The following is a 121,896-nucleotide window of genomic DNA, read 5'->3' on the forward strand; positions in this document are numbered from 1 at the left end:
ACCCTGAACCTGTCTCTCAACAAGTGTTTATGGCTGATGTTTACTTTTTTGGAAATTAGACATAGCTCACTCCATTCATTCATTCAACAGATTCTACAGAAGAAGGGAGGCTTCTAAGGAGATAGGGTGTATTAGTGGGGCTGCAGGTTGTTACAGGGAATCCAAGCAAGGCCTCATAATGGAGACAGTGATATTTCAGAAAAGACCTAAAAAAGTGAGTGGATGAGTACTGTAGATAGTAAAGAGAAGAGCAATTCAGGTAAAGGGAACAGCAAGTGAAAATGTCTGCCTACTATACTTGTTGAACATCAAGGACTAAAGAGTATAAGGTGTTTGGAAAAGAGTGAGCAAGGAGTAGAGGTGGAGGAGATGAGATCAAATATATAATGTGGAGGGTAATCATGTAGCAACTTTCCAGCATTTTAAGAACTTCAGCTTCAACTATAATGAAGGGGAAGACACTGAAGTCACATAATTCTTCTGACTTAGATTCTCAAAGGGTTCTCCGGCCACTGTGTTAAGGACACATTTCAGAGGGATAATAATTAAGATGACAGACAATGAAATCTTAATCCTGAGTGGTAACAGTGGAAAAACCAAGAAATTGTCAAATTCTGGTTCTATCTCAAAGATAGGGTTGACACATTTTGCTTCTGTATTGGATGTGAAAGGAGAGAGAAAGAAAATTCAAAGATGAATCACATTTTGTAACTGAGCACCAGGAAGAATTGAGCTGCCTTTTTCTGTTTTGGAAAGTATACAGGGAAAGCATGAGTGACTAAGTGTGTATTTGATTGCAAGGTATATTAAGTTTGGGATGTCTATTAAATGACAAAACAGAGATATTCCGTTAGTAAGCAGTCTTGTTAGGTGGACCCAGTCCGTAAAGGACAACCATCAACCTACCTAATCTGCTCAATTTGAAGACCCATAAAAGATTTTGGCGCATTAGTGTGAAGAGGCTTTCCTTTTGCGTTTGTGTGTATGTGTGTTATTTGCTTTGACACTGTGGTTAGGCTAAAGTAGCACTATTCTGGCCTTTCATCTTTGGCAACTTTTTTCTCACCAAGAAGCTTTTTTATTGGGTTGACGCCAAATGAGTATTTGCCTGATTCTTCATGTCCTGATTCTTTAACTATTTTCCTAGTTTGGACAGCCACAAATTTGGTTAGTATTTGTTCATTTCACCCTTCAACGTGGACACACTTGAAGCGAAGTGAACTCCCACCACACTGATGGTAGACTCCATCTGAGCATGCTCAAAAGAGCACAGAAGGTTGTTCACGGGGAGGGTACTATCAGAGGCTGATTGACAGTATCTGTGTTGTAGACCAACTTAAGGGCAAACACATACGGTTCTTACGCTTTCCTGCTCCTGATAATAGGCAATGGCAGGCTCTGGATCACAATGTTTGAACCCAGCAGGAATAGTTTTGCACTCTATGTGGCATGACTATGATAAGGGGTCTATATCTTATCTAACATGTATCTTCTTTTTTATGCTACACAAATACAAGGTTGTCACTTTCTGAGACAATAAACTTTCTCTGGCTGGGACAGATTCAAAGCAGATGCCAAGCTAGAAACATTTCTGAATTAGGTGATTTGGGTTCCATGCCCAGGTTAAAAAAACAAAAACAAAACTGTTTTTCTTCTTGGTTTCACATTTAAACAATATGAGTTAGTCTAAACTATATGACCAAAAAATAGAACTACTAAAATAACAGGCCCTTATCATTATTATTTTGATATAATAAATAATAGAGGGATATTGTTTTACTAATAATTACCAGCATTTAGTAACGACAAGCCAAACATTAAGCCTTTAGGAGACTTGTGAACTCCTTCATTTCTTACAATAACTCTGTCAGATTGGTACCAGTATTTATCACCATTGATGAAGAAACAGGAAGACACTGAGGCACAGAGAGGTTAAATGTAACGTCCATAATTGCCCTAGCTGCTATGCTAGTCTGCTTCATCAACCACTATCACCACTATCACATTTCTTTAATTGGACTTTAGATTCAGATAAACAATTTTTCCTGGTTGCAAGGAAATCATTTAACAAGCCCAGATTGCAATGTTTGAAATGCAAGTCTGAGCCCAAATCTGAGAACCCTAAACCATGTGATCACTAAAAATACTGAGTATCAATTCTGAGCTTTCTAATATGACTTTGTATTTAAAATAACAGGTCCTATTAGGAATAAGTGTACAAATGGCATTCTATGAGGGAAGATATCCAACAGGTGTTTTAAATTCCTTTAGTGGCAGTGAAAAAGTATGAAGGCATTTCCTGCAATACTAAATGAGCTGATTTGCTTTTGGTGGGTAAACACTGAACTTTGTTTACAAAACTTAACCTGAAAGTATTTTCTAAGTAGCCTGCTATTACTCTACTCAAAGTTAGCCTTGTTATCTCCTTTATCAAACAAGAATGCTAAGACAGTCTCAGTTAGTATAGTACGGATAAATCATTTGCAGTCTTGGGGAAACTTGTACCTTAACGAGTGTCTTCAATTTGGGGAAGACATGAATTCACAATTGCCATTCTCTATTCATATTATTGCCATATAAACTAATTCCAGCAAAGAAAGCTATAGTTAGGTAGATCCTTTCATAAAGTGATGCAGTCACTCAGGAATACTTTATAACCTAAACCGACTGGACAGTCAGTAACCAATGAATTATCCTAATGCTGATTCATCTGACAGGTCCTTTATTCCAATGACTTTCACTGCTATCCTTCTCTTTTCTTTTTGGGATTAAGAACTATGCATAAAGTCTTACTTACTCTAAGGTTCACCTTGTACCTCTCTTGTCACACAACTTGTCACTTTCCCCATCATATGGCACCAAAGGCCAAAAAGAAATCTGAGTACTCTACGGTTGTGGCACAGGTATTTCTAAAGAGATGAACACCTGTTCAAAAATCACTAATCCGAGAATAAATATATGGGGAAATGAACTGGGGACGTGACTGGAATCAACTGAAACTGTGAGAGGCCAGCAGGGCAGATATGTGTGTCTGTATGTGTCTTAAAGAATAATGTTCTCTATGAGAAAAAATGCTTTATTGCCCCAAACTTTAATCCAATTAATATCTGGGAATATATTTCAAGACCACTTGTATATATGTGTATATACATAATGTTAGCATTGTATATTATTTGTGTTATGTTCTCCCTTCTATTCATGGGAATATGTTGCCTTTAACTTTTAACCTTTCTTGTTGATTTTGTACATGGATGAAGGTTCACACAGTAAGATAAATTCAAGGATTTCTTTCTCCAATACTATTGATATGAATTCCTATTACTTAATTTCTTTTTGATAGATTTTCAGATGACAGTCCAAGATAGTTCTGCCAATGGAAATCACAGGACTACCAAATATGGAAAAGACTTTGGAACACTTACAGTGTGTTTTCATGGTCTGCATCAGAATTCTACAGAAGGCTTCTGGCTGAATTGGCAGTGAAATGAGAATGGAAAGTTAGTGTATCAGTTATTTTTCAGTGTGGTATTTTTTTCTTTTCTACTATTCTACTATGTATTAGCAATTATGTAAAAATCAGGAGAAGAGAAATGGTTAAGAAAAAATATAATCTGTCATGTTAAAGACATTCGGCACTTACCTAGACTCACAGGTAACATGAGAGAACATGAGAGCTGGCTTGTGAGAGCTAACCTTGTTCCAATCCCCTCACTGTCTTGATGAAAATCTTTGAGGCTCAAAGAAGGAAGTGACCCTGCCAGAAGCATACCATGAATCAGTGATGAAAGGGAGACTCCTTGGCTTCTGTAGAGCCATGCCTCTGTGCACAAGGTATTAAAGAAGCATTAATTAAATGCCCCTTTACTTAACAACGTGGAGCTTAATCATAGGGTTTGGGCTTCTTCTCTCTTCTTTTCTTTTGCTTTCTCTTTTACATCCTTGGGGGCCTTAGTTTTTAGTTGCTCTCTTGAACTGGATTTACAAGACATTTATTTTCATTAGCCCTTATTTTTTTGCATTGTAGGCTGAATTTTTAAGAAGTTGGAGAAGGATACTGAACTGCCAAAAATTAACAGATTATTGGCAAAGAAATAAAAATAATTATAATGCCAATTTCCCTGGGTATTCCCTGTGTACTTTAGGGGTAAAAATAGTATTTGTAAAGTGATTTCAAAATGTGCAAATATTACCTGTGGGACATAACCTACTGGTTAAGAGCACTAACTCTGAAATTAATTTGCCTGGATCTTTTTTCCCCAGCTCCACCACTTATTAGTGGTGGGACATCAGGAGCGTTACTTCTTTGTGTTTCACTTCCTCGTTGAAAAACAAGGGCTTAATAACCTCACCCATTTTACAGAGCTGTGGCGTGGAGTTAATACATGTACAGTGGTTAGGAATCCATGCCACTCTTAAGTCTTTAAAATCAATCTTACTATTGTTGTTTCTACTATTATTATTTTGTTAGCTCTCCTTGAAAAAGTTTGCCAGCAGTACTCACTTGCTTTTCTTTTTGTTGTATATTCTCTACATCCCACTTAAGCATTCTACCAAACCCTAAAAGGCTCTTTTCAGATATTTTACACCTCTTTACTTGTTTGTCACAGCAAAAGTAAAAGGAGTGTGGCTCCCCTTGATTGAACAAACCAGAACTTTGGTTTTCTCCCATTCATACACATTGGTGAACAGATGTGAAAAAAACGACTCCATGGGGCTTTCAGTCTGGAGCCAAACATCCAGGTTCTGTGTAACTCGACACTATTATGCACACATGTTGGTCCTTTAGGACCCAAAAGAATCTCAGCTAAGCCCATCATTATTTCAGGATATGAAGAATGCTTTTTGTGAAGTAGTTGAACATAACAGAAATACAAGAAAAGGCAGAGGTGTTTCGTATCACAACTTTTTGAAAAATGCTCAGAGCTCTAAGATGTAGCTGACAATTCCCCCATCAGCTAATGCTTTCAAAATTACCATAAATTTCACCATAAATACATTTTTTCAGCAATGGCAATAACACCGTTACTATACTGCTCAATTCCTCACAGTGTCAGCATTAAGTACATTAAAAGGGTAAGTAAAAATATCTGTCTGATTGCTTCTGACATAACCCCGAGATCTCTTTTATTTCTGTACTCCATCAATTATAATGTGGAGCATTAAGACAAATTATTTCTAAACACTAACAAGGAATGTAGCAACAAGTGGCAGACAATCAAGGGGAATTTTGCCATAGCACGGTGCTTCTTTTGTTACAAGCAGGAATGCAAACCCAAAGGATGTAATTTAGAGGAAACTCTGTCCTGTCTATTCTCTAGGAACTAGAACAAGGAGACTGAGAGAAGATGATTCTGGGTAAATCAAACCGTTTTCTCCTAATTACGGCTGAATAATAGGGAGCAAACTCCCATGGAAGGTTGTGATCTGCTTGAAGAAAGCTAGGAGGTTGCCCTGGCTAGGGTCTTTCATATACAGTTATTCAAGCTCAGACTTGATCATCTGTCAGGGATGCTACAGTAGGGAGAGTTTTGCCATAGCTGTGAGACTCAGCAAGATCACTTCCAACTCTAAAACCTACAATTTTAATTTAATCACCAACACCAGCCATCATTAAGAGCAACCTCAAATAACTCCAAATCTGTTCATCTACTCACATATTCTTTACACAGTCAACAGACCTCGAGTGATTACTACATGCCAGACACAGTTCTAAGGTACAGAATAAGGGATAAGAAAGGTAACAACCTCTGTCACTGTGGGGCTTGAGTTCTTTGGGAAGAAGTTCATCTAAATACAAAGAGACACCAAAGATAATATTTGTTTTTATTATTATTCTGTGAAAGAAGTAAGGTAATCTGATAAACTGGGACTAAGTTAGGCTAGTAGGACAATCAAGGAAAAAATATTTTAAAGAGATGAGTGTCAAAGAATAGAAAGGAATCATTTATGGACAATTTTTCTGGAAATAATATTTCTAAAACATGGGAACAACAAATACAAGGGCCCTGAGGCAAGATGAAGCTTAACTACAATCGAGGAACAAAAAGAAGCTACAAGGTTATGTCAGGAGATAACCACACAAATTTACACCAGCTGGTCCCTAACTTCAAGTCTACGTGGATATATTCTTGAGGTGAGTTAGACATATATATCATCCAAAAAACGAAAAAAAGTTCTCCAAAATTACCCTGGAAATTCTGAGTGAGACTCTTTACAAAGGCACAACCATATTAAAGATCACAGCCATCATTCTCCAAACTCCCCTCTGGCCATCACTAGCAGGCATTTGACGGGGGTGTTTAATATCCTCTCTAAAATATTGGGCAGGAAGAACAAACATCCTAGCATGTCTGCACCATGCACCTAGGGTCTCACAATTGAAAAGTAGCTGGATCTCAACCTGCTGATGGCTTTTCCGTTTTTTTTTTTTACCTTTTATTAAGAGTCCCATCTCTTTTAAGAACTGGGATATATTTTTTGAGGGAAATAAACTATAGGAAAATTCAACTGACAGAGATCATACTGTATTTGACTTTTCTGTTCTTTGCTACATTTATTTGTTGAGACAAACATCTGTTCTTAGCCTTTTTGTAATGGCTCTGTTAAATAGAACAGACACACAGTACACTGCACATACTTAAAGAACACAATTTAAGTTCTGAAATATGCATATACCCATGGAACTGTCAACACAATCAAGAAAGGGAACATATCCATCACTTGCAAGTGTTTTTATGTCTCATTCATAAAGCTCCTTTTTTTCCCTCACATTCCACCCCTCCACATCCCCAAGTGACCACTGATATGCTTTCTATCGTTAGAGATGTGTTTGCAGTTTTCTAGAAATTTACGTAAATGGATTCACACAGTGAGGACTCTTTTATCTGGCTTCTTTCACTCAATGTAATTATTTTGAGAGTAATTCATATTTTTGTGGGTATCAATAGTTTATCACTTTGCTTTGCTGATTAGTGTTTCACTGTATGAGTATACCACAGTATATTTATTCATTCGCCTGTTGATGGGTGCCCGAGGTTGTTACAATTCTGTCTATTAAAAATAAAGATGCTATGACGATCCACGTACAAGTCTTTGTATGAACATATGCTTTCATTTTTCTTGCATAAATATCTAGGTGCAGAAAGGCTGGATCATACGGTAGGTGTATGTTCAACTTATAAAGAAACAGCCAAACTGTTGACTGAAGTGACTGTACTATTTTCCTTCCCACTAGCAGTGTAAAAGACTTCCAGTTCCTACACTGCCTCACCAATACTTGGTGTGCTTGGACTTTTCTAATTTTAGACATTCAATAGGTGTGTAGTGGTAACTCCTGGGGCTTTCATTTTCATTTAGCTAATAATTGATTACATTGAGCAACTTCATGTGCTTATTTGCATCCGTACACTTCCTTGGAAGGATCTCTTTTTAAATATTGTTACCCATATTGTTAATTTAAAAATTTTTTCTAATTACTGAGTTTTGAGAGTTCTATACGTGTTAGAGACACAAGTCTTTTCAGGTATATAATTTGTAAGTATTTTCTTCCAACCTGTGGCTTTTCTTTTATTAATAATGGCTTCCAAAGATGAAACCCAATTTATCACTTTTTTTCTTTTATGGATCTTGTTTTTGGTGTCATCTCTAGGAAATCTTTGCTTAACCCAAGGTCAAAAAGATTTTGTCCAAGTTTTAGAGATTTATGTTTTGATCTACATTTAGTTAATTCTTTATATGGTGTGAAGTAGGAATCAAAGTTCATACTTTTGCATATGGCTATCTAGGCACAATATCCATGTACTACGTGCTTCTAGCACCATTTGTCAAGAAGACTATCCTTTCTCCTCAAAATTGGCTTTGCACCTCTGTTGAAAAATCAATTGTCCTTATATGTGTGGATATGTTTCTGGGATCTACATTCTATTTGACTGACCTATTATGTCTGACTCTTGGTTATAATATATTCTTTCACTGATTTCTTTTCACTTGTTCATGTAAATAGTCTCCCAGTAATATGGCCTTACCATTTGACTGGACATAGCTAGGTATACCTGAAATGCATTTGATAAATCGATGGAACTTGCACTCAAACTAGGGTTACTTTCCAAAAACACTTAAAATGTTGAGGTGTAAAAACGATGTATTCTACAGCCTTCCTGCCTCAACCAAGTGTATGTTAACACATCCCCACGAGCTATTTTGCATGTGTATGGGGCTGTAGAGTCTGGGGAGTATGAGAGTGGTATGTGCTGTCTATCCCAAAAGATCATCATACAAGGCAAAGGAAACATTAAGGAAATAGATAAGAATAGTCAAATGCCAAATGTTAAAATATTTCTCATGCATTTTAAATATTTACATTGAGATAAATAAGCAAATTATTATAAAATAAAATACAAAACTTTAGAGAATATTTCAAAATGCTCTTTTTTGCCAGATGCAACAAGGCACTAGGCATAAATAGAGGAATTTTCTGGAACCAGCTTGTCTTTCCTTTTTTTATCACCATCGAGTGATGGGGTTGTATTTTATTCAGTCTATTGTACATGTGGGTGTGAGTAAGCTGGAACTTGTCTGAAAAAGAGAAATGAGCAAAGAATATATGTTGTCAACTTGTCTAAAACATTTTTTCATGTTCTGACTCATTTTTCTTTGTATTGGCATTTCAAGGGATTTCGTTTTTTAATTTGACTATTAAAAAACCTTGATAACTTCAGTGAAATCCCATGAAGATAATATAAACAACTGTAATGGAAAATGAAAAGATGATAATAGCAACCAGCACTGTGATATTTCTTGTCAGTGTTCTTTACTATTTAGAATAGTAACAAATCCCATATTAATTTGACTTTTTGAACTTTGGCCTTTACTTTGGTGGAAGAAGTTCCTTTCACTTTGTTTATTATCTGTTTGCAATGAAAAACAATTAATGACCATACTTTGATATGATCATCTTAGAGTTGTATAGAGGGAGGATAGTTATGCAACTATTTATATATCTATGGATTCAAGGAAGTTTAAAGGCTTGATGTTTGAATCCTGTGGAATGTAGCCTCCTTTCCCACACAGAAATGAACATATACATGTACTTAACGTAGTTTAAAATAAAGCAACACCTGTTCGTAGAGGCACCTTCTATTCCAGGCATGTTTAGGTATAGGGAAGGGGAACAAGAGCTATAAAACATAATTCTTGTCTATAAGGAGTTTACAGTTTAGAGGGGTTGAGGGCACTCAGTGACTCAACGGGGATGAGCCTGATGCAGGTGGCTACAATGTCACCCTTGGATAAACTCTGCTTTAGGAAAGACCAGCCTACTCTTATTCTGGTAAACTCTTTAATGCGGTGTCCAATAAACCTGAATATCAAGCTCAAACACCACTTTAGAAATGTTTCCAGGGGTGCTAACAGCCATCAAGTTAATATGATTCCTACACACTTGACACAACTCACCAGAGGTCTTGAATTCGGTGAGCATATTGACTTCCTTTAAGAAAGATCACCATTGAAACTTCGAATGCTAAGTTCTAAGAGAATGAAGTAAGTAATAAGTGATATTCAGGTTCAGAGGTGGAAGAGAAGAGGTCTCACCTTGAGTAGAACATTTTGTTGGATTCTCCAAAGTGGCAAACAATAAGGAGAACACTAACCAACTAAGGCTCTCAATAAGTTTAGAAATAAGATAAAAGCCTAAGATGGAGGTCAAAATGTCCCCTAGATTGAAGTATACACTTAGGCTAAAAGGGAAACTATTGAAAAAGATGTAGAAAATGCTAAGTATTTCACAAAAAATTTATTAGAACAAAAAATCTATTAGAATAAACCAACTTAGCAAAGTTTATTTGCAGAATATGAAATCAATATACACACATCACTTGCATTTCTGTACATTAACAATGAACAATCTGAAAAAGAAATTAGGAGAACAATTCCATTTACAATACCATCAAAAAGAATAAAATACTTAGGAAATAAGCTTAACCAAAGACATGAAAGACTTGTACACTGAAAACTACAGCATTATTGAAAGAAATTAAGGAAGACATAAATAAATGGAAAGACATCTCATGTTCATGAACTATTGTTAAAATGTCCATGTTACACAAAGCTATCTACAGATTTAATGCAATGCCTATCAAAATCCCCTATTTTTGCAGAAATAGAAGAAACTACTCCAAAATTGATATGTAACCACAAAGGACCCTCAATAATCAAAGCAAACTTGAAGACCTCACACTTTCTTTTGAAATGAAGTTTTCTTGTTATTGTGGGTTAAAAATCCAAAGTCCTAAGTGTCCATAAATTATCCTCCTAAATTTATATTTTGGTTCATTCTCAGTGACAGGGCTTTCAGTGCCTGAGTGGCATTGGGGTTCCTTCAATATCTCTAGCTTGGACTCCTGTCACTGACATGGCGTGGGTATCTCAGAGCCTTGGCTGTTTCACCAGTTGATCAAGTCCCGCATGAACCATGCTCAGAAGGGCCCCACGCTTGCTTGGTGTCATGCTCTGCTATTGCTGTCTTGAAATTCTTACTGATTTTATCTTTGAACTTACGTTTTGTAAGAAAGTTTATGGGACAATAAAATATATGCATGAGCAGAGGAGACATGTGCAATGTGTGTCTGCCACCATTCCTGCTGCCCCATTCACATATAATTTTCACCCTGCTTATGGAGTGCTTTCCATGACACGCTTTTTTGGTACCCATTTGGAGTCTTACTGAGTTCCACCAGAACTCTGTGCTACTGGTCACATCCAAGACTAAGTGAAGGTGTTAACAGCTCTGGGGGGCCACGCTTTCCATTTGAATCTGAACTTACTTCTAACATAGAAAGAAAGTAGTTGTTTTTTAAGAAACAAGAACGTCCAAGGAATCTTATCATATCCTTTCTTACTCGTTTTACTTCCCAATATTAGCCAAACACTTCTGCTGAAAAAGATGACATATATGAAAAAGAGAAGAGAAAACAACCCATAGAACCCATTTAGGGCTCACCCTCATCTAGTATGATGTCATCTTATCTCGATTCTATCTGAAAAAAGAATTTACTTGGGCACATTCACAGGTTCCAGGTGAACATGAATTTGGGGAGGACACTATGCACCCCAGTACAAATACTTTCAACAACACTTTTTCTTTGCAGTTTGAACAAGAGGCACTATATTTTCATTTTGCACTGGAGCCCACACATTATGTCACTTTTTACTGTTAGAGCCCATGTTGGAAAATGGGGCTTCATGACATAGCCAAGTGAGTCTGTCAACTGAATTCTAGAATTATCCAGACTTACCCACTTTGTTGAAGCAAGTTGGTTTCAGGCAAACCCATGTGAAAGGGGCATGTCTACAGTGGAGCAGAGAACTTCACTCTCTATATCGCCAGACTCACTCCCAAGATGAAGAAAAGAAGAGCTTAGCAAAGCATGGCCAGTTATTCTTCCTAACTTTGCCAGTCAAGTAGGTCACCTCACCCAGCCAGTGTCAGTGAACATAACAGCAGGGAGGTTAAAAGTTATACTAATCAAATTCCCTTCACATGCTGGTACCATTAGGAATGAGAAGGGAAATTGTCACTAATGCGCCCCTGTTTTTTTCAATCTCTTAACCCACTCAACTATGCCTTTAAGCCTATAATTAATGGAATATGGCTCTCCCTTCAGGAAAAATAGACCTTTACTAGGACAGTCCTGCTCACACTTTTATGGGGCTACTCATTTGAGTGGCCTCCGGGAACTGCTGGTGGATGACTTAGAGTTTCATCCCAGAAGTCTCTGATATGGGTGAGAAATTGCATTAATTTAAATTAACTCACATCCAATGATCAGAAACAACTTTTTGTTCTACCAGCCATCCACAACACAACTAACCATAAAAATTTGATGAGGTTAAATGACAAACTAAGATTAAATACATAAAAGCATCCAGTAATACAATTCAGAAATCATAGAAATGTTGCAAATTTAAAAGTACACCTTTGCCAGTATCAAATTCTTCACAGAGAAATTAAAAGGGCACGCATTAAACGCTCTTATGAATTAAGGTCCCAAAGTATTAAAGCCCAATTTTGAAATCAAGTGTCCTTGGTACTGTGGGTTAAAAATCCAAAGTCCTAAATGTCCATAAACCATCCTCCCAAATGTACATTTGGTTCATTCTCAGTGACAGGGCTTTCATTGCCTGAATGGGACTGAGGGCTCCTTCAGTATCTGTAGCTTGGACTTCTGTCACTGACACGGGTGTGGGTCTCTCAGGGCCTTGGCTGTTTTATCAGTTTATCAAGCCTCTCATCAACCATGCTTTTAAAGAGTCTAAAGAGTTACTAAGATACAATTTGATTTTACAGCACTATCCCCAAAATTTAAAAACAATCTCAAAAGCAAGCCAATTCCCCACTCCTAGAAGAGTGAAACTAGGCACATTTTTGTTCCCAGAATCCAGTACAGAATTTGACCAAAGAACATAGCAGAAACTCAATGGCATTTGAGAGAAAGATAGTCTCTTTCATTTTAGCCTCACTAGGATGTCCATTAGTCTATGCCATTTATTTGAAATTTCTGACCTGTGAACTTCTAACCAGGAGGAATCTTTTAGCCTGACATTGATTTGTCACTATGAATTTGCCATGTGCAGTGCACAGCCCTGAGCATCTGTCACACATGGACTCTTGAGTTATCTTTCCTCCTTGATGACCTTGTGGTTCACACTGCAGTACTGAACTGATTATGGCTTCTGTCGAGTGACATTACACCTCCAGTTCTGATGTGTAGATATGACAGTCCTATGCCACCATGGCCATTTTCACTGCCTCCTGCTATGGAACTGCATAGACCAAAGGTGGCTGCCTTTAAGAGAACATTTCTTTCTCCAACATAATTGACAAATCCAGTGTCAGCTTGGGTCCACATGTAAAGGGAGTCACTTGAGCCTACGGTAGACCATATGTGTCAATGCCGACAAGTTCTACAAAACACGTTTTCCTTACAATTGAGTCTTTGTCTCAGTCAAGCCTGCTTGGGAAAAACTGTACCTGAAGAGTAAGGCAAGGTGGACGGCTGCCTGAGACTTTCTTGCCCTGTAAACTCTTGCACACTCTCAAGTCAAGCACCAGGTAAAGGTCTCTGTATACTAAAGACCCTCCAGGTGCCTTATTCATTCCACTCCAGGTACTGCTCAGTCACCTGCAACTCCTTAATGCCCCTTTTCTTTATGTCAGATCTTTACTTAAGTGGCTCTAAAGAAACAGCCACTCTCCCACGCCATAAGCTGCAGCCATCAGCCAAAATCAAAGCGTCTTAAGGCTGGTGTAGTGGGTTGGATGGTGGCCCCCAAAAGGATATATCCATGTCCTAATCCTTGACTGTTACCTCATTTGAAAAAAAAGGTTTTGCAAATGTCATTAAGGATCTTAAGATGGGATTTCCATCCTATATTATCTGGATGGGTCCTAAATAGAATGACAATTGCCCTTTTTATACAAGAAGGGCAGAGGGACATTTGAGACAGACAAAAGAGAAGATACACACACAGAAAGGGGGTGATGTGAAGACAGAGACAAAAACTGAGTGATGTGGCCTCAAGCCAAGGAAGCTGGCAACCACCAGAAGCTGAAAGAGGCAAGGGATAGAATCTCCCCTAGAGCATCTGTAGGGAGAGCAGCCTTGCTGACACCTTGATATCACACTTCTGGCCTCTACAACTGTGAGATAGTAAATTTCTATTGTGTTAAGCCTCCAAGTTTATTAGTCTCCCAGCAAGCACGGGACACTTATACAGCATGCATTAAAACTTTTCTAGGCTTCAGCAGTTTACTGCACAAAGCTAAATATTTTCAAACAGTCAAAGGTCTCAACATCCCACCATACATTAAAGACCTAGGCACTAGACTACTTTCCTTGGCAGTACCAAAATATTTTCCACATGGACATTTTCCTCTCCAAAATCTCTGCTCCTTTCTTTTTATTTCTCAGTGTTCCCAGGTAATGCACCAAATGTTAGGGTCTTTTAATTACCTTCCAGCAAGTACAATGCCTTAATTCCATTTGGTTTGGAATAAATTAGGAAATAAGATAAAAGAGAAAAGATGGAGGGCCGAATATTCCTGTTACTGTTGATAACCCTGGCTTGAGAATCCAGTTTCAATGAAATGATCACATACGGAACCTCAGAATTGGGCAGATTTACTAACTAGTAATACACAGAATGAGAGAAACAGAAGACACTCACTCACACTCTCAAGGGAGAGAACAGAATTAGTCAAGGCAAGCATGCTCACTTAATTCTTTTCAGCTTTCTATATAAGTCACTTGATCACCCTGGGGCAGAGTCAGTAAAGAAGCAGGGCTGAAATGACCCTAAGAGCTCTCTTGACAGGACTGAAACATCAGGAGCAGGAAAGGAATATTCCCTCACTCCCCACCACCACCACTCCCAGCAGTAAAAAATGATCATCCACATTGACACTGTAAAAGAAATCAGAAACTACGCTAACTCTGATTCACTCTTAGTATACCAACAGCTAATCAGGAGCCTTGTGCAAAAGCATCTTGATTAGTTGCTAATAAAACTCTTTAGAAGCAGACCCCTCCACATGCCTCAAAGGGAAGATGCAGACCTGTATGCTTCAGGATTTTCTCACCAAAACCCCACACAATTTCTTTACTATTCCAGCCGAGTATGGCCTAGCCCTACCCTCATACCTGTTTTTCTTGGTTTAGTAATAAAGAAACATAGATGGAAATAAAGAAGAGATATCAGGTAGAAAGATATAAAATAGTGGGGAAAATAATATAAGTAAAGTCAAGTACCACCACCATTTACTAGAAGTGAACTTTCAGCACCAACATTAATATTTTTTCCTGTTATATCTGTAAAGTGATAATAAGTAATATGTACAAAACAATTTTCAATTTAATCAAATCTCATTTTTATAACTAACTAACTCACAACAAGTAACATGCTAAGGCAACATCAATAGATGAAAAACGTAGTCCCTGGCCCCAAGGAATGTTGCCCAGGAGACGACAGAGATATGTAAAAAATACAGTTACAATACAGTGTAGCGAGTGCAACAATCAGGCATGCAGAAGTGCAAGGGTAGCAAAAAGGAGCGTGTGATCACAACACTAAAAAGAAGAGTGCACAAAAGACATAATATGTAAACTGAGTTTTGAAAAATGAAGTGGGTTTCCCAGGTGCCCCTTAGGGAGAAAGGAATTCTTGGAGGAGGGAAAATGAAGACAGTGAATTGTTCATATAATCCAGAAGTGAAGTAGGCAATGGCAGGAGAAATAATTGGACACAGGCATCATGAATACTTGTGTGTCTGCATTTTAGCAAGTGTGTGTCTGCGTAGAACTGCACTGACTCAACCCCTCCCTCATTGTGTGACCTTGGTCAAGCTACTTCACCTCTTTGTGTTTCCTCATCTATAAAACGCGGATAATAATAATGCCTACCTCATAAGGTTGTTTAGGAGAATTAAATGAGTTAAAGTATTGCCTGACACACTATAGTAAATGCTTATACACACATTCCATTAAATATTTAAATTTATTGAAAAAAATAGTTCTATACAAGGTGAGGAGTCAATTCTCTTTCCCCCAGATACCCATACATATACCCACTTTCCTTAATTTCCAGCCACATGGTGATAGAGGGGCACACTCCTACTTTGTGAATTATTCCAAGTTATCTTATGGTCAATGAAATTGATTGGGAAGGATGAAAGTCTTCCAATAGATCACCTTAGTTCAATGCTGTTTTGTTTAATGAGTCAGAAAAACACTCTCTCTTCTTCTCTCTCTCTCTTTTACCATCGAAGTTTGCAGTTCATCATGTGGAATTAAACATGGACACTTTAGATATACTAGTGAACAAAAATTGTTCAATGCTGTGGTCGAGTATGAATGTCAGAAAGGATATATTCTGGTTGGAGAGGCTAAAATCTCCTGCACTCTTTTACAATGGTCATCACTGGCTCCTCAGTGTAAAGGTAATCCCAGTTCCCTGGGACAGAATAGCACTAAGCTGATAGAACAACTGTGGAGCGGTTCAGAAGTGATTCTGAGAGAAAGCATCCTCCCAGGCAGAGGCAGAGTTGTCATGAGCATGTGCTTGAGCCTGAGTGAGGTCCACTGGGGTTTAATTCCAAATATCCAAGAAATAGCCCCCTCAGATTCTTATACAGCCTGGAACCTTTCATGAGAAAGTTGACCGATGGGGTTGACCTCTTTATTGGGAGAGCAGCTATTATAACAGAATAAGGAAAGTGTTCCTAAAGGTTACTTACATCATTTCACTCATAATAACTCTAGGAGCTGAGGTGCTGTCACTGTTTTCATTTTACAAAGGGGAAAACTGAGGCCAGAATAGGGGTCCTTTAGTGCAGAAATAAAGAGCTCAGAACAACCCCTGGGTTTTCACTATGGCTCTGCCACTTAAAAGCTGCTGTGCGACTTGGGGCAAAGCATTAAGCTTCTCTGTGTCTCAGTTGCCTCATCTCTAAGATGGAGATAGTGCCTCCCTCACAGAGTTGCTGAAAGCTTACATGAAATAATGTGTGTAATGTGTTCGGCATGTAGGCGACTGCAGCCAGAGCTCAAATAGTTGCCAGCGTTGGTAGAAGTAGTAGTAGTAGTGGATCAATAGTGTAGAAAGAAAAGATAGAATTCAGCAATATTTTTTTATCCCTTTTTAATGATATTATCAGTGTTAAAATGTGTTTCTGAGACACTCAAGATGCTAAGAAAATGTGTCTTGATTACAGCTCTGTGCCTAAAACCAGAAATAATAAATGGAAAGCTGTCTGTGGAGAAGGATCAGTCCTGAAACTGTCACCATCAAGTGTGACCCTGGCTATAAGATGGTTGGTTCCCAGAATATCTCTTGCTCAGAGAAAAAATCTTGGAGTCTGGATGTGCCCAAGTGTGAGAAGGTGAATAATATTCAATGAATTTTATGTTGTATGACACCTCAAAATAAATGATAGGAAAATGGGATGGCTCATAAAATAGGAAAGAAATAATATGTCCTAAAGAACTATCTCAGTTGTGGGGTTAATTTATAAAGTGTTTACTGGCTCTTTCCACCTTATAACAGGTCTTTCCAGGTATGTGAACATGAGAGTCTTATTCACCAGATATCTAGCCTTTGGTTTTTTCTCCAATAAATGATGTGCTTTTGCTCCATTTCTGGTTGGTCAGCTGAACTAACATACTCGTTGTTCTTTTGGATGTTTTTTTGGGATTCCCTTGCTGCTTAAACTCTCTCTATGCTTGACACTGATATTGATTATTACTTAAGTACAGATATGGATTCACGTCTCAGGGAAATATTTTGCTAGGATCCAAAGTATTTTTCTGGAGTTTCCTGCCCATCAATAAGTCCTGGGGTTATCCTTCATCTTCCAGTCTTCCTTCTGCCACAAGACTTCCTGAAGAAGCACACCCTTTACAAGGATGGGGAAACTTTCTGAAATCACACTATTGGTTTCTTCTTTCAGGTAGGCACTGAAGATAGTGAGATAGTCTTGAAAGGCCAAAACCTCTTACAGTGTCTTTCAAGTCCCCAGGACTCAAAAGCAACCCTGGAGTTACATAAATTGTCTTTGAAGATTGAAAAACTGGAGCGACAAAGAAACAAAGAGAAAATTTCTTGAGGCTTTCTCTTGGATACACACTCAAGAAAGAAGTTTCAGTATCAACATACTTCACTATACAGGAGAGTTCTTGCCACACTTGCACAAAATACAGTATCTTTTACCTTACTAACTTTTACAGTTGTGTCTTTCTTATTATCCTTTGACTAGCTGTAGAATCTGTAGTGATGCTCATTCCTGATGCTGATAATTCATATCGTCTCTCTTTTTGCTTCCTGACCAGTCTGGCTTGGATTTATCAATTTTATTGATACGTATTTTATGGCTTAGAATGTGACACTTGCTAAATGTTCCATGTGTTCTTGTAAAGATTGTGTGTTTTGCTGCTGAGAGGCACTTCCTATAAATGTCAGTTAGGTAAAGTTGGTTGTTAATATGGTTCCAGTCTTCTCTTTCCTTGCTGATTTGCTGTCTACTTTTTCTATCAATTATTGGGAGAAGGGGTATCAAAATTCTCATTGTAGGTTTGTCTATTGTTCCTTGCATCTTTTAGTTTTTGCTTCATGTATTTTGAAGTACTGTTATTAGGGGCATAAATGTTTAGAATTTGTATGTATTCTTGATAAATTGATTCTTTTATTATTATGCAATAAACTTCTTTATCTTTCATTATGTTCTTTGTTCTCAAATACATTCAAACATAATTTGTCTGATATTAATATAACCACTTAAACTTTATTTTTCTGTAAATTTCTGGAATAAATTCTGAGAGACAAAAGTGTGTAATTTTCACTAGCTACACTTAAAAAGTAAAAATTTGAAATTAATTTCAGTAATATATTTTATTTAACCCAAGTTTGTGAAATATTCTCATTTTGACATGTAATCAATGTAAAATGTATTTGAAGTGCTCAATAACCACATGTGGCTAATAACTGTCATATTATACAATGCAATTCCAGATTTTCCACAATGTGGATGTTAACAAATATTAAAATAAAATATGTGTTTGTGTTTCATAATTCTAGTGATTGTATTTGACCTTTTTTAAGTATACCTTAGAATCTGGAAGCCATAAAGAAGAAAATTGCAAGAATGCAATGCCAGGTACAAGAGAGGAGGATGTTTACCTGTGAGTAAGTTATGAAATATTACATGAATGCTAATACTTGAAGTTAAGGAGTAATCGAGATTAAAATAACTCAATGCTCTAATTCCTCCAGCTCTTGAAAATTCACACAGTAATGGTGTGTTACCCAGATTTTAAATACTGAGTTCCTGATTCGGAAACCATTTCTATAATTTTGTACAAAAGTGGCAGACTTTTATCCCAAGCCATACGGAACAGCTGTTTTGTGCTATAGACACCAGTGCAGATTTGGGGAACTAGAGATGTTGCAGGACATGACTCAGGCTTCTGAAGGGTCCTGGTAGGAGTGGGATGAGTATATTGAGTGAGTACACCACCTCTGATCAGACAGCTATTTAGAGGAAGCCTCTTGTGACAGATGGCAAAAAATGGCCACAGGTGTTTTCTGTCCTTGTATCTATATCTTTAATAATCCCTCCCATTGGAGGCAGAGGCTTTCTTCATCCCTTGAGTTTGGGCTGCTTTGTCATTTGCTTTGGCCAATGGGACAAAAATAGCAAATATATAAGCAGAGGCTTGCAAATCATTTTGTGCATTAGGAACCCCCTGTTGCTGTTCTTGGAACACTGTGTCCACCACTGGGTGAATAAGTCCAGGCTAACTTGCTGGCTGTTGTAAGATATATGCTTCTTCTTTGCCTCAGCTGATAGCAGACATGTGAGGCCATGGCAACTAGTCAGTCTCCAGCCAACTCACCAACTGACCACAGGCACATGGGAGCTAGTCTAACTGAAATCAGCTGAGCTTGAGCCATACCAGAAAAACTGCCCAGAAGAATCCTTGCTTATAAATAGTTGATTTAGGCAACTACATTTTGGGATTGTTTTGCAGAAAAAGCCAATCAAAATACTCTTCTAATGTGCCTGCAGTTTGTTAAGCTAAACCACAGAAAGGATTAAAGTTATCAACTTGGCAGTTATGTCAATTTGTCAACCCAAGGCATCTTGCAGGGCTTATTATATGTGGGACAGATTCAGCTTACAAAGGACTGATCTAGGCTTTGACACATGAAGTAATTCACTTTTTGTTGTTTTGATGAGGTGGCCCTTGGTCTGGCCTTTGTGATAGACTACTCAAGGAAAAACGACAGACCTTGGAGGAAGAGGCCGAAGTACTCACCTGATGCATTCTTTCCAACACATGGGAGTAAACCCCAACTCAGGACTTGAGTGGGGATGGAAAGGAAGGGTGACAGAAGGCTTGTTCTCCTAATGCTGCTACATACCCTCTGATACCAAGAGCTTCTCTCTGTAAGGGTGTGAGAGAAATGCCACAGTGAGAGTGCAGACTTCTCCATGGTCCTAACAAATCAGGCCAAGCAAGGAAGTAGGAAACAAGAAGGGTTTCATAGATGCTACATGCAATACCCTGGGAGAGCAGTGGTTCAGGGTGAGGACAATGAGGGAGATAAGGGTATGTCTCAAAATAACAATTATAGAGAGATTAGCTCAAGATGACAGAGTAGAAGGGTATGTGCTCACCTTCTTGTGAGAGCACCGGAATCACAACTAACTGCTGAGCAACCATTGACAGAAAAATGCTGGAACCTACCAAAAATGATACACTGCACCCCAAGACAAAGGAAAGACCACAGTGAGACAGTAGCAAGGTCAATATCATGATAGAATCAAATCCCATACCCACCAGGTGGGTGACCAACAAACTGGAAAACAATTATACCACAGAAGTTCTCCCACTGGAGTGAAGGTTCTGAGCCCCATGTTGGGTTTCCCAGCCTGGTCTGGCAATGGGAAGAGGAGTCACCAGAGAGTCTGGCTTTGAAGGCCAGCAGGATTTAATTGCAGGACTTCCATAGGACTGGTGGAAACAAAAACTCCACTCTTTGAGGGTACACACAAATACTTGTGTGCACCAGGACCCAGAGGAAAAAAGCAGTGACCCCATAGGAGAGTGGGCCAGACCTACCTGCTAGTATTGGAGGATCTCCTGCAGAGGAAGGAGGCAGCTGTGGCTCACTGTGGGGACAAAGACTCTGGCAGCAGCAGTTCTGGGAAGTACTCATTGCCATGAACCCTCACAGAGGCTGCCATTAGCCCTGCCAAATGGCCTGTAGGCTCCATTGCCAAGTCACCTCAGGCCAAATAATGAACAGGAAGGAACACAGACCCACCCATCAGCAGTCAGGTGGACTGAAGTTTTACTGAGCATGCCTCTGCCCACCAGAGGGACAAGACCCAGCTCTACCCACCACCAGTCCCTCCCATCAAGAAGATTGCACAAACCCTTAGATAACCTCATCCACCAGAGGACAAACAGCAGAAGCAAGAAGAACTACAATCCTTCAGCCTGTGGAATGAAAACCACAATCACAGCAAGTTAGACAAAATGAATTGGCAGAGGATTATGCCCCAGATAAAAGAACAAAATAAAACCCCAGAAAAACTAATTCTTTTTCCAGAAAAAGAATTCAGAATAATGATAGTGAAGATGATCCAGGATCTTGGAGAAAGAATGGAGGCAAGGATCAGGAAGATGCAAGAAATGTTCAATAAAGACCTAGAAGAACTAAAGAACAAACAATCAGTGATGAATAACATAATAACTGAAACGAAAAATACACTAGAAGGAATCAATAGCAGAATAACTAAGGCAGAAGAACGGATAAGTAACCTGGAAGACAGAATGGTGGAAATCACTGCCACGGAACAGAATAAAGATAAAAGAATGAAAAGAAATGAAGACAGTCTGAGAGACCTCTGGGACAACATTAAACGCACCAACATTCCCATTATAGGGGTCCGAGAAGGAGAATAGAGTGTGAAAGTGCTGAGAAAATATTTGAAGAGTTAATAGCTGAAAACTTCCTCAACATGGCAAAGGAAAGAGTCACCCAAGACCAGGGAGCACAGAGAGTCCCAGGCAGGAAAAACCCAAGGAGGAACACACCGAGACACATAGTAATCAAATTGACAAAAATTAAAGGCAAAGAAAAACTATTAAAAGCAACAAAGGAAAAATAACAAATAATATACAAGGGAACTTCCATTAGGTTATCAGCTGATTTCTCAGCATAAACTCTACAGGCCAGAAGGAAGTGGCACGATATATTTAAAGTGATGAAAGGGAAGAATCTATAACCAGGAATATTCTACCCATCAAGATTCTCATTCAAATTTGACAGAGAAATCAAAAGTTTTACAGACAAGCAAAAGTTAAGAGAATTCAGCACCATCAGACCAGCTTTGCAACAAATGCTAAAGGAACTCCTCTAGGCAGGGAAGAGACCACCAACTTAAAACAATCTTGTACACATATAGACTGCTCTATCAAAACCTCATGGGAACAGCAAACCCAAAAACTACAATAGATACACACACAAAAATGAAAAAGCAACCCAAACACATCACTAAAGATGGTCATCAAACCACAAGAGAAAAAAACAAAAGAGGAAGAGAAGAAAAAATAACCTACAAAAACAAACCCAAAACAATTAAGAAAATGGCAGTAGGAATATACATATTGACTATTATCTTAAATGTAAATGGATGACCATAAGACATAAACTGGCTGAATGAATACAAAACAAGACCCATATATATGCTGTCTACAAGAGACACACTTCAGACCTAGGGACACATACAGACTGAAAGTGAGGGGATGGAAGAAGCTATTTCATGCAAATGGAAATCAAAGGAAAGCTGGAGTAGCAATACTCATATCAGAAAAAAATAGGCTTTAAAATAAAGATTGTTGCAAGAGACAAAGAAGGACACTACATAATGATCAAGGGATCAATCCAAGAAGAAGATATAACAATTGTAAATATATATGCACCCAACATAGGAGTACCTCAATATACAAGGCAAATACTAACAGCCATAAAGGGAGAAATTGACAGTAACACAATAAGAGTGGAGGATTTTAACACCCCACTTTCATCAATGGACAGATCATCCAGGTAGAAAATCAATAAGGAAACACAGACCTTAAATGACACGTTAGACCAGATAGGCTTAAATGATATTTATAGAGTATTCCATCCAAAAGCAGCAGAATACACATTCTTCTCAAGTGCACAGGGAACATTCTCCAGGATTGACCACATGCTGGGTCACAAAGCAAGCCTCTGTAAATTTAAGGAAATTGAAATCATATCAAGCATCTTTTCTGACCACAACGTTATGAGATTAGAAACCAACTACAAGGAAAAAACTGAAAAAAACACAAACACATGGAGGCTAAACAATATGCTACTAAATAACCAATGGATCACTGAAGAAATCAAAAAGGAAATGATAAAATGCCTAGAGACAAATAAAAATGAAAGCACAATGATCCAAAGCCTATGGGATGCAGCAAGAGTAGTGCTAAGAGGGAAGTTTATAGCAATACAATCTTACCTCAGGAAACATGAAAAATCTCAAATAAACAACCTAACACGTAAAGCAACTAGAGAAAGAAGAACAAACAAAACCGAAAGTTAGTAGAAGGAAAAAATCATAAAGATCCGAGCAGAAATAAATGAAATAGAGACAAAAAGAACAATAGCAAAGATCAATGAAACTAAAAGCTGGTTCTTTGTGAAGATAAACAAAATTGATAAACCTTTAGCCAGACACATCAGGAAAAAAAGGAAGAGGACTCAAATCAATAAAATTAGAAATGAAAAAGGAGAACTTACAATGGACACCACAGAAATACAAAACATCATATGAGACTACTACAAACAACTGTATGCCAATAAAATGGACAACCTGGAAGAAATGGACAAATTCTTAGAAAGGTACAATCTCCCAAGACTGAACCAGGAAGAAACAGAAAATATGAACAGACCAATCACAAGCACTGAAATTGAAACTGTGATTAAAAAACTCCCAACAAACAAAAGTCCAGGACCTGATGGCTTCACAGGCAAATTCTATCAAACATTTAGAGAAGAGAAAACACCTATCCTTCTGAAATTGTTCCCAAAAAATTGCAGATGAAGCAAAACTCCCAAACTCATTTCATGAGGACACAATTACCCTGATACCAAAACCCGCAAAGATACCACAAAAAAATGACAGGTCAATATCACTGATGAACATAGATGCAAAAATCCTCAACAAAATACTAGCAATGCAAACCCAACAGTACATTAAAAGGATCATACACCATGATCAAGTAGGATTTATTCCAAGGATGCAAGGATTTTTCCAATATCCACAAATCAATCAGTGTGATACACCACATAGACAAAATGAAGAATAAAAACAATGTGAACATCTCAATAGCTGCAGAAAAAGCTTTTGACAAAATTCAGCACACATTTATGCTCAAAACTCTCCAGAAAGTGGGCATAGAGAGAACCTACCTCAGCATAATAAAGGCCATATATGACAAACCCACAGCAAACATCATTATCAATGGTGAAAAGCTGAAAATGTTTCCTCTAACATCAGGAACAAGACAAGGATGTCCACTCTCACCACTTTTATTCCACATAGTTTTGAAAGTCCCAGTTATGGCAATCAGAGAAGGAAAATAAATAAAAGGAGTCCAAATTGGAAAAGAAGAAGTTAAACTGTCACTGTTTGCAGATGACATGATACTGTACATAGAAAATCCTAAAGACACTACCAGAAAACTACTAGAGCTCATCCATGAATTTGGTAAAGTTGCAGGTTACAAAATTAATACACAAAAATCTGTTGCATATCTATACACTAACAATGAAAGGTCAGAAAGAGAAATTCAAGAAACAACGCCATTTACCACCGCATCAAAAAGAATAAAATACCTAGAAATAAACTTATCTAAGGAGACAAAAGACCTGTACTCTGAAAACTATAAGACGCTGCTGAAAGAAACTGAAGATGACACAAACAGATGGAGAGACATACTATGTTCTTGGATTGGAAGAATCAATATTGTCAAAATGACTATACTACCCAAGGCAATCTACAGATTCAATGCAATCCCTATCAAATGACCAATGACATTTTGCACAGAACTAGAAAGAAAAATCTTAAAATTTGTATGGAGACACAAAAGATCCCGAAAGCAATCTTAAGAAAGAAAAAAGGAGGAATCAGGCTCCCTGACTTCAGACTATACTACAAAGCTATAGTCATCAAAACAGTAGGGTACTGGCACAAAAACAGACATATAGATCAATGGAACAGGATAGAAAGCACAGAAATAAACCCACACACCTATGGTCAATTAATCTACAATAAATGAGGAGAGACTATACAATGGTGCAAAGACAGTCTCCTTAACAAATGATGCTAGGAAAACTTGACAGCTACATGTAAAAAAATGAAATTAGAGCACTCTTTAACACCATATGCAAAAATAAGATCAAAATGGACTAAAGACCTAAATGTGAGACCAGACACTCTAAAACTCTTAGAGGAAAACATAGGCAGAACACTCTCTGACATAAATCACAGCAATATTTTTTTCAATCTGTCTCCCAGAATAATGGAAATAAAAACAAAATTAACAAATGGGACCTAATTAAACTCAAAAGCTTTTGCACATCAAAGGAAACCATAAACAAAATGAAAAGACAACCTGCAGATTGGGAGAAAATATTTACAAATGATGTGACCAACAAGGGATTAGTCTCCAAAATTTACAAATAGCTCATGCAACTTAATATCATCAAAACAAACAACCCAATCAAAAAATGGGCAAGCAACTATACTCCAATAAAGATTAATTTAAAAGAAGTGGCAGAAGACCTAAATAGACATTTCACCAAAGAAGACATACAGATGGCTAAGAGGCACCTGAAAAGATGTTCAACATCGTTAATTATTAGAGAAATGCAAATCAAAATTACAATGAGATATCACCTCACACCAGTCAGAATGGCTATCATCAAAAAATCCACAGACAATAAATGTTGGAGAGGGTGTGGAGAGAAGGGAACCTTCCTACACTGTTGGTGGGAATGTAAATTGGTACAGTCTCTATGGAGAACAGTATGGAGGTTCCTTAAAAAAACTAAAATTAGAGCTACCATATGATCCTGCAATCCCACTCCTGGACATATATCTGGAGAAAAACATTGTCCGAAAAGATGAGTGTACCCCAATGTTCATTACAGCACTGTTTACAGTCGCCAAGACATGGAAGTAACCTAAATGTCCATTGACAGAGGAATGGATAAAGAAGTTGTGGCACATATATATATGATGGAATATTACTCAGCCATTAAAAAGAATGAAGTAATGTCATTTGAAGCAACATGGACGGACCTAGAGATTGTCAAACTGATTGAAGTAAGTCAGACAGAGAAAGAGAAATATCATATGATATCACTTATAAGCAGAATCTAAAAATGCAAATGAACTTACTCACAAAACAGAAACAGAGTCAGAGACTTAGAGAACGAATTTATGGTTACCAGTGGGGAAATGTGGGGTAAGGGATAGTTAGGGAGTTTGGGATTGACATGTACACACTGCTATGTTTAAAGTGGATAACCAACAGGGGAACTCTGCTCCTTGTAAAAACCTAAATGGGAAAAGAATTTGAAAAAGAATAGATACATGTATATGTATAACTGAATCACTTTGCTGTACACCTGAAAATATCACAACATTGTTAATCAACTATATTCCAATATAAAATAAAACATTTAAAAAAAGCCATAGTCCTATTTAAAAAACAATTGCAAAAATAAACAGATAAATAAAACTCTTCAGTTATAAGGCAAAAAAACCCACAAAAAAACCAACAATTACATTTTGTCTTCTTCCAATTTCTCTGAGAGAGACTGTGTACTAGATTTGTTGAATAACGAATAATTTTTTGGAGGGAGGTAGCCATGGATAGAGAAAAATTTTATCAGAAAAAGTCAGTCAGACGAGATGTGGACTGCACTTACAAGGATCATATATCTGAAGCACGGGCCTTTGGAAGGGGCCCAGAGTGCCCAGTCCAGCCTTGGGGGAGGAATGAACCAGGGAGTCCACATGATGCCTTCGAAGCTGTGCAGCATAGGAATAAATTTAACCAAGGAGGTGAAAGACCTGTACTCTGAAAACTATAAGACTTTGAGGAAAGAAATGGAAGACAACACAAGTAAATGGAAGGATATATGGTGCTCATGGATTAGAAGAATCAGTATTAAAATATCTATACTACCCAAAGCAATCTACAGATTCAATGCAATCCTTATCAAAATAACCATGGCATTTTCACAGAACTAGAACAAATAATTTTAAAAATTGTGTGGAACAACAGAAGACCATGAGTAGCCAAAGTAATCTTGAGAAAGAAGAACAAAACTGGAGGTATCATGCTCCCAGACGTGGAACTATACTACAAAACTGTAGTAATCAAAACAGTATGATCCTGGCACAAAAACAGACCCGTGGGTCAATGCAACAGAATAGAGTCCAGAAATAAAGCCATGCTCATAGGATCAATTAATCTATGACAAAGGAGGCAAGAATATACAATGGAGAAAAGACAGTCTCTTTAATAAATGGTGTTGGGAAAACTGAACAGCTACATGCAAAAGAATGAAGCTAGACCATTTTCTTATACTATATACCAAAATAAACTCAAGATGGATTAAGGACTGAAATGTAAGACCTGAAACCATAAAATTCCTAGAAGAAAACATAGGCAGTAACCTCTTTGACATCAGTCTTGGCAATTTTTTTTTGTATATGTTTCCTTAAGTAAGGAAAACAAAAGCAAAAATAAGCAAATGGGACTACATCAAACTAAAAACCTTTTGCACAGCAAAGAAAACCACTAACAAAATTAAGAGGCAACCTACTGAATGGGAGAAGATATTTGCAAATGATATATTTGATAAGGGGTTGATATCCAAAATATATAAATAACTCATACAACTCAATTTCAAAAGAACAAAACAGAACAAAAACACCCAATCCGATTAAAAAATGGGCAGAGGACTTGAATAGACATTTTTCCAAAGAAGACATACAAATGGCCAATAGGTACATGAAAATGTGCTCAACCTCACTAATCATCAGGGAAATGCAAATCAAAACCACAATGAGATACCACCTCAGACCTCTCAGAATGGCTATTTTAAAAAGAAAAGAAACAAGTGTTGGCAAGGATGTGGAGAAAAGGGAACCCTTGTACACTGTTGGTGGGAATGTAAATTGGTTCAGCCATTATAAAAAACAGTATAGAAGTTCCTTGAAAAATTAAAAATAGAATGACCATACGATTCGGCAATTTCACTTCTGGGTATTTATTCAAAGAAAATGAAAACACTAATTAGAAAAAGATATATGCATCCATATGTTCATTGCAGAAATATTTGCAATAGCCAAGATATGGAAGCAACCTAAGGGTCCATCAAATGATGAATGGATAAAGATGTGAGATATATATATATATATATATATATATATGTGTATATATATATATATATAAATAAATATATATATATAAATATATATATATATATATAATTAAGCCACAAAAAAGAATGAAATCTTGCCATTGCAGCAACAGGAATGGATCTGCAGCAACAGGAATGGATCTGCAGGGTACTATGCTAAGTGAAATAATTCAGACAGAGAAAAACAAATACCATATGCTTTCAGTTATATGTGGAATCTAAAAAACAAGACAAATATAGTCAGTAACACTAATAACTTTGTATGATGACGGATCGTAACTGGTCTTATTGATCATTTCATAATTTATAAAAGTATTAAATCACTATGTTGCACACATGAAACTAATATAATATTGTATGTTAATTATAACTCAGTTTTTAAAATCCTTTATAAAAATAGAAGAAGCAGCTGCAAGAATTTGATGTGGTCCTTCCCTGGACCACAGGGAAGTTGGGAGGAGCTAGGTTGGCTTTCATAGCAAATAATCGCCAAATTTCAGGGGCTTTACAAACAAGATTTATTTCTTGCTATCACTGCATACCCATCTTGGGTTGGCAGGGGGAGCTCTGCTCTGGGACCTAGTCAAAAGAAACTTCCGCTGTAGGGGGAAGGAACAGGACAATCACGCTGACTCGTTAAGAGTGCACATTTTACTGGCAGAAGAAAGACACTTTAAGGGACCTTTAAAGGGAAAAAAGAACTATCCTACTCTGTGTCTGGAAGGAGAAGAGTCAGAATCATTGGTGAACCACACTAATGACTACCTTAGTAGGACTACAGAAATTTCCAGCAAATTCTGTAAATCACATATGCTCATTCTTTTTGGGTTTCTTGTGCATGCCAATCAAGGGCAATTTCTTAGCTGGTCACACATGAAGCAGAGACAATTTTAACAAAAATAGATGGAGAAGCACAGTCAAAGGGAGTCAGGAGGATGTATGGACAAGAAGATTCAACAGGAAGGGTGTGAACTGCTGTTTAGGCCAAGTTTATCTGTAAAAGCAATAAACTGAAGATAATTCAAATGTTTATCAATAGAGGACTCATTTCAGCTATAGTGCACTTATAAACAGTGTACTTTATTCATTCACTTATTCTCCGAATATTCATAGAATGCCAACTATGTGCCAGACACTGTCCCAGGCTATGAAGATAGAGCAGTGAATATCAAAAAGCCATTAAAGTTAAATGTAGCTATTAAAAAGAGGTGTACTTATATGCACTGATGTGGAAAGATATCTAAAATGTATAAAATGAAAAAAGCATGTTGCAGGACAGCATGTATCATAGGATTCCATTTGTGTAAGAAATTCTTATACATCTATATATATTGCATACATATATACACAAACAATCTTATAGTGATTATCTCTGGGGTATGTATTTGGGAGATGGTTAGGAAGAGAAAGCAGTTATTTGACATTTTGTATTTAGGTAATGTGAGCATGTTTATATATATAATATATAACAATAATCATAATTTTTATATAAACTTATAAAATAATAGTAATAGAAAACAGTATAATTCCAAAGACCAACAAAAATTACATTTGGCTGCTAAAGAAAGTAAAGACAAAGAGAAGGCAGTAGCTGAAGCAGGACGTCAGGTTAAGGGATAAATTGCTGATAGACAGAGGTGGCATAGAGGAGACTGGGATGGGAGAGTAGCCCAAGTTTCTCTGTGATAAAGCCATAGAAGACGAGATTCAGAGCTCAGGCAGAGAAAGTAACCTCAGATAGGAGGATGGACATCTCCATTTAATGAGGGGAAGAAGGAAAGAATGGATGGGGATGCTGCTTGGTTGTATATGAGACGTCCTTTATTACAGCTTCTGTTTTCCCACTGAAGTAAGAAGTAAACCCACCTCCTCAAACAGAGGGAAGAAGTAGGGAGGTCTGCATTTCAAGAAAGGTAGAGGAGGATTAAAAATATTGTAGAAAATGTAAGAGCGACCTTATTGAAGAGGGAATTTCCAGAGAGTCAGAGTTGAAGGCCCGGGTGAAATTGGTGTCATAAATTTATAGTGGCACCATTCTGCTTAATTTTATGTTTTTGTTTTTCCCCAGAGCTCTGTTGGCATAGAACAACTGAGCCCTGATTCATTTAAGCATGGGATTTTGTTAGATGCATGTGATGAAAGGACAAAGGGGCAAACAGTTTAAGATACTGATAAAAAATTGAAATGTGCACCACTGACTCTCCATCTGAAGAGGGGTTGAGGATGTTGCTAAAAGATCTCAATAGCAGGAGACTATTCAGAATGAACAAACCAGAAAGACAAAAGGTTGTGGTCACAGAATGGCATATTTGAATTCTTCATTCTTTAGGTGAAACAGTTCTGAGTAATGACCAAGTCTAGGATGGCCATTGGAGAGGGTGCTGAATGTCACTGAGTGAGGAGCATGTCACTGCAGATACAGAGCTTGAGGAACTGAGAGGCCAGGTCCTCGCTCAGGTCATTTCCTGACCTTATATCTCCCAATTTGGGAGCCAGGGCCAGGGAGCAGAGGTGGAGATAGAGTGATGGCAGGGAAGGAAGGTGAGGCATATTTGGCAAAGCATAATTCAGGTATTCCTGAGTCCCCTGGACATACTGTTATTTATTGCCACTCAATCCCTGTGTGGTCTCTAATAATGAGATCACTGGTCCCCTGGAGATCAGGGTTCTCTGCCTTAGATCCAGCCTCCTGGGACCTGAAATTCCATCACTGGCCTGATTGATCACTGCTCCAGGTCCTCCAAAGGCGAGGGCTCAGATATTTTGCTACAACTCTGTTTCCTTTATCATGCCATTTACTAGGTCTAGTTTGCGGCCATAGTGTATTTACAATGGGGTACCAAGAGAGGATCAAGCCTACTCCCTCCAGGAGGTAGCAACACTTGAGGACCGATTAGCAGAGGTTCTGCTGGAGATGTTTTCCCTCTCTCACGGGTTCCGCTTTTCACAGCCCTCCCAACCGTCCCAGGGCTGCCCCTATTCCAAACTTCAGAATTTGTACGAGAGCGTAATCTAAAGTCATTGTAAGGCTTGCTGTGCAATTTCTATCTTTTGTGAGTAATATGGGTTCTTGGGATGATTAGAAGATATGGTATTTTTAGTGTCCAGCCTGGTGGGGAAGGTGGAAGAAATTAGTGGTTATCCACGTGGAACCTAACATTCCTGCTGCTAAAGATCACAGAATGGTTCTGAATACTATTTGGGAGCATGTCTAACCAAGGCGTCTTAGCTAATGCTATTATTGCTTTTTTCTACCAAAGTAAAGAGGATCATGGTAAGCCATATTTGATGACTGCTTGCCAGAACACATCTAGGGATAATCCAAGCAATTAGGGTGCACTTCGAAAATGCTGAGCAGGACCCAGTGGGTCTCTGGTGATGTACTTACTACTGACATCCTTCAATTCACATTAACTTGTGACACGTGCACCCAGGCCAGGAATGCATTTGCCTACCCCTACCCATGTGTCCCAGGAAAACCATCACATTAGATTTCACAGTAGAACAACTACCCCTCCAGCCTACAATACCATTTTAGTGGTGTAGCTACCAGAGATGCACCCAGTAGCCTCAGTACTTGACCACAGTTTGCTATTCAGCTTTGTCATGTGGAAGGCCAAATAGCTGAATGTCTCTTGCAATGTAATTCCTGGCATTCCTGAAGGCCATATCTAATCACAGCTAATCAGAGTAACAGTGGTGGTAATGTCTAAAAAGAATGTCATTCAGATTTATAGGCACTACAGAACATTCTCTCCTAAGTATAGGTAGGTATTCTAGATGTAACTCAGGGTGAAAAGTCTGCTTGTGTGCTTTATACTAAGATCCTATCAGTCAGTTGAAGAATATATATATATATATACCATAGAGGTATTATCACAAATACACCTTGTGATTATTGATGACTGTTAAAGCTATTGATTGTTTATTAAAATTTTTTTAACATTTAAATAAGTAGAGGAATAGTTTGATAGTTAATATAAATATTGAGAGTACATTATACAGATGACTTTATGGAAAACATAATTTTTCATCCAACAAACATCTCATAAATTAAGTAATTAATATATGGGCAGAATACAAGGCAGAATAATAGATTAAATTGTATCAAAGTGATCCTTTTTATAAAATTGCTTGATACAGTGGCACTCATTGTGTTAAACAAAATGACTTTTAATAGCTGAATTGAATTATTTTATTTCATTTAGTCCACTACATTTTAAAGAGCAAGTTCTATAAGGAGCTCACCAAAACAAATAGAGAGGAGAATGTCAAAGCTGGCCACTTCAAATGTGACAAAAAAAGAAAAATTCTAAATCATATGTAACATTCATGATATATTATCATCAATCTGAATATAATCACTTATTATAAGACATATGAAGGGGAGAAGAAATTGTTAAGGAAAAATGAAGTAGCCCCCAAATATCTTGCTCTTCTTCTGATGTCAGTTGAAAGTGAAGACCTACGAAGTATCACAAAGAAGTGGTTCAGTAAGCATAGGAGCAATCGAGCAGCTGGCAGTGCTGATAAATTCTTGTTCCTACATGAGAATATCAAACTTAACAAATTTGACTATTAAATATTCATAATGTATTTGAAATAATTATGAAACTGATTTGGGTTAAAGTCTAATTTTTTCCTGCAGCATCCAATGCATTCCATGATACTGCTAGTAAGTGTTCGTCTCCATTTGTTCAAATATTATACTTTAATACTTGGCCATTTGGCATTAGCGCAAAATGTATGTTTGATGTATCCTTAGAGATGCACTTTGCAGAGTGGTACACTTCTAACTTAAAACCAAACTTCCAGCTTTTCCAGGCATAGTTCATTCTGCTTCCAGGGGCCACCTTGCCATTTGTATAACTTCAGCTCCCACTGCTCAAAATCTACATCAAAATTCATTTTAAAAGCTCTCTTCAGGGCTCTCCACATCTGTGTTCACTAAACAGGGTCAGACAAAATGTATGAACAGATCCTGGAAAAATAAAGTCTCCTAAAAATATTTCAAACAATAGTTGATGACTATATCCACAAAATTGACCTTTGTAAGTATGACTGATGATAATTTTTAAATAAACAATACTGTAATTTCAAATAAATTGCTGTGCTACATTCAATGTAATGTTAAGAATACAGAATCTGGAATCCACTGTCAATTCAAATTATGGGTCCTCCATCTACCTGCTGTGTGTCCTAACATTTTTCTGTCTCAATTTCCTTATTCATAAAATGAGGATTTAAAAATTATTTACCTTATAGAGTTGTGGCTACTAAAGAAACAAATATTTATAGACCACCTATTCTGCACTTTTATAATGAAGTGAAAAAAGCAGACAAATGTTGCTGCCTTGTGGAATTTATATTCTGGAAAGAAAAAATAGAGAATAAGCACAATAAGCAAGTAAATAGGAAGAAAAATAGGATGATAGATGAGTGGGCACCAGAGTCAAGCAAAATTGATTTCAGGTCATTGAGAGTTTTAAAGTTAAGAAAAGGTAGTTAGTGACAGGTTATAATGGAGGGACAAGGTCCAAGAGGAAGACAGAGAAGGGAAATAAGAGAAGTATGTCCACAAGAGCTAAGAGTGCCATATGAGAATATGGTTATAGACAGGAATAATCTGAAGAGGAATACGTTGGGGTTACACTGAATGCCTTCCACCTAGGTCAAGTGGGATGGGAGGTTATCCAAGGGTGGGTCAAGTGACTGGTGTGGAGCTATGCCATCTCTACATTCTCCAACAAGAAGTCATGAGATGGCTGCTGTGGACACTACCTTAGAAACCGAGCAGATGACTCTAGAAAATGCATAACCTCTGTCTCTAAAAGGGGGGAAAAGATGAAGAAAAAACAAAGGATTTATATTACAATTCTAGAAAAAACACAGACACATATTTTTAGTTTTTTGCTCCATAAAAGTGGTTTTCCTTCTAACCCTTCTCTCTCCCTCTTCCATTGGCTCCGACCATCTCTGATAAGGAACTGTAAGATGGCAGTCAGGACAGAGGGGAGAATACACCCAGGGGTTCTGATTGACCTTCTTTGTGTTGCTGTTTTCCTTGGCCTTACTTTCCTGTTGTTACATACTGACCACTACCCACCAGTGTTAGCTCCGATTTCCTTCCTGGATGGTCACCACTATGTTGATTCCACTACAGTACTGCTCTGGTCACAGCTCTCAGTTTCCATCCTGCTAGAGGCTCCTGCTCCATACAGTTTCTCATCAACAGCCCCACCACTGAGATCTGCAGTTCTCTTCACTCCAAGTGGATGAACATTTCCACAGAAAGTGTCACATCTTGTAGTCCAATTTAGATAATCCAGCCTCTAAGCAATCATATTTCTTTTGATCCCTGAAAGGGAGCCTAGCTTTTTAAAAACATCTAGCCCCTTCTGTCTATGACCAAATTCTCCTACAGACTGAGTCTGAGTGAGGGATCTTTGTGATATACCCCCTTGTGATAGAACTTGAACTTTCCTCCTACCTATGAGCAATGTTCCGGGCAGTGTTAATCCTTTTTAAATGTAGATAGTAAACCTAGGCATCCAGGAACCTTACTCTCAGTTTCCATCAATTCTTATGGCATTGACCATAAAAGGACTAAATGGTTTGTCTGGATGTCCCAGAGTTCCTACAAAAATATATAAATCAGGTCCCACTATAACTCCTGATACAAAAGATATTTAAGCAACAATCAAAGTCCAATGGGAAATGGATGTTAATTAAGTATGTTAAGGTATGCTAATGGCTATGACAAATAAGCTCTTAAATTTCAGTGGTTTAATAAGTTGAAGCTTCTTTCTTCATTTTGTAAATTCCTAAAAGGTCATTCCTGGTCAGCTTTCCTCCAGGCAGTGATTTGGGGACTTGGGCTCTTGCTCTTGTGTCTCCATCATCTTCAACAGGTAGTTTCCAAAGTCACCCTATTTATCTGCATCAAACTGTCAGGAGGGAAAAGAGAGAATATAAAGAAAGTAGGCTCACGTCTTAACCACCTTTTCTTGGAAGAATTATACCTCACCTATGCTCATATTCCCTTGTCTTTAAAGCTGTCTGAGCAGCTGCTTCATAGTTAAAACTGTTTTCTAAGAAAGAGGATTACAGATCTTTGGTGGGCAGTAAGCCTTCTCTGCCACACTTCCAGTGAGTCAGATTTTCATGGTTCTGGATCTTTCCTGAGGAGTACTGAAGCCTGGGCCCAAGTGCAAAGTACATAGATGATACTAAAAGTGTTCCAGAGTTGGAAAATGGCAGGGCAGTTATGGCAGAGAGTGGGCAGGACTGCCTACTTGACATCCCACTTGGAAATCTCATAGGCATCTCAAATTTAATGTGTACCAAGAGGAGTTCTTTACCTCCTCTGTCTCCCATTCCTGACCCGTAGATATTGTTAAAAAGAAACAACAGGCCCCAAATGGAGTCAGCTGTGCTAAGCTCTGTGTCAGTAAAGCAAGTCTTAATACTTAACCTAACTGCATTTTCAGCCCCGTCCAGGAATGTGACTTTTAACCAGTTAGTCTTGAATTTCCTGGTCAGTACTAGTGAGGTAATCTGCCTTCCCCCAAAGGAAGGTGACCTTGTCTGAAATAGTCCGTTCTTTTCCTTATGATTTCCTTGTCTCATGCACCTTTTGACTATAAAAGACTTCCATTTTGTACAGCTCCTCAGAGAGTCTTTCTGTTTAATAGATGGGATGCTGCCCGATTCATGAATTGTTGAATAAAGTCAATTAGATCTACAAATTTACTCAGTTGAATTTTGTTAACACTACCGAATCTCTCCCCTTCCCATCATGACTATAATATTATATACGAATGTAATATTGTCACTTGCCCAGGGCCCAAGTAAGAATCTAGGAACCACCCTTGATTTCTTCCCTGCTTTCAGATTCTTAATTTAATCTAGTCTTATATTCTGTTGAGTCTACTTCCAAAGTACATTTCTATCTCTTCCGCCATTTCTCTAGTCCAAACCATCATTATCTCTGATTTATAATAACTACAATAACCTCCTAACTGTTCTTCCTACTTCTACTCTTGCTCTCTTTAACTCATTTTCCACTGAAAAACCCAGAGACCTTTTTAAAATGCAAATTTTATTCTATTAATCTGCTTAAAACTGCTAATGACTTTCCATTGCACCTAGAACATATTTCATAAATTTATTTATTTATTTATTTTTGGCTGTGTTGGGGCTTCGTTGCTGCGTGCGGGCTTTCTCTAGTTGCGGCGAGCAGGGGCTACTCTTCGTTGCAGTGCAAGGGCTTCTCGTTGCAGTGGCTCCTCTTGTTGTGGAGCACGGGCTCTAGGCACATGGGCTTCAGTAGTTGTGGCTCAAGGGCTCTAGAGCGCAGGCTCAGTAGCTGTGGCACACGGGTTTAGTTGCTCCGCTGCATGTGGGATTTTCTGGGACCAGGGCATGAACCTGTGTCCCCTGCACTGTCAGGTGGGTTCTTAACCACTGCACCACCAGGGAAGTCCTAGAACATATTTCAAACACCATAACATGGTCTACAAAATCTTGCATGATTAGAATCCTATCTAGTCCTCCAACCTCATTTGGAGCCACTTTCTTGCTTGCTCCTGCCACACTGGCCTTTCCCCAGATACACCCAACACTTTCCTATCTCAGGCCCTACATTCATGTTATTCCTCCTCATTCATCATACATTAGCTTAAATGCCACTTCCTCAGAGAGCACTTTCATTACCCTCCCAATCTAAAGTGGGCCTCCCCCCATTATTTTCTCTTAGTACTTTTCATAAATCTTAATTTGTTATTTTGTAATTACAAATTTGTTCATTTACTTGTTAATATGTCTCTCCTGATAGACTGCAAATTCCATGAAGGCCGAGGTCATGTCTATTTTCTTCCTCAATCATATCTCAGCATTTAGTGCATAGAGAATGTTTAAAACATATTTGTTGGAAGAATGAATGAATAGGCGGATTATGGGAAACTATTGAACTACCCGGATTCAGGGTTAAATTGGGAATTGTGCAATTATAACAGACTGAATGAAAAAAATTTTGATTGAAAAATTCTGGTGAGAGTCAAAAGTTGGTTCAGTGGTTATAGGAAAATGGAACATGTGTGGATAAAGATAGAAGACAGCAAGGCAATTGTTCAATAGGAGAGTATGGAGATGGAGTTCAGGGGTTTTGAGATGATTAGGGTCAGAGTGGCGACATGCTGGTGGGAAGTGCAGAGCCGATGAAGATCAGCAGAGCTGGAGAAACAGGAATTGGGGCATAAAGATGTCAAAGAGGCCAAAGCAGTAGATACAAATAGACCTGACACATAAATGTTTTAAAAAGGTTAGCTCACGAAATGAATGATAGTAGCAGGAATTTGGATGGAAAATAAAAATGGGAGAGCAAATATCATCAATAAAAGCCATGTGGGGGAATTCCCTGGTGGTCCAGTGGATAGAACTCTGTGCTTCCACTGCAGGGGGCTCAATCCCTGGTTGGGAAACTAAGATCCTGCATCCCACATATTGTGCCGGGGGGCAGCCAAAAAAACCAAAACCAAAAGAAAACAAAAGCATGTAAACAGTGGGTTAACATTCTGGAAGTTAGTAAGTGTAATGATCAAGGGTTGGAAAGACTTCTAATAAAAATAGATTAATGGGTTGAAAGGCACAAAAGGATAGAAATTTCTCTTCCATCAAAAAACAAGTGGGAGTGGAAGATGGGGATTTCACAAGGAAAGGCAAGCTGGGCATGAAGTAATATCAAGATAGCTATGTTTCTGTTAAGATAAGAGGCAATCAAGGTGAGCCTAACAAGGCCAGCTGTGGGTATAGGCCTAGTAGGAAAGTCTGACGATGGAGAGCAGGGTTGGATTATTTTGACGGGAAAGCAGAGGTGATGGTTTTGGTTTGTTTGTTTGTTTTAGGTTGGGTAGTAGAAGTAAATAGCAAGGATGAAGGAAATTGAAGGCTTAAGTAGTAGGCCGGGAACAAAATTCGGCACAAGGGCAGGGAGGAACAAGCTAGAGCACATCTTATTGGTAAAGGGGGCTGAGGTGGGTGGCAGGAAGGTACCAAATTGATAGCTTTATTCATGTAGGCATAGTTTATTCCAAATAAACACTCCTGAATTTAATTAGACATTCAAGAGCTGAGCAAAAAATGTTTTCTAGACCTGTTTCCTTTTCCAATAAATAGAAAACATTTTGTTTTTGTCTGAATTCATGTTTATGAACTCAGTGGAATCAATAGGTCAGAAGTCCATATCCTGCTTCTCTCAGGCTTCAGAGGCCAAATGATAAAAGTGGAGCCTTTAGTTTCAGCTCATTCACCATTCTTTTTAAAGAAGAGGAAGTTCTGGCCATAAGTCAGCAGGTTCCTTTTCCTATTCATTAGCTTCCTGACATTCATCATGAGGTTAGAATGACTGAACTTATAATGACAAACATTAATGACCAAATATCTAATCCTCTATTTTGGGAACTTGAGCTTGTCCATGGCAAGCCCAGTTTCTCCCAACTATCACCACATATCTTGTCCTTGCAAAGACTCATGCAACCTTATCAAATATATTCAGGGTCTGTGTAGGTTTGGGCAAGCTGATCACATGAGACCAGCGTAAAGGAAAAACTTTATTGATGGAAATCTTATGCAGATAAATCAGTAGTTGTCATTGTATATAAACAGTATAGTGTTGGAAAAGTCATCAAGCCTCTTTGCTTCAATAAACACTCTAATGACATGAACCCAATGATAAGCTACTGGGACAGAAAAAACTTGGTAGTTTTCAATGTTAATTCAGGGGTTGGGGATAGCTTATTTGATTTTTATGGGGGAAGTACAGCTCTTGAACTGCCCCTATCTCCTCACCCACTCTCATTGTAGGGACAGGGGAATGCTATATTAATTAATCATTTATGGTATCTTATATTACTGGACTTCTACAGGATGAAGGCATCTTCTGGTGTGTGGGAGTAGGAGTCTCTCACCTAAGGAATGGAGTCCTTCATGGCCATCAATCACTTGACTAAAATAGTGTTTCTCTGGTGTAGGGGTGGAAAGATTTTCCTCTACCCTTCTAGGTTTTTCTGGCTGGTCTGCGAATTAAATTGACGTGAGACAGCTCAATAAGAGAAAATCAAACAAAAGTTTAATAACATGTATACATGGAAGAGACACAGGAAAACTGAGTAACTCATCAAAAGGGCTTAAGCCCTCAATTTAGATACCATCTTCAGCTAAAGACAAAAGAGAATGTTGGAGGTAGTGGTTTGGGACTTCAAAGGGGACAAAGGCAATTTATATGGAGACGGAAAAGCAAACATTTGATAAACAAATGTTTGCTGGGCTTTGCAGAGACAATGGGACACAGAGTGGACTCTGATCTCTCCCACCACACCTAGTCCATATTCTTTGCAGATATCTCTGGTAATAGCTCTATTCCAAGAACAGGTCCTTTATCTAAATTCTTTTAGGCAGTTAAAGGGGAAGAGGTAACAAGAAAAACTTCCTGAATCTTCTATTTCTTAAAAATAATCAGTCTAAAGTAATCCTCATGCCAAAGAGAACATTTTGGGGTGGCAAATTTTGCTGCCTACAAGGATCAGAACATAGAAGGAGGCCCTGCTGGTGCTGGTAGAGAGGGGAGGCAGAAGCCCTGGGGACGGAGTGGAAACCCATCTCTCTTGATCTTGACCACAATGTAGTCAAGGTATCTAGAAGGTTATCAGCATGTTCAAATGATTTCGTCCATAGGAAGCTGAGCCAGAACTTTGTAAGTCAGAACACAGGTAGTAGGCTATAAATTTGTGTCAGCCATTTAGGGTTAAGTAAAACCGTCTCAGATAGGGTATAAAATAGGACAAGTTCTATAATTCCTGGATGCACACCCGCACATATAAAATTAGAAAATTGTAGTCTATATGCCACAGAGTTTTCATGTATTTTAGGTTCCTTTACTGTTTTGGTTTTAATTGGCATTTAGAAAAGATTTTGTGAAAGTTCCACTCTGTCTTAGCTGTGCTAAGGGGGAAACAGAGAAATGAGTTTGTGTCCACACTTTGGCCAAAATGAAATGGCACAGAGTTCAAGTAGGGGTCAGTGTAGGGTGATAGAAACAACCAAAAGCTGAGAGCCTAGAGCAGAAGGTAGATTGGGAGGAGCAGAGCCACTTGCCTAGCTGTTGGACTCATTTGAAAATTCTCTTATAAAACGAAAGGTTAGAAGTACTGCATTTCCTTTTACTAATGGATTTGGCAGTTCCTTTCTAGGCAAACCCAGAACTCTAAAGTGAAAATATCATCACAGCCTTAGGCAAGACTTATTACTGACCTTTAGTTGTTTTCATTCCAGGATACTAGATCACCAAACAGCTGGGTGAGATGATCTCTCCCTTTAAAAACAACCCTAAGTGATTTGTGCAGAAATATTTGACCTCTTAGATCTGCAGGAGACATTTATGACAGAGCTGGTCTTATTAATACTTATGGTCAGTAGTTGCTTACCTTAAATTTAAAAATACATTTTATTTTTCACCTGGACTGGGCTAATGCTGGAATTTCTGTCATTAACAATGCATTTGTGTTGATCATCACTGCTTTTCTGCATCTTCTTAAAAGGATTTTTTCTCACAGAGAAAAGTTATTAAGCTCCATTTGTTTGTAACATGTTTTTTGAAGTCAGGAATAATAGTAAGCAACTGGCCAATTTGTGGTGGAGAATGCAATGGAATCAATCAGGGCAGGGGGCGAGGAGAGGGGGAGATATGGAAATATGAGCACAGGAGGCACACTTAGGACAAATGACCTATGTCTTTTCTGCTTACAATTGGTCATAGTTGTTTTTTCTGGCCAGATTTCCTTTCAGTTTGTAAATAGGCATGACCTTTAGGATTGTAATCGAAATGTCATAGGGTGAGTATCATTTAACAAACTTTTAATCCCAATTTTCATCATAATTTATGTAACTTCACTGTATTATCTGTTTTACTTTGTATTCAATGACACCGTAGCTGGAAAATATGTTCTGTGCCCTCCTTCCTCTGAGGGTTGTTTCCAGGTTGAAGGATGAGAGTGGCGAGAGCAAACTGAGTGTTTTATGTTAAGAATATTACTGGCCAGCCCTTCCCAGATGATGACTGTTTGATTTTACTGCAGTGAGTCTCATGAAGACTGATAGCCAGAACCATACAAACAGCTTACTAGTGCTGTACTTGTTAAAAAACAAAATTAAACTGAGTAAACTTAAAGATCTAATTGACTTTATTAGGTGATTCATGAATCAGGCAGCATCCTATCCGGCAACTGGAAGGGTGCTCTGAGGGGTTGTACAAAACAGAAGGTTTTTATAGGAAAAAAGGTGGGGCAAGGGAGCTATAAGCAAAAGAAAATAATTATTTTTATTCCAGGACATGTTTTTGGGGTGAAGAGATGGGAGGGGTTTTATCATGTAGATTGCTTCTTACTGGGCAGGGGTGGGGGGGATGGGGAAGTGGGGGATTGGAGGGTGGGGGGATGGGAATGAAGGGGGCCCAGGCAACAGATTACCCCATTGGTAGACCAGAAAATTCCAGAATGGCTGATCAAGATTATATTTCTGGGTAAGGTTGAAACTGCAATTGAGTCAGGTATTAATTCTAAGTTTGGTATCATGGATTTTAGCACCATTGACACCATTTGGGGCCTGTAGTTTTTCTTTTTAACAGACTCTAGAGTGTAAAATGTTGGGGGAATCAATTTAGTCTAATGGGACTGCTGCAAGAGGAGAAGGGAGGAAGAATCCTTTATTCATCAAGCAAATATTTAATGAGTGCTTAATACAGGGTTATTGGAGCATGTGTTACTAGGAAATAAAGGGAAAGTTAAAACAAGGCCTCCTCCCTTTAACAATTCAAACTCCACTTGGAGAGATAAGACGTCAGTAGCAGAATAACTAAGTAGAAGGTCAGAGCTGTTTTGGTTAAATGTCAGTGCCATGTATAGGAATTCAGGGCTGAGACAGAGAGAGAGACCATTTTAGCTGGGAGGCTTTGCGGAGGTCGTGGTATTTCAGCCATGAAATTTACACTTAGTAATTGCCTCTGTCCATTGAGCTTGGCTAAGCATTTTGAATGTTGTAATTTTTCAAGACACATATTAACCAAGTTCAGGATGGAACAGAAGCCACATGGTACTCCCACAGGTCAGTAGGATTGGGAGAAGAGAATTAACCAGAATTGACATGAGTGTTTTACATTTATTGACTTCTGTTGAGGCTCAACCTCAGGAGAAAAACGGATTTTTCTTCTGAGAGGGATTCAGAACAAAGCAAAAACCTGTCTTTGTGACTCTGGGAATATAATACAGCTGAAGCTTTTCCATCTCTGCTTTATCCAGCCATGCCTGGAGCTCAGCCAAAGGCATGTGAAGACACTCACAAGTGTCTAGTGCCATAGTTGGGAACTGAGTTCAGACATTTCTCTCCATTCTTTTCAGGATCCTGCCTCATGTGAAGCTGTGACAGGATCAAGCCTGCAAACAAGAACAAAAGTCAAACTCTTCAGATGTTGGAAAAAAATATGCAGAAAAGGAACATTTCTACCACACAAAATTTCAAAATGTGGTGGGCACAGGGATTGGAAATTATAAGGATGTAGAGCATGAAAGGAATTTGAAACACCAGAATGATGACTAGTCCAGTGGGGAATGCCTGTGAATTACCTCTTACTCCTAGGACAATGATTGCAGGTAAGGCTGTCAGATGTATCTTAGTTCTTATCTGTGTACGTGTCTTTTAACTTCCCCTTTAACTTTCTCTTAGCTTTAATAAAGAAACCACATAAAGGTCTGAGTTATTCAGATGGGTGTGATATGTACCCAGCATGGTACATTTTGTAATCATTTTCCCGTAAGCAGGGGGAATCTCCCTCTCCACCTTCACCAGCAACTCATATTTCTTTCCCATGCTGTTACTGGCATGCCCCAGAGGCGTGTGTGTGCCCAGAACTCACCAGCTTTAACATCGACTGAGCCACTATGAGATGCCTGTCTTACAGATTCTAGCCAGAATCTGCCCTCCCTAGAGCTTTGCATTGTAAATATTGTGGTAAGGAATTTCCCAGACACACAGTAAGATGTTTCCAGTTGAGAGAAAAACGTTAACTGAATCAGTGAAATGGAAGGATGTGGCCCTTGGTCAGTAGGGTTTTTGTGGCTCAGAGTCAATAGTGAGCAGTTTTCAGCTTTCTAGCAGTAAGACTGCTGATTCCAAAATATAACTTCATAAAACATTTAATACACACACAACATGGGTGTGCATCTCTTTCTTTAAATTCCCTCCTACAGAGTGCTTATTTTTCCTTCTTTTGGATATAGGGGAGCAAAATTTGCCACCCCAAAATGTGTCTCTTTGGCATGATGATTATTTTAGGCTGATTATTTTTAAGAAACAGAAGACTCAGGAAGTTGTTTGTCTGTTTTACCTCCCCCTTAACTGCCTAAAAGACTTTAGATGAGGAGCCTGAACCAGAAGAGAGCCATCACCAAAGATAACTTTGTTGTACATAAGAAAGACTTCTCCAAGTGGCATGGCAAACATTTGTTTACCAAACTGCCTGCTCTTCCCATCTCCCAGTGAACTGTCTTCCTCCCCTTTGAAGTCCCAGATCCCTACCCACATCTCCTTAGCTCAGAATAGCATATAAGCCTCAGTTGCCTCATTGTCCTTTGGGGCCTCATATTCTTAAGGAGCCCCTTCTGTACAAGATTAAATTTGATTTTCTCCTGATAATCTGTTTTAATCATTATACCAGCCAGAAGAACCAGGAAGGGTAGATGGAAATGTTTCCACCATGAATACTGGTGTATCTATTTTAAAAAACTATAAATTAAAAATCAAACCCTCCCCATGAATTAAACATAAAATTCGCAGATTTTTTTTTTTTTAATGGGAAGGATTTTTTTCCCACAGATTTTCATCTGGTTTACAAATGACAAAGGACTTGCTCAGCATAATTGTTGTCTTTGGGTGGGCTGGTCACATTCAGGGATGCCAGAGACAGGAAGAGGATGCTATTTCGGCTCTGAAATATGTTGTATTTTGACTCTGCATCAGCTATGCTTAACAGGAAAATGAATGTTTTAGTGTCTTTGGCGTCTATAACTTTTTTCCTGCTCTAAACAAATAACGCCTCCAGATTTTGCAAAAAATTTCATCTGCAAGGCAGACGTGTTTTTTTGTGGAATGGGGAGAGTTTCCAAAGTCATTTAGTGTCAATAGTATGGATGATAGCATTGGTGTTGTCACCTGGTGTTCGTATAAATTGCATTTCTCTCTTTGGTAAGGACTAGATGGATTTGGGCATTACAAGATGATCTCATCGTCGCATTGTACCATCCTGTGGTCCCAGAGTAATTGCTATATTCCTTCTCCCTAGAAGACATCCCCTTCCAAGAAAAAAATAAGTTCCCTGCCAACTTTCCCATATTTCCAGAAATCTAGGGGGTGGGAGGATTCTATAAACCACAGAACAGTGTATAGGCTATGATGTATCCAAGGACTTTTTAGAAACTGTTAGTTAATACCGGCCTTATATCTTCAGTGGTCTGGAGTAGAGGTCTCTGATCATCAGCTAAATGCCATGATGCTGAAGATTAAGAGGATTCTCACATTTGTGAGGTCAGCAGTTGTATTAACATTGCTGCTTCAATCCCCCTGGACACTTACACAGATACGGTGCATTTGTGTCCATGGCAGGAACTAGAATCCATGTATCAGCCTCAGCTTAACTGAAGACAAAAAAAAACTTCTTCTCCCCAGCTCAGGCTACTGCTGAGCAACCTTGGAGCACCCCAAGAGCTGAGGCAGCCAGCTGGGTTAGGCATGCCATTTGGTACATGCACCAAGGGGACTCTGCAGAGCACCGCTGCCTGTAACTCCCAAAGTGAGAGTCCAAGAGGGAAAGGGGAAATAAAGAGATCTCACCTGAAGTACGTTCCAACCAGTCAGAGCTCCCTTTGGAAGAAACAAGTTCAAAATGTCCCTGGGAGTTACTGAAGTAAAAAGAGTAAAAAAGAGTCTAGTGATTACCCCATGAGGGTGTGGCAAACATGAAGGGAAGGTAAAATTTGGGTGAAATGCTCTTAACACAGCCAAGGTCATTGCCCAAATAGGCAGTTATCTGGAGGAAAGTTTTACAAGTGTGGTCTGTTTGTAAATGGGGGATTTAAAGTTTAGCCTTTTAAAAAATTGTTCCCACTGGTGACTGTCTCGTGAGCCAGAAGGAGCGTTGCCAAGCAACAAGAGAAACAAAGGCAAGTTCCAAGTTCATTAAAATCCACAGCTGCAGGGCTTTGCTCTACTGTTCTCCACCCTAGTGGAAGGGACAGACCCAGTCAGAACCGATCCCTTTTCTCTCTCTCTGCCCTCTCCACCCCCTCCTCTGAGCTCCCACAGCTCTCTGTTTACACTGTTTATTTTAGCGCTGAATACATTTTTGCCTTGTGCCATAGCTTTTAGTACGTCTATATGTTTTCCAATTAGATCACTGGCTTCTTTCAGGCAGGACTTTTGTCCTATTTGTCTTCTTACTAATTTAGTGCCCAAAACTATCTTCCTGTACATAATAAGTTTACAGTAAATTGCATGTTAACTGCATATAATTATCTCTGCCTATTGAATTTCTAGCCTTCTTTTAAGGCCTATCACTAATACTCCCTTTTTCAAGAAGCCTTTTCTTAACTCTGATGTGCTGTCCTTTCCCTCTGACCTCCTATAGAATCTTTCTTGTACCTCTTCTATGAAACTTATTTTGCTTTCTATTAAAGTCATTCCAGTTTGGCTTTAACTGTGTGCTCCTTTGGGGTAGGAACCATGTTTTCCTTGGCTCTGTATCCTTGGATACGAAGACTTGAACACAGCCTTGCTCATTCACTTACTCACACATTTGGCAAATATAACTGAGCGTCAATTATGTGTATTCTGTTCTAGGGCTGAGGGTATAAAGCAAATTAAATAGACATGGCTTTTATTCTCATAGAGCTTAAGGTCTCAAAGGAAGAATTTTGACAATTTAATAGGAAATTAAACCTCAGTGCTTTGATGAGGTTTAGAAGCCATGAGATCACTTGACCTGATTCAGGGAATTTGAGATTTCCATGAGGAAGTGATATGCTGAGAATTCAAGAATAAAGAAATTGCATGTGCAAGGGTCAGAAAGTGAGAGAGAGACTGATATATTTAAGGAGACGAAGGATGTTCAGAAGTTCAGATTGGCTCAAATGAAGAATGATTTAAATTTACATCATAATTTTTCCCTCTAGATAACTGAAATCTATAGGGACAAGACATAAAAAGCGGGAACCCAGGTTCATACATATGGCTAAACTAGCAAAAACTCACATAGTCTGACTCCCAGATCAATTCTCTTTCCTCTAAATATTTCTATTTCTGCATTTCTTTCAATGTCAAGCCTCTTTTTCCTTATCACACTCGTGGAAACCTGTTGATCGGAAGATAAACATATGCAAGCACTTGATGTAGTTTATGTCACCTTAAGTCATTTCATATATTTCTGCATTCTAGTTAAAGTGTTGTCTCTTGACTGTTCATCCTTAAGAGAATTACTTAAGTCCAAGATCACATGTGGAACTTTGCCACAAGTAAGTTGGCAAGTAAGTAAAAATGTGGGGAACAATTTTATAGTCTTTGAGCACATAGACCTGAATGAGACCTGGGCGAAGCTGACTTCAGGAAATCTGCATTTAGAAGGCTTTTGTTTTGCCCATCTACAAAGTTTCAATTGGGAAGGAGGAACTGAGACTATAGGTAGTGTTAACCAAAATTTGAGAAATTTAGACTTGATTGAAATAAAAAGGTGTTGGTTTGGGGTTTGTTGGGACTGCAGGCTGGGAGACTCAGATTCAAGACACACTTGAACTGTGTTCTGCCAGACTACAAAGTGGGAGAGGCTTATAAAAGGCAAAATCTGCAAGGTTACAGTTAGTTATATGGTTTGCTTATCAAGAATTATAATTGGAGCTGGCAAGAATTAAGGGTTGGCATTGGTTGGCATCCAACATGGTTCCAAGGGAAGACTTTGAGATCTTAAGGCTGCAGCTGGCAAGTGTTGTTCTGAATACGGCTGGTGGTGTCCTTGGGTCTGGTACAGTTCAAAGAAAGTTCAAGTTCTCAATGGTGCAGAGATGTGTCTGAGACCAGGTCTCCAATGGTCCTTCAGAGTCCATTTTTGTATGCCTGAAGTGTGATTACTCCATTATAATTTCAATTTGTCATCAGTAAGGTGACCATATAATTTATCATCCCAACTGCAACACTCTGAGAGTAAAATAGAGAACTCATAATATCGATAACCATGCACCAAGAAAACAGGTGCAAACTGGGACTGCCCAGGTAAGTTGGGACATATAATTATTCTATCTATAACCAAAAAAATTCGTAGATTTAGATATCTTAATGTTCAGCATTTTTCTTTTCTTTACCCTATTCTAGGTCACATTTTACAGAAGATGCTCTGAAAATAGTTGATGTTCAAAGAATGTTAACTATAACCTAGAAAATGTCCCCTTTCCTCATGCCTAGCAAATTGGATCTCTCATCTCTAATTACAAAATCTCTAAATATTGGCCACTCAAACTTTTAAGAATTTTCATGAGTATGAAATAATAAGCAATACATATACTGGTTTCTCCTACTAGTTCCTGCTGACATTTGGTCTTTGACTCCAGTTTCTGACATAGAGCTTGTAAAAGTCTTGTAATTTCCTGAGTGATAGGAGCAACTGACACAGAGGTCCTGACTCCCTTGGATTGTCTGAGTGATAGGAGCATCTTTTGTTCTAATGAGGTGACTCTTGATGGGCTCCTGAATGGGGGCTGGTCACCAAAAAGACCAAGCCATGATTAGAAACTTGGAACTTTTAGCTCCACCCACCATTCTCCAGAGAGAGGAGGGGACTGGAAATTGACTTAATAATCAATCATGCCTACCTGATGAAGTCTCCATAAAAATCCTTACAGTATGGTGTTCAGGGAGCTTCCAGGTTGATGAACACATCTATGTATCAGGCGGGTGGGCCACCACAACTCCACAGGGACAGAAATTCCTGTGCTTGGGCCCTTCCAAACCTTGCCTTAGGTATCTCTTCTTCTGTCTGTTCATTTGTATCCATTAAAATATCTTTTGTGATAAATCGGTAATAGTAAGTAAATTCTTTTCCTGTGTTCTTTGAACCACTCTAACAAATTACTGAACCCACAGAGAGGGTCATGGGAACCTCAGATTTGTAGCTAAGTCAGAAGTCGTGGGTAACCACTACTTGATATTGGCATCTGAAGGGGTAGGGACAGTCTTTTGTAATTGAGCCCTTGACCCGTGGATTCTGCATTAACTCCAGGCAGTGTCAGAATTTCTTGGTGTGGAAAACCCACCTATCTGGTGTCAGAAGTGTCATGAGTATGAGTAGAGGAAAACAGTGAGTTTTATCCCAGGCAGTGGGAAAGTGATAAGATCACCTAACATAAGATCTACCCCCTTAGCAAAGTTTTAAGTATATAATACAGTATCATTTACAATAGGCACTATGCTATACACTACATCTCTAGAACTTATTCATCTTGTATAACTGAAACTTTGTACCCTTTGACTACTGCCTTCCTGTTTTCCCCTCCCCCCAGCCCCTGGCAACTACCATTCTACTCTCTGCTTTTAAGAGTCTGACTATTTTAGATCCCTCATGTAAGTGGTATCATATAGTAATTGTTCTTCTGTGTCTCGCTTATTTCCCTTAGCATAACGTCCTCAAGGTTCATCCATAGCAAATGGCAGTGTTTCCTTCCTTTTTAAAGCTGAATAATATTCCATTGCATGTTCAGACATCTATATTGCTTCCATGTCTTGGCTATTGTATATAATGCTTCGATGAACATGGAGAACAGATATCTCTTCAAGATAATGATTTCGTTTCCTTTGGATATATACCTAGATGCAGGATTGCTGGATCACACAGTAACTCTACAGTCATTCTAGGAGGTATGAGGTAATATCTCATCATGGTTTTGATTTGCATTTCTTTGATAATTAGCGGTATTGAGCACCTTTTCATACACCTGTTGGCCGTTTGTATGTTTTCTTTAAAGAAATTTCTATTCAATTCCTTTGTCCATTTTTAAATTGAATTATTTGATTTTTTACTATTGACTTGAGGGGGTTCCTTATTTATTTGGGGTATTAACCCCTTATCAGATATATGGTTTGCAAATATTTTCTCCCCTTTCATAGAAGCCCTTTCATTTTATTGATGGTTTCCTTTGCTGTGCAGAAGCTTTTTAGTTTGATGCAATACCGCATGTCTATTTTTGCTTTTGTTGCCTTTGCTTTTGGTGTCATATCCAAAATCTTTGCCAGTCTTTAATCAATTTTGAATAGATTTTTGTGTATGGTATAAGATAAATTGTCCACCAGTAAAATAATAAAAATACTGGGAAAATGTACATAAAGAATGTTTTATCTTTGCCTTATTTACAATAGTGAAAAACTGGAAACAACCTAAGCATTCAACAATAGGAGAATGATTAATAAGTTACTGACAACTTAGAAATGGACTATATTTTAAAAGTTTTTATTCATATAAGAACGTTCACAATATAATATTAAGTAAAAATAATATGAGAGAAAGAAGTCAGGAGGGAATACACCAAGATACTGAGTGGTGACTTCCGATCGTTCAGTTAGAAGTTCTTTTGTCTTTAATTTATATTTTACTCAATGTCAATAATATGAAATCTATATTAGTATGTAATATGTGATTTGACACTAATTCTTTTCTCTTTTTTAGAGGTAATTCTGACTAACAGGACAATTGTCAAACTTCTAGAAAGCCAAACACTCATAGATTATGCTCTGTATGCATCTTCATATCTTTTTATAACAAAACTTTGATTGCTTTCTGCCCAGCAGATTAAAAAAAAAGTGGTCAGTATTTGTGTAGGACGTAGAGCAGAAGAAAAAGAAGATAGCAAGTGGGAGAAAGAGAAGTTTGGGCAAGTCCAGGTGTTGTTGTGCATGTGATGTTGTAGCTCTGGCAATCTATTTGGGAATCTGAATCCCCATCAATTCAAAGTTCACTGCACACAGCTTTGCACATAGTAGACAATCAACAAGTATTGAATTAATTAAAAGTGTAGGAGGTTCATATTTCACCTACTCAGACTATTTGTTCTTTAGAGTTTTCTTCAGGTGAAGTTTGCCTGTAATTTAAAAAGCAGCAGCTAAAAAGGAGTTAAAATTGTAGAAAAATCTGAGAAAGGTATAAAGAGTCTTTTCCTGGAGGATTTGCCATTTAAAACTGGAATTGTTTTTATTGCCAGGTATCCTTGGTGGCCAGTGCCTCGTGAAAGCTTAGAAGTTGCAGAAAGCAGGGTTCAAGCGCTCCCTGAGGGCATGGCTTGTAGTTTTCCACTCATTATGGAATCAAACCTTGAAAGCCAGTGCCCAAGCTGAGCCCACTGCACTGCCCCGCCAGAGAGAAAGAAGAGGTAAGAGGATCTGAAAAGTAGAAAATGGAAGACATTTGGACAGTTATTAAATTTAAGGAATCTAATTGTTAAAAAGATTTATGCCTCATTTGGATATGAAGAGAAGAACAGTAGAACATATGGCAGAGCAGTAGCTAGGCTGAGGAAAGGGGTAGAAGATAAGGCTGAATGAAATTTCCTGTGGAGTATCCTTGGAGGTATAAGATGCATGATAGTTTCCTACTTATCTCACTTTTGGTTTCAATAATATCAAAAGGATCTTTCCTCCTTTACTTCCTCCTGATTTTTCCTGCACTTATCTCCTAGGTCCCTGAGACAAATGCAGTGTTTGTCATAATTATGTCTAACACTTCCAAACCACTTTTAACTTAATCAATCCTGTTTGCATGGAAAGAATAAAGGCCTTGGAGCCAGAAAAATTTGAGTCTGGTTCTCCTCCACTACTTCCTAATTGTGTGTTCTTGGGAAGTTGCTTAACCTCTCTGATTCTCAGTCTCCTTGGATGGAAAAGGAGGATCAATGCTGCCCACTTCTAAGGACTATACAGTCGCCCAGTGCCTGGTGCCATAGTAACCACATGGTGAATTTCAGTTGTTAGTATCTGCTCAACAAAATAATATATTTCAGGCTCTTTATTTACTTAATATATGCTATATACTTAACATATAGGTCCTTGCTTTCAAAATCAAGGTAGAAAAATGCAGTGCAACAAACAAGCCTAGGCAATTTAAAAAAGTGATTGAATAACAGTAAATAACATGGGGATCCAAGGATAAAAGAGATGATCGGGATGAGCCACTCTCCAACCTCCCAGTTCATTTGACCCTCAGTACAGTTCTGTTATGGAGGCAGGGAAGTGATAAATGTGTTTGACAGAATGGAAAACTGAAGCACAGGCAAGTCCCGGCTGCATTTGTGATGGATTAAGAAATTTCTATTTTTCTTTGTCTTTCCTAAAGTAAGACTGCTCGTTACTAGGAGATTTGATACTGGCACTCACATTTCTTGATTCTAAGCCCAGGACTTTGTACCTAAACCAGAAGTGCTTGGGAAGTAGGAGAATCTTGCTTCAAAGGAAAATTAAAATTCCAGCTGTGGAGAAATGTCCTTTTTCCTTTTCTACTGACATCATTTTCATATAGGCTTAAAATCTCAATACAATGACTCTGGCAATGTGTGTTTAAGTGTGCTCATGCCTGAATAACAATTTCCATCTTCGGACATCAAAGAACTTTCACTCTGTTGTAATTACACCTTCTTCCTATATGATCATGTTTGTTCAGTTCTCTTTCAAACTCCTCCACACTCAAGCTTTCCCCATACCAAAAGAAACAGTTTTCCACCTCTTGGTCTTACTTCCTTTCTTTTTAGTTGTTTACTCTATTAAAATAAGTCAATCTTGCTTTCCAAAAATAAATATTTAAGTTGAAGTTCTATTCTTCTGTCAAAAGACAAAATAGACATCCTAGTAGAAGAACCAACCACATGTTTAGAGTACTAACAGTGGGAACCCAGGATTTATATTTGTGGGTGCATCAGTGTATATATGAACATATACTATGTTTCTGGTGTACTTTATGGTTGACTTCTTTAGACTCCAATTTGATCTAAAGTCCAAAGTGGCCTCAACTCCCCAAAGACCTTGGGGCTTTATTTTGTTCCAAGAGACAATGCCATAGCAATATCATGTTTGCCTGGTTACAGAGACTTCCACAGAGACCAAGGTATCCCTGGCAAGGTTTAGCAGGCACTGGATTTGAAATAATTACAGCGTCTCTATAATTTGGTTCTGACTGCTTTTGTTCAATGAGTCTGTCAACAAGGATGTATGTTGTACCTCCTTATTATGTGGATAAAGGAAAATATACATGACTAACTTTTTTAAATGGATAAATTACATTTGCATTAAAGGTAAAAATTGCTTTTGGGTGTGCTATGTCATCTTTTACAAAATTCATTACTTTATTATAACTATTAGATGATAAGCATCTTGATATGTGGAACTTGTTCTTACTGCCCTCATCAAGGACCTAGAATAGAAATTGGTACAGAAGGGATGCTACATAATGTGTGATCCACATAAATGTTAAGAGCAATATGACATATCTATCAAGATGCTAGATACATGACATAATCCACACTTATTCTGCTAGTCATAAGTAGACCAAGGACTTCAAGTCTAAGAATAAATGGACATTATAGAAGGTCCACTAGAACTCCAAAGGGACTATATGAGAGACTAAGGAAAAGGTGATGAAGTCAGAGATTGCCTGAGTTTGTCAGAAGAAAATACAAAAATACCCAGTACACAACTTAGGCAAAGTCAATATCAAGATGGTCTTTGTTTACATCTTCTTCTTCTTTTCTCTCCTCTGTTACCTCAAATATTTATTGAAATCTTATTATCTCTCGAGCTCTGTGCTAGGTCTTAGATTTCAAGAGCAAGCAAGACAGACATGGCCCCTTCCTTCCTGGACCTGACAGTTGCTCCTTCTCGTCATTTCCACCTATGTATTGCCTGGAAGCTGGGGACTGGATCCCATGGCCAGACCAAAGCCCAAAAGTAGGGAGAGGACTGACTCGCAGCCCTATAGGACAAGGGGCCAAAGCCATTAAATGGGGTCTGTCCATGAGAGCACTTCTTGTGAATACTTTGACCTTTTCCCTTGTTTTCTCTTGGATTATGGTTACATTTATGTTTAGCCAAGAGTTTTGGTTGTTATTGTTTTGATTTGCTTATCTTTTTAATTTCCCTTTACACAGTAGGACCTCTTTACCTACCACCAACTTGTCAGAAAATTTGATGTATCAGGATAACTTTACATGATAATGTTGCAAAGAATAAATGGATGGAGAATTTTTTTTAAAAAGTGTGGCCTGTCCTATATTTACCCCTCTGCTGAAATCCAGCATGACTTTGAAGAGGCTGTGTCCATGTGTTCCAGGTGGTGATTGGCAGCAAAGAAAGGTTTTCTCCTGGTGGGTTTAGGAGAGGTGAGGAGAAGCAGACAGTAGAGTGAAGCACCTTCCAAGGGCTCAAGAGACAAAGCCTGCCTTCTCCTGAAACACTGGTGAAGTGAACCTTAAAGTGTGTTTCTCTAATTAGGGAAACTCCTCCACTGAGATTTAGAGAGAGATATGTTGGGGAGAGGGTAGATACTTGAGAAAAGTGGGAAAAGTGTGAAATAGGTGAGATAGAGGAAGTCAGAGAGATTTGATGGAGAAACACAGTCCAGATGATTTAGTGGCCATTGGGTTGTCTTTATTTTCTCTAGTAGATTGCCTGAGGATTTAGAAATGGGCTGCACGGGGGTTCATCCCCTTGGTATTTGATCAGGCAGGTACAATGGTAGAACAGGGTAAGAAAGTTAAGGGCATTGAAAAGAAAAATGGAGAAGTGATGGGTCAGAAAATCTCAATCAGAAAGGAAGAAATGAAAATACGAGTTGAGAGAGGGATAGAAAGTAGAGGAATCTATGTATTGGAGGTCTCACTGAGGACAAAGAATGGTAGATTGAGAGTAATTGATTAAAGGTTATGTTCAGAGTCTGATGTCTAACAAAATATTTTTGGAGCTAGAACAATTCTAGGTGAAAAGTTCCAGGGTGTGTCTATGGAAATGGGTGGCTGAAATAGGGGAAGTCATTTAAAATAAGGAAATAAGTGTCTAGGATGTTAAACATGGATATGATGACATCCTGAAAAATGGGTGGATGTTGGATGGAGAGGAAGCCTCTGAGGATGCCAAAGGCTTCAATAAATAAAGAGCAGTGGTGAAGAGAGGTCAGGAGCTGACAGCAAGCAGAAGGCATGGAACAGTATTGCTCAATGGAACTGTTTCCATAGAGGCTGGATATTTTTTAAAGAGATGGTGGAAGAGAAAGAATCTGAAATTGACAGTGTGGAACAAAAATATTATTTACTAATAGAAACCACAGAATTGGCAAGGCTGAGTTGGCATTTTTAACTTTTTCTTTTAGAAAATTTTAAATAGGAAATGAAATAGCATCTTGTAAATGGCATGTATTTTGTTCTCTTGCTTGTATATTTTCTGTGTCATGTTTTCTGCCTCTTGAGTTTATCCTAGTTTAGGCTATCTTAAAACGGATCTGTTCTGCTCTGTGTCTGGTAGAAGAGTTGACTTGTTTGCAAAGTAAGCAGCCCTGTAGTATATTATGACAGAGCGTATCATGTACCACACCCAGATCCCTGTGACTCACAATTCCTAGGAAGGATTGAGAGATATTTAATCACTCATTTGCAGCTAAGTGATCTGATACTTTATTATTATAAGTCCATGAGATGGTGGCTACTATGTGCACAGCCCCTGACAAAGAGAGTTAATGAAAGGAAAGAGAATTGAATCAAATCTCTGTCCTTGGCAACTTCACTCATTTATCCATTTATTCACATGTCTATTGAATGTATCTTCTACGTCATACACCGCTAGACAAACATAAAGTTAGTTGCTAGAAACATAAAGGTGTTTAGTTCCTAATCTTTATTCTTGAGGGACCATGGTTTGGTGGCATCAGCAAATATAGTTGACCATATAACAGCATGGGTTTGAACCTTGTGGGTCCAATTATATGTGGATTTTTTCAATAAATGCTACAGTACTGGTAGGATACCTTCAAGATGGCAGAGGAGTAAGACGTAGAGATCACCTTCCTCCCCACAAATACATCAGAAATACATCTACATGTGGAACAACTCCTACAGAACACCTACTGAACGCTGGCAGATGACGTCAGACTTCCCAAAAGGCAAGAAACTCCCCACGTACCTGGGTAGGGCAAAAGAAAAAAGAAAAAACAGAGACAAAACAGTGGGGATGGGGCCTGCACCTCTGGGAGGGAGCTGTGAAGGAGGAAAAGTTTCCACACAGTAGGAAGTCCCTTCACTGGAGGAGGCGGGGGTGGGTGGGGGGAAAGCTTTGGAACCACGGAGGAGAGCGCAGCAACAGGGGTGCAGAGGGCAAAGCAGAGAGATTCCCGCACAGAGGATTGGTGCCGACCAGCACTCACCAGCCTGAGAGGCTTGTCTGCTCACCCGCCGGGACAGGTGGGGGCTGGGAGCTGAGGCTCCAGCTTCAGATGTCAGATCCCAGGGAGAGGACTGGGGTTGGCTGCGTGAACACAGCCTGAAGGGGGCTAGTGCACCACAGCTAGCCACGGGGGATTCTGGGAAAAAGTCTGGAACTGCTTAAGAGGCAAGAGACCATTGTTTCAGGGTGCACGAGGAGAGAGGATTCAGAGTGAGCTCCAGAGATGGGCGTGAGCTGCAGTTATCAGTGCGGACACCAGAGATGGGCATGAAACGCTAAGGCTGCTGCTGAAGCCACCAGGAAGCCTGTGTGCAAGCACAGGTCACTATTCACACCTCCCCTCCCAGGAGCCTGTACAGCCCGCCGCTGCTAGGGTCCCGTGATCCAGGGACAACTTCCCAGGGAGAACACAAGGCACGCCTCAGGCTGTTCTAACATCATGTTGGCCTCTGCTGCCGCAGGCTCGCTCCACATTCCATACCCCTCTCTCCCCCAGCCTGAGTGAGTCAGAGCCCCTGAATCAGCTGCTACCTTAATCCCGTCCTGTCTGAGTGAAGAACAAACGCCCTCAGGCGACCTACACACAGAGGTGGGGCCACATCCAAAGCTGAACCCCAGGAGCTGTGCGAACAAAGAAGAGAAAGGGAAATTTCTCCCAGCAGCCTCAGGAGCAGCAGATTAAATCTCCACAATCAACTTCATGTACCCTGCATCTGTGGAATACCTGAATAGACAACGAATCATCCCAAAGTGAGGCAGTGGACTTTGGGAGCAACTGTAGACTTGGGGTTTGCTTTCTGCATCTAATTTGTTTCTGGTTTTAGGTTTATCTTAGTTTAGTATTTAGAGTTTATTATCATTGGTAGATTTGTTTATTGATTTGGTTGCTCTCTTCCTTTTTTAAATATATAGATATATATATTTTTTCCTTTTCCTCTTTTTTGTGAGTGTGTATGTATATGCTTCTTTGTGTGATTTTTGTCTGTATAGCTTTGCTTTTACCATTTGTCCTAGGGTTCTGTCTGTCCATTTTTTAAAATATAATTTTTAGTGCTTGTTATCATTGGTGGATTTGTTTTTTGGTTTGATTGCTCTCTTTTTTCTTTCTTTCTTTTATTAATTTAAAATTTTTTTATTTTTAATAATTTAAAAAAATTTTTTATTTAAATAACTTTATTTTATTTTATTTATTTCTTTTTTCCTCCCTTTTCTTCTGAGTTGTGTGGCCAACAGGGTTTTGGTGCTCGACCCAGGTGTCAGGCCTGAGCCTCTTAGGTGGGAGAGTCAAGTTCAGGACACTGGTCCAAAAGAGACCTCCTGGCTCCACGTAATATCAAATGGCAAAAGTTCTCCCAGAGATCTCCTTCTCAACGGTAAGACCCAGTTCTATTAAACGACCAGCAAGCTAACAGTGCTGGACACCCTATGCCAAACAACTAGCAAGACAGGAACACAAACCCACCCATTAGCAGAGAGGCTGCCTAAAATCATAATAAGGCCACAGACACCCCACAATACACCACCGGATGCGGTCCTGCCCACCAGAAAGACAAGATCCAGCCTCATCCATTGGAACACAGTCACCAGTCCCCTCCACCAGGAAGCCTACACAACCCACTGAACCAACCTTAGCCACTGGGGGCAGACACCAAAAAGAACAGGAACTATGAACCTGCAGCCTGCGAAAAAGAGACCCCAAACACAGTAAGTTAAGAAAAATGAGAAGACAGAGAAACACACAGCAGACGAAGGAGCAAGGTAAAAACCCACCAGACCAAACAAATGAAGCGGAAATAGGCAATCTACCTGAAAAAGAATTCAGAGTATGATAGTAAAGATGATCCAAAACCTTGGAAATAGAATGGAGAAAATACATGAAACATTTGAGGACCTAGAAGAACTAAAGAGCAAACAAACAATGATGAACAACACAATTAATGAAATTAAAACTTCTCTAGAAGGAATCAATAGCAGAATAACTGAGGCAGAAGAATGGATAAGTGACCCAGAAGATAAAAGAGTGGAAATAACTACCACAGAGCAGAATAAAGAAAAAAGAATGAAAAGAATTCAGGACAATCTCAGAGACCATTGGGACAATATTAAATGCACCAACATTCGAATTATAGGGGTCCCAGAAGAAGAAGAGAAAAAGAAAGGGACTGAGAAAATATTTGAAGAGATTACAGTTGAAAACTTCCCTAATATGGGAAAGGAAATTGTCAATCAAGTCAAGGAAGCACAGAGAGTCCCGTACAGGATAAATCCAAGGAGAAGCATGCCAAGACACATATTAATCAAACTATCAAAAATTAAATAAAAGAAAAAATATTGGAAGCAGCAACGGAAAAGCAACAAATAAAATACAAGGGAATCCCCATAAGGTTAACAGGAGATCTTTCAGCAGAAACTCTGCAAGCCAGAAGGGAGTGGTAGGACATATTTAAAGTGATGAAATGGAAAAACCTACAACCAAGATTACTCTACCCAACAAGGATCTGATTCAGATTTGAAGGAGAAATTAAAAACTTTACAGGCAAGAAAATCTAAGAGAATTCAGCACCACCAAACCAGCTTTACAACAAATGCTAAAAGAACTTCTCTAGGCAGGAAACACAAGAGAAGGAAAAGACCTACAATAGCAAACACAAAACAATTAACAAAATGGTAATAGGAACATACATATCACTAATCACCTTAAATGTAAATGGATTAAATGCTCCAACCAAAAGACACAGGCTTGCTGAATGGATACAAAAACAAGACCTGTATATATGCTGTCTAGAAGAGACCCACTTCAGACCTAGGGACACATACAGACTGAAAGTAAGGGGATGGAAAAAGATATTCCATGCAAATCAAAAGAAAGCTGGAGTAGCAATTCTCATATCAGACAAAATAGACTTTAAATTAAGACTATTACAAGAGACAAAGAAGGACACCACATAATGATCAAGGGATCAATCCAAGAAGATATAACAATTGTAAATATTTATGCACCCAACATAGGAGCACCTCAGTACATAAGGCAAATGCTAACAGCCATAAAAGGGGAAATCGACAGAAACACAAATATAGTAGGGGACTTTAACACCCCACTTTCACCAATGGACAGATCATCTAAAATGAAAATAAATAAGGAAACACAAGCTTTAAAGGATACATTAAACAAATGGACTTAATTGATATTTATAGGACATTCCATTCGAAAACAACAGAATACACTTTCTTCACAAGTGCTCATGGAACATTCTCCAGGATAGATCATAACTTGGGTCACAAATCAAGCCTTGGTAAATTTAAGAAAATTGAAATCGTATCAAGTATCTTTTCAGACAACAACGCTATGAGACTAGACATCAATTACAGGAAAATATCTGTAAAAAATACAAACACATGGAGGCTAAACAATACACTACTAAATAGCCAAGAGATCACAGAAGAAATCAAAGAGGAAATCAAAATACCTAGAAACAAATGACAATGAAAACACAACGACCCAAAACCTATGAGATATGGCAAAAGCAGTTCTAAGAGGGAAGTTTATAGCAATACAATCCGACCTCAAGGAACAAAAAAGAACTTAACCTTACATCTAACCTTACATCTAAAGCAATTAGCGAAAGAAGAACAACAAAACCCCAAAGTTAGCAGAAGGAAAGAAATCATAAAGATCAGAGCTGAAATAAATGAAAAAGAAATGAAGGAAACAATAGCAAAGATCACTAAAACTAAAAGCTGGTTCTTTGAGAAGATAAACAAAATGGATAAACCATTAGCCAGACTCATCAAGAAGAAAATGGAGAAGACTCAAATCAATAGAATTAGAAATGAAAAAGGAGAAGTAACAACTGACACTGCAGAAATACAAAGGATCATGAGAGGTCACTACAAGCAACTCTATGCCAATAAAATGGACAACATGGAAGAAATGGACAAATTCTTAGAAAAGCACAACCTTCCGAGACTGAACCAGGAAGAAAAAGAAAATATAAACAGACAAATCCCAAGCACTGAAATTGAGACTGTGATTGAAAATCTTCCAACAAACAAAAGCCCAGGACCAGATGGATTCACAGGTGAATTCTATCAAACATTTAGAGAAGAGCTAACACCTATCCTTCTCAAACCCTTCCAAAATATAGCAGAGGGAGGAACACTCCCAAACTCATTCTACAAGGCCACCATCACCCTGATACCAAAACCAAACAAAGATGTCACAAAGAAAGAACACTACAGGCCAATATCACTGATGAACATAGATGCAAAAATCCTCAACAAACAGAAACAAGAGCAAACAGAATCCAACAGCACATTAAAAGGATCATACAGCATGATCAAGTGGAGTTTATCCCAGGAATGCAAGGATTCTTCAATATATGCAAATCAATCAACATGATACACCATATTAACAAATTGAAGGAGAAAAACCATATGATCATCTCAATAGATGCAGAAAAAGCCTTCAAGAAAATTCAGCACCATTTGTGATAAAAACCCTCCAGAAAGTAGGCATAAAGGGAACTTACCTCAACATAATAAAGGCCATATATGACAAACCCACAGCCAACATTGTCCTCAATGGTGAAAAACTGAAACCATTTCCACTAAGATCAGGAGCAAGACAAGGTTGCCCACTCTCACCACTATTATTCAACATAGTTTTGGAAGTGTTAGCCCCAGCAATCAGAGAAAAAAAAGAAATAAAAGGAATCCAAATCGGAAAAGAAGAAGTAAAGCTGTCACTGTTTGCAGATGACATGATACTATACATAGAGAATCCTAAAGATGCTACCAGAAAACTACTAGAACTAATCAATGAATTTGGTAAAGTAGCAGGATACAAAATTAATGCACAGAAATCTCTTGCATTTCTATACACTAATGATGAAAAATCTAAAAGTGAAATTAAGAAAACACTCCCGTTTACCATTGCAACAAAAAGAATAAAATATCTAGGAATAAATCTACCTAAGGAGACAAAAGACCTGTATGCAGAAAATTATAAGACACTGATGAAAGAAATTAAAGATGATACAAATAGATGGAGAGATATACCATGTTCTTGGATTGGAAGAATCAACATTGTGAAAATGACTCTACTACACAAAGCAATCTACAGATTCAATGCAATCTCTATCAAACTACCACTGTCATTTTTCACAGAACTAGAAAAAAATATTTCACAATTTGTATGGAAAAACAAAAGACGCCAAATAGCCAAAGCAGTCTTGAGAAAGAAAAACAGAGCTGGTGGAATCAGGCCCCTGGACTTCACACTATACTTCAAAGCTACGGTAATCAAGACAGTATGGTACTGGCACAAAAACAGAAATATAGATCAATGGAACAGGATAGAAAGCCCAGAGATGATAAACCCATACACAAATGGTCACCTTATTTTTGATAAAGGAGGCAAGAATATACAATGGAGGAAAGACAACCTCTTCAATAAGTGATGCTGGGAAAACTGGACAGCTACATGTAAAAGAATGAAATTAGAACAATCCCTAATGCCATACACAAAAATAAACTCAAAATGGATTAAAGACCATAGTGTAAGGCTAGACACTATAAAACTCTTAGAGGAAAACATAAGCAGAACACTCCATGACATAAATCACAGCAAGATCCTTTTTGACCCACCTCTAGAGAAATGGAAATAAAAAGAAAAATAAACAAATGGGACCTATTGAAACTTAAAAGCTTTTGCACAGCAAAGGAAAACATAAACAAGATGAAAAGACAACCCTCAGAATGGGAGGAATATTTGCAAATGAAGCAACTGACAAAGGATTAATCTCCAAAATTTACAAGCAACTTATGCAGCTCAATATCAAAAAAACAAAAAACCCAATCCAAAAATGGGCAGAAGACCTAAATAGACATTTCTCCAAAGAAGATATACATATTGTCAACAAGCACATGAAAGGATGCTCAACATCACTAATCATTAGAGAAATGCAAATCAAAACTACAATGAGGTATCACCTCACACCGGTCAGAATGGCCATCATCAAAAAATCTACAAACAATAAATGCTGCAGAGGGTATGGAGAAAAGGGAACCCTCTTGCACTGTTAGTGGGAATGTAAATTGATACAGCCACTATGGAGAACCGTATGGAGGTTCCTTAAAATCTAAAAATAAAACTACCATACGACCCAGCAATCCCACTACTGGGCATATACGCTGAGAAAACCACAGTTCAAAAAGAGTCATGTACCACAATGTTCATTGCAGCTCTATTTACAATAGCCAGGACATGGAAGCAACCTAAGTGTCCATCAACAGATGAATGGATAAAGAAGATGTGGCACATATATACAATGGAATATTACTCAGCCATAAAAAGAAACAAAATTGAGTTATTTGTAGTGAGGTGGATGGACCTAGAATCTGTCATAGAGAGTGAAGTAAGTCAGAAAGGGGAAAACAAATATCGTATGCTAAGACATATATATGGTATCTAAAAAAAAAAAAAAAACAATGTTTCTGAAGAACCTAGGGGCAGAACAGGAATAAAGACGCAGACATAGAGAATGGACTTGAGGACAAGGGGAGGGGGAAGGGTAAGCTGGGACGAAGTGAGAGAGTGACATGGACATATATACACTACCAAATGTAAAATAGATAGCTAGTGGGAAGCAGCCTCATAGCACAGGGAGATCAGCTTGGTGCTCGGTGACCACCTAGAGGGGTGGGATAGGGAGGGTGGGAGGGAGATGCAAGAGGGAGGAGATATGATGGTATATGTATATGTATAGCCGATTCAGTTTGTTATACAGCAGAAACTAACACACCATTGTAAAGCAATTATGCTCCAATAAAGATGTTAAAAATAAAAAAAAAAATACTACAGTAGTACATGATGGTTGAGTCTGCGAATGGTTGAATCCATGAACCCTACAAGGTCTGTCTGGCCATCGTCAGGGTCTGAGCTCTTATCCTGGGAGAGACAGGAAACCACTGGTATGTCTAAGCTGAGAGAGTCTGTGCTGGCTATGCTGAGAACATACTTCTACAGAGTCAGGACAGACCAGGAGACCTGAGAGGAAGCAGTCACCCAAGCTAGAAATGAAGCCTGCTCAGACAAGACTATAAAGGGTGGAGGTGGGGAGATGGAGTCAGATTTGAGATGTATTTGGATGTAGAGACAACAAAATTTGCTGATAGATTCTACGCAGGATGTGCAAAAAAGTGAAGCATCAAATAAGACTCCCAGGATTTTTGGCCTGATCTGGAAGGATGCGGTTGTCATTAACTACGATGGGGAAAACTGTGATGTTGGAGGTGGGATGAAAAATAGGAGCTTGGTTTTTTACCTGGTAGGTTTGAAATGCCCATTAGATCTCCAAGCAGAGTTGTCAATTAGACAATTGGGTAGATATGTTTAGAATTCATGGGAGTGATTCAGACTGGACATATAATTTCAGGAATCATACCATTTAGACTAGATGTCATCAAGGAAGTAAGTGTTGATAGAGAAGGGAACAGGTCAAAGGACTGAGCACTAAATCAATGTCTTTAGGACTGTGAGAAATTCAAAGGAGGCAGCAAAGCCAACTGGGAAGACACAACCAGAGACATAGAAGAAAAACCAAGAGAATGTGGCATCCCAGAGAAGAAAGTGCATTAAGAAGAAACAAGTGGTCAACTGTGCCACGTGCTGCTGCCAGTGCCAAGAAACGACCATTAAGAAATGTGAGCATCATTAATGACCTGGATAAAAGCAGTTTTAGTAAAGCGATGGGGGGAGGGGCAAAATCCTCATTGAAATAAGTTCAAGGAGGAGAAAAATTAGACCCAGAAATTACTTACAAATCTTTTGAAGAGCCCTAAGGGAAATAAAAAATGAGGCAGTGGGACTTCCCAGGTGGCACAGTGGTTAAGAACCCACCTGCCAATGCAGGGGGACACAGGTTCGATCCCTGGTCTGGGAAGATCCCACATACCATGGAGCAACTAAGCCCAAGTATGCCACAACTACTGAGCCCACATGCTGCAACTACTGAGCCCGCATGCTGCAACTACTGAAGACTACACACCTAGAGCCCGTGCTCTGCAACAAGAGAACCCTCTGCAATGAGAAGCCCACACACCACAATGAAGAGTAGCCCCTGCTCGATGCAACTAGAGAAAGCCCGCACAGCAACAAAGACCCAACGCAGCCATAGATAGATAGATAGATAGATAGATAAATAAATAAATAAATAAATAAATAAATAAATAAATAAATAAATAAAAATGGGACAGTGGCTGAAGGGAGAAGTGGGTCCAGAGAGGACTTCTGTTTCTTTGAAAATCAGAGAATTAACAGTATGTGTGTATGTTTGCAGGAAAGATCCAATTGAGAGAAAAAACTGATGATGCAGGTGAGAGGGGAGACAATTGCTGGAAGAATGTCCTAGAGTAGGAGAGGTAAAGATGGGATACAGGGCCTGAGTGGAGGCTTGGAGCCTAGACAACAATGCACACTGAGTCCTGGGTCCAGCATGCAGGCCGCCAGTTTGCAACATCGGCACATTTTATCTGCTTATCCTGAAAATATACTGGACATTGTGGGTCCTTCACAGCAGAAAAGGCTTTCTTTGGAAACATCACCAACGTTCAGATTTTCCTCATTGTAAACATTGCCAAGATAAAGCTGCTGCCCATAATTAGTGGGACTTTGAGGGAATCATGTGCTCTGGAAATAGCTGAATTTGGGTTCGAAATGAAGAAATAAAGCTTGAATTGATTTCAAATTGCATCATCCACACTAGAACTACTTACATTTCTTTTTAACATTTTGGTCTTAGTCCACCAGGAACAGATAGCCACATAATTTCAGCCCCTAGATTAAAACCACTGACAGCTCTCCAAGAATCTGATTTGTCTTTTAAATGCATGTTGATATCATCACAGAAAAATTCTAAGTTTGGGGACCTCCTCTTGGAAGCTTGGACTTGTCACATATTTGAAATGATAAAAACTTTATTTCTGAAACAGTACTTCAGTTAGAAGTAAAAACATTAGTGCTCTGTGCGCAGACTGAGCACCTGTGATCCTTGGCAGCCCTTCTGTATTGGCTGCTTTGAGAAGGAAGGCTCTCCTTGGGTCAACATGCCCCATTACTTTATCCATGGTGAATAGCACTTTGTCAAATGATTTTATTAGGAAACGTGACTAGAACCTGAAGATTTTCTTTAATAATTCACAAGTTAATTGGCTTTGGAGGACATGTATTGACACACTTTGTTGCATTTGAGGTAATATTTTGGATAAGAAGAGCCTACTCTCTAAGCCATTTAAAAGGAAACAACTAATCCAGTTTGCCTTACTTGCTGGATGTTTCTGTCCTAAAAACAAAGAAGATTTTTAAACTCTTGCCTCTTTTCTCTATTTTTAATTGATATATCCAGTTTTCTCAAAGTTCCTACCCAGATGCTAAATAAATATTGGCTGATAAAGATGTTTCTGTTCTTTAAGTGATAATAGCATCACACGAAATAGTTAAGCAGTAAAAAAAAAAAAAAGATATATACACACAATGACTTCTGGTTTAAAATGATGAAAAATGAATATTCATGTTTATTACTACTCTTTCCCAAAATGCCACTAAAGTGACAGGAAAGGAATTTTTAAAAATACATTTATTTATTTATGAATGATTTATTTTTGGCTGGGTCGGGTCTTCATTGCTGCGCGCGGGCTTTCTCTAGTTGCCGCGGACAGGGGCTACTCTTCGTTGCAGTGCGTGGGCTTCTCATTGTGGTGGCTTCTCTTGCTGCGGAGCATGGGCATTAGGCACGTGGGCTTCAGTAGTTGCAGCACGCGGGCTCTAGAGCCCAGGCTCAGTAGTTGTGGCGCACGGGCTTAGTTGCTCCGCGGCATGTGGGATCTTCCCAGACCAGGGATGGAACCCGTGTCCCCTGCATTGGCAGGTGGAATCTTAACCACTGCGCCACCAGGGAAGCTCAGGAAAGGAATTTTTTTTAAGGCAGAAAAACACAAGAGAATGACAATGGGTGAGGAGATGCACACGGGTGTCCGAACGGTAACTAATTTAGCAGAGAGTAGGAAGCTAAAACCTAACTGCCTGCAGAGGGAGAAGCTGGCCTGTTTATGCTGAAGAACCTCACAAAAGCTGAGAAACTGGAGGCACCAAGAACCTCTGAAGATGGGGGAATGAGGGTTTGGACTGAAATTAGGAGAATGGGTTGAAAATATACGTGAAGTATATAGACCTCCAAGGATCCTTCTCATATCCAGAGCATCCAAGTGACTACCTTGGCAGGAGGAAGCGGGTATTAAGTGGAAAAATCAAGGCAGAATAATTCTCGATTCTAAGATAACAGAAAGCGAAAGAAGAGGGGTAGGAAAGACAAATATTAAGATCCCAGGATGTTAGTAGCCAGGCTTATACCTCTCTGTTCCATCCCAGGCAAGGCTTTGGAGGATTTCTTTCTAGAGAAACAGATAGACCTAAGAGAAAATATTTTCAGACAATAATATATGGAGCTACTTCCTACTCTCAATAACTCTACAGTCAAGCCAACGAGGAAACAAACCTGGACCATACACACACAGAGAATTCTGTACCAACTTTTTGGAGCCTTACTCGTCAATATTAAAGGAAAATTAAGAATCATAAGAGAGCTGAGAAAAGCCTCCAGCATGAGAAACAGAGGCCAAAACTAAAAAAACAGAGACAAAAAAAAAAAAAGCAACTCAGAAGACACATGCAGACAGTGCAAGCAGTGGAAGAGTTACCCACCACCAAAACAAAACAAAACCTGCATAATTAATATCATCATCTATAAAAAAAGATATTATATCTATGAAACGAGAAAAGGATGCTGGTAAAAGCAAAAGAATATTCAGAGACTAAGTAAGAGCTAATGGTAACTGAAAAGATCATAGCAGTAATAAAAGTTCAATAGAAGGACTAAATGATAAAATTGAGGACATCTTTAAGGAAATATAACAAAAGGACAAAGAGATAAAAGATAGAAAAAAAAGACACAAAGTTTAGAGAACTAATAGGAATCTTAGGACTAATAGTCTAACTAATAGGAGTTCAAGGAAGAGAATACAGAAAAAAATTATCAAAAGAATAATATAAGAATACTTCCCAAAACTGGAGGATATGAATTTCTAAATTGACTTGTCCAGCAGAGTGAATGAAAAAGTCTAATACAAGGCATATTGAGATAAAATTTCAGAGTTCCAAGCTCAAAGAGAAGAAAGTATAGCGTTATAGAGAATAAAACTGGGCCAAACATAAAGAATTTGGAGTCAGAATGACATCTAAATTCTGGAAGTTAGTAATCCTGAAGATAGATGACAATAAAGAAATGCCTTCAAAATTCTAAGGAAAAGAAATTTCAACTTAGATTTTAAAAACCTAGACAAACTTTCAGTCAAGTTTGTGGGTAAAACCAAGATTTTTCAAATATTCAAAAAATTTAAAAAGAGAAAATTACCTCCAATACTCCCCCTCCCCCTTTCAGGAAGCTATCAAAATGAGGAGAAACACAAGACAAGAAGACAGAGGTGCAGGAAGCAGGAAATCCAATAACAATAATAACAAAAAAGGCAAAGTTAATTCTCAGAATCATGATAAAAGGAAGTCCCAAGATGACAGAGGTACAGATTGGTATAAGATAATGAAAGACTACAAAAGTTTGTACTCCAAGAGGAAGAAAAAAATGGAACTCATAGTTTATTTAATGTCTGACCATATTTTAGGGAGTTTTACAGTTCTGTGTAAAGTTAGTGAGAGGTACATAGAAAAACTGAGCAAACAGTAGAATGAGGCAATTATCAATGGAAAGAAATATTTTAAAAATTAATGCAAAAAGAAAAGTTAATGCACTACATACTAATCTGTTAATATTTATAGTACTAATATATAAATACTGAATATTACTTTAAGTAAGGATTGTTATATAACTATATTGAGAGCATGAGGGAGAGAGATGGGAAGTATGTGGGGAGAGTAGGGGTGTAAGAGAGTTAAATTCTAATCTTCCATAAGAAGAAGTCAACAGATAAGGTCTAAAATTGATAAAGAAATAGTAAGACATGAAGAATAGAGTTATGGAGGTACATACCTGAAGATATAGTTAAAAATGCTGAAAATTGCTACCTTTTAGGAGGATGCTGGGTCAGGGAACTACTGCTTCATGCCCTTAAAAAGTACTGTTTGGATTTTTAAATTGCACATACACACACATATAGCCTAAAATTTATATTAAAAGTCACATATAAAGCCATGTAGGAAAAAAGATTTATTGTGAATATTTAGTAAAATAATGTGTGTACAACACATAATATAGTGTTGATACATCATAGATTATTAATAAATTCCTAAGATTTACTAGTTTGTAATATAAAGGCCGTCTCATTAACAGAATAATCAGCAAATACATGTACATCTTTACTCATCATTCTCTAGTAAAACATTTTTTTACTAAGAGTTGTGGAAGATATAAAGAACTATGAAACATAATCCTCACACTAAAATAATAGCCATGACAGCTAATTTTTAATTGGTGTAAAATGCACACCAAGCATTGTTCCAAGTACTTTAAATTAACTCACTAAATTCTATGAGTTAGATACTATTATTATCTACACTTTATAGATGAGAAAACTGAGGCCCAGTAAAATGAAGTAACTTATCCGGGTCATGGAGCTCGTAAGAGATGGCGCCAGAATTCAAACCCAAGTAGAAGGCTTGAGAGTTGATGTTATCCACTGTGTCACACTGCTTTATGTCCTAGTTGAGAAGAACAAACAGAACTAAATGACCTTATGAGATTTAAAAGAGTTCAACATAGTGCTAGAAGAGATGTCTCAAATACATGTAAGCATATTTTAGGGAAAATAAGTGTATTACTGTAAGATTCAGAGGAGAGTGAGAACCCTTCAGGTTAATGGTCAAGGAAGAATTTACTTGGACCAAGCTGGGCAGGGAGGGCATTCCTTGTGAGTGAGTCAGGATGTGGAGGTGGGAACTGGATGCCAGAGGTCAGCAAGGAAGGTGATTTGACCAGGTCATTGCAAGTTTTGTTCATCCACACACGAGACCAGTGAGAACAAGGCAGGAAGGACCTAATGTCAAATTACAAAGGGCCTTGATGGCAGGCTAAGAAAACTGAACTTGATCCTGTAGAAATGGGTAGTCATCATTGAGCAGGTGGGAGTTTAATCTGGACATGGTACCCATAATCAATGGATAGGAGAAGAGGAAGTGGGAAGAACAGGGAAGGGCTTATTGTGACAGGCTGGATGAGAGTTTTCAAGATCAGACTGGGGTTAGTGAGAGTGCTGAGAAAGGGCTGGATTCTGGATGGGAAAAACCATCAAGACTTGCCAAAAAATGTTGGATTTTGTCTTCTCTACCAAGGAGAAATTTTTTCAAACTAGAAAGGATGGAACTGATATGATTCAAATGGAATTAAATTGCAAGAAGTTCAAGTAAATAAGTTCAGATCACTAGATTCAAACAAGTTACAACCCAGAACAATCAAATACTGAGCAATTATGATCTTGAATCAGTTGATAGGATTTCTTTTAAAATGAGTGTAAGGATTTCTAGAATTAATAGTAATGTATGCTCAATAGAGAAAATAAATTAAAATAGAAAGAAGAAAAAATCAGTAAGCATACCCCACAGATATATCCTTAGCTGACATTTTGGTTTATTTTTTTCAATCTCTTTTATATATAACTTTGTTTTCATGTTGATACATAGTCAGATTGATGATCATAATATGTATAGAATTTATAATTTTTATCTTGCTTGAATAACATTGTAATAAAACATTTCATATTCTGTTACAAATTTATTTGTATATATAACTGAATCACTACATAACATTCAGTATTGTGGGTATACATACCAAAAGGTATATAACCAAATATCATTGGATATTTAAGTACTTTAAAAAAAAGGTTTTTTTATATAAGTATAGTATCTTTTTGCTTAAAGGCTTTTTTTCTGAATTGTGAATTACTTCCTTAGGCTAGTTTTCCAGATAAAGATCTTTAGGAGAAACAAGAGAGTATGAAATGAGCAGCCAGTTTAAACATAACTTCTATTTAGGTGGAGGTGAAAGAGTTAAACTGCAAAACCTTAGTGAGACAACAAAATGACCGTTTGTTTTAACCACACTGCTGCCCCTGAAGGACAACTGATAATGACACATGGGAAATAGCTCATAGAAAACATCCAAGTAGGCACAACTATGGTCTGATAATTAACGTCAGAAGCACACTTTAGTTGTGCCTATATTTATGTGTTTTTATATTGCATTTACATTTACAGGTATTTACTAAGTTAACTGGGAAAATGAACATAGTACGTTCTTAAGTGTGGGTATAATTATTCTCCTAATTCATCCTACTGTTGTTTAAAAATCCTGAATTCATGGAAACAGTAAAGATTATGGAAAAGAGATATCTGATCCAGTTAGTACTCACTGACGCTTAGAGTGAGAATCATGTGCTTGGAGTGGTGCCTGCAGGAGTTGCCGTTTCATTTTGCAGGATGTATATTGTGACCTGTGAGTGGTGTGATGGACCAAGTGAAAAATCTGTAGTCAGATGATTTGGGTTCAAGTTTCGCCCTGATCATTACCACATGTATGACTTTGACTAGTTAGGTAATCCTTGAGACTCACTTAGGGGAGGATCATAACACCTATCTCAAGGAGTGGATGGAGGACTAACTGAGATATCAGTGAAGAGCACCCTAGAGGCAACGAGACCCTCCAAGCATCTGAATTGTTGCTGTCATCACATCTGTCCCCCACATTATGCTGGCACAGGGTTTAGTGGGGATTCACTACATGGGAGAGGTCATTGGAGGAGAGCCAGAAACTCTCCTCACTAGCTCTGAGAAATCAAGTTAGTGGCTTGTTCTCACAGCTCCTCAGATGGAACGGTAAGAACAAGCAGGGGTCAAAACTGTACAGTTAATGGAATCTTCCTGGTTTCCCTTTGATGGTAAGTCACGCTGGAAGTTCCCACGGATGTTCTGGTAATGGTGAGCCCTCTGATTTGACCCTGGACCTCTCAGAATATAGTAAACAACCAGGATTATACTACGCAAATCAGAAGATTGATCCAACATGCTTAAAATTTTTTTGTCATGTTGTCAATTTTCTCATATATAATAACTCAGTTTTTTGGAAGTCAGCAGAGTCCACTACTGTTGTTCATTATAGGCTAAGATTATTGCACAACCAAGGTTAACTCTACTTAATTAAAACTGATCTACTAAATTAGGGGGCAAAAAGGGAAGAGGTACATTTGATTGTGCTGTCCTCGATATAATGACTTACTTGGTCCTTTGTTGCTAAAGCCCACCAACTCCAGAACTGAAAACTTTGATCTCATTTTATGGTTCTTAATCAACTTTATGGAGGTGCAATTTACATAAGCCAAATGGAAACATTTAAAGTATTCAGTTTGATGAGTTTTGACAAATGCAAACATGCATAACCACCACCCTGATCGATATACAGAGCATTTTTGTTGCCCTCAGAAGTTCCCTGTTGCCCTTTTACAATCAGTCCTCCTACCCCTTTGCAGTGCCCACTCTAGACAGCCACCAATTTGATTTCTATCACAGTAAATTGATTTTGTATGTTCTAGAACCTCGCACAAATGGAATCATATAGTATGTACTCTTACGTGTCTAGCTTCTCTTGGCTCACCATGTTTTTGAGATTCATTCATGTTGTTGTTTGTATCACTAATTTGTTCCTTTTCAATATTGAGTAAATATGGACGTACCAATGTATGCAGGCACTACAATTTGTTTATCCATTCCGCTGTTGATGGACATTTGAACTGTTTCCAGTTGTGGCTAATTAAGAATAAAGCTGCTAAGAACATTTATGTGCAAGTCTTTTGTAGACATGTTTTTATTTTCCCTGGGTCAATACTTAGAATTGGAATTGCAGGGTCATAAGGTATCTGTTTAACTTTATAAGAAGTGACCAAAGTGTTTCCCAAAGTGGTTGTACTATTTTACATACTCATTAACAGTGTATGAGAATTCCAGGTGTTCTATCCTCACCAATAAAAGGTCTTTTTAAACTTTAATCATTCTCATGGGTGTTTAGTAGTAGCTTATTGCTTTTTTGCTTTTGCTTTTCATTTCCTTGATGAATAATGAATGATATTGAGCTTTTTTTCCCCCTGTGCTTATTTTGGCCATTCCAATACCTTTTTTTTTGTAAAATGTCTTCAAGTGAAGAAAGCAATAGATGGCGAGACACCTAAACCTGGGTGGATAAAGATACCATTCTTTGAATGAAGAAGGTTTGAAGTAGAAAGAGAGGTGATTGATTGAATATAAAACTGAGCTCACTTCCATATAGTTCTCAAATAAACTCAAAATCTTCTTTATAGTTCTTTTATCCTGGAAAATTCTTTCCTCTCTTTTCTACCTAGTGAAGTTCTAATCTGATACAGAGGTCAGGGAAGATTTACCTAAACTATGAATTACGAGGGAGAAATGGCCAAAGGTTGAAATAATGTTTTCAGTCCTCATCTTACTTACTATATCTGCAGTACTTATTAAACAAGTCAATAAATTCCAGGGTCATAAAGAAGATAGACCGGTAAATACAACTTAACTACAATTTATTCAGTGCCTATTCTGTGCATGGAATTGCACTAGGGAATAAAAGATAAAATGATAAATTAGATCTTATACTTGCCCTCAGTAAGTTCAAATCTCCTTGCAGTTTAGACTTGTCCTTCAATTAGCCCATATGTGGCAGAACAGACTAAGAAAGTACCAGCAGGGAGAGGCCAAGTGCTTCAAACCACAAGGATTAATGTGTAGGAGAGGGGAAGAAAGGATACCATGGAAGTCTTAGAGGAGGTGGTAATAGATGGAGACCTTGAGGAAAGAGCATTGACTGATTGCAGTTAATGCTTGTTTGAGGTAAATTGCTTTCTTTATAGCAAACTATTTGGCTTTATATGAAAAAGTGCAATTTATCCCAAGGAAATGCTCATCTTTAGGTAATTGGGTTTTATTTGACAACTAAAAGAGAAGTGGTAGGAAAATATTTACCCACTAATGAATACTTCTGAGAAATATCAAGGAACAGTTAGCTTTAATTATATACCAACAAATATAAAGTAATGTGTAGTGGAAGTAGCATAATTTTAAAGCTACTTAGATCTGGATTCAAATCTTGGCTTTGCCGTCTGTATCCTTTGGTCTGATCATTTTCTCCTCTGAGCCTCAGTTTTATCATGTGAAAATGGACGTAATAGTAGTTTACTCATGGCACTGCTGTGATGGTTAAGCAGTGAGGTTAAGCCTCAAACTAAGAGTAGCACATTATGTGATCCTTAAATACAAATTTCTTTCTTCTCTTCTTACCCTTGTGCAATTCTAATGAGCTCAGATTGAAGTTCTGCTTTTTAATTTGCAAGATCATAAATCAAGGCAAACAAAACACAGATGGGACTACAGGGGAGGAAGGGAAGGAGGACAATGTTTAAACAAATCTGGATCTTTGTAAATGACCTAATCTTTGCCAAAGAAGAAATTCTACTGGGTGGGAAAAGAATAAGGAGGATAACTGAATGATCTCAACACTATTAGCATCTCCTTTATATTTCTTTTATAGATTTTTCAAACTGTCTGTCATGACATGCTCTTTTTTATAAATTACATGAAAAGTGGGCACATCCTGGTATATGAAGTGTTCATTCATGCCTGTCATTGCCATCAATTGTTGCCAATATTTATTGAGTATTTATTGTGGGTCAAACAATATACCAAATGCTTTACATACATCATCTCATTTGTCCATCACAAAAACCCTATGAGGTAGGCAACATTATCACACCTGAGTTATAAATGAGCAATCTGTGTCACAGAGCGGTTCGATACCAGCCCACACAGAAAGTAAGGGAGCAATAGAGTCAGTATTTGAGACTAAGTCAGTATGACTTCCAAGACTGCCCACTCAGTCTTTGTGCTATGTTGTCTCCCGTCACACACTCATACACACACGCTAATACACATACACATATACTCACACACACATGAACATACTTACATACCTACACATGGATGTACATACACCACACATACTCACACATCCACATCCTCTCAGATGCACAGCCACACACACATTAATACACATAAATACATGCACATAGACATATACTCAAACACACACACACCTCACACAAGTTTCTGGCTCCTGCCACCACCTCCACTTCGGCAAAAATTCATGCTGTCTCACAAAATTAGGGCTCGGCAAAGAAACATTTGCTTATGTGAGTCAAGCATCACACTTCCATTTGGCTGCTGAGCCCTTCCTCACACACAAGGAAGCCAGAGGCAGGGCAGGATGCCATTGTGCCAGGTGAAAATGTCTCACGGTATTAGGCCACTTTTACTGGGTACTGCTAAACCTGTACCCAGTGGAAAAAAAGAAAGCTATATCTGATGTAGTAGACTGATGCCTTGATTAGTGAATTCCTGGAGAATAAACTCCCTTTATAAGAAATGGAAGTCTGCTCATTTGTTTTCACTTACTTTTTAAGAATACACTTTACTTATTCTGCACAGCACAGCTGCTCTGGTTTGCAGCTGCATGACAAAATACCTCAATAAAAAGTTTTTGTTTGTGTTGGCCATCTTAAGACTGCTTAGGGATAATTCTAGGCTGAGTTATGAATGCAAATATGAAACAGACTGATTTCCTAGAATTGAGGAACTGAAAGACACTGAAAGACTGGGGTACTTTGGTACTAGGTCTGATGTCGTGGTCAGGGAGGTTTCCCAGAGGAGGTGATGCTGAGCAGTGTAACAGAGAGTTAAGATCCTAAGCCCCAGCTCCACCCCTCATAAGCCAAGTGATTTGAGGCTAGTTACTTCCCTAAACACCAACTGTCTCACTTATAACTAGGGTGATAATATTTGGCTCATGGTTTTGTGTCTCTAGGCTTTCGGGAAATTACGTTCTCCTCTTCTCTTTCCACTATCCTCTCCTTCCCCTTTATTATTTGTACTCTAATGTGGGGGGGTGGCAGGGAGGGCGGGTAGCAAGGCTCACTCCTCTGGCCTCTTTGAGTTTCTGTTTACACTCCTTCCCTTGGTTACCTCGCCTTCAAGCCATGTCTCATCCATGCTCCAGCCTAATCTCTCCTACATTTTCATCTCATGCTGTACATCTCCAGATGGACACCGTGCCCAGGCATTTTGTATTCAACAAGTGCTCAGCCAAATTTTTATTTCTTCCCTAAATTACCTCTTGACTTTGGAATAGATAATTCTTTCAAATAGGGCCTCTAGTCTCACAGATACCAAACCACTGAGCCGGCTTTAACGCTTTTATTCCTTGTTCCTTATCAGTCACCAAATTCTGAGTTCTTCCATTGAAATGTATTTGGTTGGAGCAAACATAGAAACTGAAATGGCTATAATAATTGTGTCAGTGGTTTTTCAGAGGAACAAGATTGTTTCCTTAATATAGATTTATTATTTTAAAATTAAAGATGTTTCTGTCCTCCAATATGAAGTCACTGGACCATTGCATAGTTAGCTAAATTGAGTCTTTACTCACAGTCATTCCCACTGCAACATCTTATACACAACTGCCAAATTAACCTCATACTTCCTGCTTAAAATCTTCAACTGGCCTCCAATGCTTCTGAATAGCATAAAATGTGGAAGCCTTCTGTTTAAGGCTCTCTCAAGTCTGTTGCCAGCCTATCTTTCAGCCTTTTTTTCCATTAGTCCAATTCAGTTCCCCAAGCTCTCCCTAAAGGAAACTCCTTACTATTTGTGGAATCAAATGAGCTTTTCCTGACCCCAAACCTTTGCTCATACCATTCTTATCTTTTCTCATATTTTCCCTATTGCATTGATATTCATTTGTCATATTTAGCTGAATCACTAGGCCGTTAGCCTCCTCCACCCCAATTGACATGTTCCTTTTTCTCTTTTCTGAACCCCCATACTACATTGATTGTGGCATGCTCACAGTATTTATCATGTAAAACCTCTCTCCTAGGTTACAGGTTCTGGAACACAAGTATTGGCCCTTTTTTAGTGTGCTTCTGAGTACTAAGTGGCCCTCAATTTATTAAAAACCTTTGATGTAGTCATTGGATGGTTCCTGGGACAGCGGTGGGAGCCGTGTTTCCTAACCTCTGCCAAAATCATAGATCTATTTTCTATTTTGTTGAATGTTTTTCAATTTAATTATATAAACATTGTTTTGGAATTGGAGAGCTCTACAGAGACTATTTTAGTCCCAAACTCTTTCTTAATCAATGGGTACATGAGTCCCTGAGAATACATAGCTGGTTTTTGGTAGGTCAAGTATGAAGGCTCAGCACCACTGCTGACACCAAATGTAGCTGGGTCTCAAATCACCTCCCCAAATTGCCTAATTCAGTGTCCTCCACACAGAAGAAACCTTTGCTGACTGATTCCAACAGAAAGAATGTAGTGTGGTAGGGTAAGATAGGTAAGTGTACTTTTGGGAATCAGACAAACTGGATTTAGATTCTGGCCTGGTCACTTAGTAGCTGCACAGATGTGGGTAAATTGCTTACTTACACAGCTTGTTTCCTCATCTATAAAATGTGGACAGTTATCTCCACTTCATGAAGTTGTATTGGAAAAATTGTATATAACGTATATGAAGTGACTGGAACACAACAAATTGAGGCCAAAACAATCTTCAGTAAATTATGTTTGTATATTTAATTTTTCTTAATCATGTATAGATTTTTGTCATAGAACCTTTTTCTAAATTGAATAAATGGATACTGGATTTCTTTTTTTTTCTTTTTGCAACATTCTGAGGAAATGTTGAAATTTCCTGGGAGTGGTATTACTAAAAGTGTTACTAAAGAGTCCACCCAGTTATTGCTCATAAAAGTTCCTTTAAATAATGTATTATCAACTAAGTAGTTTGGAAGGTAAATGCTTAGAGCATTTAGTGTGGCTAAGCTGGGTGAGAGACATAATTTTTTTTTTTTTTAATATTTGCAGACTTCATTGTTTTCTTTGGATAAAAAGCCATTATATTCACTTAATAAAAACTTAGAGAGCTCTAAGTTAAGTCTTAGGCCTCAAAGTGAAGTCTTCTAACAGTTCCATAACTGGACTTGGCCGTCAACTATTTTTTATGATGCCACCTTGCCTTTCACACCAATTCTGTGAGCTCAAGCAGGAATGTACACTACCTGCCTATGATGGTGTGGCAGAAGGGAGTGGTAGTTAAGGTCATGGGAGGCTCTTTGGAAGAATAAATGAAGACCTGGTATTACTTCTAAAACACTGCTGGGCCCTGATATACTTTGTGTTTTTATGTCAAATATGGGAGTAAAAATAAGGTGTTTTAATATCAAATATGAAGATCATATTAGATGGTTTTAAAAGCACCTCCCCTACCCCCCTTCTAAACTCTAGAATGTTTTAATACTGATAGGTCATGAAAGCCTATAGGAGTTCCTTTCCTGGAATCCGTACAGGACTGGTTCCAGCACTGGGTGACACAAGGTTCCGTTCAGTACAGTAAGCATGAGTTAGAGAAAATGCTGTCATCAAAACTGTTGTTTTCCTCCTTATAAAGCTCATACAAACCAATAAAGAGTGATCAGGAAGCATTTTGGAAAGGATAGGAGGCATGGATTCCACAGCTGGTCTGTGGACCAAGGCATAATTCCAAGTTAGGGATTCCATTTAATTAGGTAAAGTGTTTGAGGGCATAGGAAACCTAGGCTAGGACTCTGCTAACCAGATCAGGTAAATTACTTAAGGGAAACATGTACTTTGAGTCACTCTCCTTGAAGATGAGTAAGTGGCCTTCTCATCAATGTCCTTTAGTGTTTTTGACAGAGACAGTCCTGGGCTGGGTGGATCTTCACTCTGACCAGCACCATATAGCTCTGTGGTTCTCAACCTGGCTGCAAAGTAGAATTACCTGGAGCGCTTTAAATAATCCTGATGCCCGGTCCTATCTCCAGAGATTCTAATTTAACTTGTCAGGTTTAGCTTGACATCTGGATTTTAAAAACACCGCCTCCCCTGCCCACCCCCCCCCCCAACCCCGATACACCCCATGCGATTCTAAGGTATGGCCAGCCTGGCAAACCCCTGGCATATACTTAAGGTCTTCTAACAAACCTTCCTCTTAAAATCCACCATCCTACCATTTAGCTTTTTAGCTTTCTGGCGCTCGGTTTTTGTTTTGTCATCTTTCTCCCGGCCCGACACACAGGCATACTCCACAGGATGGTGACTTTCTATCTGCAGTCACACTACAATAGTCCCTAAGTAGAATTCAAGAGGTGTCCTTGGTATATAAGAAGAACCCTGGAGACGAAAGCGATTCTCATGCAAACATGGTAAAAACAATGTTCACTCCCTGCTGTGTTTCTTGACCTGTTTTCTGGGGTCGTTTCCCACTTGCTGTTTTCGTATTACAGAGTTTCCTAGGAGACAACACACTGTGGTGTCTATTCTTCCATCCTCCTGTTGGCATTTGACAGACCTCCTAGTTGAAGACACCACTTCCCTGGGTGGGCCCTATTTCTCAGCTCCGGGAGCAAACAAATTCCACCGCACCTACAGCTCAGCTTTGCAGCGCTCAAGTGCGCTTAATTTCCACTTAAACTAATTCAGATTGCCGGGGAGCAAAGCCTGCGCCACTTAACCATTCTGCTCTCTCTTCCGTTCCCCCCATTTTTTTGTTTACTTAAGAAAGCAGATATTTACATTTCCACTTGGCGGCTCATTGCAGCCCCCCCGCCCCTCCCCACCCTCCCCACCCGCAGCGTCCAGCGCCGGAGAGCTCCTCTCCTTGCCCAGGATCCCTCTTTCCTCTGCTTGGGTCCCCTGAGGCCAGTGACGATGGAGCCCCCGCCCTTACCCGGCCCAGCACCTGGTGTGAGCAAAGCCCTGCTCCACCCACCTCTTTTGGAGATTCAGAGCCCTGGCCCCGCCCAAGGCGCTAATTTAACTCGAATTGCAGAACTACCGGGCGCTGCTCCTACTTCCAGCTCCTGGCTCGAGCCTGCTTGGTCTTAACCTCAGAGACCGCGGAGCCCCGAAGCCGGATCCCCGTCCCCGCGCGCTATGAGTCCCGCGCGGCGGAGCGCCCCCGCCGTGCTGCGCCTACTGGGCAGGCTGGCCCCGCCGCTGCTGCTGCTTCTCCTGCGTCCTCCGGCTGCGTCGGGTGAGTGGGGGTCGGGGACCCCCCTACGGGGACCCCCCACCCCAGCCCTCAGGCTAAACCTTTAGGCAGTGTGGGAAGGGCAGGGCCCGTCTCTACAACAACCGAAAAGTCGGCGGACCAGGGTAGCTGAGGAGTGTCGGCATCCCTAATTGTTCCCGTAATCCTCTACCTTTAAGGATCAGAGCTCCTACTGGCACGATCCCTGGGGACGGGAAGAAGCTCTCCGCGGCTAGCCGGCAGTTAGGAAGCTTGCTGTGCTGGACCCCAGCTGGCAGGGTTTTAGGAGTGAGGCGTGGAGGGTAGAGGGAGCAAACACCCGGAAGCCGAAAGGTAGGGCTCGAATAGAGTGAATCCTCAGCATCTCCTTAAGGGTGGAAGGCCAAATAGTTGACCACTCTCACCTCTCAACAGGGTCCAGTCGTGTACAGATGTGGCGCTACAAGTTTGCGCGTCATCTCCTCCAGGTGTAACGTTCCAAGGGGGCGTCTGCCTTTATTGTGTGCCTAGCAACATTATGTATGTGAAAGTCTAAAACACTATATATATTTTATATATGTATATATATGTGTGTGTGTGTATATATATATGTATGTATATATTAGATAACTAAGGGCAGGAATTTATTTTCGACTATTTTAGTTTTGAATTAATTGACAGACAGGAAGCCTAGCAAGTTCTCGGTATGTCAGCTGAGCATTGGATGGAAATGTTATGTGGGCATAGAAAGCCATTGCTGCTTCCCTTATTCGTCTTGGGAAAGGAATGCTGCAATGAATTGAAAAGTGGTATTTCCTTCAGTTCTGTTTTTTCCTCCCTAGGTGACTGCGGCCTTCCCCCAGATGTACCTAATGCCCAACCAGCTTTGGGAGCTCTTACAAGTTTTCCCAAACAAAGCACAGTAACATACAAATGCAACGAAGGCTTTGTAAAAGTTCCTGGCAAGGCAGACTCAGTGGTCTGTCTGAATAATAAATGGTCAGAGGTTGCAGAATTTTGTAATCGTAAGTTTTTCATTTCATTTTAGAAAAGTTATGGGAATGGAATGTTTCTTAAGTTTAATTTTATCCCTCTTTGCAGTGACTGGTAATTGATAGTTTTCTAGCATTATTAATCGCCAGGTTATACCTGTTGGCACTTCACAATCTAGCTAATTGATGGCATTGCTTTCTGGAATAGGTCCTGCCCTTCGTTAACTTTTTTTTTTTTTTTTTTTCCCTTAACACTGTAACTCTTGAACTGATTAATAGCAAAAATAAACAATAGGTACTGTTTAGGGAGTAAATTATATATAACTACGTTTGGCAATTACCTTGAGACACATAACAGAGATCCTCTGTTTTCTTAAATTTTATTTTGTAAAGTAGGACTTACCCAATACAACTCTGTAGTGATATTTTTTTAAATTCTCAATTTTTATCTCAAAATCTATCATTATAGGCATAGTCCTAGATTAGCTTTGACATATACAAGTAAAGATAAAGGTAAGACTTGATTCCTGCCTTTGAACAACTTGGAGCAATGGAAGCTACAGTAAAGATAGAAACTGCCACAAGTATTTTTTGAAATCAGGTGTGAGATCAGCTTTAACTTTTTATCTATCCATGATACAAGGCAGGAGGTTGAAGTACATAAGTCTTTGCACATGTATCATGTTTTAGAGTTTATGACTCTTCTGCATATAGTACTTCATCTAATCCTTCCGACAACTCCCTGAGGTGAGTTAGGGACTTATCCACATTTTACAGTTGAGAAAGCAGCCCCCAGTTAAACAACTTCCTTGAGATCAGGAGCTCCCTTATGCAGGGTGGAAACTTGAGTCTTTTGACTATAAATCCAGTGCCCCTTCCACTATACCATGCCACTATAAATTCACATTTGCCTGGATGTTTACAGTTTGTAAATACTTTCAGGTACACCATTGGCTCATCTGATCCTTGTCCCCATAGGTTGTTCTGAGGATTAAGTGAGTTTATATGTGTAAAACATTTAGAAGCACTCAAAAAATATTAGCTATTATTGTTAACTATTATCGTTGTCTAGGACACTAGCCCAGGGATCTGGAAATACCAGTTCTCATCTACCCCTGTGCTACATGGGGCAGGGTAAGGGAACTGGCATTAATTGAGTCAGTTCCAGAACTATGCCAGGTAACTTAAATGAGTTATATTTTCTAAATTGTGGGCATAGTGACTTCTATGTACCAAATCTACTTCACAGGCCTCTACTAACTAGGAAATGAAAATTTATATGTGAATATGCTTGATACACTGTCAATGCCATAGTGACATTAATATAAATACCAAATATGTACAAAGAAGTATAGAAAAAGGAGTGACATAGGACCAGATAATTAAACATAGGTTATAAAATAAAGTGATATTAATTTTTTTGTTGTTGCTTTTGTTAATAATTTTAGGTAGCTGTGATGTTCCAACCAGGCTACTTTTTGCATCTCTCAAAAAGTCTTATACCAAACAGAATTATTTCCCAGAAGGTTCCACTGTAGAATATGATTGCCGTTTGGGCTACATAAGGGACCATTCTCTCTCAGGAAAACTAACTTGCCTTCAGAATTTTACGTGGTCCAAACCTGATGAATTTTGTAAAAGTGAGTATAATTTTTAAAGAGTATTCTTAATCATATGGTGTTTGGGGAAAATAGTGTTTCTTCCTTCACTCATAGTGGAAGTCTATGTGTACATGTTATTATTTAGAATGATTCTTAAATGAACCATTGGAACCATTTTATTTTAAATTAGGGAAACTAAATACTTGTGAGCTACAAATATTACTTTACTCACTGATTTCACAATTAATTAGTTTAAGGTTACCTAAAATGAAATAGTGTATAGTCTAAATATGTTGCTTTCTTGAAACTGATAAAATGAAGGTATGATTTAAATAGTCTAAAGATAAGTAATATCAATGGTTCAGATGATGAATTTGCATAGATGTGCCTGAAAATTTAATTAAAAAAATCAATTTGTATTCTCTTCTAGAAAAATCATGTGCTAACCCTAGAGAAATAAAAGATGGTCATGTCAATATAACACATGACCTATTATTTGGATCGTCCATCCATTTTTCATGTAATACAGGGTAAGTTTGGATATATGAAACACTATATTTAACAAATGGAAAAACAAATTAGGATTTAAGATGGAAGCTTTTAGATTTGTGGCCAGTGTTTACAAGCTAGTAGCAATAAAACCACCCTTCTGTTCAAAGATCCTTTATCATGAACTCATCACAGTTAAATTTAGTAAAATGGGGCAAGAAAGGAAGATTTCTTATAATACCACCAAAATTCTCTCAATGTTTAGATTTCAGTACATATGTGATTCATTATAAAATTTTAAGTGTGATTTGTATAGGACAAAACTTGTGATAAGTTGATGATCCTTGGAGAAATTAAATCCTTTCAGTGTTAAATATGAAACCAATCTTTACCTAAATAATGAATTTGCATTTGCTTTTTCTGTATGCGAACAATCTGTTATAAAATATCATGGGTTAAAAACAATTATTCCTAGTGTGAAAATATCATTCTGACCTAAGATCTTTTATAAGTTCTCTATGCAGGGAAAAGGAACTTACTCATTGAGTATTGTCAATGTCTCAGGTGCTGCTAAAACCTGTATACTCATTCTCTCATTTAATATCTGCAAATTGAATTATGATATTTTATTCTGTATGTGTATCCCTGTTCTTTATAAAACTATCAGTATCACTTGTCTCCTGTACTAAACATAGATGTTTGGATCACTAGTATCATTAATATTAAATCTGGGGGTACTTTGAACCCTTTAAACCCATTCTATTATTCTATGGCATCTGTAGTGATCTTTTAGAACTCAGAAATATAAAATATTTAAGCATCTGTATCTTTTAAAAATGTTTTAAAACACTTTACTATTTTCTAACATGTGCCCTACCCAAATCAAAAATATTTTGCCTTATACTTTTTTATTCTTTTTTTTCTTTTTAGTCGGTGAATATTTTTATTAAACTCTACTATGTAAGAGAAGCCTGGGGAGAGCTGCCGGGAGGCAGGCCTGGCAGCTGAGGCTTCTAGAGTAGAGACTCCTGGAAGCACATGGGTTTTCAGTTTCCTTCTGCTTGAGACGCTGCCTGGCAGCCCCAGGTTCCCAGGTTTTGTCCAGAATGAGTTTGTTCCTGCCACCTTCTCAGACAGAAATCTGGGTCTCTGGGCCAGTCCTGAAATGAGGCCCCTGAGTGGCTTTGGAACAGGTCCGCAACCTCCACTGAACTGATGGTCCATTTGCTTTGAAGTCACCTCTGCTTCAGCCCACAGCTGGGTCTTTTCCTGCCACATTTTATTAGGAAGATAAAACTATGTACAGGCCACGTCGGTGTCGGGGGTGAGGGGCTCACTGGAATTTCTACAAGGAGGCCCACAGCTGGAAGAAGTTCTCTTGTCCACCTGGTGCCTGGAAAAGGGCCAGGTGTGGCCCACTACTCAATTCCTTCTTGCTTGTCTTTGATGGCCACCTGGAATCACTCTTCCAGCAGGGAGAGCTCACTAATGAGATCTGTGATGGCATTGGCGAAGGCCTCCTGGGGGCTGTAGTCCCTCTGCATGCGGATGATGATCTTGTGTTCCAAGGTGGGGGGAAGGGTGTGCTTTGTAGCCAGCAAACAGCACCTGTGGGTCCATAAGCAGCTGCGATTTAATGATGTTTCCTAGAGTGGTCTTCCTTGTTGACGGTGAACAAACAGGCATTGGGTACCTTGGTGTCCTTGTTAATGGTGATCTTCTTTTTGCCCTCAAAGAGCAAGAACGACTCGAAAGTGGGAGGGACATTCACCCTAGCGTCGCAGCCGCCTCCAAAGCTGCCCTTTTTTATTCTTTAACGTCACCCTTTTAGATATAATTTTTTCTTTTCCTTTAAACTGCCACATGGACTTTTATCAACTATTGTTTTGTCTCTATCTACTGGTGTCATAAATATTTTAAGATGATATTCTGGAGAATTTAAGGGAAGTCAAATATGTGTGAATGGAACTTAACTTTTTTTCTTCCCTCATTGTTTTAGGTACAAATTAGTTGGTGCAACTTCTAGTTACTGTTCTCTTGCGGGAAGTACTGTTGAGTGGAGTGATCCGTTTCCAGAATGCCAAGGTAAGACTGAAAAATTCTAAGCACTCAGGTGTGGGACTGAATAATTAATAATAAATTGCTTTCTGCTCTTTAAGAATAACCCACAGTATGTATTTGTAGTACCCTCACCTTCCAATGTGTGTGTGTTTTATCTAATTTAAAGATCTCTATTAGTAATGCTTCTTAATTTATTAACTGTGCAGATAAAGGATTAAAAACAAACTAAGGTTTATATTGTGCTTGGTCATCTTACCATTCCTTCTAACAGTCAAGTAAAATAAGTATGGGTTTTTTTCCCCCATAATTTTTAATTTTATGGATTAAAATACTGTTGACCAGAGGGTGTGTATGACTTGATCCTGTATGCCAAAATAAGTGGCAAAAGAAGGCATTTAACCCAGATCTCTTGATTTCAAACCCATAAGTCTTCTAACACCTAGTGTTACCTATGTGTTCCTTTAAGGATTATTAACTGAGGTAGTTATGTAGAAGTGTTTTAAAGTGGTATTTTTTTTATCATTAGAGAAATAACCTTATATAATAAAGAAGAAGTATGGTTTCTGCACTTGAAAATCTTATCTTCTCAAGGGGGGAATAGGACACAGAGATAATTTCCTAAATGGATATATCAAGTTAAATGTATGTGCATTAGAGACATGTGTCTACCTGAAAATTGAGAGGAGTAAATATATGTAATATTCTAAAAAATAGGCTTTATTTCTCTCATTGTCATTAAAGTTATTGCTAAGTGCAAGTTTTGGGGGTTATTAGGAGCAGGAAACTAGAGTAGATGCAGTGTAATTTATCAAGCATTTATTGACTGACACTCTATGGTAGGGAATGTGTGGAGTCAACTGCTATGAAGACAAATAAAATGAAGCCTTGCCAACCAGGAGTTTACTCCAGCCACACCCATCTGGCGCCCCGCCCTCCTATAGCTACTATTTCTCCCTTTTTCTCATTATTATTTTCAAATATCCATCATTACTACCCACCATCACCTTTCCTATTTCCACCATCCAGTAAGGGATGCTGTAAATGATACTGAACCAAATATGGAAAGCAAGCAGGAGCTGGACCGTATCTTTTTCTAACACAGGCAACAACTTGTCACAAAGCCTGGACAAGCGGTCTCCCAGTTGAGGCCAATATCTTTACAAGCAATTGCTGTCATGAGTGTCAGAAATGTGGACACCAAGCACGTATTCCAGCACAGAAGAGCTTTTGCACTGCAAACCCACTTTCTTTTTGTGCTTGCCCACGGCTAGGCCGGGTCCTACTCTCTGTCCGGTATCTTCAACTCTGTGGTGAACATACTGATGTTCATACTTTCCTCTTTGATTCTTTTATCTGTCTCTGCAACTCAGCAACCACTGACATCTGAACCCTGCAGGAAAGAGCCCTTTTTCCTCAGCAACCCCAGTGTCTTCAATTATCCCTATTAAAGCCCTACTTCTCCTAGGGTTGATTTTCCACATAACTTTTCTGTTTTGACAATACTAAAAACATCAAGTGGAAAGTATAAATTCTTAAGCAATGAGCTGTTTTACCTCAAGTATGCATCCCTGGCCTCTATCAACACATGAGACAGCATTGATGTCCATGTGTGGATGTGGATATGGAGGTGTGGATATAAAGAATGAATGAACAATGGACATATTCAAAAATTATCCTTGGTTATACATCAATCAAGAGTGATAGTTGTTCACGTCTGAACAAAGCTTCAGTATCAGAAAGATCTGTTTTCCTCTCTCTCTGCCAGTATTTTCTTTTTCAAAAATAATTTTAGTAGACTGCTAGTACATGCTAGCCTGGAATCAATCCCTGCTATATAATATCTGTCGTCCCGGGCCCCTCTCTTTATCTTCTCACTTCTAATCACTAAATCATTTTCCTTTACTCCTTAATCTATTTCTCAAACCCGTGTTTTATCTTCCACCTATAACACTTTTAATATAGTTTATAATCCATTATCTGGACTATTGCAATAAGGGCCACGCCTAACATTTTCAGGGCCCAGGACAAGAGTATAAATGGAAGTCGCTGGCCTAAGACCCAGCCTTTCTCCAGTCAGCGCCCCCTTCTTGCACTGTGAGGGGTCTCTGATGCGTGTAAATGGATAGCTCGGCCTACACACCCAAGTCACGTCCCCTGTAACCCTTATCCCCACTCCACTGAACTTTGGCCTAAAGGTGAACACATCCACAGTATAGACCATCCTCAAGAATATGGACCAGGAGAAGACTTGAAAGGGGTGTTGGCACAGGGAGTTCTGGGTGCCAGTTCCTGGAGCATGATTTAGAATGGGGTGGGGGAGGAGCTCTCATTGAACATATCCCCTCAGCCTGCAGATTCCCCATCTAGTAGAGAGAGGCCCAGCCAGAGGAGGGCCAGAGCATGGCCTTTTAAGATGTGGGAGCTAAGGCAGGAGTCCCATTTGCTCAAGTTCAAAAGTGATACTGATTGCAGTGGCCTCCAGCCTCCATTCTTACACTCCATTAATGTTTCATCTATACTCTACCCAGTGATCCATCTAAAACACGAATGTGACTTGTCTCTTTCCTTCTTAAAGCTTATTAGTGTCTCTTCATCGTGTACAAAGTCTAAACTCCTTCATATAGTGTACAAGGCTAGACATGGTCTACCTGCTTCTCCATGCTTATGTCTTGCCCTCATCCTTTGCAAACTTCTGTAGCTGTCCAGATACCTCAGACTTCTTCATGCCCCCCATCATTCCTTGTGACACTGCCTCTGCCTGGAATGTCCTTCAGCCCCTTTTTTGCTTAGGTTTTTTTTTTTTTTTTCTTAAGGGTCTATTCTTGTAGTTCTCTTAGAAGATTTCCCTGACCACCCAGGCTGGTTAACTGTCCCTCTTCTCTCTTTCCACACCACTGTGCATGCTTTTGTGATAATCCTCACCATTTTGTATTGAAATGATCTCTTTGAATGTCTTTTTCCACTGTATTTTAAGACAGAAGAACTGTATCTTATTCGGTTTTGCACTTCTATTTATAGAACAATGCCGGGTATGTATTAGGTGCTCAGAAAATGTTGGAACTGAACTGATGGTAATATGTGTTGTCATCGCCCACCCAGCCCAGTGTAAATCAGATTAACTTGTTCTTGTTCCTTGCTTTGATCAATGGCCTAAAAGTAATTCGTAAATTGCTAGTATTCTCTGGGTACTTAAGAGTATTTGTGTAATATAATTTGATGTTCACATGTGATCACATTGCTTTCCTGCTTAGGAAAAAAAAGAGAGAAAGAAAAACAACTTCATGGCTCCAGAGAATGTGGAACCATTTAATTTTTTATCAGGGCAACTGCCAGGGAGAGGCTTCTTTTTATAATATAACAAGCAATACTCTGCTTGTATTTGTTTTACAAATTCAGCTGCTTAGTAAGATTTACTTTAAATAAAAGGCCAAGAGTTAACACATGCTTAAAAAATTTTACCCTGAAAGTCAAAGTCTAATCCTGACATTTAAAATCTTTTGCTCTATCCAAAATTCCTGTTTCCCAAGCTTGCCACTTACATTCCCAACTCCTTTCATTTGGCATCGTTTCTCCTTGGAATGAAAAGCAGAGCCCTCTTCTCTGCTCTAAGAAGAAGGGTACATCTTAGGTTTAAACTCAAGTCCATTTACTCCCTAAATGGAAATCTCTGCCTTGCTTTCATCTCACCTCTGAGATGAAATGTTTAATTTAGAAGAATAAGTTTTTTCTGTAAATAAAATCTTTAACAAATTTTAGTCTTACTTGTTTATAAAAATACTTTGCCAGTTTAATTAATTTAAAATATGTTGGGATTTTTTTAAAGAAATTTTATGTCCAGAACCACCAGAAGTTGACCATGGAATGATTGAAGAGAAACAAAACAGTTATGCATATAGACACTCTGTAACATATAAATGTATGAAAGGCTTCACCCTGCATGGAGAGAGCTCTATCTATTGTACTGTAAAAGATGACCAAGGAGAGTGGAGTGGCCCCCCACCTGAATGCAAAGGTAATCAGTTTGCAGAGTTATATTTCTGATTTATTCTTGCCCTTAGGTCTATATATGGGCATCTGAGAATCTATGAACTCCCTGAGAAATGAATGTAAAGTGTTATACATATGCGTATTTGCATTCTTCTGGGGGATACAGGTTTTCATCAGACTCTACAAGGGGTCTATGACTTCCAAAAAGGGTGAACCACTGATGTGGAGAACATATGGTAACATATAAATAAATAAATATACACATGACCTTTATGAATATGTATATACACACACACACACATACACATTATATGTCTCATGTTTTTAGTGAATTAGCTTAAATTTGCTGTTTCTTACCATGTTACTTTCAGTAAGTTAATATAGATATCTCTTTGTTTATACAAAGAGTGTATAAAGTGGTTTATTTTATTTAATTGGGAGAGAATCTTAGATTGAACTAAGGGATCTAGATAATGATTATATATGTGTGACAACGCAGAGAAACTCTTGCCTACCTGTTGACTTCATTGAATTATATTATATTTGTTTTCTGCCTCCAGAATTTCTGTCTTATTGAGAATGCTCTCTTCTTCATCTTTCTAGACCTCTTCTTCCCTCAGTGCTTTTTGATACTTAGGCTGTACTCTCAGAATCTTTAGAACTGCTTTTTAAGTATATTTTTGAAGAGATATTTAGAAGATCAATGAAGCTGGGTTATAACATTGCACAGGACCAGGAGGTGGCATTTATTTAAGCAGTGTCATATTTGAATGCCAATATAATTCAAGCAAATACTACTTTTATAATTATACTTGAATTCTATTAGCATGAATTTTTAAATACTATTGCTTGTTAATAATAGTTTTTTCATATAAATGGTATACATAAATATAGTGAAGTAATATTAAAACCATGTCGATGATTGTATAAAATGAGAAGTAAAAGTCTCCTCCAGTCCTACTCTCAGAAGTAGCCACTGTTTACAAATATTTGTGTTTTATTCTAGAAAATAAATATACATACACATATTTCTTTTTTTAAATCATATTCATTGTATGGATATATTATTTATTTAACCAGTCTCCTATTGAAGGGAATTTAGTTTTTGTTCTAGTTTTTTAAAAAATTATTTTACAAAAGGTGCTACAGTAAATATTATTGTATATCTGTTCATTGTACATGTGTGCAAGTACATTTTTTACAATAAATTCCTTGCAGTGTAATTACTGTATATCAAAGGTATATGCAACTAAACTTTTGAAACATTAACAATATTGTTTCCAAAGAAACTGTACCAATTTACTTACTGTCCCACCAATACTGTATCCTTGTTCTCTGCACCATTAATGAAAATGGTTATTATGATATGAAGATGTGATAGTATAAGTGGTGAAAATTTCATTTAATTGAATTCATTTAATTGTGAGTAAATTTTGATATTTTAAAATTTAGCCATTTGATCCACTTCATGTTTACTTTCCCCTGTTTTATTAAATCATCAGTTATTTAGAGCTTACAGCTCTATGGTAATGCCCAAGGAAGTCATGGCAGGCCAGTGCTCCCATGACAATAACTACAAAACCTGGGTAGATTTTTTTTTTTTAAATCATATTTTAAAGGCATAGGTTGTTCCCTCAGGGGAACAACTAGGGCTGAATGAACTAAAATTCCTGGGGGTAGGGAGTGAAGGCAAACCATTCTGAGGCCCATCTGGGCTGAGGATCCATCTTGACCCAGATAAAAGACCATTGCCAGGAAAGAGAGACTCTAGCAAAGCTTTCAATAGTTGTGGTGAGCTAGGATAATGCACTGGAAATTGGAAGTCCTCAAATGCTGACCCAGTTTTTCCCAAGAGCCATTTGCTGATTTCTGGGAGTGCAGGTGAGACTGGGGAGCTAGACCCCAAGCTTATGGTATTTGGACAACAAACCCATCACAGGAAGAGGCTTGTATCAAGCATACAGCCAGTGTCCTCCTTACGACATTTAAGCTCATTTTGAAGCTGTGTGGGGAAAGAGGCTACGTTGCTGGACTGGGGCACTGCTGAAGGACAGACTTGGCTCTCCTGCAGTCTCTCAGGGCTGAGGAAACAAAGATCCACCAGGCTGTCAAATCAAAAACCCAGAAGGTCCACTTCCAAGGAACAGAGACAAGAGCAGAAGTAGACTGAGTCTTACAGAATCAGTCCCTCATAGGCTGAGTCCCTCATAGGCTGAGGATGTGATCACTTCAAACCAATCTGCCTATCAGAAAAGGAGACCCTCCCTTTGGTGGATCATATCATCTGAATTGTATGGCATATAATAAAAAATTATTAGATATGGAAAGAAGCAAGAAATTATAACCAAATTAGGAGAAATGAAAATCAAATAAAAAAGATCTGGATAATTGAGTCAGCAGACAAGGACTTTAAAATAAGTGATTAATATATTTAAGATGCTAATGGAAAAGATAAATAGAGAACTTCAACAGAGAATTGGAATCTATAAAAATAGTGTCAAATAGACATTCTGCAATGGGAAAATATAATATCTAAAATTAAGAGCGCAATAGATAGGTTTAACAGTGATTTGGATGTAGCAGGAGACAGTATTGGGAACTGAAAGAAAGGTTAATTAAAACTGGAGAACAAAGAGAAAAATGAATGTAAAATATAGATCAAATTTAAGAGACATTTGAGACATGTTAAACTCTTCTAACATATGATAAAAAAGAGGGGAGAGAGAGAGAGAGGGAGGGAAAAAGAAGAAATACTCTAAGAGATAATGACTGAGAATTTTCCCAAACTGATGAAATACATCAACCAACAGATTCCAAAAGCTCTCAAGACTCTAAGCAGAATAAAACCAAAACCACTTCCAGGCACCTCATAGCAAAACTTTGGCAACTTAAAGCAATGATAAAAGCACTAAGAGACATTGTTTTCAATTCTCGTTTTACAGATGAGAAAACAAGCTTAGAGAAGTTGACAACAGTCTCTAGTATGTGGTCAAACAGGCTTAGGCACTGCTCACTACTGCCTTATGATGGAGATTGCATAAGCAACCCAAAGTCAAACAAGCACTGAAGATCTAAAATTTTAATGTTAGATTTGTGACTCTCAGAATAGGATCTTCACAGAATTTTCACTTCAGATATTTATTATCTCACCTAAAATCCAAAGAGGAACTAAACTAACCTATGTAAAGTTGGTAACCAACACAAGAGGAGAAAAAGGGCGTTATTTTTTTCTAATTGAATTTATTGCTTTAAAAAAGAAGTGAAACAAAACAAGTTCCCAAGGTCACTAACATGTCCTGAAAGCTTTGGAAAAAGTAACTATGTTGTGATTATCTTTGTTGGTTCAAGGTAGCATCCTGCCGTTCTTTGGTCTTGGCATGAGGAAAAGAAGACAATTTATGAGAAAAAGTATCTTTATTTGGGTTGTGTCACAGAATGAGATCACTGCCAACTCTGACTTTGGTTTCCTTTTTCACATAGAAAACAGTTTTAAGAACCTCAACACTACTTGGGTGTAAATTCACTTTAGTTGCCTAAAGGTATAATTTATTTCAAAGCAAAGACAATATAGCTTTTCAGTTCTTTGGGAAATACATGAGAATACTTGGTTTCCTAAAAATCATATTTAGTTGTTTGTGGGGAAAGAGAAGAGTCATAGAGCAAACAATTGGTTCCTAAATTTTAACTTGGACAGCATTATTTAGCTAATTTTTTAAATAACATTTTTCCTCCACAGAAACTTTTCAAATTTACAAAGTCACACCAGCAATTCAGAAACCCACCAGAGTACATGTTCCAGCTACAAAGGTCCCACCAACTCCTCAGAAACCCAGCACTGTAAATGTTTCAGGTACAGAAGCCCCACCAACTCCTCAGAAACCCACCACTGTAAATGTTTCAGCTACAGAAGCCCCACCAACTCCTCAGAAACCCACCACCATAAATGTTTCAGCTACAGAAGCCCCACCAACTCCTCAGAAACTCGTCAAAATAAATTCTTCAGCTACAAAGTCCCCACTAGTTTCTCAGAAACCCACCACTGTAAAAGTTTCAGCTACAGAAGCCCCACCAACTCCTCAGAAACTCATCAAAATAAATTCTTCAGCTACAAAGTCCCCACTAGTTTCTCAGAAACCCACCACTGTAAATGTTCCAGCTACAGAAGTCTCATCAGCTCCTCAGAAACCTTCCACAGCAAATGATTCAGCCACAACAGCCCCAAATTCCCCCATATCAAACACTGTCTCTACAGCAGCTCAGAATCCCATCATGGCAAATGCTTCTGCATCACAGGCCACACCAACAACCCAAAGATTCACCATGGCAAAATCTTCACTTACACAGAATCTTAGAGCAACACAAAAGTCCACTGCTGTACATACCCCAGTGACCAAGAGTCTCCATGCAACACAAAGACTGACCTCTGCTCATGTTACAGCAACAAGGAGTCCAGCTGTTCCCAGGGCAACAACACGTTTTCATGCAACAAGCCCACCTAAAGGAGGAGGAAGCTCTCCTTCAGGTCAGTTGACTACTCTGTTCAGGTTTCCAAGTATGGATTTTATGTGCTATGGTGGAAATTTCAAATTGATTGGGATTATAAGATTATATAGTCTCTGGTTTATTGTAGGCAGAGTTTCTTCATACTGATGTTCTGACTTTCTTCAGAGGCAGACTTGGATTGTGCTAGGGCACACCTTTAAGAAAGAAACATTTTGCAGTAATATAGAAAAATGTTGTGGCTCCATAAAAGCAATGCTAAATTAAGGTCAGTGAAGAAATTCTGTTTTTTATGTTAGCTTTAGGGAGTCACTGAATTCCTCAAGACCCCTCAAAGAACCAAATAGTATAATCCTTAAGGTTTATTTCTGGGTCTGATTCATTGACAGAGACCCATCCCTCAAGCATGCTAAAGGAACTCTCCAGGTTCCCTAGAGTTGCTAATTTGGTAAAGCACCTTAACAGTGTCTTCTAAGTAATTAAAAACAAGAGTGCTTTGAAATAGTTCATATTAACTCTTTAAATGACAGTTTTCATGAAAGCAGAGTAAAATATGCTGTAGATTTCAGAAAAACATGTTGAGTGAATGAAACCCCTCTTACTAATTAATGCTGTTTCAGACCACCTGGATGTCTTCTTGTTTTATAACTTGCTTAATGTATAGCTATATTAATAGACATTCTTGTTCTCTAATAGAGATATGTGCTTTTTGTTTGTTTGTTTGTTTAGTTTTTTGGAAAATCTCAATAGGACTGAGCCAAGAGATAATTTTTTGAATTATTTTAATTTTTCATTGATGTCAACACACAGAAAACTGTGTAAAATATACACATAAGGCTTAATAACTTTTCTAAAGCAAATACTGGTATAATCACCACATATGTCAAGAAATAGAGCATCGGCAGCCCCTCACTTTCCAGATTCCCTGTCGATTCTGAACTCTATTCTCTGACTTCTCCAACCAGTGAGACTGTGGCTTTCTGCTCCCTGCACCAAGTGGCCTAGGGTTTCCCCCTGCTGCATCCATGCAAATCTCACTCCCTGCAGCTTACTCCCTGCCTGAGCTCTTCAGCTTTGATTAGTTTCTGTCTGAGTTACTTTGCTCTTCCATGCCTTCAAATCATTGTTATTGTTGTTTTTTTAATATTTTGTCCAGATTTCATAATTGCCATGCTCAAGTTCATTTGGCTATTACCCAGAATCTTTAAGAACTTAAAACATTACAGGTATTATTGTTGAAATTTCCTTTGTATGTTTCTTTTTTCCTTTAGGTAAAAGGCCAAATACCCACAAATACACAAACTCTCACTCCATTGAGTTCCCTTCTTTAAAAGGGGAACTTCAATTCCTGCCTTCTTTCTTAAAAAAATTTTTATTGAAGTATAGTTGATTTACAATGTTGTGTTAATTTCTTCTGTACAGCAAAGTGACTCAGTTATATATATATATATGCATATATATATCTTTTTCATATTCTTTTCCATTATGGTTTGTCACAGAACCTGCCTGCTTTTGATCACTCTTCAGTGGCATCAGATAGTTGTGTTTTCTAGAATCGTGTTTTATACATTATGACCATACTTTCATAATGATTTCATACATTTAATAATGGTTATCTTGAGGCCTATTTTGCCATTACCTGAATATTTTTAGGAACTTAAACATTACAGATCTTACTGTTAAAGTTTCCTTGCACATTTCCCTGCTCCCATTTCTCTTGCTCTAAGGCAATCACTGCAAGCTTCCTCTCTGTGTTTTTATTCTTATGCTACATGTATGTCACCATAAGTAGTATATATTATTGTTTTTTTTAAATTTTTATTTTATATTGGAGTATAGTTGATTTACAGTGTTGTGTTAGTTTCAGGTGCAAAGTGATTCAGTTATATACATACATATATCTATTCTTTTTCAGATTCCTTTCCCATATAGGTTATTATAGAGTACTGAGTAGAGTTCCCTGTGCTATACAGTAGGTCCTTGTTGATTATCTATTTCATATATAGTAGTGTGTATATGTTAATCTCAACTTCCTAATTTATCCCTCCCCCCAAACCTTTCCCCTTTGGTAACCATAAGTTTTATGTTCTAAATCTGTGAGTTTGTTTCTGTTTTGTAAATAAGTTCATTTGTATCATTTTTTTAGATTCCACATATAAGTGATATCATGTGATAGTTCTCTTTCTCTGTCTGATTTACTTCACTCAGTATGACAATCTCTAGGTCCATCCATATTGCTGCAAATGGCATTATTTCATTCTTTTTTATGGCTGAGTAATATTCCATTATATATATGTACCACATCTTCTTTATCCATCCATCTTTTGATGGACCTTTAGGTTGCTTCCATGTCTTGGCTGCAAATAGTGCTGCAGTGAACATTGGGGTGCATGTATCTTTTCGAATTAGAGTTTTCATCTTTTCTGGATCTATACCCAAGATTGCTGGATCATATGGTAACTCTGTTTTTAGTTTTTTAAGGAACCTCCATACTGTTCTCCAGAGTGGCTGTACCAATTTACATTCCCACCAACAGTGTAGAAGGGTTCCCTTTTCTCCACACCCTCTCCAGCATTTATCGTTTGTAGATTTTTTGATGATGGCCATTCTGACTGGTGTGAGGTAATACCTCATTGTGCAAGTTTCCTCTCTGTTTTTGTTCTTATGCTACATGTACGTCACCATAAGTAGTACATATTATTGTTTTGTATATTTTTTATAATTTAAACAGTATGTCATATATTTCATTACTTAACTTGACTTCTTGCACTCAACATTGCTTTTGTGGCTTATATTGATATACTTAGATTCAGTTCATTAATTTTAACACATACGTGGTTACTGACTTCTTAAAATTTTATGGCATCTCTGGGCCTAAAAGTTTTAGGTTGAATACATCCAATTTTTAATAGGGCAAGGCAAAGAGAAACAAGTTTCACTTTATATTAATTTGTTATAGAGCTAACTTTGTAATATTTTTTTCTGCAAGAGTACAAGATAATTTAACAAATTTAACCTAAACCTGAGTCAATTATTATGATAAAAATGCAAACAAATATTTGGGATCAAATTTCTCTCATATACAATTAATTTACCCTTTAAGTATTATTTACTTTTTTTGCTCTTATTGAAAAAATAATAGTAGCTACTACTTACTGAATGTGTTCCATAGTGTCATGTACCATGCACCTTCCATTTGTTAGTATTAATCCTTACAATAACCTTGACTTGCCATCAAGTCATACAACCAAATTTACATGGTGTTTGTTTCAGTATTCAATAACTCTTTATCGTATTTTATGTTTATTGTGTTGACTCTGTTTAATAGAGATAGCACTGCTTTATATGTTACTTGATTAAGTTAATAACATATAATTGTTTTCATCAATTTATTTAAAATTATTTCTTTTAGTTATGAAAATCTGAGTTACTTTTGAACTTTCAAGTACAGTTGTTGATAAATTTATATATTTGTTAAATTGCTAGCAAATCAATGCTTTAAAATATTTTTATTTTTGTAATTCTTTCCCTTTTTTTTTCTTTAGTTGCTAGCATCATTGCATCGGGTAAGTGTGGCTCTCTGGCAGTTAACAGAACTTGTCCTCGCTTTCGGACGTGTAATCTATGTTCCTGGAAAATTATATTGTCTTTTAAGTGTCTTAGGAATACTATTAAAATACAGTGTTTATGGGTGCCAAAGAGAAAACAGGTAAATGCATTTTATCGATGTGTTTTGTACTACCATCAGGTACTTGGTATGTTCCTAAGTATTCCCCACCATGTTCTTGTTCCAAGGTAATTTTAGGACAACTTCAAATCATTTGGCCAATTGATCAAGTATTATTGCGTGCCTGTTGTCTCAATACATCTCATTCTAGTGGCTAAAGAACCACAAGAGGAGAGAGTTATCAATACAGTTTCTATCCTCAAGTATTTTATAATTAATCATAAACTACTCCTTGACCATTTCTAGATGTCTGTCTTATCCCAAGTAAAACAAAGGGTCTTACCTTTGGTTATATCCTCTTTATTTTCCCTTCCCTGTCAATGGTTTAAAGTTATCTTTAAAAAGTATTCTGTTGCTATAGGCATGAGGCCAAAAACATACCTGTGTTGCAGCATTTGGTCTAGTCCTTGGTTTTCTAGCATTTGGTCTAGTCCTTTTCTTGTTCGTAAATAAATTATTTGATGTTATGCATTAACAAGAAGATTAATAAACTCCTAAAGAAGATGGTAAAAGAAATGTTTGTTAAGAAGCAATACAGATAAATAGGCATATATTGATAAGTAATGTCTAATGGAAAATATAAAAAAGTGAATTTTTTGATCTATGTGTTAATAAGCTGAAGTCTCCTATCTTATGCATGCATGAATTAGCCAAGGGACTATAAAACTGAAAGCAGGTACTTGTTTTATTATTTTCATTGTTATTTATTATAGTTTTTATATTTTAAATGAACCTCTTTTAAGCTAAAAGATTTATCTTGAAAGATTCCAACAGTTGGAATTCACTTTGTTCATTCTATATTTTAAACAAAAATAAATGTATTCTAAATGAAAATCTCATGATTTAATGATTTGATGACATTTTTAATAGATGAGCTTAAAAATTTAATAGGTGAGCTTTTTCTTACAAGCTCAGTGACATTCAATGAAGGTTTGAGGTGCTTATTATTTTCTCTGAAATTCTTTAAGTGTATACTGTGTGTTTTCCCAGAAACCTTCCCTTAGGGTTAGGTTTAATTCCAACATGTGCTCAAAAATAAAGAGGAACTCCTTCCCTCTTAGACATATGACAATATTTTTCTTTAGGATCCTATACTTGTAAAATATAAACCTGAAAATTATTGATATTTTTACTTCTTAAATGTATTCTGTGAATGAGGTCACTTTTCTCATTTTAAAGATAAACTCTATTGCAAGGAAATTGCTTTTATTGATTACACTGCAGTGCACATGAATGATACAAATGATATTAGAACTTTGCAAGTATTTAATATTTTTCCTGTTTAATTCTGCTAGAAGTAGAGACTGACGGCTCTTCCCAGAACTTTCTTATCTGCTATGTCAGTGTAGCCTGCATTTTGATTTTTAAAGCTATTCTCTGCTGGCTCTGTATCAGTGTTTTTCAAAAAAAATTTTTTTCATTATTACCCTCTCCCCCTCAAGGAGCTTTTAAGGCATTTTTTCTTAATCATCCCTATGAAATATTAATACTACAGATGTAATATAAATCTATTTATGTACTGTATGCACATCTGTACTTTATACATAAAAAAGTGAGATTTTTTTTCCCCTCTAGGGATGATAGCAACCCCATTGAGAATACATGCTCTATATAGTTGTGGGGGTTTTGTTTTTGTTTTTGTCAACAGTGTCATATAAAAGAAAGACTTGTGCTTTGGAGTCAGTCAGACCTTGGTTTCAATCCTCTTTTGGATTTTTTTTTTTTTCATTTAGTAATAATTCAACCCAAGTGATTTACTTAATCTCTCTGACTCCCAATTTTCTCATTTATGAGATGGTGATAATGATTCCTATTTAAAGTCTTGGAAGCTTAATGAGATAACGGATGTGAAAACTACTAGCATAGTGCTAAAAATTGAATAAATCCTAGCTCTAAGAATTCATTTTTATTTTATCACTATTTTCCTAAGATGGATTTCTGATAATTTTATCATTCTCTCTGGCCACACCAAAGAATAAGAACAGTCCTTTATTAGAGCAATATTTGTGTGTTTGGTGTGTGACAAGGACTGTACTGAAATATGCCTATGTATTATTTCATTTACTTCTCACAACAATCCTATAATGTAGCTATGTCCCACTTTTTAGCTGAGAGAACTGTGGCTTTGCAAGATTCTTAACTTGCTCAAGGTCACACGGCTATTAGGCTCTTAAATAGACGCAGATGACTAGCTTCTTCAGCACTAAGTACTTGAAAGGATAGAAAAATTCTTCTCCTAGAGCTGCACAACTCAAATTTGACAATTAAGATAGTCCTGATTCTTTACAAGTATTGCTTTTTTTCCCTCCATTGCTGAAATCCTATACTGTGACATTCATAAATCCCTTGTGAGAAATAATAGGTCAATTGGAGGAATATTAAAGAAAAAATTAGAGAATGCTCAGTGAAATATCTAAAATACTCTTTCTTTTAAATATCACATGCTTATTGATATATTTTTATGTTAAATAGGATTATAAGGAAGAACAAAACCTATTCATAGCTTTCTTAGTTTTTCATAGTATATAGACTGTATTTCCACTTTATGAGATGTATAAGTGAGACCTTTCGAAATGACTGGATGAATCCACATTTCTTCAGAAAAGGAGACAAGCCTCATTTGATAATACCAGATCTTGTAGTTAGGTTCTGACTTGGGTTGTTCGGGAATGGAGATGATACTCTATATATTAATGTAATACCCATCTAATACAAATTTTGTTTGAGTAATCTCAGGTATTTTTGAGAATATTGTGAACAGTTAAAATCATGCCGTGAACCAGGGGTTAGGTTAGAAATAAGTTTTCTCTGGTGATAAACTGTTTGTCTTATTCATTTTCAGTCTCAGTTTTCTAATCTGCGAAAAGAATATCATGCAATGCAATTAAATAAATATTTACTGAACACTCTTTACTATTTACAAGTACCATGCCAGTTATTGGAGATAATGAGATAATAGGTGACAAACTGCCTTGCAGTGTTTTAAGTACTAGGTAAATATGATTCTACATAATGGGGAACATTACTAAACTGCTCCTTTCACTCCTTTTGCATTTTCTAAAATTATGTAATTTTCCTACCTATGATCTCTTCAATGAATAATTAAAGACATTGGAATCATAATCATAATTTCATTTATAATTTTATATATATTTTATAGTTTCATGTAGCTCAAGTTGTGCCAATCTTAAATTAACACTGATTCACCTTTGGGTGAATGTTAAGGTCACTGCCTTTATACTTTAAAGTTTTCTTTGTTTCTAATTTGCAAAATAATACTCTCATTAATTATTAATTATTGCAGAATCATTTATTTAGAATTATATTTCTCAATTTCTGTAGTTTGCACTGGTTTTCTGTTAAAACATCAACCTCCACACTCTTTCTTCCTGAATCACTTATATGGACTGATAAGTGTTCTAAGAATATTCCTAACTTATGTCATCCAGACATTCTGGATCACTTTAAAATTTTCTATTTTCATTTATCATTCAAACTGAAAATGGGATTTTTCTGCATCATTTGAAAATGGTAGGATTAATGGGAAGTGGTGAAAGGAAAAGAAACCCCAAATTTTTGAGGAGCCGTGATTTATTTTATGAGTACAGTCTTTTCAAACTAATGCTATGGTGCTAAGGGATCAAATAAAGAAATTGATTAGGTAAAATAGTGTAAAACCTGTGGTGGAAACAGCTGTTTTTAAAATTATGTATCGACATGGCCATTCAGTTGTGCGACATCTGTAGTATTTTGCTGATTCGGAACCAGATACACTTGTTAGTCATATTACCTTCAGTTGCTTTTCAAGTGTCATCTATAATTTTCTTTGTAGTACGGATCAAAAGAGTAGAGTTCAAGGATTTGGAGGGTGGAGTGGGGAGGTAAAGGGAGACCCAAGGTGGTGAGGGGAAAGGGCAATGGGTGGTTTTAAGAAGAATGTTTATGTGTAAAAGTCAAGGTATAAAAGTTTTTTGCTGTTATTCAACTTATTTAACCAATTATTTTCTGTTGCTCAACTCAAAATAGTGCATTTAATCTTGAAAGTAAATATTAGTTTTCCTAAAAGAAATTTTATCTGCAACAGACTAAACACTGAAAAGCATTTCGATAGGCAAAGTATGTTTTACTCTCGGTGCTCAGATGATGATACCTTTCCTATGATGGAGAAATACCTACATCTCTGTTACCTTTATGAACTAAGTAAATGGCCTTCCCATTAACCACATATGGACGCTTCACCTTTCTGAGGCTCAATTTAATTATCTACAAAATGAGCGTGAACTCCAAGATGCCTTCTAGTGCTGAAATTATATAATACAGTCATCATATTTAAATCAATGATCACATCATTTAAAATTAAGCATGGTGGGATTGAAACACTTTAGAATTCTCTCAAACCTGTCAAATTTTATTTGAGCATTGTGATAATTCATTCTAAATATTTCATCTTTCCTTGAAAGAAAACAGGATAAATAACATGCAGTTTTTACTGTCAGACTTGTGACATAAGCAAGCAAGCAAAATATAATTCATGTCTCCTATTTTTTCTTTAACTTGCCTCATAATCAATATGTTTGTCACTGTGAACTACTGTATATATAATTGTTCATGTTTCTATATTAACTGTCTTATCAAATTCTTTCCCCCTCAAGGATGTGTTGCTGGTACTATAATAATTGGTACCATAATTCTAGTCAAAATTTTCTGGGGCAGTGGAAAATCAGGGTGAGCAGAAATTCTGATGATTTTAAAAAATTTATTCTTAGCTTCTTTCCAGTAAAACTTGACACTATACCAGTAGATAACTTTCTTAGCTTAATTGCATTTTTTTGATATGCTGTCTCTTTATTCCTTTTGTCTATGATTACTATCCTGGATGAACAGACTTTTTGTCTTAAAAAATTTTTAGATTTCTCATTATATACGAGGACATTGATTTGAAAGCCAAAGTCTGATTGCAATCTATTAATCAACTCACCTTTTTCTCTACTCAGTACAATTTATGAGAGTACCTGTGTGTTGTACAGAAGTGAAAAAATTTAGAAAGAGAAACTCTAACATATTGTTAAATTGCCTGTGACTAGGCCTATTAATAAATTGCATTTATTAACAGATGCCAGTCTAGCCAAAATCAGCCCAGTGGTTAAGAGGGCAGGCTCTGGAACCTGACTGCTTCATTCCAATTCCGGGTCTACTATTTAAATGCCATGTGACTGTGAGCAGCTTAACCTCTCTATGCCTCAATTTTCTCGTTTGTAAAAATGGGGGAAATATAGTACCTACTTCATGGGATTGTAGTATCTATTTCATGGGATCAAATGAATTGCCATCTGTAAAGAGGTTAGAACCTTACTTGGCACATGGTAAGCACTCAGGTGATAAAACAACAACACACAGAAAAAAAAATCAGTATTTGAAACATCTGATCTGCATTGAATTTACATGTCTTAAGTATAAAGTCATGGTTGGCTCTGATGTATCCTGTAGACAGAGTATTATTTAAATTGAGTCTCTTCTGTTTTGTAGATTTTGTTGCTCAGAAAACTAATTCTGGAGTTCATATAAACTTGAATTCTTTCTGAAGTGCCCTAATACCTATTTTTTCATTACTTAATTAAGAACAACTATATTTTAATGCTGTCACTAAATTGCCTATTTAAATTCTTTGGATGATGTGAGGTATCTACTATTTACCCTCCATGGCTCTTTCCCTTCTCTTTAAATTAACAATATTATTTAAGCCTATTATAACCTAAAGTATGTAAACGTTCTTTAAATCACTAAATGGTTCAGTCTTTTACTAAAAATATTTGACCATTAGGTCCTGGGTTGTTTTTTTTTTTTAATAGCTTTTACAGATATTTGTTTACTGCCAATAAAATATTCTAGATGCTATAAGAGCAAATGAAGTAAAATATAACTTTCTCTTCAGATTTTTCAGAAACTTTTAAAGAATGTGGTTTAGAGCCCAGCATAAATGAACAGAATTCTAAGTCATATAAAGTGAGTTAAGTTGGTACAGAAGTCTCAGCAAAACTACTCTGGAAAAAAGAATAAACCACCAATCTTCTCTACTTCCTTACATTTGGTCCAGCTCTCCTTTTGAATTGGAGCATTATTAATTTACTTCTAAAACCATTGCTCTGGGGCTTGGTAGATGAGGGGGGTGGAATGTGATGAGTTGGCTCCCTCTTGGCTCTCTCTTGGCTATCATTAGTTTCTTTAGATACTTTGGTAAAATAATAGACCATCATATTTTTAATAGAATGAAAAGTGCTGAAATGTAGAAAGAAGGAATATTTGTTTTATATTTTATTGGGGTTTTGCAGTAAACCTAATCTATTTCTGAATCAGAGGAAATTCATGCAAACCTCTAAGAAAGAATTTGCCTTTTTTAATGTGCACTTAAAAACACTCCACTTGCCTTATTTTGGAAGTATAAGATGTTGAGGGTAAGAGCTAACTTTATACATTCCTGGTTATTCTCTCAATTTCATACTGATTTAATTAAAATTTGATCTTAATGAGACAGGAGAAAAAGTTAATGCATGTGAAGGTGTAATGTACCTTCACCTGGTGATCCTTTGTGTTTGCCTATCAAAGGATTTATTTACGTCTTTTAGAAGTGTTGGATATATATGGTAAATTTTAGTTTATGAAAAGAATGTGATTGTAAGCAAATGCTGATACTGCTTTTTGAGTGAACTTAAACTTTTATAATTCAATCAGTATTTTCCTTCTCTACTATTCAGCTCTTACTACACACATGAGAACAACAAAGCACTTAATGTTAAGTTTCATAATTTAACTGTGACTGGTGATGCTATGGAAGAAAGACCTTCTAGTGATTTACAACAGGTATATGGTTCAATAAAATCAATTTCTGTATCTTGGAAAATGTCCATTAACACAATTAGCTTGATATCTATCTGTGACTATTAAAGGACAATAGAGGCTTAAACCTTTGTTATTGTCAGAATTGTTTTTCTTTGTTGAACGAGTGACTAACACATTGAATCTTTCATTAATATGACATGTCTTCAGTCTTCCACTCTTCAGCAGTATACTCATCTCATCCTGTGCTTTGTACTCAGTTTATTGAAATGATTGGATGTTCACAATGCTACAAATATCTGGAAAAAACAAAAGGTTGATACATTAGGGCTTACAAATAGGAATGCCTTCATTGTGACTACTTGCATCATGAGATGATTGGCCCATATTGTATTTGCTTCTCCGTCTTGCTTGGTGACTTTTAAAGTTTCCAGTGTTTAAGAAATATTAAATCTATTTTAACCTGTCTTTTCTAAGTCAAGTTTACAGATCTTATCTGTTTTACGTTGTTAGGCAAAATTATCACACAAAACTAACTTAATATGTATGTACCCGTGAAACCTTCTAGGTGTCTTCTTTTGATTAAACTTTCTTCTATTCCAGGGAGTTTTCACTGACTTTTAATCTGAAAGTATCTTAGTTGAATCCAGCTTGGCCACTTAATCTCAAGAAACTAAAAACTTAAGTGTCATGTTTTAGTTGGTATTGCTATAGCTACCGAACTCTATACTGTGCTGGCCAAGGTTGTCCATACTCTATAACTTACGAATTTTGCATTTGTTTTGCACCCCAAATTAACCAACTAATTCTTTTTCATGGTTTATCACATAGTAACTAAAAAAATTAATGTTTATCACCAGTAAATACAATTATTTTGATTTAAACTTTTTTTTAACTTTCAGGACATATATGTATGACATTGACAGTTTTGCTTATGATGCTAATAACCATTGGCTAACTGAGCCAAAGAAGAGTTGAGAAGAAAGTGCACATGAGTACACAGAATTTTTCTAGTTTTGTAGAACTTTCTGGTGGAGTGGACACAGTATATGTGGTAGTGTTCTTCGTTTTGCATGTTATCTTGTCTTTAAGATGCATAAGAATGTCCACGAAGCAAGGAAAAACGAATCTGTCCTGGAATCACGTTCTCAGCACTCCTAAGACTCTTGAAAATAGAAGAACTCACAAGATTGAGAGTGATTACTTTCATAAAAGTGTGGGAAAGTGGAGAGATTTGTTGATACTTAGAATGTGAGCAAGAAGAAAAGGAAAAAAGTGAATTTTTTTTCACCAAATGTGTAATGTTATTTTTACTTACAAAGGACACAACAAATTAAAAACATTAATTGGATATTGAAAACAAATAAACCACTCTCTTCTAAGGAAAATTGCCCAAGAGTGATGAAACATTATAAAATAATCCTTCCTGACAAAAAGGCATTTTCATCTTTTCTTTTTCCATTAAAATGAGTCTGAATCAGTTGGCAAAATTTTTTAAAGGAAAAGCATGCCAATCACCCAAGAATGTTGAGTTTCTTGGGTTATTTGGTGACAAAGGAGGAATACAGAATGAAGGAATAATTCTTCCTTTGTCATACAAGCACAGATAGTGAATTAGCTCCTTACTTGTCAGATAGATCAGCTATAATTTTGTTCTTAAGACAATTAAAAAAAAAAAAAAACAGCCCCGTGAAAGGGTGAAAGGTGTCTTTATTGACTTAATGTCTTTAAAGGTCTCCAGATATATTATAATATTAATATAAGAAAAGATTCTATATTTCTGAAGTGAGATGTTCATATTCAAATTGTAAATCTTATTCTTTTGTAATATTAAACTTAATTTATATTTATTTAGATTTTACATGTATACCAAAAAAGTTCAAGAAGATACGTAAAGAAAAATTTGTTTTCCCTAAATAGAAATAATTGATCACATTTTTGTCTCAGGTGGTATTTGACATTTATTTTCTTAAATGTAAATAATTTACTTATAAATAAGAGAGTCCCTTCCTGCCTTTCATAAGTAGTTTAGAATGCTGCCCTTTGGTTATCCTAGTGTGAATCATTTTCAGTTACTTTTAATGTATCACTTGTTATTGACTTACCAAACGGCAATCACATCAATTTCTAGATACTTAATATGCTCTTGTCATCTTGCCAATTACATGTTGTGTTGGAATAGACTAGAATATATACATAACTAAATTTAACAATAATTATTTTGTCATATTGCTTCATCTACTTTGTTGTTAAAGTATTTTAAAATAAATTCCATTAGCATCATGGCATTTCACTATAAATACTTAAATATGTATTTCTAACAATAGACTTTTTTTCCTACCTAACCACTATCATCACAACTAACAAGATTAATGGTAATTTCCTAATAGTTTCTAATTTTAGGAAATTCTTTTAACTTCCTTAAGAGTTCTGCAAATAGGCGCACATCCATCTATTAATTCATTCGTTTGTTAATTAGGAGGGCCTACTCTGCTTACTCTGTGACAATCTGCTGCTTCCTGGGGTAGTAGCAAGGATAACACTGATTCAGTTACTAAGAAAAATACATGAGAGCCCACTATGTGCGGGTTATAGTGCTAGGTGCTGAAGCTACCAAATGACTACCACACAGTATCTACCCACACGTTGCTTATAAGACCAAAATGATAACACCTATTGAGAGAAAGAATGTAGAGTTGTAAGTGTTACACTTTTACAGAATATACAGAGTGCCTAAGTTGTCTTTGCTAAGTGGTTGAGTGGTGGGCTGAGAGCCATTCAGGACAGGATGAAAATTGACAAAGGACAAGTAGATGAGATTCACATGGCAGGATTGGGGACTGCAAATAGTGCAGCAAGCTCAAAGTAGGAAAGGCTTGGAGAGAGGACTATGGTATGTCATGTGTTTAGTGTAAAAGTAAAATTATAAATTCCAAATAGTTTATTCTGCTGTGATTAAATTAAAAGTTGGAATCAATGGTCAAAATTTATGGTAGCAAGAATTTTAGATATTGGGAAACATTGAACTTTGACAATAAAATACATTGAGTTAGCCTTTGTATCTTATTACTTAGATAAGGGTAAAAGCTGGAAAAATATCTAACAACAAGTTACCTTGAAGAAAATAATAATAGGAACAGGTACGTTAGGGGTAGTGGGATTTTCTTGTAGGACTTATTATTTGTATCCTGTTATGAATAGTTCTATATTTTCCCAAGGTAAGCTCTCCTATAATATTATACTTTATTTAAAAAAAATTTATTTATTTGGCTGTTCTGGGTCTTAGTTGCAGCATGCGGAATCTTCATTGCCTTGCATGGGATCTTTAGTTGCTGCATGCAGGATCTTTTAGTTGCGGCATGCAGGATCTTAGTTGCAGCATTCAGGATCTGGTTCCCTGACCAGGGATTGAACCTAGGCCCCCTGAACTGGGAGCGTGGAGTCTTGATCACCAGGGAAGTCCCCTAAATATTATACTTTAATTGCCAAGATTGTATTGCCTTTACTCTAGAGACTGATAATTATGTGTTGTAAGAAATTATACTTGCTCACCACAGAAATTTGCATTTTATAATTGTTAACCCACAATTACTATCAAATTTCTTGGAACACTTGAACATTAGTAGTTTTTGTCTTATCACACCCTGAGACTGTTTTTTGGTTAATGCCCAAAGTGGAAATGCCTCATTTTCCACCCACCCACCTTGAGTATTCCCTCCACCCCCTTGCCTAAATTAAAAACAGCCTCTTCCCTAAAGTTGATGCTTCCTTTGCAGCCCATTCCAGTGGTGGCTGGTTCATTTTCAGGCTTCAGATGCCTCAGTGTTGAGAGGTGGTGGTGGTGTTTTCCTGGCTTCCCCTTGTCACTACTTGCATCTCAGGTCTCCTATACACTCTTTAAAAAGAGTAATTGTTCTTTTACTCCGGTAGGGTAATTAATTTACTAAAATGTTAAAAATTTTTCCCTGTAGTTTTTCCTCTCCCAATTCCAAGCAGCTAGCCAAATTTTGGTCTTCCTTGCCATGGTAACCTCATGACAAAATGGAAGCAGAAAACTTAAAGAAGTTTAAAGACGGCTCTCTTCCTTGTTTTATGTTTTTTCTCTGAAATCCTATGCTTTCATCATAGACTAAGCTGTGGAGAGGGAGGTAGAAGCAGAACCAGGAAGAGAGAAGATTCCTGTAAACAACAAAGAAGACAGATGTTGCTCACAATCTCAAAGTCTCCAAGCCAAGCATCCTGAGGGTTTCTGGGGTGGGGAGGTAAGGACCCAGAGATGAATGATGGGAATGCATCTTTTGAAGTTGCATATTTTGAAGTTAAGTTTAGCAGGATTTGCTAAAGCATTAGGTGTGCAGTTAAAAAGAAAGGAGTCAAGGATGACACCAAGATTTTTAGCCTGAGCAACAAGAAGGAAGAGGTTGCCACTTACAGAGCAGGGGAAGACTTTGTAACAGAAAGATCAGTTTGTTTTTTTGTTTTTAGACATGGTAAGTTTGAGATACCTTTCAGACATCAAAGTGGACATGTTGTATAAATAGTCAAAAATACAAGTCTGGAGCTCAGAGAAGGTGTCCAGGCTTGATATATTTGGGAGTCGTCAATAGGAGAACATGTGTCAGGGAACCCAAGAAAGAAAGATGAAGACGAATATTCAACTTTCAGGTTTATAATATGGAGGCTATTGGTGGCCTTGTCCAAAATTCTCTCAGTACAGTGGTTGTGGGTAAATGCCTAGATTGAAAGAGAAATCTTACAGACACTACATTAGTCAACTGATCAAAAGTAACATTACCAATAATGGGACAAATAACATGAAGTTGATCCTGATAGAACACCTTGAGAAGAACTCAGCATCATTTGGGTGTGGTATTCCTGCTAAAAATATATAATCTAGATCAAGTTATAAGAAAACATCAGAAAAAACAGTTTGAGGGCCATTCTGCAAAATAGCTAGCCTGTATACTTCCAAAGTGTTAAGGTCACGAAAATCAAGTCCAAAAAAAAAAGGAGATGATAAAGATAAGTGCAATAATCTTTGAGACAGAAAGCAGAAAAATAATAGGAAAAAAATGAAATCAAAAGTTAGGTCTTTAAAACAAATCAATATAACTGATAAAATTCCATTTTGGCTGATAAAGAGTAAAAGCAGAAGACAAAAAGTACCAGTATCATAATGTAATAGAATACATCACTCACTACAGAGCGTGGTCATTAAAAGAAAAATAAGATAATACCAATAAATTCAACTTTATACCAATAAATTCAACAAAAAAAATGGATGAAATGAACAAATTAGTTGAAAGACACAAATTATAAAGCCTGACCCAATAAGAATACAAAACTTGAATAGCCCTATATTAATTCAGGAAACTTGAGTTTTCATTTAAAATCTTTCCAAAAAGAAAATCTTATGCCCAGATGGCTTCACTGGTAAATTCTAACATTTAAGGAAGAAATTATACCAATCCTACACAAACTCTTTCAGAAAATAGAGGGAGAGAGAATACTCCCAAACTCATTTTATGAGGCCAAAGACATCAGAAAAAAGAACTATGCACCAATATCCCTCATGAAAATAGACACAAATATCCTTAACAAAATTTTAGCAAAACAAACCCAACAATATATAAAAGAATATGGTGCATCATGATCAAATCGAGTTTATCCCAGGAGTAAAAGGTTGATTTAACATCCAAAAATCAACCAGTGTAATTCACCATATTAATAAAATAAAGAAAAAACCATATGATCATTTCAATAGATGCAGAAGAAGTTTGATAAAGTGCAACACCAATTCATGATAAAATCTCTCAGCAAGCTAAGAAAAGGGAAATTTCTTAATCTAATTAAGGACATCTTTAACAAACCGACAACTTTCATTGTACTAAACAGTGAAAGACTCAATGCTTTCTACCTAAGAAAAGGAACAAAGAATGGATATCTGCGCTACTACTTCTATTTAATATTTTACTGGAGGTTTTAACTAGTACCATAAGGCAAGGAAAAGAAATGAAAGTCAATGAATTGGAAAGGTAGAAGTAAAGTTGTCTTTATTGGCAAATGATATGATTACATAGAAAATACTAGAACTAATAAATGAATTTAGTAAGGTCACAGGATACAATGTTAGTATACAAACAATTATAATTTTATGTACAAGTAATGAACAATTAGAAAAAGAAAATTTAAAAATAATCCATTTCCATTAGCATCCCAAACATGAAATATTTAGAAATACATTTTACAAAACATATGAAAGAACTCTACAGAGAACACTATAACACTTTGCTGAGAGAAATTATAGGTCTGAACAAATGATATATCATTTTCATGAATTGGGAGACACAATTATAAGATGTCAGTTCTTCACACATCAATCTATAATTCCAGCAGGGATTTTAAGAAACTGATCCTAAATCTATATTAGAAATATACATTTCCTCTCTTAACCCTCTTTCAAAGTGTTATTCTTAAAAACAGGTCAGAAAACTAAGAACTGTATTTCTCAGTTTCCACCGAAGCTGGGAGTCTGGAGGCAAATGACATCTACCATGTAAAAGCAGTATTTGGGGGTCAGAATGAAGGCATAGGCCAAATTCCTGCTGCTTCTACTTCTAGAAAGCTAAGAGCGGACAGAGGTAAATGTTTGTGGTGGCCATTTTCCACTTTCCTTATCTAGTCACAAACTTCATGGGAATAAAACTCTGTTGTGAAAGATAGTGGTATAGCAGCAGCTTCCTGAGCTCCAGCTCATGACTTCAGTGATGTGGCTTTGAAGTCAATAGTCCAAAAATGGTTCTCTGACTTCTAGCCTTCCCAGCTTTTTTTTTTTTTTTTTTTTAAGAAACAAAGGGATTTCTGTTTTCTGCACTGAAATGTGGCTAATCCAATGTTCCACAAGTCTTAACTATTTTATATTAATCTGTTTCTTCTTTGCTATGAAGTATGGTCTTCCAATCCACTGATTCTCTCTTAAACTGTGTCCACCATAGAGGTAATACAATTAATTGAGATTGCAATTTGAAATGATTCCATTATCCATTTCCAAGTTTTCTAGTTGTTTTATATCTAACAGTCTGTGCTTCATACCTGCCCTATTTTAGTTTAGTTATTAATGCATGTTTATACTTCATTAATTTCCCAAAATACTTATTTTGGTGTTTTTATCATAGTTCTTTATTTTAAAAAATTTCACCCATAGTGAATTCCTGTCTGTTGATTTCCATTGGCTGTTTCCTATAACATTACATTTTTTAACATATGTTACACTTGTGATTTGCAATTTTTTAAAAAAGATAGCCTCCCTTGATCTAACAGCAAGAAGGAGTTTCTCTCTCTAAATTTCTGAACACTCTTTTTATGGAAAGTTAAAATGCATTTACTTTTACTATTTTTTTACTTTTTAGTTGAAGTTCACAGCATGTATAACACCTTAAAATACAATTTATAAAAGTTGTTAGATAAATTGAAACAACAACAAATTCTGCATACTACATTACAGCATATCCAATGTCCTTCTAGATAAATACTAAATTTGATATGTTACTCTATTTTTTTAAATTAAAGTTTTTATTTTGAGATCATTGTAGATTGACAAGTTTTTTGAAGAAATAACCCAGAGAGATCCCCTGTTCCCTTTACCCATTTTCCTCCAATGGTCACATATTGCAGAACTATTGTACAATATCACAACCAAGATATTAACATACAATCTAATACATCTTATTCAGATTCTTCAGTTTTACTTGTACTAATTTGTTTGCATATTTATTTAGTTCTGTGCAACTTTATCATATGTGTAGGTTCACATCTTTAACACCACAATCTAGATACAGTACAAGTTTCATCACTACAATGATCCCTCCTGTTGTCCTTTTACAACCACACCCATCTCCCTCCTGCTACCCCTCCCTGCCTCCTCATCCCTGACCCATGACAACCAGTAATTTACTTTCCATTCTACAACTTTCTCATTTCAAGAATGTTATATAATGGAGTCACACAGCATGTAACCTTTTGAGATTGGCTTTTTCATTTGAGCACTTTCTAGAACTGCAGTCTATGTTTGAAGACTGCTTCTAGTACTTTGTCAAGTTACTTAAACATTCCATGCCTGAGTTTTCTCACCTGTACAATGGGCACAACAATTTCTACCTCATAAAGTTGTCTGTAGCATGGAGTATTATCTGTCCCAAGGCAAGTTGGTCCCACCATTGTTGTTGTTCACTTGACTCATTTGCCACGTTGGATTGTGGGCATCTTTTGACCTCCTGCTACAACCCCTCTAAGAAGACCCTGGCCATTACTGTCTTCTGAGTCATTGTTTGGGGGATACCAGAGACTGGGTTGGCCTGGAAAAGACTCTTGAACTGAAAAGTTTATTGCTATTTAGAAGAAAGCACTAGAAGAATATGGCTCCTTCATGGAGCTGGCCATGTCTTGCTAGGGAATACTCTCAGAGGAAGGGATGCCATGGGACACTTTCAGAGGAAAGGATGTTGGGAACATCCGTCAGAGAGTTGCTAGGAACTTTCCATCAGAGAAAGGATGCTAGGAACAATCTCAGAGGAAGGGATGCTGGGAACAGGCTGCCAGAGAGGCAGCAATTTTTTAAAAGTGGATATTTGTTTTTGTTTCATTCTCTTATAGATTGTATTAATGTTATAATTCTCACCCCTTCCATTTCACAGGTTTTACTTGGACACCTTTTGCTAGGTGACTTCTCAGTATAAGAGGCATAATAAACTTCCCCACTCCACTGATGTTGAGATAGGCTATATGACTTGCTTTAGCCAATGGAATGTTATCAAACATAATGGAAGTAGAGGCTTTAAATGTCTTACTTGATTTGGCATGGCCTCTTCTGATCCTGTAAGCAACCGTGAGAGGAGTGTGCACCAGTTGTCTGCATGAGAGAAGGCATGGGAAAGAAACCTGAGCCAGACCTGAAGCTAATCCTAGCAAAACCCCTTCCAACCTCCTGCTGATTTCCAAACCTAAGAGAGAGGAAAATATTTGCTTTTGTAAGCCACTAAGGTTTTACAGTTATTATTACAGCAAATATTGACTAAGAAATTTATACTTAGAAGTGAAAAATCCTAAAATGTGTATCTATTAAAGGAGGCTGGAAAAATGGCAACCCTGCAGTGGTGAAACATTAGATATCACTCTTGCCTGAGATACTTTGGAAGGCAGATATATACCCATTGAAATTGTGGCCCTGAGCAAAGAGGTTTTGCGGCAGAATTTTAATAGTATAAATGCTTCCTATTTTTACGTTTGATAAGAGACAAGGGATAAACTCAGAATATAACTGACCAGTGTGCACATAGAACTGGAAAAGAATATAGAGAGCCCAGAATGTCCAAAACTTTCAGGGTAGGAAAATGGAACTAGTTCTCCTCTCCAAATAACAATAATAGAAGCTAAAATTAAGAAAAGCTTGGATTTAGAGTCAATCTAAGACATAGTCACTGGGCAAAGACTAACTCAAGGGTGATGTCGTCACACTTTGTTAAGACCTCTGAAAGGATTAAGGTAGTGGCTAGCAGATGGTTTTAGCTTTTTGAAAGGAGTCTGATGGCATGGACACAAAGAAACCTGGTTCACCCAAAGTGGAGATGATTAAGAATAGATATTTCAAAAAGAATCATGGAAACCTTTGTCACACTGGTGTTCCATACTGTCCATTAGATCAATCTATAAATATGTAAAGTGGTGCTGGAGTGAGATTTCTTGTGTTAAATGATCTTTCACGGCACTTCCAACTCTGCTGGCCCAACTCTGCTGATATCTACCTGTGGAATATCAGTAAGGGCTTAGGAACCCTGTATGTTCTGATTTCTACATTGCTCTAGGTCTCATTGTAGCCAACACCATTTGTCACTAGTATTGTGGATCTGCCCCAGGGAGGTTCTTCCTTGTTCATTTTCTTCCATGGCCACTCCAAAATGACCATGAATGGAGGTTAGGGGCTATGTTTTCTTTGGGGGATGTACAGCTTTCATAGCTCACTTACTGCACATGAAATTTGGGGCACCCAAAGTTTGAACAGTTGAAAGCTTTCCAAGTCCAGGTTCTTCATTTGACTATATAATTCCCTCAAAAACTCAGTAGGCTTCTGATCTATTTGCTTCTAGTGTGCACAATGGGACAGTTGCCACAGCCAAGTAATTTACTAGAATTCTCAAGCCTAAGTTGTTTCTTTGCCTCCTAGCCACCACGTCATTCTTTCACTTGTTTCTCCAGGTTCTCATTCGGAAGGGTTTATTTCCTTGTGTACTTGGTTGCCTTTGATTTTGCTGCTCATTCCTCTTTGTAAAATTACTTATTAGGATTCCCCAAAGCAAAGAGTGGAGATACTTCCCTCCAGGGATAATTTAGTTTTTCATCTACCATTTTATTTGGCAATATCGTTAAATTACGTTTAGAGCATGGGGTTTCCTGACACACCCAGGTCATGGGAACTTGGGCTGTGAATCCTCACAATGACTGGGCAGTGGCCACAAATTCTCGGGGTTAAGTTTTTATATTTCTATTCCTTTTTAATTTATTCTGCTTCATGCAATGCTATGGCAACCTTCCCTCCAGTCTTCTGGAGTTGGGTTCAGAAAAGGCAGTTTTACTTTTGGTTCATTCAAAGCCTGAGGGTAGAGTACTTTGCATGTCCATTGCAATGCTGGGACCACCTCTGAAAAAACTCTCCACCTTGGATGGGTCCTAGGCATTGACTTCTCTTCCTCTTACTCCATGAAATTAAAAATGATAAACATAAATTTCCTGGTATCAGTAAATTACCCTAGGGCAAATTTAATTTTGTTACTGGTATTTCCCCTGTCTTTTCTGGGTTCAGTTTTTCTCCTAGAATTTTCTCTAGTAATTTCCACTCTATTTTGTTGGCTCATCATGGTTTTTAAGGTAATTTTTAATTTTTTTAAAGCAGTTATCTTGGTTGCTTTTTAGAGGGTGATTAGTCCAAATGACTTAGGTCACCATTATGGAAAAATAGAATTCCTAAGCACAGTATATAATTTTGTCACATAAACCTATGAAAGATGAAATGCTGAAAGGTTAAAAAAAGGATATGTCAGTATGATACAATATATGTAAATTTAAAATAATAAGTCAAAGAAAAATATATGTGTAGTTCATGAATACTTTCACATATATAAAAATCTTTAAAACTAGACTCCAAGGGTAAGGACTTATGATGTAAGGAACACAAAGGAGAAATAGAAAGAAATATATGGCTATTGTGACATTTGCTTGTAATTCTAGATTTTTCCTGGTAGGCAAGAACCTGATTTCCTGTGGCCATGATAATTTATTGATTACAGGTATTCTGTATTGTGAATAAAAGAGTCGAGGGTAGGGGCAAGATGGCGGAAGAGTAAGACACGGAGATCACCTTCCTTCCCACAGATACAGTAGAAATACATCTACACGTGGAACTGCTCCTACAGAACACCCACTGAACGCTGGCAGAAGACGTCAGACCTCCCAAAAGGCAAGAAAATCCCCACATACCTGGGTAGGCTAAAAGAAAAAAGAAATAACAGAGACAAAAGAATAGGGATGGGACCTGCACCAGTGGGAGGGAGCCGTGAAGGAGGAAAGGTTTCCAGGCACTAGGAAGCCCCTTCGCGGGCGGAGACTGTGGGTGGCAGAGGGGGGAAGCTTCGGAGCCACGGAGGAGAGCGCAGCCACAGGGGTGTGGAGGGCAAAGCGGAGAGATTCCCACACGGAGGATCGGTGCTGAGTAGCACTCACCAGCCCGAGAGGCTTGTCTGCTCAGGCGCTGGGGCGGGCGGGGGCTGGGAGCTGAGGCTTGGGCTTCGGTGCTAGCTGGGAGGGAGTCTGGGAAAAAGTCTGCAGCTGCCGAAGAGGCAAGAGACTTTTTCTTGCCTCTTTGTTTTGCGGCGCGCAAGGAGAGGGGATTCAGAGCACCGCCTAAACGAGCTCCAGAGACGGGCGTGAGCCGCGGCTACCAGCGCGGATCCCACAGCAACAGGGGCACAGAGGGAAAAACGGAGAGATTCCCGCACAGAGGCTCGGCACCGAGCAGCACTCACCAGCCCGAGAGGCTTGTCTGCTCACCCGCCGGGGCAGGCGGGGGCTGGGAGCCAAGGCTCGGGCTTCAGTCAGATCGCAGGGAGAGGACTGGGGCTGGCGGCGTGAACACAGCCTGAAGGGGTTGGCGCACCGCGGCTAGCCGGGAGGGAGCCCGAGAGGAGGTCTGCAGCCGCCAAAGAGGCAAGAGACTTTTTCTTGCCTCTTTGTTTCGTGGCGCGCAAGGAGAGGGGATTCAGAGCGCCACCTAGACAAACTCCAGAGACGGGAGCGAGCCGCGGCTATCAGCACAGACCCCAGAGGCGGGTGCGAGCCGCGGTTATCAGCACGGACCCCAGAGACGGGCAGGAGATGCTAAGGCTGCTGCTGCCGCCACCAAGAATCCTGTGTGCGAACACAGGTCACTCTCCACACCGCCCCTCCCGGGAGCCAGTGCAGCTCGCCACTGCCAGGCTCCCGTGATCCGGGAACAACTTCCCCGGGAGAACGCACGGCGCGCCTCAGGCTGCTGCAATGTCACGCTGGTCTCTGCCGCAGCAGGCTCGCCCCCCCTCCTCCGTACCGCTCCCTCCCCCCGCTTGAGTGAGCCAGAGCCCCCGAAGCAGCTGCTCCTTTAACCCCGTTCTGTCAGGGCGGGGAACGGACGCCCTCAGGCGACCTACATGCAGAGGCGGGTCCAAATCCAAAGCTGAACTCTGGGAGCTGTACGAACAAAAAGAGAAAGGGAAATCTCTCCCAGCAGCCTCAGAAGCAGCGGATTAAAACTCCACAAACAACTTGATGTGCCTGCATCTGTTGAATACCTGAATAGACAAGGAATCATCCCAAATTCAAGAGGTGGACTTTGGGAGCAGGATATATTAATTTTTCCCCTTTTCCTTTTTTTGTGAGTGTATATGTGTATGCTTCTGGGTGAGATTTTGTGTGTATAGCTTTGCTTTCACCATTAGTCCTAGGGTTAGGTCCGTCCGTTGTTTTTTTTTACTTAAAAAAATTTTTTTCCTAATATTTGTTTTCTTAATAATTTTTTCCTTATTTTCTATTTTTAGAAATTAAAAACAATTTTTAATAAGTTTTTTCATATTTTTTATTTTAAAAAATTAAAAAAAATTTTTCTTAATAAATTTTTTTCTTAATAATTTTTTTCTTATTTTATACTATAAAAATTAATAAATCTATTTTTAAAAATTAAAAAAAAATTTTTCTGAATACATTTACTCTTAATAATTTTTTTTCTTATTTTTTATTACAATAGCTTTATTTTATTTTATTTTATCCTCTTTCTTTCTTTCTATTTTTTTCTCCCTTATATTCTGAGCTGTGTGGATGAAAGGCTCTTGGTGCTCCAGCCAGGCATCAGGGCTGTGCCTCTGAGGTGGGAGAGCCAACTTCAGGACACTGGTCCACAAGAGACCTCCCAGCTCCACGTAATACCAAACGGCAAAAATCTCTCAGAGATCTCCATCTCAACATCAAGACCCAGCTTCACTCAACGACCAGCAAGCTACAGTGCTGGACACCCTATGCCAAACAACTAGCAAGACAGGAACACAGCCCCATCCATTAGCAGAGAGGCTGCCTAAAATCATAATAAGGCCACAGACACCCCAAAACACACCACCAGACGTGGACATGCCCACCAGAAAGACAAGATCCAACCTCATCCACCAGAACACAGGCAATAGTCCCCTCCACCAGGAAGCCTACACAACCCACTGAACCAACCTTAGCCACTGGGGACAGATACCAAAAACAACGGGAGCTACGAACCTGCAGCCTGTGAAAAGGAGACCCCAAACACAGTAAGATAAGCAAAATGAGAAGACAAAAAAACACACAGCAGGTGAAGGAGCAGGGTCAAAACACTCCAGACCTAACAAATGAAGAGGAAATAGGCAGTCTACCTGAAAAAGAATTCAGAATAATGATAGTAAGGATGAACCAAAATCTTGGAAATAGAATAGACAAAATGCAATAAACATTTAACAAGGACGTAGAAGAACTAAAGAGGAACCAAGCAATGATGAAAAACACAATAAATGAAATTAAAAATACTCTAGATGGGATCAATAGCAGAATAACTGAGGCAGAAGAACGGATAAGTGACCTGGAAGATAAAATAGTGGAAATAACTACTGCAGAGCAGAATAAAGAAAAAAGAATGAAAAGAACTGAGGACAGTCTCAGAGACCTCTGGGACAACATTAAACGCAGCAACATTCAAATTATAGGGGTCCCAGAAGAAGAAGAGAAAAAGAAAGGGACTGAGAAAATATTTGAAGAGATTATAGTTGAAAACTTCCCTAATATGGGAAAGGAAATAGTTAATCAAGTCCTGGAAGCACAGAGAGTCCCATACAGGATAAATCCAAGGAGAAACACGCCAAGACACATATTAATCAAACTATCAAAAATTAAATATAAAGAAAACATATTAAAAGCAGCAAGGGAAAAACAACAAATAACACACAAGGGAATCCCCATAAGGTTAACAGCTGATCTTTCAGCAGAAACTCTGCAAGCCAGAAGGGAGTGGCAGGATATACTTAAAGTCATGAAGGAGAAAAACCTACAACCAAGGTTACGCTACCCAGCAAGGATCTCATTCAGATTTGATGGAGAAATTAAAACCTTTACAGACAAGCAAAAGCTGAGAGAGTTCAGCACCACCAAACCAGCTTTACAACAAATGCTAAAGGAACTTCTCTAGGCAAGAAACACAAGAGAAGGAAAACACCTACAATAACAAACTCAAAACATTTAAGAAAATGGAAATAGGAACATACATATCGATAATTACCTTAAATGTAAATGGCTTAAATGCTCCCACCAAAAGACACAGACTGGCTGAATGGATACAAAAACAAGACCCATATATATGCTGTCTACAAGAGACCCACTTCAGACCTAGAGACACATACAGACTGAAAGTGAGGGGATGGAAAAAGATATTCCATGCAAATGGAAATCAAAAGAAAGCTGGAGTAGCAATTCTCATATCAGACAAAATAGACTTTAAAATAAAGACTATTACAAGAGACAAAGAAGGACACTATATAATGATCAAGGGATCGATCCAAGAGGAAGGTATAACAATTGTAAATATTTATGCACCCAACATAGGAGCACCTCAATACATAAGGCAAATACTAACAGCCATAAAAGAGGAAATCGACAGCAACACAATCATAGTAGGGGACTTTAACACCCCACTTTCACCAATGGACAGATCATCCAAAATGAAAATAAATAAGGAAACACAAGCTTCAAATGATACATTAAACAAGATGGACTTAATTGATATTTATAGGACATTCCATCCAAAAACAAAAGAATACACTTTCTTCTCAAGTGCTCATGGAACATTCTCCAGGATAGATCATATCTTGGGTCACAAATCAAGCCTTGGTAAATTTAAGAAAATTGAAATCGTATCAAGTTTCTTTTCCCACCACAACGCTATGAGACTAGATATCAATTACAGGAAAAGATCTGTAAAATATACAAACACATGGAGGCTACACAATACACTACTTAATAACGAAGTGATCACTGAAGAAATCAAAGGGGAAATCAAAACAACCTAGAAACAAATGACAATGGAGACACGACGACCCAAAACCTATGGGATGCAGCAAAAGCATTTCTAAGAGGGAAGTTTATAGCAATACAAGCCTACATCAAGAAACAGGAAACATCTCGAATAAACAATCTAACCTTGCACCTAAAGCAATTAGAGAAAGAAGAGCAAAAAAAACCCAAAGCTAGCAGAAAGAAAGAAGTCATAAAGATCAGATCAGAAATAAATGAAAAAGAAATGAAGGAAACAATAGCAAAAATCAATGAAACTAAAAGCTGGTTCTTTGAGAAGATAAACAAAATTGACAAACCATTAGCCAGACTCATCAAGAGAAAAAGGGAGAAGACTCAAATCAATAGAATTAGAAATGAAAAAAGGAGAAGTAACCACTGACACTGCAGAAATACAAACGATCATGAGAGATTACTACAAGCAACTCTATGCCAATAAAATGGACAACCTGGAAGAAATGGACAGATTCTTAGAAATGCACAACCTACCGAGACTGAACCAGGAAGAAATAGAAAATATGAACAGACCAATCACAAGCACTGAAATTGAAACTGTGATTAAAAATTTTCCAACAAACAAAAGCCCAGGACCAGATGGCTTCACAGGCGAATTCTATCAAACATTTAGAGAAGAGCTAACACCTATCCTTCTCAAACTCTTCCAAAATATTGCAGAGGGAGGAACACTCCCCAACTCATTCTACGAGGCCACCATCACCCTGATACCACAACCAGACCAAGATGTCACAAAGAAAGAAAACTACAGGCCAATATCACTGATGAACATAGATGCAAAAATCCTCAACAAAATACTAGCAAACAGAATCCAACAGCACATTAAAAGGATTATACATCATGATCAAGTGGGGTTTATTCCAGGAATGCAAGGATTCTTCAATATACGCAAATCAATCAACGTGATACACCATATTAACAAATTGAAGGAGAAAAACCATATGATCATCTCAATAGATGCAGAGAAAGCTTTCCACAAAATTCAACACCCGTTTATAATAAAAGCCCTGCAGAAAGTAGGCATAGAGGGAACTTTCCTCAATATAATAAAGGCCATATATGACAAACCCACAGCCAACATTGTCCTCAATGGTGAAAAACTGAAACCATTTCCACTAAGATCAGGAACAAGACAAGGTTGTCCACTCTCACCACTATTATTCAACATAGTTTTGGAAATGTTAGCCCCAGCAATCAGAGAAGAAAAAGAAATAAAAGGAATCCAAATCGGAAAAGAAGAAGTAAAGCTGTCACTGTTTGCAGATGACATGATACTATACATAGAGAAACCTAAAACTGCCACCAGAAAACTACTAGAGCTAATAAATGAATTTGGTAAAGTAGCAGGATACAAAATTAATGCACAGAAATCCCTTGCATTCCTATATACTAATGATGAAAAATCTGAAAGTGAAATTAAGAAAACACTCCCGTTTACCATTGCAACAAAAAGAATAAAATACCTAGGAATAAACCTACCTAAGGAGACAAAAGACCTGTATGCAGAAAATTATAGGACACTGATGAAAGAAATTAAAGATGATACAAATAGATGGAGAGATATACCATGTTCTTGGATTGGAAGAATCAACATTGTGAAAATGACTCTACTACCCAAAGCAATCTACAGATTCAATGCAATCCCCATCAAACTACCACAGGCATTTTTCACAGAACTAGAAGAAAAAATCTCACAATTTGTATGGAAACACAAAAGACCCCGAATAGCCAAAGCAATCTTGAGAACGAAAAATGGAGCTGGGGGAATCAGGTTCCATGACTTCAGACTATATTACAAAGCTACACTAATCAAGACAGTTTGGTACTGGCACAAAAACAGAAACATATATCAATGGAACAGGATAGAAAGCCCAGAGATAAACCCACGCACATATGGTCACCTTATCTTTGATAAAGAAGGCAAGCATATACAGTGGAGAAAAGACAGTCTCTTCAATAAGTGGTGTTGGGAAAATTGGACAGGTACATGTAAAAGTATGAAATTAGAACACTCCCTGACACCATACACAAAAATAAACTCAAAATGGATTAAAGACCTAAGTGTAAGGGCAGACACTATCAAACTCTTAGAGGAAAACATAGGCAGAACACTCTATGACATAAATCGCAGCAAGATCCTTTTTGACCCAGCTCCTAGAGAAATGGAAATAAAAACACAAATAAACAAATGGGACCTAATGAAACTTAAAAGCTTTTGCACAGCAAAGGAAACCATAAACAAGACCAAAAGACAACCCTCAGAATGGGAGAAAATATTTGCAAATGAAGCAACTGACAAAGGATTAATCTCCAAGATTTACAAGCAGCTCATGCAGCTCAATAACAAAAAAACAAACAACCCAATCCAAAAATGGGCCCAAGACCTAAATAGACATTTCTCCAAAGAAGATATACAGATGGCCAACAGACACATGAAAGAATGCTCAACATCCTTAATCATTAGAGAAGTGCAAATCAAAACTACAATGAGGTATCATCTCACACCGGTCAGAATGGCCATCATCAAAAAATCTAGAAACAATAAATGCTGGAGAGGGTGTCGAGAAAAAGGAACACTCTTGCACTGTTGGTGGGAATGTAAATTGGTACAGCCACTATGGAGAACAGTATGGAGGTTCCTTAAAAAACTAAAAATAGAACTACCATACGACCCAGTAATCCCACTACTGGGCATATACCCTGAGAAAACCATAGTTCAAAAAGAGTCATGTACCAAAATGTTCATTGCAGCTCTATTTGCAATAGCCAGGACATGGAAGCAGCCTAAATGTCCATCGACAGATGAATGGATAAAGAAGATGTGGCACATATATACAATGGAATATTTCTCAGCCATAAAAAGAAATGAAATGGAGGTATTTGTAATGAGGTGGATGGAGTTAGAGTCTGTCATACAGAGTGAAGTAATTCAGAAAGAGAAAAACAAATACAGTATGCTAACACATATATATATAGAATCTAAGGAAAAAAAAAAATAAGGTCATGAAGAACCTAGTGGCAAGATGGGAATAAAGACACAGACCTACTAAAGAATGGACTTGAGGATATGGGGAGGGGGAGGGGTGAGATGTGACAGGGTGAGAGAGTGTCTTGGACATATATACACTACCAAATGTAAAATAGATAGCTAGTGGGAAGCAGCCGCATAGCACAGGGAG

General features: G+C 37.9%; 1 protein-coding gene, 1 long non-coding RNA gene and 1 pseudogene across 21 annotated transcripts; 1 reads left to right on the top strand and 2 right to left on the bottom strand.

The window, feature by feature from the left end:
• Positions 1 to 42,289: 42,289 nt before the first annotated feature.
• On the bottom strand, positions 42,290 to 48,861 carry LOC309647665. The gene is made up of 2 exons (XR_014256238.1): positions 45,031 to 48,861; positions 42,290 to 42,578 (listed from the first exon to the last, which is right to left on the bottom strand). It is a non-coding gene; the product is annotated as an uncharacterized lncRNA (long non-coding RNA).
• Positions 48,862 to 53,201: 4,340 nt separating this feature from the next.
• On the top strand, positions 53,202 to 109,877 carry CD55 (CD55 molecule (Cromer blood group)). 19 transcript variants are annotated; one of them, XM_082434545.1, is made up of 12 exons: positions 78,524 to 78,872; positions 79,691 to 79,873; positions 81,289 to 81,480; positions 81,872 to 81,971; positions 83,930 to 84,015; positions 87,815 to 88,003; positions 91,715 to 91,828; positions 92,417 to 92,500; positions 96,024 to 96,044; positions 100,858 to 100,930; positions 102,958 to 103,063; positions 103,942 to 109,877. In XM_082434545.1, the coding sequence occupies exons 1-12, from the start codon at positions 78,773 to 78,775 to the stop codon at positions 103,954 to 103,956; spliced, it is 1,263 nt and encodes a 420-aa protein (XP_082290671.1). In that variant the 5' UTR covers positions 78,524 to 78,772; the 3' UTR covers positions 103,957 to 109,877. The 19 variants fall into 19 exon arrangements, 14 of the variants coding, with proteins under 14 accessions (XP_082290678.1, XP_082290677.1, XP_082290669.1 ...); XM_082434551.1 differs by having other exon boundaries at positions 78,517 to 78,872; positions 91,715 to 92,500; XM_082434547.1 differs by lacking the exon at positions 91,715 to 91,828 and having other exon boundaries at positions 78,523 to 78,872.
• Positions 81,978 to 83,921, bottom strand: LOC309637824 (DNA-directed RNA polymerase II subunit RPB11 pseudogene; annotated as a pseudogene). The gene is made up of 2 exons: positions 83,905 to 83,921; positions 81,978 to 83,741 (listed from the first exon to the last, which is right to left on the bottom strand). The product of its transcript is annotated as a DNA-directed RNA polymerase II subunit RPB11 pseudogene (transcript).
• Positions 109,878 to 121,896: the final 12,019 nt, after the last annotated feature.

Source organism: Balaenoptera physalus (genome assembly GCF_965194825.1).
Source record: "Balaenoptera physalus genome assembly, chromosome: 1".
NCBI lineage: Eukaryota > Metazoa > Chordata > Mammalia > Artiodactyla > Balaenopteridae > Balaenoptera > Balaenoptera physalus.

What these genes read in the sequence shown, in the direction of transcription:
- CD55 (XM_082434543.1), top strand. Translation starts at nt 78,773, where the DNA reads ATGAGTCCCGCGCGGCGGAGCGCCCCCGCCGTGCTGCGCCTACTGGGC. An exon ending in TCCGTTTCCAGAATGCCAAG is followed by an intron (nt 84,016 to 87,814) that starts GTAAGACTGAAA and finishes ATTTTTTTAAAG; the next exon opens with AAATTTTATGTCCAGAACCA. An exon ending in CCCCCCACCTGAATGCAAAG is followed by an intron (nt 88,004 to 91,714) that starts GTAATCAGTTTG and finishes TTTCCTCCACAG; the next exon opens with AAACTTTTCAAATTTACAAA.